At 42.0% G+C, this 144179-nt stretch overlaps 3 protein-coding genes across 4 annotated transcripts in view; all 3 read left to right on the top strand.

Annotated features, from left to right (window-relative positions):
- The window catches only part of B3GALT5 (beta-1,3-galactosyltransferase 5), a 12085-nt gene extending 11593 nt beyond the window's left edge, over positions 1-492 (top strand). For both annotated transcript variants that reach the window (XM_009905867.2, XM_054166061.1), the window contains exon 5: positions 1-492. This exon is cut by the window's left edge and continues 544 nt beyond it. In XM_009905867.2, the coding sequence (XP_009904169.2) occupies positions 1-413 (413 nt within the window). In that variant the 3' untranslated portion in view covers positions 414-492.
- Positions 493-15120: 14628 nt separating this feature from the next.
- On the top strand, positions 15121-49751 carry IGSF5 (immunoglobulin superfamily member 5). The gene is made up of 9 exons (XM_009905866.2): positions 15121-15600; positions 17997-18199; positions 26860-27180; positions 28174-28482; positions 32698-32829; positions 33306-33330; positions 36647-36759; positions 38636-38712; positions 49066-49751. Exons 2-9 carry the CDS (start codon positions 18142-18144, stop codon positions 49132-49134), a joined length of 1104 nt encoding a protein of 367 aa, XP_009904168.2. The 5' UTR covers positions 15121-15600; positions 17997-18141; the 3' UTR covers positions 49135-49751.
- Positions 49752-75052: 25301 nt separating this feature from the next.
- PCP4 (Purkinje cell protein 4) lies at positions 75053-129570 on the top strand. Its single transcript, XM_054166044.1, has 3 exons — positions 75053-75180; positions 96259-96310; positions 128741-129570. The coding sequence occupies exons 1-3, from the start codon at positions 75172-75174 to the stop codon at positions 128866-128868; spliced, it is 189 nt and encodes a 62-aa protein (XP_054022019.1). The 5' UTR covers positions 75053-75171; the 3' UTR covers positions 128869-129570.
- The last annotated feature ends 14609 nt before the right edge of the window (positions 129571-144179 follow it).

The following is a 144179-nucleotide window of genomic DNA, read 5'->3' as shown; positions in this document are numbered from 1 at the left end:
GGAAAAAAAGGACCACTGGATTCTTCACAGGCTTTTTGAAACTGCATGAGCATCCCATACGTAAAAGAGGGAGTAAGTGGTATGTGAGTAGAGAAGAATACCCAGGAAAGACCTACCCACCATTTTGTTCTGGGACTGGCTATGTGCTATCCACTGATGTTGCTAGTCAGATCCATAACGTTTCAGAGAACATTCCGTTCATTAAACTGGAGGATGTATTCATAGGACTGTGCCTTGACAAATTACAAATTGGGCTGGAAGAGCTTCACTCAAAGCAGACTTTTTTTCCAGAAAGGATTAGGTTCTCTGTTTCTCGCTTTAAGAAAATCGTGACATGCCACGAAGTAGAACCCTCTGAGCAGCTGAGCTACTGGAATCACTTGGTGGCAGAAAATAATGGAGGAATGCTCTAGCACCTTCCCTGCTTAAATTACCAAACTTAAATGTACTGCATTTACAGGGCTGCTCTTAACTCCAGCAGAACTCCCAATGAAAGAGAGGGTTATTTTAATCTCCATTTCTGCCCAAGGATATGTAAACCTCTTTCTCTTGCAGTCACTCCCACCTCTTTGTATCCCTTCTCTACATGAGTTGCAGTTATTTTTATTTTTTTTTTCTGAAAGATGCAGGCCCACAAACCTGCCCTCCAAATCTTTCTGCTACAGGGCTGAAAACACTTCTGCAGTGCCAAACTAAAATTCAAAGTACTTCCATTCAGAGAACAAAATCTGCATTCTCTTCCTGGTCCCCCTTAATAAATTACTGCATTTGCACCCATCTGTGCAGGCACCTAAGAAAAGGTGTTTGTAGCTGTCAGGATGTTCCCCTTCTGGCACAGGGAACTGCAGTCCTGCCCTCACAGCCCTTTCTGTGTGGGCAGAACTGCATACTGGCACTGGAGAATAAATCTTGTGAAGAGCAACTGAAGGAGCTGGGGCTGTTTGGTTTGAAAAAGAGGAGGCTGAGGGGAGACCTCATTGCTCTCTACAACTACCTGAAAGGACATTATAGAGAGGCTGGTGTGAGTTTCTTCTCCCAGGTAATTAGTGATAGAACAACAGGGAACAGCCTCAAGCTGTGACTGCATAGGTTTAGACTGGACATTAGGAAAAATATTTTCACAGAGAGCGGTCAAGCATTGGGATGTGCTGCCCAGGGAGATGGTTGAGTTACCAACCCTGGATGTGTTTAAAGGTCCTTTGGTCGTGGTGCTGGTGGCCATGGGGATCTGGTTTAGTAGAGTAGGATTATCAGTTGGACTTGGTAATCCTGAGGGTCTTTTCCAACCTGAATGTTTCTGTGATTCGGACTACATAATTTTTTTATTTGCAAAGATGGAAGAATTTGCCCATGCAGTGCTCTTGGGACAACCTTGGGTGCTGCAGGTCCCCTGGGGAGAATGTGAATGGCTGCTGTGCATGTTTCCCTATATGTGCCTCCTGCTGAAAGTGATAAGTGGTAGAGCTGGATCCATGCTCTGTGAAGAGTGTCCTGGTCTTTCTGTTAAACTAGACCCCAGAGTGTGCATTTGTGTCTCACTTTGCTTGATTTGCCCAGGCTAAACTAGAGTCACTTACAGTGAGATAAACAGTACAATCGATTTAGACATTTTTCTCCCCTATGAGGAACTGGGTGTGTGAGGCAGAACACTGCAGGATTTTACTGTTTTAAAGAAGACATAGTTGGAAAAGGTGTCCAAGTAATCATTCAGGCTGGCAACCTCATTTCTTAATTCATTACCAAACAAGGACTCTTAAAATCACTAGGATGTTTGTAGGTTTCAGAGAGATGAAACTGAGACTACAGTAAAGGTTGTGAAAAATGCATTTGGGCTATGGGAAGGAAGAAAGGAATTCACAAATACATGCCTTATGCAATACTCCTATTTGATTTACTTGCAAGCAAAGAAAAGGTCAGTTTTGCCAGCAAAGAGTTATTGAATGCCTGTACTAGGTGTGAAATATATTTTTCAGTGTGCAGCAAAACTGGGTCTGTTGCCTAGGGGAAGATGAGCCAGGAGCTGAGTGAATCTGATAGGGCTCAGCCCCACACACCCATGCAAGGGAACAGGACAGACCCACAGATGGTGGCAAGCTCATTAGACTCCTAATCATAAGGCAGTATCACGGTGATAAGGTAGGTCTGAAGTCAAGCCCTGGTGATGACTGGTGGGGGTCAGGATCAAGCCCAGTGAGAGCAACCAGAGCCAGACACTGTCCTGGGATAGCAGGGTAGGGCCTTGGGGATGGGAACATATGCTGAATGTGGTAAAAAGCATGGAAGGGAGACAGGGAAAGTGATTTTATTACTTTGGGGTTATTTATTGTTCCCTTCTTTTTAGTGAAGTTTGTGAGGACTATTCAAGTGTCTCTTTTTACATGCCCTGTGAGGAGAGGCTGAGAGACATGGGGCTTTTTAGTCTGGAGAAGAGAAGACTGAGAGGGGATTTAATAAATGTTTATAAATATCCAAGGGCTGGGTATCAAGAAGGAGGGGACAGGTCTTCTCTGTTGCACTCTGTGATAGGACAAGGGGTAATGGATATAAACTACAGCACAGGAGGTTCCACCTCAATGTGAGGAGGAACTTCTTCACTGTGAGGACCACAGAGCACTGGAACAGGCTCCCCAGAGAGGTTGTGGATTCTTCTTCTCTGAAGGCTTTCAAGACCCATCTGGATATGCTCCTGTGCAACATGTACTAGATTCTAAGGCCCTGTTCTGGCAGAGGGGGTTGGACTCAATGATCTTTGAAGGTCCCTTCCAACCCCTAACATCCTGTGATCTTGTGACTTGCCTATGTCTGAAAAGCAGGATAAATATTTTCAGCGGGAACATGCCTCATCCTGAAAAATCTTTAATCATGGTAATAATGTACTATTTATTTACTTCTGATGAAGTGCAACCTGAGCTTATGCAGTTATTTTTGAGAACTGATGATGAAAGAAATAATTTTGTATTTGTTTGGTAGGAGAATGATCTTTATTTTATATTTCCAACTCAGAAAACGGCTGCATGCATGGTGTTTGCAGTCATATGGCTATCCAGGTGGTTGGGTGGATGACTGAGGAGATGTTTGCCTTTCTCTAGTGCACACCTTGTGCCAGGGGGTGGCTAGCTCTTGCTCTGGCTTGAACAGCATCTTGCCACCTCCCATCCCAACTGTGCAGGTGGATGTGCCCTTGGACTCAAAGCTCTGATGTAGCACATCTACTTTTGCCAATGCCCTCAGTAGGTGTGATGGCCAGACTGCAAGCCTAGCAGCAGCATTTTAATCACCATTCTTTCCAGGTAACCTACAGAAATATCTTTTGGCCATTGCTGTTTTGCTCATGGTACAAGCTGGCTACTTTATGGAATTTATGGAAAAACATTGTGCCTCTCCTTGTTTTCAGTGAAATAATCCTGCAAGCCCTTGGGCCTCACTTCTACCTCTGTGCCTGGTGCCAAACTTAACGCAGCTGGCAGGACCAGCGCAGCCATGCAGTCCCCATTTATGTAATAACATCTTGACTTGCTCACCTCCCCTGGTGTTGAGATCCCAGTGCTGGCACCTGGCTCCTGGGATGGTGCAGCTGCTGGTATACTGTCAGGCCAAGTTCACGACCAAAGGGTAAAGTCTCCCATTAGGAAAGAGTGTTTTGGATTGCTTCCTTGAATGATGGCTTCTTGGGAGTGGCATTAAAAGTCTTACCTGAGCAGTTTGTGGCTTTGTATCAACCTTTTAAAAGTTACCCTTGTGGGCCAACTTCTGCTAGACATCTTGACTATGGCTTTTGTTTTATTTCAGGAGTGCTAATGATTACCTGAATATAGCTACTAACTGGGTAGATGGAGCCATTCTCTGTTAATCACTTTTGCAGTTGCTACCACCTTATTTTGGGGGCTAATTTCATAGCTACCATACCACTGGGAATAAGGTCCTTGGGTATATTTTAAGAAACCATCTCCTTCTGGATACTGTTTCCAGGGAGCACATTTGCAGTTTTGAGTGACCTGTACAAGATGCTTCTCTTCATGGCTGCATTTGAAATATTTTGTCCCCACTAAACATATGTTGTTAAGCATCTACTGGCCTGCCTATCTGAAGGATTTGGCTGTTCACTGCTAAATCTCAGGTGAGGGGCAAATGAGTACAGGCTGAGTACGGATTCGGCTAGCCCGTTCCCATCCTTTTTGCAAATTAGCTTCCCAAGTGAATGCTTTATGTTGCTGCAGATGATTTTCCTCAGTACCTGATTTTCTCTGGGCTTGCATAAATTACAGTTTCAAAGACTGAATCAGATTGGAATGGACCCTCAAAGATTATCTTGTCCTACCCCCTTGCAGTGAGCAGGGCCACCTCCCACTAGATCAGGCTGCCCAGAAATTGATTTAGTAATCCTTTCCATTCAATAGGCTGTTGTGAATAAAAATATAGGAGGCAAATAATGAATTACTTCAAATATAAGGTTATCTTGCTGGAAAAGGTGATTAAAAAAAAAATAAAAGTAGATGATTGCCTGCAAGGCAAATTCATTTATTTAAACAAAGCCACTGTGGTAGTTAGTTTATATGTATCAGCAAAACAACACTAGTTTTTGCAATTCAGGCCTTTGGACTGTGACTTTTAACACGATCAGAACAGTATTAGTGGCCTTTTGCCAAAGTATGTGTGTTTGCCTATGAAAGGCCATCACAACAAAACCAGAACTGTAACTAGAACTGCAAACACAGTACTGCTGTGTATTTTTGAAAGTTCTTGTAAGCTAATAAAAGAATTTAGGCAATTTTGGACCAGTTTAGCTATATATGTAGCGCACTATGCTAACATTTTCATGCTTTCTGGGTCAGATGTACATTAAAGCAGTTTTCATGAATAGTTTTGAAAAATTACTCCAAGAAGTTACTCCATTGCTTCTCATTTAGCAGGAATGATGATAAAAATCAACAGAGCTGACAGTGTCTTCGAGTTGGTTAGAGTTATGCATTTCAGCACACTCTATTTCTTCCAACACAGGATCAGTTTTTGAATACAGAAAAATGAAGACATTTTTTCACAACTCAAACTCATCAACTAGCATATTTTTAGTTTAAGTGAGGATTTTCAAAAGTGTCCATGATAGACTTGGTCACACTTCTCATCTGATTCAGCGTTTCTGAGGAGGTATAACCCTTTCAGGCACTTTTGAGAACACAGAGTACAGTTTTTGTAATGAAACATTTGCCTTACAAAAAAGCTGAGCAGAGCACAAGGGCTAATGGATCTGACAGGAGTGCTGCTCTTCTTGGATTCGTGTGGGTTACTGTATAATTCTACTCTCCAAAGTGTGACAATGTTTGCATTATTTGCATAGAACATGAGAATGTTTGGCTAACTATTCACTGTATGATATTTTAGTAAAGTATTTTGTTACTGCAGTTTTGCAGGTTTGCTTCTCTTTTGGGGTTGTGAATGTATTAACACTTTGGGATGTAAATGTCAAAATGAATAGAATCATAGAACCATAGAGTTGCTTATGTTGGAAAAGACCTTTATGATCACTGAGACCAACCACTAGCCCAATGCTGTCAAGTCCACCACCAAACCATATCCCAAAGCACCACATCTGCACATCTTTTGAATACCTACAGGGATGGCAACTCCACCACTTCCTTGGGCAGCCTGATCCAAGGCTTGACAACTTTTTCAGTGAAGAAAGTTTTCCTAATATCCTATCTAAAGCTCCCTTGCTGCAGCTTGAGGCCATTTACTCTCATCCTACCACTTGCTACTTGTGAAGAAAGATCATTCTGCACTTTGCTACAAACTCCTTTCAGGCAGTTGTAGAGAATGATAAAGACTCCTAGCAGTCTCTTTTTCTTAAGGCTAAACAACCCCTGTTCCCTCATCTGATTCTCATAAAACTTCTTTTCCAGACCTTTCTCTGGACACATTCCAGAACTTTAATGTTGTTCTTTTAGCAAAAGGCCCAACACTGAACACATCATTTCAGGCGTGGCCTCACCAGTGTCATGTACATGGGGACAATCCCTTCTCTAGTCCTGCTGGCCGCACTATTTCTGATACAAGCCAGGATGCTGTTGGCCTTCTTGGCCATCTGAGCACACTGCTAGTTCACATTCAGCCAGCTGTCAACCAACACCCCCTGGTCCTTTTCTGCTAGGCAGCTTTCCAGCCACTCTTCCCCAAGCCTGTAACATTGCATGGGGTCACTGTCACCTGGCTCTTGGCCTTGTTGATTCTGAATCTGTTGAATATTCCCTCCTCTAAAATGCCTTAGCATGCACATCCAAAAATGACTGTTGGTCTCCATTTCCTAAGGCAAGTAATTCCCATACAAGGGAAAGGGATAGAGAATAGAAGTGCTTTCTCAAGCATTAAACATGCAATTCTGACACACATCAGCCACTCCTTCGGTCTACACGTGGTACACTTTTAAGTCAAAAGAACCTTAAAACAAACCTTATAAACAATCTGTTTTTCTAAATGACAGAGTGGCAAGTGCAAGATTGCTAAAACTATAGTGAGGGAAATGACAAAAGACAATTTTAACTATAATTGATACCTTTTGGAAGATCAAGACCAACCTGAAGTCGTTTCGCTTGTGTCACCACAGCCAGTACTGTTTGACTGTGGCTAACTGGCATGGTCTTTGGGACCTGGAAGCACAGCACTGTTCTCCTATCATTTAAAAGGAAACAGTCAAATAACTGAAGGCCATCAGATTGTTGGCCAAACACAAGCAGTTATGAACTAAAACTGTAACTATGAAAGGTCTCCCTTACTAACTTCTTTTGTTTTGTCTTTTTCCTCACTTACCTTTTTGATGTATTTCACTTGTTTGTTTGCAGCTTTTGCAGCTGGACGTAAATGCAATAGTTCATCCCACTAATGTATTTGCACGTCTACAAATATTATCACACTGTGTAGAGGAAAGCATCTGAGTCACAGGACTGAGATTTGTGCAGTACATATGAGATCTAGACTGAAAAAAAAACTTTGCACATCTTCTGGTTGAGCAAATAGAGATTTTTTTTCAATGCCCAGTAATACAATGGGCTTAAGAATATCCTTCTAAAAAGTTCACTCAAATACAATTTTACTGACAAACATACTTGGGCAATTTCAAAGGCTGACAAATAGCCTTGTTGTTGCCTTATGTTCCACAAATTAAAAAATGCATTATTTTTGTGGGAATAAAACCCCACACCCCTTCTTGGATTTTCTCCAACTGAACCGTGTACACAGCATCCCTTGCATTCACCACCTAACCTGGCCTCCTTTAATTGATGATTTTGGGTGGAGGGATAGAGGCCCATAGGATCAGCTTCCTATTCCTCCATCACAAAAAGCACTCAGAAATCACAGCCACCCTTACACTTGCAAACTGTCAGCATACAGCTGTAGGCACAGAATGTCATAAATTAGTTATGTGGTGTGATTTACACCTCCAGCTTGTAGATCTTCAAGGCAGCTCTACTCCCTTCATGTTTAATTTAATTGTTAATGCTGGAACAGCAGTTCTAAGTAAATGTTTAACTCCAGTACATAAAGAGATCTGCAGCTTTTACATGTGCTTCTGCTAGTAAAGGTTCAGTGAGGGAATTAAAGAGAACAGTGAGCTGAGCTGTGAGGCAGGAGTGGGAGTGAGACACAGTGTATGTGAGTAATGTAGCTTGCTCCTGCCAGGTGTGAGGAGGCAGCAGAATAGCAGCACTTGTTGCTGGAGCTTGGTGCTGAGGGTGAGAGTGTGTGATGAACCTCTCTGAGTTCTCTGCTCGCCTATCCCCTCTCAGTCCACTTTAGAAGGTCCCATCCCTTTATGCTGAGGCCAAACCCTAGACTCCTTGCAGATGTAACTCAAGTGGCAAGAGGTTTGCTGCTGGAGGCCATGGTAACTGCATGGTACTGCCTTTTCCAACTTTACTGAAGAAACTGCTGTGTGTGATAGGGGAGGGGAGAGGACAGGAACTCTTACTTTATAATCATGTAAGTCTTTACTATATTCTTGACATCTTTCAGTATTCCTCAGTTCTTCTCAGGGAATCTTATTTTATATACAAGTCTTGGGAAGGAAATGGACAAATATCAAAACAAAGCTTACTGCTTCTCTATAAGAGAAAGCCAAAACAGAGCAGTGATTGTGAGCACTTCCATTACTCTGTCACATAAAGATGTATCTGAAACCACCTCTGCAGGGACTTACACTCTCTTACAGCAAAAGGGCAGCTTTCAATTACAGACTATGTATTGCAGATACGGTGCACAGAAGACATTTATTTCTAACAAAATATCCCCTGCCATTTCTATTTGGTGATCTTAACTGAATGTCCAAAGGAAGCAGTAAGACTGGGGGGAATGGAGCCAAAATAGAAATGGGTAGATTTAGATTGGGTGTTAGGAAGAAGTTCTTCACCATGAGGGTGGTGAGACACTGGAACAGGCTGCCCAGGCAGGGTAGAAGCCTCATCCCTGGAGGTTTTAAGGCCAGGCTGGATGGGGTTCTGAGCAACCTGATCTAGTGACAGATGTCCCTGCCCATGGCAGGGGGTTTGGAACTAGATGATCCTTGAGGCCCCTTCCAACCCTGACAATTCTATGATTCTATGTATATAATGAAAATGCAAAAATTACACAGTTCTTCCAAAACAATACCTACTTCTACAGTGACAATCTGCTCTCTCACCATTGCAGTATCAAGGTTGGGTCACCCCTGCAGGTTACTTAGGGAACATTCATTAATATTCTGTTTTCAGAGATGTTAAGTATTAATGATTCTAATAACCAGCAACCTTGTAAAATCAGCAGGAAAGAAATAAAAGGAGTATAATTTCATACTCCCATGGTTGTTTTCCTGGTAGTATCAGGGAAGTCCTGTGGGCTCTGGATCTCCAGTCATTATGCTTGTTTACACATATCACTGACAAGGTTTGTGGACTGTTCATCTGACATGTCCAGAGCTGGATGTATGATGCACTGGCTGCTAGGTGTTGAGTGTACTGGTTTCAAAGGAGCTCTGGATAGATTTGCACTTTGCTTGAACTCCTTGGAGAATATGGCTGTGCATATGAAGCTCAGGAGGGAGCCTAAAATCATGACCTTAAGCAGTAATGAAAAATGTAATTGTGATTATAATGAGTTCAGGGATTGATCTTTACATTTTCTTGGCACACTACTGTACGCTGAAAAGTTCCTTAGAATAAACTGAGTGATTAACAGAGCAATTAAGTGAACTGTTTGGACCAGAGACAAAACATTTCTAAAGCCTAATGAAAATGTTGCCAAGGGAACTGATGTTGTAAAATGCACTAAAAATTTCCTCCTTAGATATATACTCCTCCTAATAGCATCAAAGCTGGATCTTCTTTCTTTTTGTGATAAACATTCTTATTTACTTATTGTTGCCCGGTCTCCATGATGAATGCCTTCATCTGCATTCCCTGAATTATGACATTTTCATTTTACCAGCTACAATTCATCACCAATTTCAGTGCTGGGGAGGAGGCATGCACCTGCCAACGGGGAAACATGGAATGCAGCTCAGGAATCCTGGCAGGAAAGTACTGGAGAACTACATTCCAGTTGTGCAGATTTATTAATGCCACATAAAACCTGCAAAGATATTCATGCAAGTGAAGTGTTTAATCCTGTGGTCTCATGTGTCTGAAGGTCTGAAAGAAGGTTTTATCCAAAGCTTTCCCCATTAAGGGCCCACAGCAATTCTTCACAGAGTTATGGCTCTTTATAATAACCAGCAAGAGAACACTGAACAAAAAACTCTGAACTAAAAAAATATTTGTGTTATGAGGCTTTGGAGGATTTACCCAGGCCTTGATTTGTGGTAGAATCACTTCATGAATCTTTAGGTCAAGATAAGAGTAGCCTGCATTCCTAGGAAGGAAATAAAACAGGATTCTTCAGATCAACATGAAACATTCCCTGTTGGTGGGATTGATCTCATCTAACTTTTGCAGGCTAAACCAGCATGTCCAGTTTAACCCAGTCTTTCAGACTACTCCACAGCCAAAATAATGAGGCAGGCCTAACCACAGAATGAGGTGGTTGGGGCCCATCCGTGCAGATATTCAAAGTGAGGCTTGACAGGGCTCTGGGCAGCCTGGTCTAGCTGAGGATGCTCCTGCTTACTGCAGAGGGGGTTGGACTAGATGACCTTCGGAAGTCTCTTCCAGCCCAGCCCATTCTATGATTCTATTTTGCCTGCTTTAGACCCACATATCAGGATAGGTGAAGTATTACCTGGTAGTACTTTTATGTCTTTAATGACTTCAGAAAAAAACCCTTGATAAATATCTTAGGGTAGATGTCTGTGTCTTAGCTGACTAGCAGTGTCTCAGAAGGGGGTCTTGCATTGTTGTGTATGGTTACTGGCATTTGTAAGGACTGTGACTCCTCTTGGAAGTGCCCCCACAGCCTCACTTTGTATCATATCAGCAACTCAATGGGGATGTCACAGGATATTGCCAGTATTTTTCAGATAATTAGTGTATCTGTCCAGTAATTCTTTTGTGTTCACTGAGCAAGCCATTTTTCACAAATGGAAATATCTTTTACAATATGGAGACAAACATTTACTACTGTTTGTGCAATGGAGGGACATTCAGACTATTCTAATTTTTCACATAAATACAAGGATTCTAGGTTGCAGAGTCTTCACTGTGCTTGATGTTGTACCCAGAAATGGGTCTCAGGAGTTCTCACACCCTACAAAGTAGACACATGGTAGGAAAAAATGCATCTCAACATTTGTACATGTAATAGAAAGAGGAAATAGCATGGCCTTGTTACTTCTAGAGATTTTCTTCTGGTGCATATGGCTCCTGATTAAGGAAAAACATGAAATTAAAATTTAACACAGTGATGAGTCTTCAGTGTATCAAGAGAATAATGAAAAGATTTTAAAAGTTAAAGCCTGTCAGCTACTGTATAGCTAACAGTAATAAAATCTGTTTTGAATAAGAAATACACCTTTTAGAGCACCAAATGTTTGTGTCAAACAGTAGAGGAAAGGTGTAAGACTACACAGAGAGAAGGGGGAAAAAGGAGGCAGGGTTGGAAAAGTTATGGCTTATCCTCTCTTTGGCCTGATTGGCTACTAGAGATAAGCATCCTGCAGGCATCAGGATAGAGATAGCTAATCCAGTCACTGAATCACCATGTTTCCCACCTTAGCCTTTTCTACTTCTCAATTTTCCTATTCTTTACTTGAGAAAAAACATGCATTTTTAATAGCTATTTCTCAAAGTCTTTACAAAGTTCATCCCTTTTCCGAGCCATTTTCCATGACTAAAGGAAATTTCTTGTTTCTAGCACTGACCTCAAAACAAGTTTAATGTAATATTTGTTAAGTGCCTCTTCTCTGTTATTTTAATGCTTGCTTCCTCTGATTATATTTTCTTTAACTTAACTAAATAAGCTAACGTACAGCATGAAAGTGTGACTGGTGATTTCCCCCACTGTGTTCTCAATCATTAGAAGTAATTTACAAATTAAGATGTCTAAATGCTCTTCATTTTCCATCATGAAAATCTGACCAATTCTCCTGGGAGAAATAGAAAGGAAATTCACACTTATGGTGATGACTGAAGGCTTCCCTAAGTGACTCTCAGAAAGTCCATTTCACTTGGAGCTCTTCACATGGGTTTGCACAGCAAGCTGTACAGACATATGTTTCAGACTAATACACCCCAGAACTAAGAATGTTGAGGGTTGCTCCAGCAGATTATACAATTTACACACTATACAGAAGAAATGTGCAAAAAAGAGTTTGGAAGGGTTGGGGAGGGGGGGAAGGGATTAATGGAATAAGTCCTCCTACTCACAGTCAAAGAAAATGGAATAATTGGAAAGAAGTGTCTAGAGATACTGGAGTGGGAGGCAGGAACCTGCATGGTATGCAGGCTGATGATTCACAAAATGACTTTCCATTTGCATCAGACTGGCAAACTTAGGACCTGATCTTTTGAGCACTGATGAGCATGGACAGTCTTGCATGTGCGTGATGTTCTCAGCAGTTGGGGACTCGGACACGTTGTTGTGCTAAGCAATGTCTTATCCCACGCACATCCCAACCAGCTCCAATAGTTGTATTCATCACGATATCACAGCTCTTTAGGAGAGTCAAAGTGTGGACAGAACAAACAAGGGCAGTGAGCAATAATTAATAAAATATTAATACATGGGTTGGTTACCTAAGCAGCCCCAGGGAAAACAAAGGACATTTGAATCCAGTCACTGTGCACCAGATTTGCCCAGGAGGATTTCAGCTGATGAAGCCAAGCCAGTAAGCGTGTGGGTGGAGGTGACAGACACTCTCCTGATGACTCCCACTGGGGTTAGGTCCAGAGCGAGATGCAAACACAATGGATGCTTTGCACCACAATGCACCCAGGTTCTGCTGTGGACTTCAACCAGTTCTCTCTACATTCAGGAGATAGGAATGAAATGCCTCTGATGGGGACCAGCAGAGTGGTGCATGCATCTTTATGTGCATGCATATGTAAATGTGCATACATGTGTAAGGACACAGCTAATCTCCAGACCATGGCAGACCTTAGTGTGGTAAAGAGATAGCTGATCAGCCTGTGTGTGTGATCAGCTAGTGTTACAACAACAACTGTAGCACAGGTGCAGCAACATGACATCCAATGGGACCTTTATAAGATTGAGACATCCAGCAAGAAGCAGCACAAAGTTCTTTAGGTCAGGTGCAACAACCTTGCTGTATAGGCTGCAGTGGCATCACCTAAGTGACAGTGGGTAAACTTGAGTGACATGAACACCAGAGGGTAGATTTAGATTAAATATAAGGAAGTTCTTCACTGTGAGGGTGGTGAGGCACAGTAACAGGTTGCCCAGAGACATTAGAGATGCCCCCTCCCTGGCAGTGTTCAAAGTCAGGTTAGATGGGACTTCAATCAACCTGGTCTAGTGGAAGGTGTCCCGCACACGGCAGGGCTGGGTTGGAACTAGATGATCTTTAAGGTCCCTTCTAACCCAAACAATTATATAGTTTTACAAAATACAATCCAATAGTGCTCTCTCACCACAAACATGGCAAACTATGTACTGGGTCACATTCAGAGAAGTGTTGCCAGCAAACTCCGATAAACTATTATTCTCCTGTACTGGACACATCTGTAAATCTGTGAGGTTTTGTGACCCTCAGTTCAACTAGAATGCAGAGGAGAGAGGGTCCAGTGGCACGGCATCTAGTGGACAACAGCCTACAGCACAGCATCAGCGAGGAAACCAGGGAAGCAAGGCTTTATTCAGGCAGAGAAGAGGTTGAGGGGTGATTGAGCTTATATCTACCTGATGAGTAATTACAAAGACAGAGCCACTCTTCTCAGCAGTGCCAAATGATACTTTTGTAAGAGTTTTAAACCCAACCACCATGCTTTCCAAAACATTTTTACAAAGCATTATCTTTATTAAAATCAAACAGGAGACCCAGTAAGTCTATTTTAACTTTCTGCACTTTTCCTACTTTGACAACCAAAGATGGAGTCTGCTTATTAGATGTGTTCCCTTTCCTTCCTCTATCTTTATTTGGACGAAAATCAAGCTATAGGTATTTCAAGAATACCATTATGAAAGCAGGCTGCTGGTTGGACAAGAGTGTGATATTTTAGACTTTGAAAAAAGTAATGCTTGTAAAAGCAAGGAAGCAAAACAGCACAAAGTGTAACTGGTCAAAAAGACCCTAACAAACTAAACCCAACAACTAAAATATAACTTCCTGCAAGTTTCATAGCTTTAAGTTTGTTTGGTGGTTGCGTTTTTTTTTGGTGTCGGTGATATTCTTTTCTAATACAGCACAGTTAAATTTTGTTAATGTTGGAAACTGATCAAAATTCCCTAAACAGACTGTTTCTTTTCCTTTTGATGGACCCAACCTTTTCATTTTGAGTCAGTGTGGCGTTAATTTCTACTTACTAGAGCCACTACTATGCTTATTAGGAAATATCGTTCAGGAAAGTCATGATGTCCCTTCTTTATGATTCAAGCTTTCCAGCAGATGGACTGGTCATAAAAACCTCCTGATGCATCACATCAGTTCAGCTCACTGATCATATGATGGCGCAATGTGAATGATGTTCAGCTTTAGAGCAAGATGAAGGCTGCAGCCACTGAAAGAGCATCTCTCATAAAGCAGCATAATTGCCAAAGTGGCAGGAATAGGTGTCTTTTGACTGAACAAACTAACACAAAATATTTCAGAATTAAATTGAACTGTTTTAACATCCCTCCCCACCCCCACCCCCTCTTTTTCTTTTTTTTTTTTGGAGTACAAAAAATTTCCCCAAAACAAAACTGAAAGTAGGAAAGAAATAAGAAAATATAACAGGGAAAAAACCCCAAACACCAACATCACTTAGGGCCTGTATTTTCTATAGAGCAATTAATTTCTTTGCATCAGCTTCTTATGAAGTAGCACCTCCCAGTAAAGGTTCATTTTGCTGGGGTCCCTTAGCAGCCCCCTGGGGATCCCACACTCTGCCCACGGCCCAGTGTCAGCTCCCCGGGGCACCAGTCCCTGCCCCAACAATGCCGCAGCCTGCCCCATCCCTATGCCGCAGCCTGCCCCATCCCTATGCCTGTCCCTGTTCCCTGAACGGGCTCCTTGGTGCCAAGTCATGGTTTTATCTCTAGCCCTATCCCTGTCCCAAACTCCTTCAGTTCCTGACTGGACCTATCCTGGCTCGGTCTCACTCCCTCCCCCTGCCAGGGCCTGCCGATGGAATCTGAGCCCCCCAGCTATGGGTGCCAGCACCCGCTGGCGAGGGCACAGCCAGTGTGAAGTCACAGCCGAGCGTTCTGCTCTCTGCCACGTTGCCTGCAGAGCTGTAATGGCGGGACGAGCTCCAGCCGGGTCCGCAGCACCGAGGCGCTCACTTGCACTTTAAAGGTCCCTTCCAACCCAATGCATTCTATGAAAATAAATCCCGCGCCTGCCGCTGTGCCCCGCGTCCCACCCCGGCCCTTCCCCGCCGAGACGACACACGTCAGGCGGCAGCGCCCGTCCCGCGTTTCGGGTTGGGACAGCGTGAAGTTTGCTCCCGCGTCGGTGTGTCATCAGTGTGCCTGACTTCCTCCTGCAGCACCGGTTAAACATTAACACAGCGACACACGCACTGGGGCGGGGGGAAGGAGAGAGGCAAGTTTTGCTTCACCTGTCGCGGGGGACAATGTCAGGGCAGACGCCTGCCCTGGGATCCGGCGGCTGAGAGGCGGCAGAGATCCGTGCTCTTTCCCCGCAGCCCCTCAGCCAGCCGCCCCCGCCTCAGGGAGACTTCCCCCGGCTGAGGAGGCGAGAGCTGGCCTGAGGCTCCTCGCTTGGGACGCTGCCGGCCTCCTCCTACGTCCCCGGGCCGGAGCGTGCTAACAGGGCTCGTCGTCAAAGGGAAAGCGGTTGGAGACACCCCCAGGGAAGCAATCCAGGTAACCTCTCCGGAGATATTATTCGCTTCCCAGCAGGAGGAATTGGCAGCTGAAAGATAATTCAACCCTTTTCCCGACTCCTGGCACAATGGGGAAGCCAGCTCTGGGCCGGCAGCAGTGAGGTGAGCACTCCTGCTGTGCTTCCTGGGCTTCAGGGTGGGTGTCTCCTGCATCACGGGGTGCCAAAACATCTGTGCCTCCCTCTGTGCTGTGCTGGATCCAGATGGTGCGCCTTTAGGGAGGTTTTATCAATATTATCCCCTTGCCATTGACATGAATGCAGGAGGGAGCAGGCTTAGAGCTGTACATGGCGGTGCTGGTGATGAGAGCCACCCTGTGCACCTGTGGAGAAGGTAAAAAGCAGTTCAGGCTAAACCCTAGATGTTTAATTCATCATTGGCCAAAATACCCTATTTCATCTGGGGTTTGGGTAATATTTATTGTCTCTTTGAAAGTCCATTTCTAAATGAAGTAAACCGAAATACAGATACCTGCATTTCTCTTCTCACTTTACTTCACCCTAAGTTATTTACTGGTTTTGACCAGAAATTTGGCATAAGATTCTAGCAAATCTGCTCTTCTGCATAACATTTTGTTAAGCAGAGTTTGCTTTGGTGCAACGTGATTTGTAAGTGGATGTATGTAGACTGCTGCCTAGGTTGACAGGGTCTTTTCCAGGTGTGTGGAACCCGCATGAGATCACAACTTCCTGGAGAAGGACATAGCATGGCCTTTGTTTCCTAGTGCTTCACTTGGGCTATTTCACTTCATATGACAGATAATACTGACTGTATATGCTGAGAGCTACTGGAGTGCCAGAACAAGGAGAAACCCCCCTGAGCTCTATATGGTAACTTTCCTGCCTCAGCTGCTCTGCACACAAAATATGGAAGTGAGAAAAAAACCAGAACCTTCCAAAATGCACTGGGCAAAGCCAAAACAGGCCACAAACTAGCCCTCTTCCCAGCATGCAGGTGAACAAATCAGCTCACACGTTTGGCTTAAAATGTTGATTAGTTGACAGGGCTGTCCTTTAAATTTGCAAGGTAAACTAAAACCTTGCAAAAAGGGAAAACACAGAGTAAAATGCCAGCCTAGCCACTCAGGTTGCATCTGCTGCAGTAAACTCGGTGAGACACCCTGATTACAGCACTGAACAGTGATGACAGCGCCAGTATAGCTTGATGCTGCAGCTCAATATGTTTGGAAATGTCTTTTGTTGTTTGCTGTGGTGCAGCAGGCAGGGAAGGACTTGGTACAGGACATTCATCCTACATGGGCACTCTAAGAGAGGTACTGCCACCCACCCCTGTGCCATCCCACTGCAGCTGCTTTCACAAAAGCCCTGCTAGGAAATCATGCAGCATTTTTGCACAAAATTAACTGCTTGCCTAAGGGCAGGAAAACAGCTGGGCCAGGGCTTTTGTGTTTTGTCCCTTGGTGTGGTTTTGATTTTAGCCAAAGGGCAATTAAAAAAGTATGATTGTTACAGGAAAGTCAGGGTATCTCTGTGCATTGCACAGAGCTGCCACAAAGAACACTCCTGAAATCAAAAACTCTTTCCTGACAAGATATTTGCGCTACCCACAAAGCCACATCCTCTGGCCTGTGTCCCTTTCATGAAGGCAAGCTTCAATTTCACAGCTGAAAAGTTTGTAAACCAAACAGCATAAGTCAAAATCTCTCCCACATATTTTGAGGGGGAGGAGAATAATATCACACAAGTGAATCACACTGGGAAAGCAGAAAATGCAGAAGGTGATTGTCACACCCAAGCTCTGTATCTTATCACTGACCATGATGAAGAGCTGGTGGTGTTTTATTTCAGGGTGTAGGAGACACTCCTGTTCAGAGAAAATTCTGGGGACTCCCTTTCCAATAGCACTCTTTCTGAGCACTCAGACTGGGGAGCTGGGAGGAGATTTGGTGTTTCTCATTCTTGCCCTGGGCACATAGAATGGAGAGCCCTTGGATGGCAGGAGCTTTTCCCCCTGGCCAGGGTGGCCACTGTGCGTTGAGGGGTTGATGGGACTGCCACAGCAATCATGGCACCAGGTTTTCCCTGGAAATGTGTGATCAGGAATCCTGGTTTGGTAGTAATGCATGCAAAAAAGCTTTCAAACTTTCAGGGTGTAGCGGTGCATTGGGCTGTATTTCCACTTCCTCTCATGAAGGCTGCCTGGTGCTGGAGCATCAGGTTTCTGAGGGGGTTTAATGACCCCTCCAAGTGGAGGTCTGTGCCTCTTGGACCCCAGGGTGGAGGCTAGTACTGTGCTCAGTTCCCCTGTATGACAACAAGTGATGGAGCACAGGATTCCCTTCTGTGTCCAGGCCCTGCCAGTGGTATGGATGGCACATGCACACACAGTTGTGGGCCACTTAGAGAATTATTTTTCCCAGGTACTCATGATTAATGATGCAAGTCTGTAGGGGGAGGTTTCTCTGCTGTAGAAAGCTCCTTTACTTACTTTGAAACAGTTGGTTTTGAAAAAGATACCAATCTCCTTCTGAGCTCTCCCTCATTTAATCTTCTCCCCTTGTTTGTAATACAGGTCTCATAAAGTAACATTTTATCACAGAACACAAAGCAGCAGCTCATTACCAAGTTTCTTTCTAAGTTCTGTCCTTCAGCTTCTTCTCAAGTATGAAGTGACTGCCTGTGGCTTTCTGCCTTAGGGACCAAGAGAGAATGCTCCAATGGGCAGGTTCCAGAAATTCATTTTACTTCCTCTCTTCTTTACTGCCTTGCTACCAGGTAGGACACATTCATAACCTGTGAAATGAGTCACTGTGGACAAAATGTGTGAACTAATTTTAAAGATATGCCAATGAGAGCTACTGATGATATCAGACTGAACAGCCAGTCCCAGAAGGGGATTATTTAAACTGTTTGAGCTAGTTAAGTTTGCATTTCAAGCCTGAACGATCTGATGGCTGGAGTGAGCATGGATGGAGTGGGGAGGGGGTGGGGAGGCTGCCCTGTCTCACTTCCAATGAGCAGGGGTGTCTGCTTATTTCTACTTCTCCTTGCATTCATCTTCCTGCTGTCTGTTTTGGACTGTTTTTGAGGGGGCATCTGTAGAGAATTCACTACTGGTGCTGATTTTGCTTCCAGAAATATGTGCAAATTATAATTTTTCTAGTTTGCCTCCAATTTGCATTTCACATGCCTGGATTTCAAAGTGAATTCAGATAAAAGGTATCTTGGTGGCAGAGCTTTAAAGAAAATGTGAATATTAAAATGACTAGTTGGGTTAACAGAGACAAGGCTGACTTTTATTTTTTTTAATTATAAAGTGACTGGAGTTTTAACAGGCTCTGATAGAAGGGAGCTGCAGTGAGATGAGAGGAAGGGTATTATCATGCCTTAATAACCGATGAAAGGAAACAGAATGCAGGGACAAATGTTAAGGTTTGAGTTTTCTGAGCAGAGTGGTGCTCTGAGTGAAGCTTCATGGGGATGTGTGGTATGCAACAAGCTCTTAACCTAGTGAAGAGGAGTGAACTGTGAGGTGGCAGACTTTGCAGGTGGTGCAGAACTACTTAGGGCAGCCAAATCCAAAAAGAGACTAGAAAGATTTGCCAGAAAATGTCATGATGCCAAGTAAGTAATAAAGGAACAGAAAACAGTAAATGCAAACTATCACTTAACTGCATATGTCTAGTGGGGGAAAGGAGTAGATATCTTGGAAAGAAAATAAATAAATTCACAGCTTAGTGTCTTCAGCAAAGGAAATACAATGAAACCTGGCATTTATATAAAACTGTGGAAAGCCTCTAGCTTGAATATTGGCTGTTTTGTTAGCCCTTCCATTTCAAAAAGTACACATCTAAGTCTGAGAAAGGTATAAGAGGCCTTCATTAGATTGGGATATTTTTCTGCTTGTGAAAAAAGGAGAAATAGTAAAAATGGATTAAAATGATTATCTGGAGGTGAATGGTTATTCACAGTTTCTCATAACAAAAAGAACTAGTGGCAACCAGTACAACTGTCAGGAAAAAAAAAAAGGCAAACCAATTTAAAACAAACCAAAGAATGCACTTTCTCTCACAATATAGAATAGAATAGAATTAACCAGGTTGGAAGAGACCTTTGAGATCATCGAGTCCAACCTATCATCCAACACTATCCAATCAATTAAACCATGGCACCAAGCACCTCATCAAGTCTCTTCCTAAACACCTCCAGTGATGGTGACTCCACCACCTCCCTGGGCAGCACATTCCAATGGCCAGTCACTCTTTCTATGAAGAACTTCTTCCTAACATCCAGCCTAAACCTCCCCTGGTACAGCTTGAGACTGTGTCCTCTTGTTCTGGTGCTGATGAAGTAGTAAGGCTCACAGTCACTGGATCTGGGAGATCCCAAATTACAAAAAAAGGCTGAAAAAAGCTAGAAACAAATATCATGGTGTGCAGCTGTCCTATGGCAGCAACAGCATTGCACATCACAGGACTGACACGCAGCGTAGGGTCTTAGCCTCATGCCAGGATATGGGTGGTGGTGCTGTGGTGCTCCCAGCCTGGGCACCATCCCCATTGCAGACAAGCAGAAAAGAGGGGAGTAGTCCAGCAGCAGAGCCAGGACCAGCTGCAAGGGACAACTGTCAAACAGAGAAGAGATGGGAAGAGACATGTAGCGGTTGTGGATGGGTTTGTGTGCATGTGGGTGGAAAAATGTGTTGTTGAATGCCACCAGACTGGCATTACTTGACAGAAACATCCTATAAGCATTTAAAAAGTCTTGTTAACATAAGCAAATAATCTAGTCCTTCTTTGTAGGCTTTGATAAGCTCTAACCTATTTTGGTTTTCAAAAAGCTCAGCTGCAGGGCTGTTAGTTTTTGAAGTAAACTTGAGATGTGCTAAGGGATAATCTTGCCAAATCCAACTCAATCTATTGCAGAGCTGTTGCTGGAGCAGTGGACCACTGATGGGGCAGGGAAGGCAGAAGATAAGGTGGAATGAGCAAAAGACTAAAGAAAGAATGAAAAGAAAACACAGTAGAAGGGAAAAAAACCTTTAGAAATTCTAACAGATACAGCAGAGAAGGAAGGGAGGAACACAGACACTAGATACAAAAACAAGAGTAAAAGGCAGTGTTCATGGAAGTGAAGAGGGGGAAATTATTTTGAAATGTGATAATGGGGTATTTAGGAGGAGACTTGATGGGGTGCTTGGTGCCATGGTTTAGTTGATTAGATGGTGTTGGTTGATGGTAATGATCTTGAAGGTCTCTTCCAACCTGGTTTATTCTAATACTCTAAAGGAATCATTATGACAAAAGGGTAATAAGCTCATCCTGTCCTTCACTGTGTGGTGCCCAAATAGGTCACTTAGGAAAGAGGAAAGAAAGTCAGAAGAGGAGAGGAGGGCAGAAAAGGGCAGTAGCTACATCTCAATGTCCTCATTGCTGAAACCTTCAGCCTGAAAAAGTTGTCCTTCAAAGTTATCCCAGACACAGAATTGAAAACGTTGGTGATGAAGGGCAAGGGCAGTTCTTCAACAAAGGAGGTTCCCTCAGTGCAGGTGTCATCCAAGGAATGAGATGCATTGTTGTTTCTTCAAACCTGCAGTGATGTGACAGTGAATTTGAGTGACAGGCAGAAATAAACAGCTCATAAAGGAGTTGGTGTATACTCTGCATTCTGTTGAGAAGGACTGAACAATTGAAATTGAGTAGTCTTATCAAAGCAAACTTCAAGCAAACTTTCAGGACTGGTGCTTGCTTTATAAGCATTTAGTGATATACCTCAAGGAAGGTGTCCCAAGTCAGCTTTGTTCTTCAACAGCCAAGGTGTAATACAATATCATGAACACAACCTGTAACATTTCCCCATTGCAAAGATGATCTGTGCCAGGGTGGGATTTCTTACAGCTGTTTAGAGCTGAGCACATAATTCCTGTAAAGTGCAATGACAGTCTAGCCTGAGGCCTTAATTTGTCTAAAAACAACCATCTGCAAGATATTTTAAAAGCAGTATGTAAATCAAATTAACACTAAATTTTTCTCCTTAATGCAAGAAGCAGGGTCCAGCAAAAGAACTTGCAACACTACCTTATGGCACTGGGAACTGGATCTAGTTCCCATTTCTGTCATGAATGTCCTCTTTGACCTTACACAAGTACCTTTATCAACACTTGTACGTGGACTGGATAATGGCACACACTGTTGGTTCAAGACTCCACGTGCTACTGCAGGATAAAAAAGAAAAGATAAAAAGTTTAAACCACCAACAGTGTTTTGGCAGCAGGTGAAGAGGGCTTATGAAACTCCTTTTCCTTTGTCTAGAGGACAAATTTTATGGTTGGCTGAGAGAGCTGGGGTTGTTTAGTCTGAAGAAAAGGAGGCTCAGGGGAGACCTTATTGCTCCCTACGACTACCTGAAAGGAGGCTGTAGGCTGTCCTAACAAGTGTTAGGACAATAGGAAATGGCCTCAGCTCCACCAAGGGAAGTTTAGATTGGATATTAGGAAGAATTTCTTCACTGAAAGGCTTATCAGGCAGTGGAATGGCTTGCCCAGGGAGGTGATGGAGTCTCCTCCATTCCTGGAGGTATTTGAAGAGTCTTGTAGATGTGATGCTTAAGGATATGGTTTAGTCAAGGACTTGTCAGTGTTAGGCTAATGATTTGAATGATTTGGCCTTAAAGGTCTTTTTCAATCTAGGCAATTCTGTGAATTGTGCTGGGGTTATAGTGAGATCTAAATGGAGGCAAGGCTGAACTATGTCCCACTCCTGAGTCCTCCTGCTACCCACAGAATCCCCAAAAAGTGCTTATGGACCTGTTCCCTAACTCAGAGAAGTCAATGAAAGATCATCTATTGCTCCAGAAGGTCGGTTGGTGGAAGAATACATAGATCCAATCATGCCTATAGACTGATAAAAAATGATTCTATTATATTAGGTTAGATAAATGAAGGAGTAACTAATACCTACCTGCCTAAATTGTCCTGACTGTATGAAGAAAACAAAACCAGTATTAGGCAGGATTTTTTAGAGCTCTTGATCACTGACTGTTCATGTTTAGGATAAATTTCAAGACTGTATGGAACTTGCAGGCATGATCTCATAGCAAATGATTAATTAACAGCTAGCAATGTACTGAAAATCACATCACTTACTCAGAGCCATTGCAAACCATGTCTCCTTAAAAAAGCAAAGTGTTTGCAGATCTGGAAATAAATTGCAAATGCACAGAGATGAGTTTGCATTAAGAAGAGCAGTGTGAAGAAATACTGCAGCTCTTGTTTCATGAACAACTAAATGTATTTTGGTGTTAATGCTAAGGAATTTTGTTCATGACTCTGTCTGTTGTCATGGTAACTGCTTATGTCCACTTCAACAAGGCAGGAAAACATCAAAGTGTTAAAATCAAAAAACTCAGTAGTGAATGTGTTATAGACATAATAGATGTATGGGGAGTAATACTGTAAAGGCTGGCTACAATATGATTCAAGGAAAGAAAAAAGGCAAATTCAGATACATGTGAGCTTAGGATGGTGTCTCAACTCTGTTAATCTCAGTTACGAATAGAAGTCATGACAGCTGGATGTTGAATATGAGGGAAGAGGGCCATATTATGTGACAGTCTCACCAGAATGCCTTTTGTCAGTGCATGTTCATAAGAATCATAGAATTGTTAGGTTTGGAAGGGACCTTAAGGACCATCTAGTTGCAAACCCCCTGCCATGAGTAGGGACACCTCGCACTAGATCAGGTTGCCCAGAGCCACATCCAGCCTGGCCTTAAAAACCTCCAGGGATGGGGCCTCCACCACCTCTCGGGGCAACCTGTCCCAGTGTCTCACCACCCTTGTGGTGAAGAATTTCTTCCTAACATCCAATCTCAATCTACCCATTTCTAGTTTTGTTCCATCCCCCCTAGTCCTATCATTACCTGACACCCTAAAAAGTTTCTCCCCAGCTTTCTTGTAGGCCCCCTTCAGATACTGGAAGGCCACAATTAGGTCTCCTCAGGGCCTTCTCTACTCCAGAGTGAATAGCCCCAACTCCCTCAGTCTGTCCTCATAGAAGAGGAGCTCCAGCCCTCTGATCATCCTCATGGCCCTTCTCTGGACCCGTCCCAGCACCTCCAGATCCTTCCTGTAATAGGGGCTCCAGAACTGGACACAGTACTCCAGGTGGGGTCTCACCAGAGCAGAGTAGAGAGGAAGAATCACCTCTCTCAACCTGCTGGCTATGTTTCTTTTGATGCAGCCTGGGATGTGATTGGCTTTCTGTGCTATAAGTGCACACTGGTGGCTCATATTGAGCTTCTCATCCATCAGCACCTCCAGGTCCTTTTCTTCAGAGCTACTCTCAAGCCAGTCGCTGCCCAACCTATATCAGTGCCTGGGATTGCCCTGACCTAGATGCAGGACCTTGCACTTGGTCATGAGGTTGTCATGGGCCCACATCTCCAGCCTGTCAGGGTCCCTCTGGATGGCATCCCTTCCCTCCAGCATGTCTGCTGCGCCACACAGCTTGGTGTCATCAGCAAACTTGCTGAGGGTACACTCAATGCCACTGTCCATGTCGCCAACAAAGATGTTAAGAAAACCCATAGCTCTGTCAATGATGTCATTCACAGACATGTGACCAATTGCTAACATTCAGAAAATGACAGACAGAAAATAGAGGAAATAACACTGAAGCATTTTGTTAACTCTTTGTAAAACAGTGTATTAAGGCATACATGCAGATTTGACTGCTGAGTTTATCTTCAAGCTGCTTCATGTTTTAGAGCATTTCAGGTTGCCTTTAGAAGTCTGAAGAGAGCTTTGAATAAATGTTACTGGAAAGAAAGAGACATTTAAATCAAACAGAAATGTGTTTTACTTTATCTTATCTGGCTTTATCAACTATCAGTGAAAGTGAAGTTTGCTTTTCATTTAACATTTTATTCCTCACACACATATATACTATGGAGAATGAGGTGCATGACAGAGGTAACATAACCAAGGAAGGTGGAAAATTTTTGTAAAGGTTTTTGTAAACATCAGAAAACTCAGAGTCAACCATGCAAAGAACCAACCAGGGAGAGCTAAGTTTGAATAATGCTGCAAAACAAAGTCTGAAAAGGCTCTTGTCTGTAAATACATGTGGTGAGTGGGAGGGAAGAGAAGAGCTATTTATATTAAGGAACAATTCTTGGCATGAACCTAGTTAGATGCATGCTACCTAGGGTTGAATGTGAGCTGGGAACTGGAAAAATAACGTTGTCACTGGAGCAGTAAAATTACAGCCCCTATGCCCTCCATGCATTGGCTAAGGCTCTGCTTGCAATAGTGTAACCAAGATAGGGCTCTAGTTCCTTTATACAATTACCAAACGTCTCTTCTGTGTGAAACAATGCAGCATGTTCTTCCCTACTCACACCGGCTATTGACTGAAAGAAAAACGAATTTTAAAGTAAATTATAATTAATCCATTAATGAACAAACTACCTACAATGTACAAAACCTGGTTTGAATGAAACCTTGAAAAATAATTTCATTGTCCTGAATATTCTTAGCAAGGAAGTAATGGCCATTTCAGGCTTTCTTTCTCCTGGAAGATAATTGAGCACTTATTCTCAGGCCAAATTTGCAAGCACAGGGTTTTGATTGGATTGCTATGGGTTGTAGCATCCAATTGCTGTAATTATGCAGACTACAGCCTGAATTGTTAGGAGTACCACTGTCAGTCCTGATGCTTCCTCAGAATGGATGTTTTCCAGTGAGTGATGAAAAACTCACTGCTGAGGTAGATCTTGTGAAATCTCCATCCTTGATGATGCTCAACACTTGACTTGACAAGGCCCTGTGCAAGCCCCAACTTTTCGATGCCCCCATCAAAGAGCAACTCTGTCACAGTGAGGTGCAGGTCAGCACTAGGCCAAACGGGAGCAGACCTGAGCTGAAAAGCAGGTGCAGAGATGTTATCAGCTGTGGGGGATGAGGAGGAGCTGTGTCCTAGGCAGTGCTCTGAGATGAACACTGGGAACAGCAGGGTCTGGAATGGCAACCCTCTCCTCCTCCACTCCACCTGTAGCCAGCTAGGCTGTGGGTGTCAGTGACTTAGGAAGGTGCATGGCTTATGACAGCATGCCATTTTGGGCTCCACAATGGAGGAAAAACATTGCTAAGCTGCTCTCTGAAGCCCTGTTTCCTAAGACACCAACCAAATAATCTGGGACATTCTTACAGTGTGAAGGTTTGCCCCTTATGAAGAGTGGGGTGTACAATGTTCTTTTTTTGAACAATGCTTTAAGATTTGACCACCCTCAGAATTGTACCATATCCCCTGGCTATTTCAGGGACCGAAGTCACAGCTGCTCCTTTGATAAAGAGGGTCTCTGCTTTTATCCTTCCCTCATGTCCTGCTTGGTAGAAGTGAGTGCTTTTCCCTTCTCATGCACAGGGGATCTACCATCTGCCTGGGCAACAGCTGCACCCTCATTCCTCTGAGGGCAACAGGAGGCCCTGGGTCTTTTGAGGAGGAAAGGAAAACAAAGTGCCTTCATGAAGAAAGCAGTTTTCAGTTCTGAAAAATAGTAGCCAAAATTCATGCTGCCTTTTAATGAATGAAAACTCATTAATTACAGCAGTTCTTGTTAATGGAAAACTGAGAGTGTAGGTATGTGATGCATGAATGAGAAAGAAAGAAAGAGACAGATGAATAAAGGAAAGAACATGGAACGATATTCAGTGGGGCTGCAAAAAATCATTGTCAGTCTGAGATATGGAAAAGGGACTAGTTCCATACTCCTTTATTTATTTAAAATTTAGAGAACTGAACATTTTTTCCTTTTTAAAAGGAACTTTTAAAACTTTTTTCTTCTTCTTTCAGCAAAAGGCTAAGTCAGTGTTTTAGTGAATCACTGGAGAGATGCAGGTTGGTTTTGGAGTGGGAGGAAGAGAGACAAAAATTCAAATGCATCCTTAAAGAAAACCATTTAATCTAAATTATGGCTGAAAGATTAGACTGCACATCTACATTTCTGAACTGGTTAAGACCTTTTAATCTGTACAAACATGTATTTTTTAGGTTCGTGATGACTGGCTTGGGGATGCATTATAGTAAGGTAGCATTTGACTACTGTTTACTGCTGTGGAATTAACATTACTCAGTTGCAAATTCAATTCACCATACATACCTTTAGCTACTTACTGACAGGCATTATAGAAAATGAGACTAGAATCTTTTCCTGGAAGTGTTGGGTACTGATGGTTGTTGGAGGTGAAGTGCCAGCTCAGCTTAATCAACAGCCTTTCCTGACATGTGACTAAGTGCTTAATACTGTGGTGCTCTTAGTGAGTAATACTAAGCCGGGACACCTGGCTTTTTAACCTTAAATTGCTGGCAGTAAAAATTAAGTCAAGTGGTGGCGTTGTATGAGAATTTACAGGCTATATCTTTTTCTTCCTTACAGGTCTGGGCTTTTGTTACTCTATTATACAGGGCCCTACTAATGCAACAGTCCTTGCTGGTTCAGAAGCTCGGTTTAGTTGCACTGTGTCATTAGACTGGGTAATTCTCATTTGGCTGTCCAATGGGAGTCCTGTCCTCACTGTCACCAGTGCTCAAGGAGCTATTGGATCATCAGACCGCTTTACCTCTCAAAATTATACCAGTAGCAATGGGGTTACCTTGGAGTTGATCATCCACAACGCCCAGCTGAGTGACTCTGGAAAAATTGAATGTAGTATCCAGCAATTTGGTGAGAGCAGATTTGCATTTCTTTCTGTTCAAGGTGCGTATAAACCACCAACACAATGCTAATTTATTATACTGCTCTTAAAGGAATCCTCTGTTGAATTGTTCAAATTATCCCTGTGAAAGGAGTTCTTGTTCTCATTTACTATCCTTTGTCTCCTGTCCTCCTTGTCTTAGTTTTACTATCGAAGCAGGTTTCAGAGTCGCTTTCAGAGTGCCATTAACAAAGGTTATAATTGCCCTTGTTTTTTCCTGTTAAATCTCTTGTACTTTATTCAATAGCATTAAAGTGCTCACCAGCCAAAAATGATCTTTTAGTTAAAACCAATATGGATTAACTCTGTATACATCTTTGTACATGACCTTTCTGCTGCCTTTCTGACTCAGGAATTAATTTCTATCCAGCTTGTCTGGGTTTTATTTAATAGAAGTAGTGTAGGAGCATTGTAGTGTAGAAGTAAAGACTTTGAGACACAAGATGATATTTTTTGTAAGACTGCTGCTACAAGCAGAAACAAAAAGCTCCTATGTGTGAAGCCACTGTATATGAGATCTCTTCCTCCTCTCTGAAGCATGGACAGTGAGAGAGTGCTTCCAGTAAAGTAAGATCTAACCACCAGAAACTATCCAGGTGCTTCATGCAACAAGAACAGCTCACCATCTACCTGTAAACCTTTCCTGGTAAACCCTGAGCATAGTCAATACTTGGAAATGCCCTGATTTCATTAGATTGGCCTTCAGCTGGAAATATATATCAGGGTGGCTAAAAAGTATAATTTTCTGGGGTTTATTGGAAAGGTACTGAAGGCTGAGCCTTGTGCTTTAGACATACTGGGCAATGCATCCAGGAAGTCACAATATCTGCATGTTTATATCATGCATGTGGTATATGTGTTAATAATGATTGGTTTTTACTTCGTATCTCAAGACATAACTATTTCTGGGTAGCAAGATAAGATTTAAAACAATCAGCAGGAAAGCAATGCATCCAAATATACTGAAGGAACAAAACATCTTTTCCCTCCTACAGTTAATGGATCTTTATTCATCAAAAATAGCACCTTAACAGTAAAAGAGAACCAAACAGTTGAAATTGTTTGTGAAGCCTTAGGATGGGCTCCAGTTCCAGACATTACCTGGATGACAAATGACTCTTTCATTGATAAGTCAAGCTATGTTACTCAGGAAAGTCAAGGATCTAATGGCCTCCACAATGCTCTGAGCATCCTAACTTTGACTCCGACGGACACTGAGATTTTGACTTGTTTAGCTGACATAGAAGCACTCCCTAACCCTCAGAATGCAACTGTAGCTGTTATTTTTGACAGCTCTGCTATAGGTAAGTGAATGTTTGCTGTACTTCACCTATGCTGTAATGCCTGTATTGTATACTCAGAACTGTGCTTTTGGTTTTGTTTTGCTTTGTTTTATTTTGAAAATTAAATACTGTGAGATAGGCAAAGGTGATAGAATTGAGACTCCTTAGTCACAACCTGATACATAGGTAGAGCAAAATTTATATCTTCAAAAAGACTAGTAACAAAACTCAAAAGTCCAGCCTAAGACTGAATGAGACAAATGAAGAATTGTATCTGCTACTGACTCCTACTATGCATTCACTGCTAAGAAAACCTGCCTTTGCTCCATGACCAAGTAGTGAACTTGGGTCTTAAATATCCTTGATTAGGGCTTGCCTGCTATATTAACATAATTTGTTAGACCTCATTTACTCCAAGCCAAACCCCCAGGGGAAATTGTTCTCCATAATACTCAATACGCAGTTTTACCACTGACTTGGAAACTCCCCATGAAATTTACTCCCAGTTTCTGCACACAACCCAGAAAAGACTAGATGCAGACAAGGGAGACAATTCCAAACTATCCTTAAGAGCATTTCTCTGTTGGAACTAGTGTCTCAAACATCAGGAAAAGAAGTCTCAAGGCAAACTAAACTTGAAGCACTAACTGCCTGGCAGGGAGCTGAGATGACTGGATATGGATATACTGCCTTCTGTGGTGACATAGTCCACCATACAGTGACATCTCTTTCATTTGCCTTGTCCTGTGGCATGGGAAATGCATAGATTATATGAAGGTGGGTTTCTTTTGCAATGAGTCAATGCATCCCCAGTTGTATTCTGGACAGAGTAGGGCCTCCTGTCTATGCTTTGCTTTATGATGTGGTGAGCATCATGACTTCTAGAATCATGTTGACAGCTTCTCTTGATCAACTGATTCTTCCTCAAAAATGAGTGGACATGGCACATACAAAGACATTCTTATAGTGAACTGATGAAGGTTTTGGTGTAGAAGTTTTAACATATAAACAACTGAGGACATTGAGTAACCATGCCTTTTATTTTAAGGACCAGTCATTATTAGCAAGCCTTTTTCAGAAGTACTTAGTTTCTAATGCCATTGAAAAAGGTCATTTCACCATTCTTACTATGATTTTCCTGTAGTCACATTGATCCTAATTACTGACTAAGCAAAATAGAACAATCCTGGGGAAATGAATAAATTCCTCTGCCTACTCATTTGCGAAGCACTGAGGTAGCCAACCTCAGTTTCCATAGCTACTCACTGTAAATCAGAAGAGGAGAAAAACAGATGCCATGAAATACAATTAGTGTAAAATCAGTAATTGTATAGGACCATCATTCATTTCTCTTTGGAAAAATCATTGTAGTAGACACTCAAAATTCATCAGGGTATGAGAACAGGAAGTCTTTAAATTATTAGGATGAAATAAAAACATGGCATTTATGGAAGAGGAACATAGATAATGCATATATCATATCTGAAATCTCAGAGCTTGTCTGACTTTTCATATATAGACTCAGAATTAGTTAGCTCTTGTTAGGAAAGACTATGACTAGTTTCAGACATCTAAGGAATCCTTCCACAAACTATTGCAATATCAATTGCAGCTTTCATTTAAATGCTTGAAGAATCCATGTTTCTTACAAGCAATACCTCTCCATTTACAAGAACTGTAACCAAAAATCAGCCCCAGGAGGTCAAGGAATGTCCTGCCATCTTGCACTTCTAGATCAGTCAGACATTTCTATACAAGGTAATGCATTTTTATGTCACTCACTCCTCCTCTGGAGTGATGTCACTCATGGTGGCATTTGACCAAGACCCAATGGAGTGGTGTTATCCCAGCAGATGTATTCACAGAGCTGATTTTAGAAAATGAGGCTTGTGGTGGAGGATCTTAGCTGGGCCCAGGCTCTCACTGGTTTCATGTAGCCTGCAGAAGATGAAGATTGCAAATCTGCCATAAGCCTGACCTTTTGCTTTTTAAGTTAGCCAGGGAGCTCCAGAGTGTCCAAGAAGCAATGTGCAGCTTTTTCCTATCTCTCATTTCTCCTTCATCACCAGCATGTGCCAGAGAAAATACCCTTTTCTGTAGATAAGCCCAAGTAAAGTTTTGGGTAGCTTTGGGAGGAGCCCAAGGTCCAGATACCAGCAAAGGATGGGCTCTGTGGAATGAGGAAGTGGCTCTGTCCACACTGAACACCTCACCTATCTTAGTGTGGATTTACTGATGAGTCTAAAAGGAGTTTAACGTCCTCATGCCTTAGTGCCTCTCTCTTGTACCCCTACTTGTGTCCTGAGCTCCTGCGTTTATACCTGCTAGTCCCAACTCCAGTTTCTTTCTGGATACTCCAAAACTGTTGAGAAGCTACAATGCTAAGTAGCCTAAGAGTTTGTGTTGTATCCTGTCCTCCTCACTTCAGCTCCATAGATCTTTTGACATGTAACTTGAACCTGACAGGCAGCAAAATACCTTGGTGTGGCAGCCTGCCCAGAGGTATGGGCTAGTACAGGTGTGTTTAGCTACTCCTTTCACACTAAGTTTAAGCTTTCCCCTATAGCTAAATAGCTGTCTTCCATATTTTAGGCATCTCGAAATCCCTGTGCCATGCTTCATGCTGTACTTCTAGATAAAAATATTATGAATAAGTTTATTGTGAATTGCAATCACAACTGGTTACAGGTTACTTACCAGTTTGCAGGTTACTGACTGCTGATGTCTTCAACAGTCAGAAGAAATTGAAAATGTGCTGACTGAGCTTTAGGACTATGGAAGACTGGGACAAGTTGCTTATTTATAACAGAGGTTCAAGCTTTGTAGGAGGCTCCAGTCCTATATCTTTGAAATCTGAAACCTCCAAATCCAGGCAAATTAGTTGATGGAAAGGATTTACTTCTTTAGTCTCTGCTGTGGGTAAAACATCAGATACTCTGGTTCACACATCAGTGGCATAGCCTTGACACTGCACAGCTAACAGTCACCTACATTGCTGTGGTACCTTTTCCAGAGGCTGTCAGCTGAATGTAGCTGTGAAGTTGTTAAATGGGACATCTAATGAGGAAATGACAATCACAGCCCAGTGCAACAGAGTGGGTTTTGTCAAGTTTGGGTGTGTCTCACCTGTAATTTGGACTGGAACTTTGTTTGTAAACATCTGCCAAAATTACTTTGGGATTGTTTTTCAAAAGGCAGCCAAATTAGAGATGTGTCTGGAATACTTGATCAAAACCAAAGGGCAGGATGATGTGACCAAAATGACATCTTCCTTGTGCTTCCAGCTGCATAAGAAACACAGGGTATTTATAAAATCCTGGGCATGTAGGAGTTCTGCAGGAAAGCTGTTTGGTCATAGCAACTGGTTTCAGCAAGATACTCAACTGTTTTGAAATCACCTCATTTAACTCTGTAGATTTCAACAAAGACAAAGGAATAAGGCTGTTAGTAGTGAAGATAGGTTAGCAGCATATTCCCAAACTTCACAGGTTTGGCTCTTCACTATTCTTTAAGTGAACAACAGATGCCCTACCAAGTATATCCCCAAATCAATCACCTGGTGAAATCGGTGAGAGAAATCCCCAAATGAGATTTGTCAGATGTACAGGTTAGAGATCTCCATCTGTACTAGTCACCTAAGACTATGGCTATGATCTGTAGGGAGAAATGAGCACTTCTTCAGAGCTGTTCATCTTATCCAAAGAGGCACATGCACATTTGGCCAAAGTGTACCCAAAAATACCTATTTTCTCCCCAATGAAAAGAGCAGTTATGCAAGAAACTTAATATTTCTTCTATAGACATCTAATCATCTCCTCAACCCCAAATCTCTCCAAAGGAGGCCTAGCATATCTACAAAATAAAGTTTAGGTTGGAAGAATGCAGCCCTGTGCTTTATGGAAGAGAAGTAGCTGTAGGAGAACTTTCAACTGCAATAAAGAATTTGCACTTGGAAACATTTTAAATTCTTGGACATCATCCATAAATAGAGAGTCCATCACTTGGAAAACACAGATCCTTGTTCAATCATCAACAAGCAGTTAGTAGCTTCTCACAGAAAATATGAATGCTACGAAAAGGATGTTTTGGGGCTCTGATAGTACAAAGGACGTGGCACTTGGTGCCATGGTTTAGTAGTCATGAGGTCATGGGTGACAGGTTGGACTTGATGATCTTTAAGGTCTCTTCCAACCTTATTGATTCTGTGATTCTATGGTTCTTTGTTTAATTTCACAGAAAATGCTTACAGTGAAGACAACAAAAACACATGGGTGGTTGTGGTTGCAGTTGTGCTTTCATTTCTTGGTGTCGTTCTTCTGATAGTTATCATTGCAGTCATCGTACGCTACTGCTGTCTAAAGAAGAAAGGTAAGTGGACCTGCACAATTGCCCTGGGCATTAAAAACTATGCTGTTAGATAAAAATCTTCCAGTTATGTCAGCTTTGGTGCTGTGCAAACACCTGTAAGCAGCAGCATGAGCAGGCAGATCCTGCTCTTAACTATGACCCTGTTAGTAGTTGTTAGTAATTGGTATTAGCCATTTGCAGGCCTACAAGGGGATCATGTTTTTCATGAGTATGTTAACTTTCGATGATATTTAGTTCCTATGCTGAAGTTCTTTGTTGAAGCATTCCTTCAGAGCTATGTGCCTAATTTCTGATTTCTGTGTAGCAGTTTCACAGGAATGTTGCCTAGTTTTGTAAGCAGGGAGGAGGGGTGCCCCTGTGGTAGCTTAGCGCACTGCATGCTCCAAGAGCTCTTTTACTAAGTCTTATTTTAGTTGCCTACATTTTAAACTTCCTTCCCCCTCTCTCCCCCTGCCCCCTTCTTTCCCTTTTCTCAGGATCTGCTTATCAAGATGAAATAAGGTAAGCTGGATGAGGTATGACAATTTTTCCTTTTAATTTTGGACTGCTACAGGACGGGGAGAATGAGGTGTCAATTTCCATGCTCGACCGCCCAGCTTGGGTGCAGCTCTGCTGTGTGAACTTGCCAGTTTCTGGATAGACAGCAGGGGAAGCATGAGCAGCGTGGGGAAGTGGATTGACCGCCTTAAGGGCAAAAAGTGAGGGGCGCAGCACACAGCAGGTTGTGAGCTCTGAAACAATCAAAATCCGGCAAACCCAGCCTCCTCGAGTCATGAGGCACAGGCATTGCAAACTGAACATGCTCTCCTACGGAAGCTGATGGGCAAAACAAATGGTCAAAAAAAAAAATGGCAACGCTCCGAGGTGCCCCGGGGGCAGGCCGGGGAAGGAGCCCAGCCCTGTCTGCCCGAAAGCTGCCTGATGGCGGTTTGCCCACGCCGCCACAGGGGGGCGCTGCGAGCCCGGCGGCGCGGCGGAGGCTGCGGTGGGAGCGGGGTTCGGGGACGCGAGGTGGGGTGGCGGGAGGGGCGGAGGGATGTGCGTGTCCCCGGGTCTTGCTGCAAGCTACCGAGGTGGGGTTGCCAGGCTAATTAGACGGTGTCCCTGGCTCTTCTAAAGTTCGTTCGCGTTAGACTGATAACAAACAAACACATAAATAAATAAAGCTGCCCCGATGATGACTGTCAAGGCTTAATCGAGTGATTGCCTGATGCGCTTGAGCACAAAGCTATTGGTACTTTATTTCCCTGAGATGGAAAGCCTTAGAAATGATGAGCTGATGATTATCAGCAGTAAGATCCTATGTACTGGCGCCAGTGCGGCTGTGACAGCAACGTCAGTGGGGTTATTTGGAGTTGTTTTTTTCTAAGCTTCTAGGGAGCATTGTAAATGCATACTCTGCCTGTGCGTCTGCTGCTTTCAACTCCCCACCTCGTTTCAAAGCATTAGAACAGGTTGCCTGACACTTCAGTAACACCTACCTTCATTAACAGCCTCTTGTGAGGATATCTCGTGAAAGTCTGTTGTTAGATTTCCATTTATAGAGCACTTTGTTGCTACAAAATTAGGTAAACAATATTTTCTCCCAAGGAAATGATGCTAATTATGCTATGCCATACCACTAAACTTCAGCATGGTTTCTTAGTTTCTGATGCTAAATAATAATTTTCCCAAGTGAATTAATAGTGGTAGGACAGAATTACATTTGCAGGGAATGGGAGGCCAAAACCAGGTACAACCTGCATATCAGCTTTCAGATCCAAAGCGTTTTTTTGCTTGGATTCTGACTTGGCTCTGCCAAAAGCCTTCTGCCAGGGTCAACCTTGCTAAGGCAAAAATCAGCTGAACATGCAGGGTGTGTCTGGGTTCATGTCCTTCACAGAACCCTGCCATGCTGATGCAGGCCTGCGTAGTGCTTTCTGAGGACCTGAACAGGTCCATCATTTTCTCCTATATCTCTGAATCTGGTCTGCACAATTACAATTCTATTTTCATGGCAGCATGTGTGTTTTTAGATGTCAGTACAGTAAAGTTCTTATTTTCCCATTCACTTCAAACATCAGTGGTGGTACTGGCTTTATAAACATTGGTCACACTTTGATATTTAAGCCATCACTTAAGCAGATACTTAAGCACTAGGATGAGTCCAGTCTGTATGGCTCAGCTTGGACTTAGAAACCCAGCAGTGCCAGTTCTACAGAGTTGTGGCTTGTGTGAACTATGACACCGAAACCACAGGAATAGTACCAGAACAAGAGGACACAGTCTCAGGCTGCGTCAGGGGAGGTTTAGGCTGGAGGTTAGGAGGAAGTTTTACACAGAGAGAGTGATTGCCCATTGGAATGGGCTGCCCGAGAAGGTGGTGGGGTCGCCGTCGCTGGGGGTGTTCAGGGCGAGGCTTGACAGGATGCTTGGTTCTATGGTTTAGTTGATTAGGTGGTGTTGGATGATAGGTTGGACACGATGATCTTGAAGGTCTCTTCCAACCTGGTTTATTCTATTCTATTCTATTCTATTCTATTCTATTCTATTCTATTCTATTCTATTTACAATCACATGCAGATTTTGCAGGATCATTGCCTTTTCCTTCTTTTTTTTTGGGGAGCCTACCTGCTGTGAAAAGAAAGTCTAGATTCTGGAAGCTGTTTTGTAGGAGTAGCAATGAAATGGTGAGACTAAAGATACATTCTTCCAATTCCCACACTTATTTTCAACTTGACTGCCTATATTTCTGTACCAGGCTCACTTTTTTTTTTGTAGCTGCTTTTGATTTGGCTACTGCACTTCATTTGTTGAGATCTAAGGATCAGATAAAATAGACAGTAGAGTATCATGTAACATGTGGAGGTGGTATTCCTAAACAATTTATGTTGTCTTCTAGCAACCATGACAGCCTTCTTAGTGGTATTTAACATGTTTATCTCATGAAAAAGCCACGTAGTCATAGCTGGCTTGTCAGATTCATCTGTCCATCAGTAATGCTCATCTGAAGCTCTATGGGCCTGCAAAGTGACTCCTACTAAACATAAAAAAGTAAATGCAGCAGTTTCCACAAATAATTGCTAGCAGAATATTTTCCCCTTCCCCCACAAATCCCTGAGGCATTGTAATCCTGCCGTCAGTTTGTACTTGCCGTACCAGAAAGCTAGGCCAAGATAGGCCTGACGCTGTCCATGGGAGACACACACAAGTAGTAGCAGGATTTCTTCTAGTATAAGAGTTTTGAATGAAAAGACACTTTTCTCTCTGTGCAGCTATGCAGGGCACATTCTGCAAATTCAGAGATGTGTAACTTTAACCAGGGAGGTTCTGTCAACTCCGCACCGTGGCTGTGCTCACTTGTAAAGTGAATTTCAAAGTGAAAGATTAACAACGTACAGATGAGTCACTTGGGAGCTTTCTGTGGTCATGTGAGATAATATGCTCTGGTTTTGCAATTGAAAGGCACTGAAATCACAAAAATGTGGAACTGTCGTAAGTGACATAGCTGGTGTTCCGTTACGGGGCCACTGGATGTCCTGAAATTCAGAACGAGGGATTAATTTCCTGCAAAACCTAGGATCTGGAACAGTCTTCACTCTGAAGATTGCTCACTTTGTTTTCCTACTTCCTGATAATGCAACTGATGGAAACTTTCTGAATAGAAAATATTCACAGGTAATATTTATATGGGGCAAGATTTGTACCAGCTTGTTACTTGGAAGTCCCCAATGTGTTTCACACATATGTTTTCAGAAGTAAAATGCAATGTTTTCCTCTATAGCCAAGAGTTCTCGTATCACAGTGGAGTTCTAATGACAGCTCTTCATGTTTCCAGAAAAGTTTCAGCTGAGAAGAAAAAAGCTGGTGATTTGGAAAACAGGCAAAGGCATGGTAGTGAAAATCAGGGATACATCCCAGAGGAACGGTGGAACACAGAACAAACCCCAGGTGTGTATCAACTGGTGAATCACATACTGTCATTCTGCCTCTCAGCATAGGCATTCTGGATAGCATGATAAGCAATTACATTACAAGATTTCCCAATATGTTCTGAAGGACTTGTGCTTGGCCTGAACCTCTTCAGAATGTTTTGGATTTTCTCCTCCTTCAAAAGTGCTGAGAAACCATCAAAATTCTTTGCAGTTAATTTTAGTTTTAGTCCTGGATTTGTTATTTTAAATGACTTTGCTCTTCTAAATACCATCTGAAGCCAGAGGTGGGATTACTGGACTCTCATATGATAGTCAGTTTTGGCAGTATTTTACAGCTGGTCCATCACCACCACCAAAAAAAATGGGCAAACTTCCCTCCTCTTCCCCCCCAAAAAAAGGGGAAAGGAAAAAAGATAGTTAGTGAACTATGATTTTACTGTTAAATGACTAAGGCATTATAAATGCTAGTCCTTAAGCACAAAGACTCTTTAAAAGCAAATGTAAATCTCCACCAAGTCATTACCCACCACTTGCATTTATCACCACGTTATTATCAAAACGTTTAGTCAAACACTTAATGACACAAATTATTGTGCAGAGTCTGTAATCCAGGCATACAAATAAATTGTGAGGAATTAAAGTGCAGTGGGAAGATTTCAAGAGCATGTGGTGTTGCAAAATGTAGCAGTTATGAAAAAAATAAAGTACATCTAAGTAAACCTGGACAAATTGGGTCCCAGATGTGCTCTCTTCATGCTTGTTAGTATGGTAGGTTGACCTTGTCTGGCTACTGTGTGCTCAACGACTTGCTCTATCACTCCCTCTTCTCAACAAGATGGGAAGAAAATGATATGGAAAAGCTTGTGGGTAAAGAGACTGAGGGGGAGATCACTCACCAATTACTGTCAAAAGCATAGCAGACTCCACTTGGAGAAGACTAATTTAATTTATTCCCAATTAATAACAGAGTAGGATAATAAGAAAGAAAACCAAAACTGAAACCACCTCCCCCACTCTCACTTCTTCCAGGGCTCAACTTCCCTTCTAGCTCATCTATCCTCTTCCCACAGAGAGAAGGAATAGGAAGGGGGACTGCGGTCGGTCCATAACACATCATCTCTGCTGCTGATTCCTCCTCACATTCTTCCCCTGCATCCTGCAGGATGCAGTCCTTCTCCCATGTAGGTCCTTCCTATGGGCTGCAGTTCTTCAGAAACTATTTCATGGATCCTCTTCACAGGCTGCAATCCTTCAGGAATGGAGTGCTTCAGTGTGGCTGCACCATGAGGTCACAGTTCCTACCAGAAAACCTGCTTCTGCAGGGGCTTTTCTGTACAGGGCCACAGCTTTTGCCAGGAGCCTGCTCCAGTCTGTAGATTCCCTCAGAGCACATCCACCTCCTCCATGGGCTGCAGGCAGATATCTGCTTCACTGTTAATGTCAACGGACTGCAGAGACACTGCCTGCCTCACCATAGTCTTCACTGTGGGCTGCAGGGAAATATCTGCTCTGGCACCTGGAGCACATCCTCACCTCCTTCCTTCACTGATTTTGGTGTCTGCAGGGCTGTTTCTCTCTGTCCTAGATCATGTTGTGCAGCACTTTTTACCCTTTCTTAAATATGTTATCCCTGTTGCTGCTGGGCTCAGCTTTGGCCAGCAGCAGGACTGGTGTGGAGCCAGTCACTGCCTCTGTCCAACATGGGAGCAGCTCCTAGTGTCTTCTCACAGTTCATTCCAGCAAGCTCCCCTATGCTGCACAAAACCTTACTATGCTAGCCCAAATGTTAGCTAGAATTTGACTCACAAGTATTAGCTGGACTCCTGTGTGGCTTTGTAGTTCATGCCATGGTGGACGTTGAATAATGGTAATCTTGTATATTCTTGTTACAGGAATCGCCTCTCTTCCCCCAATGTCTTCAAAGTTCACTGTTCCTGCTGCAAATTTATATGCCAGTTCTGTACCAAAGGTAATTGTAGTGCTGATATATTGATAATTATTTATTTACTTGTTTGTTTTTCACACAGTGTGTATTATACTATCTCCAAATACAGATTTTTGGGTGGAGGTAGGTATTTATAGGTCAATTACAGCTCTAACTGGGTAAGCAGCATGTCTTTTTAACATTCCCTAACATTTGATTTGTCCTGGGTGTTAGCCTCAGCTTTAGATTGATTTTTAGGTGGGATGGGAAGTGAGGGAGAAACAGCACCCCCTGATATTTGGAAGAAATGCCTAATAAAGCTTTTTTCTCATGTGTTTCACTCAGCTCTGTGCTGCATCTTCCTCCTCATTTCCCAGGCTAAAGCTCTCTTAGAATTACAGAATATCTCCATTTGGAAGGGACTTGTAAGGATGACTGAGTCCAATTCCCTGCTCCTCACAGGACTAGCTAGACTAAGAGAGATAGAGTGTACCCTCAGAAAGTTTGCTGATACAAAACCTGGAGGGTTGGCTGATATACCTGAAGGCTGTGTGGCCCTTCAGTGAGACCTGGACAGACTAAAGAGCTGGGCAAAGTGGAACCTAATGAAGTTCAACAAAGATAACTGTAGAGTCCTGCATCTGGGGGTGGGGAAATAACACCGTATGCACATTAAGGGTTAATCTGCTGGAAAACAGCTCCACGGAGAAAGACCTTGGAGTCCTCATAAGCTATCCATGGGACATGAGTGTGCCCTTGAGGCCAGCAAGGCCAATGGTATCCTGAGGTGCATTAAGAAGAGTATGTCTATTAGGTCAAAGGAGGTTCTTCTCCCCGCTCTGCTCTGCCCTGGTGAGACCATATCTGCAGTGCTGTGTCCAATTCTGGGGTCCCCGGTTTAAGAGAGACAGGGAAATAACTAGAGAGAGTCCAATGGAGGGTCATGAGGACAATGAAGGGACTGGAATCTCTGCTTCTTGAGGAAAGACTAAGAGACCTGGGACTGTTTAGCTTGGAGAAGAGAAGACTGAGAGGGGATCTTACTAATGTTTACAAATATCTGAAGGGTGGGTGTCAACAAGAAGGAGACAGTCTCTTTTCACTGTTGCCCTGTGATAGAACGATGGTCAATGGGTGCAAACTGGAACCAGGAGGTTCCTCCTTGACATGAGGAAAAACTTCTTGATTCTGAGGGTGACAGCACTGGAACAGGCTTCCTAGAGAGGTTGTGGAGTCTCCTTCTGTGTTTCAAAACACACCTGGCCACATTCCTGTTTGGCCTGACTTAGGCGATCCTGTTCTGGCAGGGAGTTTGGACTAGATGATCTCCAGGGGTCCCTTTAAAGCCCCACTCTTCTATGATTACATGATCCAAATGCTTCTTGAACTCCAACAGGCATTCAGACAGTAGCTACTCTTTCCTTTCTCTTGCTTTTTATATCTTGTCCAAACATCAGCTAGACCATTCTGCTGGCCAGCATGATGGATAGACCTGGCTGGGACAGATTTCCCATAGGTAAAGCCAATTATCTTCTCATCATTCCTGGAATTAAAAACTATCCTCCTTTCTCTCCACAAGCCCACTTACTACCATTAATTGATTCTCTCAGCCTTGCCAGACAGAGTAACTCTAGCTTGGCTTTTGAGAATTCACCTCTCTGCATATTATACGTTAAACCATTATGGAGTGGAGATTTCCTTTGCTCTGGGCAGCCGTTACTATAGTTGCCTTTGCCAGAGTGGAGGTTTGCAATGTTTTTTTTGTTCTCCCCTGTTGCCATAACGAAGGAGATGGAAGCATTGCTGATGAGAGTTGAGGTTCCTCTGCAAATAAAATCCAGTGCAGATACAGTAAATAAATGGATAATTACTTGATTGTGTCTTGGCAGTAACTGATAGAAGGGAAAGCACACAGCTGACACCCTCTCTGCCCCAGAGCTTCGCCCCCTTCCCTTGTGGCTAACATGTAAAGCAAGAGAGCTCAGTGTTTATTCCTCTGCTTGTTCTGTTCTCAGCGGCCTCCATTCTGAAGGGTACTGCTGATCTCTGTTAGCTTCTAGCCCCACAGTAATGTGGGTCTTAATTTATGCCATGTATTTGTAAAATGCATTTAGCACCTCCATGATAGTTTTTGCCAATATTCCCTTGGGAATGTGGCAGTGATGTGGTACCAAGTTCACTCCTCGACGCAGTGATCACTCATTTGTTTTTGAAGAGCTCTTTCAACATGTACAACGCAGAGATCTGTCTTGGGGATGATGTTGCATATAAATCATAGCAGAGCGTGTCTAGTTCTTTTGGCACACAATAAAATTTAGGAAGCCCTCAATCAATGATTAAAACTGATCAAAATAATAACAGTAAAAATAATAGCAATGATCCTGATGTATTTGTGGCTGGTAGTTATATTTGACATTAATTACTTGTCAAACAAGAAACTGTTAAAGCAAAACTGAAAAGTGTGTGTAGAACAGCTGAGGGTTGAGTGTGGATCTACAGCCCTGAGCAACAGTTTCAGACAGTGTTTGATATGCTTATGAACAGGGTTATAAGGCACTGACTATGTTTAGGAGCAAAAGGTGTGTGGTGCATTGCAGTCTGTTCTGAGAAGCAAAAGAGCTTGTGCTGAGGAACCCATAGCCACCCTATATACGTTTCAGGGGGAGATGATGACTTCACTCATCTGTAGCTGTTTGCAAGTGATGTAGTGCTCACTGATGATGGATGTGCACTGGTTGTGCACTGGGAGGATGTTAGGCCATTTGGTGTTATCCAAAAGTTGCCCTGTTGGAGTGCTCTCGGACAATACCACAGTGAGAACAACTGTGTTGTGAGTGGGGACCATCAAGAGGTTGAGCTCACAAACACTGGATTCATGCTTCTGATTCAAATTGAAACATGAGTGTAGGTGCAGCCCTCCATGTCAAATGCTAGATTAGATATCCTAGGAGGTCTCTTGCAGTTAGTGGCTAAGGCAACATAGAAATCCATCACAGGCACACAGCATAAAGGCAAACCGTTTCTGTTTTAACCAGTTGTCCCTGGACAATACTTAGTACAAGTCTGTTATGGTGGCTTCTAGCTGCATCAGTAAATCTGCAGGTGAAAATTACTTATAACTGGATGTAAATGGTTCATTCTCTGTATGTTGGAGGAATACTTAGCAATCTAAAAATGGTTTGTAAAGACAAAACTATTTCTCAGCCTGAATAGGGCCTCTGATTATGTAGTGATGGCCTCATCTTGCAAGAGCTGATGAAGGTTGGTGAAGATTTGCCTTAAATTGTGGATCTGCAGTATGTGATTGAAATTTGTGGCATTAGATACAAACATAGTAAAACATTTCCCAGATTAAAATAATCATTAAAATTATTTTCTTTTCTTTTCATAACCTTTCCTCCTAACTGTGTAATAGAGATTTGCTGACAAAAAAAATGTAACTGGATGCATTCTAAAAAAGTTCAATCACCACTGTTGCAAATATAACACATCAGAAACATTGTGGTGCTCTTTCCTTATATTTTGTGTCAAGAAGGCAAACCATTTAACTCTTTGCTGATTAGTGCTGAGTCAAACAGTTTCTTCAGAAACTACCTGGCTTCCTGCTACTGCATTTTCTAAGCACAGAAAGTTGTGTTTCTCAGTTGGCTTTCCCTGCCTGGATACCAGAAACATTCCCAAAGTTTCTTTGTCTTTATTTTTCTGGACTCCTTAATGAGAAATAGGGGATAAGTAAAACAAAAAAAAGGAGAAAGAGAAGGTATCCAGAGAATTTTTAACATAGTGAAGGAGGCCATAAATGGGTGGACTCCAGCAAATTGCCTCTCTCTCCCTGGATGGTCAAGAGCAAATGTTCCTGCAGTGATTCTATGGGGGTCAAGAAGAAAGAGTGAAGAACCCAAGTCCTCCTTCAGGAGCAGGGTGGGGAAGGAATAATGAGCTCGTCTACTATGGAAAGAGCCATAGACACTAAACACCCGAAGCCTTGCATCTCCACTTCTGCAGGGTGAAAGGAGTTACGATTTCTGTTGTTGGCTTCCTTGTCCCCTTACAAGATCAGGATTAGGCAAGACTAGAAAGCAGGTCTGGATGGGCAACGTTTGAATGGAGAGGTTTAAATCAAAAGAAGCTCACGGGTGTGAGCATGAGATGAAAAGCAGGGCAGGCACAGTGAATTTTCAAGTCAGTGCTGAACAGAGGCAATTGTACCTGCTGCACAGCCTGTTCCTCCCACTCCCAGGAGAAAACTTGATGGTGAGTTTCAGCACAGGTCAGAGGCGTGTGTTAGTCTCCGTGTCTCTGAGAATACCAGCTTCAAATTTGATCCCTTCTGTTCCATATGTAAAAACTTGCAATTTTAAATTACTTGAGAGAGAAAAGGAGAAATAACAGGTGTTCTTTCCTCAGAAGTCCTTGCCTATGGACCCAACCAGGTACAAAGCCTGAAATACCTGGTGGGCCATGCTGTGAAAGGTGATAACAAAAAAATCACTGAGGGCATTCAAACTCTCTGAATCAGAAGCTAATGCAAAACATTCACAACAGATAAATGTTACCTGACAATTGCACCAATCAATTCACACCATGAACAAAAGATTTGGCAAGTCATCTTAGGGAAAAGAAATACCTCAACAAAGGAGAAAGGAGAGGGGGAGAGGAAGGGGGGAAATGGTGTGTGAGACAGTTAAAAAATGGTGAATATTGAACTGAATTATTGAACTGAAGTAAAAATTGCCAGCCACAGGAAGGGGAGGCCAGGAGCATCAGTCAGGGGTGCTGGAAGGTCTTAATTCTGATTACATTAGCCAAGAAAAGGTCAGATGGAGAGTAGAGTTACAGGCTTCTGTTTAATTGCATATTTTGTTAGTGTCAGCGATGGAAGGAGAGTAATTCTTTCTCCTAGTTCCAGTGCTGAGCTGCAGGCCAAAGGGGTGTCACGGCCCAAGGTTCCATCTGAGGAACTGTTTTTCAGACCTGTTGTGCAGAACTCCTTCCAAAAATCCAAGTGCAATGAGGAGAATCCTTTACCTTGGCTCTAGCAGATTTTGGGGGCAGTCCCACAGGCAGTTTAGCCTGAACAACAGCCATAGAATCAGTTTTACCATGTCCTGAGCACTGCTTCCAAGGAACCACATTTATTCAAGTCCCACTGGTACAAAAGGAGCTCCAAGGACTCATCATCTTGCAGGACTGGGCAGTCGCCTACACTAACTTCCTAATTAGCCCATTTAATATGCCGTAAATGTCTCCATGATAAATCAAAAGACCATTTCACAGGAGAGTATGAGTAGGCCATTTATAGTGGGCCAGATTCATCTCTGGTATAGTTCAGCTGACTTCAACACAGCTACAGGAGGCTTGAGCTTGCCACCGTAGCCACACTCCTCCTTTCCAATCCAGAGTGAGTCATGGCTCTGCTAATGTGGAAGGATCTATTTTTCTTCTTAACTACTCCAAATGGCACTCTATAAACTGGAAATATTATTTAGTTGTGGTTGTGGTTTTATACTGGGAAGGAAATGAATGATGGATTGTAGCTCCGTTTATTGCACCATATATAACTGCTCTGACTCCGAGGATTGTTCAAAAAGAAAAATTAAGCTATCAAAATCAAATTAAAAGGTCAATAAAATAGAAACATAAATCCATGACAGGAAATAATTTCACCCCTAGTGATGAAATGTACTATAGACTGTGTCATGTTGTGATATTCATTGGTTGGCATATCTCGCTTAAGAGAGTAATAAATATTGATGATACAGATATGGAAAAGGAACATGCAATTTTTAGGATAATTTTTCCAGGTGTCTGTGGTAGAAAGGGAGGAGTGCAGTTATGTGGGTGGGATTAACCCAAGAAGATATGTGAGGGAGTATCCAGACTATTGATGGACAGGGAAATGTGCTGAGTGTACAAATGGTTGACAGGATGGAACTAGTTTGCTATTTGAAGCAGTAGCATATCCAGATTCTGAGAGTACCCAGAAGTTTTTGGCAGGTGTTTTCCTGTAAATAAAGTGAATTTGGATTGAGACTAAAAACTGAGGGCAATGAGAAAAATAACCTTCTGAATCAGAAAGCTGTGCCTCCCTGATTTTTTATTCTAAGAGCCAAATATGTGATGCATATGGACACATTTGGAAGTACTCCTACCACATTAATTTCAGCAATTTGTTCTAATGCATTTAGACTTGGATTTTTTTTTGGCTGGCTAATAGCAGGCAAAGCCTTCAGTTTATCACATATTTCCACAGCATCAGTGTCTGAGGAGCTGCCATCTGTCAAATCAATTTAAAGCTCAGAGCCCTGTTTCATAATGCCAGATGTGTTTTCCTCATCCATATCACTATGTCATATGGGTTGCAGAAATGACTACAACATGCTTGTAATAGCAGAAGTCCTTCTTTCATTAATTGAAGATCAGTATTCAAAACATCACTGAAGGATTCAAGCCTGAAATCAGCAGATACACATACTCATTCTATCTTCTGATTCATCCATGTATTGCTAGCTTTCTTTTTTGTCTGACTGGAAGAGATGGTAAGATTTGAGCATCTGTTTTCCCATCCGAACCAAGAAACTATGCCAAGATTTCCCCAGTATTACAGTTCCTTTGTACTAATCCCTATAAAATGATACCCAGGACAGTTGATAAGTCAACAGGCAGGCTTTGAAGCCTGTGACTGTCAAATATCCATGGTTAACTAAATGCCAAGCTGACAATACACAGGAATTAAAAAATATGTGAAAGAAATGCTGATGATATTTCATCCGTACTGATAGAGGAGACCACCTTAGAACCTTGCTCTGTAGTGTTGAGCTGAGCAGGAAACCACTAGAGCTGGGTACTTAAGGGTATTGGATGTGAAAAATAATGGAACAAATCCTTTTCTCAGGACTGTTAGAACACTGAATTAATCTGAAGAAGAAACAACTTTGAAGTCATAAAATCATAAAGTGATTTGGGTTGGAAGATACCTCCAAAGGTCATCTAGTCCAACCCCCCTGCAGTGAGCAGGGACATCCTCCATCAGATCAGGTTGCTCAGACTCCTGCTGAGCCTGACCTTTAATATTTCCAGGGATGGGGCCTCAACTTCCTTCCTGGGCAACCTGTTCCAGTTGCCCTGTTCCACCACCCTCATTGTAAAGAACTTCCTCCTAATGTCCAACTGAAATCTACACTTCTCTAATTTCAAACCATTGTCCCTTGTCCTGTCACTGCAGGACTTTGTAAACAGTCTCTTTCCAGCCTTCTTGTAGGTCCCCTTCAAGTACTGGAAGTCTGCTATTGGGTCTCCCAGAGTCTTCTCCAGGCTGAACAACCCCAGCTCCCTCCTTGTAGGAGAGGTGTTCTAGCCCCTTGATCATTTTCGTGGCCATCCTCTGGACCTGCTCCTTCATCAAATCAAAACTAGGCAGAGGCTTTAGCAGCTGTAATGCATCAGGGTCTGAATATGAAATGATTGCTGTGGTCCTGCTGTTGTAGGAGATCTTCTGTAGCATCAGAAAATGAGTTTTAGGTCACTGATCAGCAGCCAGCAGCCTCCACTTTAGTGAAGTTATATCCAGTGAACTGCAACCTCCGTGAGGCTATGCTCCTTCAGAGAAAACTCCATAGAAAATGGGCCAGTACACAGCATGAGCTGACTGAAATTCATGGAATTATTCATTAATTAATATGAGAGCACAGTGAGAGTGAAAGATAAGTAGCCCAGAGCATTTGCTTTAAAGCAAATAAGTATGAAAGATGCAGCAGGGCAGAGGTGAAGCTTCGTAAGCACATTCCCAGCCCCAGGAGCATACTTGCTGGTTGGCTCCTCCTTTGGTGATGAGGAGAAATGGCATGGCAAAACAGGGTCCAGATGGCTCATTCTTGCAGATGAGATTTTCAAAGAAAAGAGGCATGCTTGGGTTACACTGTTCCCAGTGCTGTTAGGGAAAAATAGGACAGTCTAGATTCAGCTGGTGCAAGTCCTCTGACTCCCTCCTATTCAAAACCACGTGCAAATCAAAATCTTCTATAATGTTGCCTTCTAACAGCTATAAACACTGCCTCTTTCAACAACATTATTTGACAAACTTTCTGATTAATGTTCTTTTTTTCTTTGTTTCTTTAATAAACCTGGATGCAATGCAGTATTTTTGTGCAACAAGTTCTGGGAAATATTCCTACCATAGTATTTCGCTAAACGTGGGATTCAAACAATGACCTGTTTCAGGAGCTCTCAGAGGCAGTGCTCAATGAGGTGCTCTTGTACCCCCTTCTGAAATGTTCTGATTACTTAGTGTAGTAACTCACTCAGTATATTTGATACTCAGAGAACACTCTACAGTATTTGGGAATAGCTTGTTTTCCACAAAAATAATGCTTGCCTTCAGCTTTTTTTCAGAGTTGGTATTTCCCTTCTACAGCATCACAGAATGTTAGGGGTTGGAAGGGGCCTCAAAAAATCATCTAGTCCAGCCCTCCCTACCAGAGCAGGACTGCCTAGAGTAGGTCACACAGGAACATGGTAGAGTGTTTCTCAGAACCTCTATCTTAATGAGAAAGTTTGCCATAACAAACCTGCAATTGAACAATCAGGAAATGACGAGTAACTGTTCTGCCATAAATGAAGCAAATCTCATTGTATATTAATCCCCAGGGGAAGGCAGACCAGAGGAAACTTCTGATGTGCTGTGGAGATGACTGAATCATAGAATCATAGAATCAGTCAGGGTTGGAAGGGACCACAAGGATCATCCAGTTCCAACCCCCCTGCCATGGGCAGGGACACCTCACACTAGATCAGGCTGTCTCTTCTCTGTTGAGCACCCATAAGGTCTTTGGGCTGAACTGCAAGAAATTAAGTGCAGCAGAGAGTTCTTGGGAAAAGTCCCTTGAGCAGAGACAGGCAATCCTGTTACTTCCCAGAGCACTGCTCCTCTCTGCAGGAATAAACAGTAAAGAAGGGTAAATTTAGAAAACAGCAGCATGTTCTGGCAATAAAAAAAGGATCAGGGCGGGGGGAGGGTAGGGGATGTGGGGAAAGAGAGTTGTGTTTAAAACAGAAGGCAGCTGTCTTATGAAATGTTTCTAGGATAGTTATATTTATCCCATGGTTTTCCTTGAGGTGCTGGGACTCATAAAATACCAGAGACAACGTTGTCCACATTTGTTTTCTAACTTTTTTGTCTATGGCTTATTCAATGATGCATATGTTCCAAATGCATTATTTAAGGTGTTTAATACTGGAAGACTACCAAGGCGATCCAAACTGTACATGATTAATGCTCCTGAAGTAAACCTCAAGAAGATTGGTCAATAGTTAGGAACCAGCTTGATAAAAAATACTTGATAAAAAATTCCACTGGGAAGAACAGTGACATTTCCATTCGTTTCCAGGGGCTCGAGATGAGGTGAGGAAGTTGAAAGGAACAGTAGCCCACACACAGCTTCTGCTTGGAAATAGATGAAACCAACACTGGAGCTGTCCACAGCAAACTGTGACTGCTGTGTTTCATTTAGGAAGCTTATGTGAAGTTAGATATTTACAACTTTGGAAGCTCTTTTCCTTCCTTAAAGCTAATTTTTAATTAGCTGTGTGATGTCTCACTACTACATTTAAATATCTGAAGTGTCTGTTGCTTGGATGCATTTCAGAATGATTTTTTTCTCTGTCTTTTCCTCTGCAATGACGTTTTCTGAAGGCACATATGTAATTAGGACTGGAAATCCGCTGCACTGACTTCAACCAAGGATGGGGGTTTCAAAACTGCTCAGCCTTTGCCCTGAACTGATTCTGCTGGGATCAGTTTGAAAACAGGCTGCTGCTGGTGGAAATGGAATCATGCCAGTCATGGGAACTTTTGAAAAAGCCTGCCTTGAATAAATACTGGACTATTAAGAGCAGTCTTCCAGATACATGAAATGTTGGCCTGCGTATTATTGCAATAATCTCTAGTGTATTCAGAAAGCAATTTTGGACGTTAAGTTTCTCTTACAGCTTAATGGGTGGTTTCTTTAAGAGAATCAGAGGAGAAACACCTGACAATGTTTTGTTTAAAAGAATCCAGACTGCAGAGTCCACAAGAAGTTCTCAGACAGCATAAGACCAGTTAATGAATTCCCAGAACTACCCTCAGTGTATTGCATGTGAAACTTCTGTTTTCACAGAATTGTCAGGGTTGGAAGGGACCTCAAAGATCATCTAGTTCCAACCCCCCCTGCCATGGGCAGGGACACCTTATGCTAGTTTTCTTTTCATCCTTTGCTTTATATTTAGGCTTTAAATGGGTTGCTGATGATAGATTTCCTTTTGGTATAAACTTCTGGGGTGAGGTTTCAGCAGGTAACATCCTGAGAACTGCTTTTCTTGGACATTTTTAATTGTAGAACTGCTTTTCCTCTCCCATAGGTGCGACCTCAAAGACGTACTGAGTACCTGCTCAGCCCAAAGAAGATTAGAAACGTGACACTTGTTTAGGATGAGCTTCTCCAGGAAATTTCTCTATCAGTTGCACTTTATGCTTTTGGATGGCTTCCCGCAACAGAGAAAGGTTAACTCTGGCTCTCACACGTTAAGCTACAAGTTATTCTTCTTTTTTTCTCCTCATGTAATGAAATAAAATTGCAACCTTTATAATGTGACATATGATATCTCAGCGAAATAATGGACATAAATTACAGCCTTAACTTCAGAGACAATTAATTTTATGGGACTCTGCAAGAACAAGAATCCGTGCTTTGGGTGCCAAGGAAATCGGAAAAACTTCTATGTTAGGTTATCCACTGCAAGATCAAGGATTGGAACTGCAAGAGTTTTATTGGTTCAGAAGAACTCATCAATAATAATACTGCTTAATACAATAGCTATTACTTTGAATGTACTTTATGTACTGCAGAGGATCATTTGGAGCTTATAGATCAACACAGTTTTCCCATTTCTGTTCTGTAATAAAATGAAGGGAAGTTTTCCTGAAGGGCTGTTAAAAAATTTCTAACAAAACTGTGTTTGCACCAGAAATGAATTTGTTTCAGTGTATTATTAAATATGTGTAAAAAATATTTGTCTTGAATCAAGTTTTAAATAAAAGCCAGTCAGCCACGAGCCTAAATAAATAAATAAATAAATAAATAAATAAAAAAAAATATATAAAAATAATATAAATAAATAAATAAATCCTGGTTTAACTAAAATGTAAAAATCTTAAATTGAAAAATGTGGATTTGAAATTCTTGACTTGTATGAGTTGATGCTTGCATGCTTTATGTCTCTGTTCTACTTGTGGGCTGAGTTTGGCAGTCCAGTGACTGCAAGCAGTGGCCACTGGTATTTGTGTTGGACCTTGTTGTTTCATCAGGGCTAGAGCTGATAGCGACCGTGAGAAATGAACTTTATCTCGGCAACCTTCCCAGTAGAGCAGATCTGGCACGTGGACCCTATATGTGCCTTCCCAATCTAATAATTGTGATTTCTAGCTGAGAAGTTGTGTCAGGTTACACCCATCCCTGGAGGGGCTGAAAAGAACCTAGCTCCCAGGTGGACAAAGAAACCTAACCCAGATGGGCAGAGAGACTTGGTACCCTTTCCAGGGAGAAGAGGTCCCCAGGTCAAGGTCTATCTCTTCCACTCCCCATTCCTGTTCATCAAGGCTATTTAAGTGGAGCCATCTTCCTGTCTTTTCCTCATGCTCCTGCTCCTCCCCTGCTGCTCCAGCTGCTCCTCCTGCTACCAGGTGGTGAGGCCTTAATGCTGCATCCATGCTCCTAAGGACTGCATCTAAGGAGAATCCACATTTACATGGAGAGAATCCTATGCCAGCTGGCCTGGTTTTGTCTATGATTTTTTTTTCATTTAACCTTTCTCCTTATACCTTTGTAACTTTCCCTTTTACTCAAATGCCATATATATTTTGTTAACCTTTTTTTACTTCCAAATCAATTCCAGACTCTTTTGTGATTTTACCTTTCTTTTCTCCTGCCTAATTTGCTTTTACCCTACTGGGGAAAAAGGGAGAGTGGAGGCAAATCTAAATCTCTTCTATTTGGGCTTTTGGACTCCAGGAAAGCTCAAACCACAACACAAGTTTTGTCTGAAAGTTTGTATTTCATAATAAAAAGTTCAAGCTTACTATTTTTTTTTTTTTTGAAAAAAAGGCAAACTTCTTCCAGAAAAACAAGTTATTTTCAGTGTACTTGTCTTTCTACCCACTCAAACCATTTTGAATTATTCAGTGCTTTGCATGTTAATCTTCTGTATGAACCAACACAGGTGCTCTTTGCTGAAGAAGCAGCTACGTAGAATTGGGCTCAGCGATGATCTGTGCAGCAGAAATAAGAAGTTTGAAATTTTTGCAGGAAAAAGAAGCTGGTTTGCATGTTTAGCATTTGGCATCTCATTAAATTGTGAGAGATTTTGCACTGCTAGTTGCATTACCAGTCTGTCAGAACAAGTGGTGAGACTCAATTCATGATGTGTTTCAAATTCTGACCATCTACATGCTTTGAACTATTTTCTCATTGAATGAAATTGTACCGAGAGCATGGTATGTAAACATCTGCCTCATTCTGATACAAGCATTGCTAGTCACTCTACCAATAATAGAACTGAGATTCATTTAATGAAAGTGGGAGCTGGTAGGTCTGAAAAGAACATGCTTAGTTACACAAGGCATATTGAAACCTCTTAGTACAGGATGTTGCAGGAACTGGAAGTTTTGGTGGTGGTGGAGTCACTGTCCCTGGTGGTGTTAAAAAAAGGATTGGAGCCATGCTTTAGTTGTCATGAGGTGCTGGGTGATAGGTTGGACTTGATGAGCTCTGAGGTCTTTTCCAACCTTGTTGATTTGTTGATTCTATGATTCTACTGCTGACATCTGTAGCAGGGGAGAATCAATTGGAGTTTGATTAGAAATAGCCAGCTGCCAAGAGCTGACCAGGAATGCTTAGCCCAGAAGCTCCCAGGTGTATGATAAGGGTAAGGAATAATGTGTCTGTAGGCCCCTTTGTTTATGAAACTGAGGGGGGATAGGAATATGTTGACATTCTGGATGACGGCGAAAGACCTTCAAGCTCTCGACCGCTAATAGACCTGAGGGAGATGAAGATGAGGAAGGCTAGTGCTGGGCAGGGGGTGTGCGACCTCCTGAGCAGGCTGTGTGCATGAGCAGTAGGGTGAGGAGTTATGATGGCGAAATACAGCTGGGGCTTTCTCTCCAAGACCGCATCCTGTGATGTCCTGGCCCAGCGCCACAGGATGTGGGACCCTTAAAACACCTGATGATCACTCCTGGGGAGCGGCTGCTTCTCCAGTCCAACAAGACAAGACTTGGTCTGGCAGGGACGCCTGCCTGGATGGGAGATGGTCAGCTCTGCCACTTCGTGATCTTCGGTATCGCTGTGTTTCTTATAGGGTACTTAGGGTAAGTTAGCTGCACTCTGCTTTTGGGATTGGGCTCTTGTGGTGGTGAGAGAAAGTTCAGTTCTCCCCCCCCCACAAAGAAACCACAGCTAACTCAGTCGGAGAAGCAGAAATGAATAAGCTACATTTACAAGCAGGATGAGATGCAGTGAATATATACACAATATACAGTATGTACAATATATACAGAAAGATACAGCAAAGAACGTAATGCAGAAAAAAAACTTTCCCTCCTCCAGCCAGGAGGGTCCCCCCAACCGTACCCTCCTCTCCCCCTACCTCCCTTTTTCCCCCCAAATGAAAGCTATATGGAGGCAGTAGTTTCCCAGCAGAAAATATTGATTCAGTGGAGTGTATTTTGAAAAGGAATCAAATTGCACTGTTTGTCTCAAAGCCCTTGATTTCAAGCTTAGCGTCAGTATTAGTTGGTATCGTATTAAATCAGCCAACCCAGAACTGAAGAAAACCATTTCTGCAATTAATTATATCCTGCAATTAATCTATGTCCTCTCACATTAATAAAAAACACTGTTGTGTTGAGGCCACGGGCAAGAGGACACATGCTCTGCATCCAAGATAGACTCTTCTGTCAGCAAATGGTACATTCCATGCTGGGGATACCTATTGGGATTTCCACTTTGCACTACCTGGTGCATGAGTCTCTTCAGAGGACGCCAGCAGTGTTTCCCAAATTGGTTTTCAGACTGTGAATGGGCAAAGCCTCCTTCAGTATTGCTGTTGAATGAGTGGGATCCCTAATCTGGGAGCACCCTTCCCTGCTGGGAGCTCCAAGGTCAGGTTTCAGGGGAGTACAACCAGGTCACCCTTCAGCTGTACATCTTGCCTGGGAGCTGGAAAGTGCTCCATCATGCCGTGCTTATCTTGGGGACAACATGGCCAGTGGACAGCATACAGCAGCATTTGGAATTACACCCTGCTGATTGCATGTCCCACTGACTCAAACCAGCAAAGGGTTTTCACACAAATAGGTGCCACAGCCATGGAAATATGCACAATAACCTGACTCTGGAGCTGTTTTCCTTCCTGCCGGCTACAAGAATGCATCCCACACAGCTATGGTATACTCTTAATAACATTATCATGAGGTTAAAAATTCCTGTGGTGTCCTTGAAATTTATAGTTAGGGACATCTGTGTACTTCCAGATTTGTTTTCTTCAGGCGTGTTGTATAGGCTGTATATCATCTCCAGTACTAGCTGTTGCTTATGTTTGCAAATAGAGCTTCACAAACAACAATACATAAAATACAGAGACAATTTTTAGCACACAGGGAATATAAAATATGCAGGCATTTTACTGTGTGAAGACACAGTAGACAAAAAATACTGAATTTCAGGCACTTTATGGAGACACCAGTCTTTTGTGCACATGCATATTGACTTAAGAGACAGTAATCTAGAAGCAGCTAGTTTTTTTTGCTGCTCAGAGGGTGTGCACAGTTTGATAGTATAAAACCCTTCCACATTGTCTTACAAAATGTTCTGATCTGAATTGTATACAGGTATATGCAAGAACCTACATACAGTGAGGTTTCCTAAAGTTATCTCACCATTTTTTGTATTTCACAGAAAAAAAATCAGGCCACCTTTAGTACAAACCCACTTAAAAATAGCGTTGACTTCATGTGGAGATTTCTTTTTACAACAAAAAAAAGCACCTCAGGCTCGTGTGGGCTGAGCAGAATCAATAAATGAACTCTTGCTGAAGGGTACTCACAATATTGACTTGACATTTGGCTTCTTACTGATTTGATTTAATAGAACCTCTACTTTTCATATTTATTGGGTAGAATAATATAATAAGTGGTGCTGCTAAACTAAGCCACACCATTCTCAAGTATTTGGTCTTCCCAGCAACAGGGATGGCAGTTTTTTGGTTACTGGCTTCACTCTTTCCTCAAAAGGATCCTACATGAGGCAGGAGGAACACAACTTCGTACAAGCTCCCACAGCAGAAGCTCCTGTGAGATCAGAAGATAGTCCTCTCAGAGTGTTGCAGATAACTCATTACCCTTTCCTCTCCACCCAAATAGACATTACCCATATGAAGTGGGGCTCACTCCCTCCCTAAATTTCTCTAAATCCCAAGCTCACATTCTCAGAAATACAATAAAATGAATCCAGTGGCCTCATGGTAACTGTGTGGTTGAAACGATCAGTGTGCACCAAAATGGTCCCCTAAGGTCAAGCTATAATAAAAAACTCTATTATAGCTGTCAACAGGGGAACATTTCTCCCCACATACCTTTGGCACCTTAATACCTCTTTGCAGAACAACCTCCAAAACCCCTTCTAAAGATGAGGCTGAGAATTGAAATTCATAAAGTCACTTGATATGGAGGAGCACGCTCTCAGTAGATGTGACTTTTATGATTAGACTCTCCTCCTACTCACCATGATAGACTCTTGTTCCCCAGGCTATAAACTACCTGTCTCTTGTTCCCCCTAGGTGACAAGCAGCTTCACTTAACTAACTTTCTGTCTCTCATTTTCCTCCCTCTTTACCATCCTTTCTTCTCCACAGCTACCAAATATCTTTCCTTTAAACAAAGGCCTAATTGATACATACCTAATTAACATGGGAGCATTTGTTCTCATCTTGTATTTAGCTCTGAAAATTGCAGCTTCTATTTCAGAACTGAAAAAGGGCTTGCATACCTAAAAGTTTGCTTAGTAATTCCAGCAGTATCAGCTGATCCAATAATCCATACTACCTCTACCTGCAAACTTTCTCCAGTCTATGCAGACACGGATGGCTGCATATTTCCATTACCCCGCTACCAGAACTTCAGGAGAGGACTGTGCAAATCTCAACTGACCTTCCTGAATTACTGTTAGTTAAAAACAGGAAAAAGACAGAGAAACCAAGCTGGGTCCACGCTACTGTGAACGTAGCCCTGTCATTGTGAAGGTGGGATTTGACAGAAGCACTCTGCATTGCTCCACTCTAGCTCTGGATGAGCTGTACTCTCTGTACTTCGAAGGGTGCAGGACGGTAACAAGTCCTTTACTTTCTCCTAGAAATCGTGGATTATTTATGCTAGATCAGCACAGATAGTTATTGAAATGAAAATGGATATTTGCCGGCTCAGATGAGTACTGTAATAGGCTATTCCTTTTCAGCTCAGGGAATTAGCATCTGGGAGCTTCCAGTGTCATTTGGCATTAGCTCTCAGTGCAGAACTCACGTCACACAGATGTTATTTATATTGTTTATTTTCTACTGTGGTATGATCATTCCCTCAAATGAGGTTTATACCCAAGTGTTTTGGTTGGTTGGTTGGTTTTGTTTGTGTTTGTTTTATTTTGTTGGGGTTTTTTTTGGGGGGGAGGGGGGTTGGTTGGGGGTGTGTGTGTTGGTTTTTTGTTGTTTGTTTTTTAATCATATTCCAGAAAAACATTCTGTTTGTTTTGGTTTGGGGGAAAGAATGCCAAAATCCAGGAAAAATAATACTGAGATGTTTTTATTGCAGAGACCAACCAGATCCATCTCAGCTCTGCCTGTGATTCATTAGTTTCGCATCACAAAGAGCCCAAGGGCTGCTCTAACCTTGCCCATCTCTGCCATTTACCCTTTTAGTCCCAGTCAGACACTGATGCTGTGGTCTCAACTCCCCACACTTGGACCCTATGTTCGTGTACCCTGGGTCTCTCTGCTGCAAACACCACTGTTGCTCTACCCATTTTAGATATACTGTGAATGGATGAAGGAAACTCATGGCTGGCAGTCCCTCAGAGATGGTGGCAGACTACTTTTCTTTCACAATGGATTAAGAATTCACAGGTGCTGCAAACTGCCAGATGCTGGGACTGTTTACATAGAATACATAGAATACATAGAATAAACCAGGTTGGAAGAGACCTTCAAGATCATCGCGTCCAACCCATCAACCAATCCAACTCCGCCCAAGCAACTAACCCACAGCACCAAGTACCCCGTCAAGTCTTCTCCTAAAAACCTCCAGTGATGGTGACTCCACCACCTCCCCAGGCAGCCCATTCCAATGTGCAATCACTCTTTCTGTATAGAACTTTTTTCTAACATCTAGCCTGTATCTCCCCTGGCGCAGCCTGAGACTGTGTCCTCTTGTTCTGGTACTGCTTGCCTGGGAGAAGAGACCAACATCCGTCTGTCTACAACCTCCCTTCAGGTAGTTGTAGAGAGTAATAAGGTCACCCCTGAGTCTCCTCTTCTCCAGGCTAAGCAACCCCAGCTCCCTCAGCCTCTCCTCGTAGGGCTTATGTTCCAAACCCCTCACCAACTTTGTTGCTCTTCTCTGGACTCGTTCCAGCAAGTCAACATCCTTCCTAAACTGAGGGGCCCAGAACTGGACACAGTACTCGAGGTGCGGCCTAACCAGTGCAGTGTACAGGGGCAGAATGACCTCCCTGCTCCTGCTGGCCACACTGTTCCTGATGCAGGCCAGGATGCCATTGGCCCTCTTAGCTGCCTGGGCACACTGCAGGCTCATGTTCAGTCTACCGTCGACCAGCACCCCCAGGTCCCTCTCAGCCTGACTGCTCTCCAGCCACTCTGACCCCAGCCTGTAGCTCTGCATGGGGTTGCTGTGGCCAATGTGCAGAACCCGGCACTTGGATGTGTTAAATCTCATGCCGTTGGACTCTGCCCATCTGCCCAGCCTGTCGAGGTCCCTCTGCAGAGCCTCTCTACCCTCCAGCTGATCAACTCCTGCGCCCAGCTTGGTGTCGTCAGCAAATTTACTGATGATGGACTCGATGCCCTCGTCCAGATCATCAATAAAGATGTTAAAGAGCAAGGGGCCCAGTACTGATCCCTGGGGCACACCACTGGTGACTGGCTGCCAGCTGGATGTGGCACCATTCACTACCACTCTCTGGGCTCGGCCCTCCAGCCAGTTCCTAACCCATCTCAGTGTGCTCCCATCCAAGCCATGGGCTGACAGCTTGGCCAGGAGTTTGCTATGGGGAACGGTGTCAAAGGCCTTGCTGAGGTCCAGGTAGGTAGTTTCCCCTACTGTCCTTCCAAAGGACAGGCAATGAATACCCCATGATGAGGCAATATATGTATTTGATTTTACTACAAAGCCACACAATTTGTTAAAATGAAATGCTTTAGGTTTGTCTCAACACTTCTCTTGCATGTTGCAGCATATATGCAGAAACCAGTAATCTACACGATTGCTGGTCCATACCAAAACAGTAGTGACCCAGAAATTCCTGGTTGAAAATAAGCCTTATGTACTGTGGATTGCATTATTTTTCAGTATGAAGCAGTTAGATGCACTCAAGCCATGCAAAACACTCAAGCCATGCAAAACAGAGACTGTTCTTTCAAAATGCAAACAAATTAAGCAGCCATTTTTTGGTGAAGCTCTGAGTTTTGGACATTTGCAAGGCTGCTCTCTGATCCTTTAAAGACATTCTCATTAAGATCTGCATTATCAGCCAAGCCCTTTGATGCTGCCTGTGAGGAGGCAGTACCTCAGCCTGAGCTGAGGCTTTAAATCTCATCACTGCTTCACAGTCTCCATTTGCAAAATAAACAACTCATAGAGGACAAAGAAAGATGCAGTGTCTATGCTGAGCCATTGCAATTCATTGGGGAGCCATCTGAGCTGGCAGAGGAACAGCTGCTTTCCCCTACTCCTTTTATCCATTGCCAGAGCAGGGAACAAACACAGAGAAGTGACAAGGATGGGATTGCTGATCACCAGAAGCCCTCATTCCCCCCTCACCCCTCCCTGGGTAGTGGGACAGCATGCCACCCCCTGAGTCAAACAGAGCAATATACTTTGAAGAATAGCTGTAACTGCAAAACAAGTTAAAGTAACATTCACTCTTCCCCCACCCAAAAAAATATATATGTGATGGTTAATTCATTGATTCTATCATACCAGGGCTATAACTGAGTTCTGCAATGCTTTAAAGCATGAGGCAAGGTTTTACTATGGCACTGTGCTCCTGTGGCACAGTGGCACTGTTTTGGCAACAAAACATCACCTGAGTATAACCTATGGAAACATCAGCAAATATGAACATAAGACCTTTTCCCTTAAGAGCCTGAAAAGAATTGTGACAGTTTATATTGTACTGTGCAAGCAAATTAGAGGAAATTCTGTAACTATGTATTAAATCACAAGTTCAGGATTCTGTTTCCTTTGTTCATGTAAAATCTTTGCTGGTTTCAGAGACATAAGTCTACTTTTAAAATGAAAAGACCTTTCTTAATGAGTAGGGTTTCCCAGAGTTACAAATAAACATATTTCTTCCAAGGCTTCCATACTTTACATTATTTTTCCAATGTATAAAGATTATCTGTCTGTATCACATGTATTTATAAGATGCATATATTTAAGAGGATGGAACATTGGGGCAAGCTCAAGGGCTTCTTCAGTATAGGAAGTATGGATTAGAGGCAGACAAATAACACTTTTCCACATCTGCTAGAAGATGTTGAAGGTGACCCTACTTATTGCAGGAGGGCTGCACTAGAAGACCTTGGAAAGATCACTTCAACTGAAATAATTCTGTGGCTCTATTCTATGACTGGAAGGTGCCAGGGCTGGAAAGTGTGAGGTAAAAGAATGGGCTGTGGTAGCCTGATCTGAGCTGATAGCTGGGGTCTTGAGAGATCTGATGAAATCCATTAGCTTTCAAATGCAATTTTAACAGCATTCATTAGAAGCTTGTCAGGGGCCTGAGTATGTCAACATCCTCCATAGTCATCTATTTTTTCTGTAATCCTCCTCTGCAGCCTCTTCCACAGCTCTAAGAGTTTAGCTGCATGTGTTTGAGGTCTGCTCTAATATGGTGATGATGTGCAACTTTCCACTTCTGTTGAAACAGGTAATCTGCGAGGAAGAACAGTGAGAAGCCTTATCTGGGGCTTCTCCTTGTGCAATCTGTGCTCCCTGGGTTGGGAGATCACTTAGCCACCTCACAGGCAGGCACTAGTCCTTGGACCCTGCTGGCCCTGCCCTAGCTTCAGAGGCTGGATGGATCTTGAACTTGCCCCTATGGACCTGTGTGGTCACTTGGGCTTTTGGCTGATGTGGTGACAGTCATTGCAGCTGCTCTGCTTTTTTTTTGTGTCCCATGGGGCTGTGCCCCTTGTTTTGAGGACCCAGACCCTGACTGCTTTACTGTCCCTGCAATTTGCAACGTGCAGTTTGCAGTGTGCAATTTGCAAGTGGAGCAGCCCCATGCTGTTGTTCCTGACCCCCCGTCTGCTGCACAACCCTTTCTCAGCTGTGTGGAATCATAGAATGGTAGAGGCTGGAAGGCACCTCCACAGGTCATCAACTCCAACCCCCATGCCAAAGAAGTATCACCTAGGGCAGGTCACACAGGAATGCATCCAGTCAGGTCTTGAAAGTCCCTAAAGAAGGAGACTCCACAACCTCTCTGGGCAGCCTGTTCCAGTACTCCATCACCCTTACAGTAAAGAAGTTCTTCCTCATAGAATCATAGAATCAATAAGGTTGGAAGAGACCTCAAATATCAAGTCCAACCTGTCACCCAAGACCTCATGACCACTAAACCATGGCACCAACTGCCACGTCCAATCCCCTCTTGAACACCTCCAGGGATGGTTACTCCACCACCTCCCAGTTGTGGTAGAGCTTCCTGTGTTCTAGTTTGTATCCATTGCCCCTCACCCTATCACAGGACACCACTAAGAGACTAGCACCCTCTTCTTGATGCATGGAAGTTCTCACTCTCCTGGTAAACAGCTGTAGGGATTCCTCAGGCTGCAGGAAAGATTATTTTGAGGGTAGAGTTAAAAGCTGTTTTTGCAGACACCACAAACTAAGTGGTTAGTTACCTTTTGTAGTTTCCCACTGATTACTCATTAGAGCAAGGAGCCCTCATCCACCCATTCAGGAACAGAGTTACTTCCAGATTTAAGGGGAATCCCACCATGAGGCAGTGAGGCACAGCATCACCCTCAGGTGCTCCAGCTGCAGGGGGTCTTTTTGTGACAACCACAGCACTACTGCTACCCTGCACCACTCCCAGGACACAAGTAGGAACATCTTTTTCTCAAAGAGCAAAGGCTGGAAGCCACTTGGTGTGCCACAAAGCATGGGAGCACAAATAGTCTACCAAGTAGTTGCACAGGGAAGAGGAATACAAGCCATTTGTCCTTACCAGGGTGTCCTCACTGAGAAACCTCTGTGTATCAGTACAGAAAGGTCAGAGCCAGTCACTCCTGTCTCACTGTGGTACTGCCCCTAGCCAGATTCCTAAAGAAAATTGCTTTTGTGTCCAGAAACCTTTTCAGTGCAACTGCTTTCCTGTTGAGTAGCTGTGACAAAGTGCTCTCTGAACTATGCTTTCCAAGCTGTACTACTGTGAACAACATTTTCTTTCCCTCCAAAAAGGTTCTTTTTTACATTGCTTGCAGATGCTTCTTTTCTCCTCCTCCATCCTCAGTTTGTTGCCACCTCTCATAGCTTTACTTATTTAATCAGGAATCCAAATGCTTCAGAGCAGGTGCCTTGGCTCCTCAGCTGGATGTGAAGTTCTGTGAGCAGCCACATGGCACTGCAGAAATAATAAAGAAGAAAATCTATATCCCTTTACCCTCAGTGGCCAGACTGCTGACAAATTTTGTCCTGCATTGCAGATGTGATTCAATTATTGCAGTGAACCTAATCAGAAATAATTAATGAAGACTTTCTAATGCATATTGGGAAGATCATCCACCAAACCAGGGAGATTTTCTTTCTTCTCTTGCTATGTTGCTGCACTCAGCAGCTTCATAGCTAATAAGTTACAAAGCCCTAGCTTCCTTAATTTCAGCTGCTAATCCCTTTTGATAGGGCAGAGGTAGATACAATTAATGTCAGATGACTGTGAAGTCATTGATGGTGCTCTGAAATGGAAACTGTAAGAAGAGCCACGAGCTAGGGTTACCAATGTTACATTACTTTCTGTGTAACTCCTTTGCTTGTGTTTGTTAATTTAGCAGCTGGATGAGATTTGCAGCAGACACCTATGTCCTTTGTGCCCTTCATAGCTGCTTAATGATAAAAGTTCACAGTGGGCAAGTGAGTGGCATCATCTCTCATTTTCTGTGTGTTTATCTTCCAGGGAAGCACTGCCTTCAGACACACTCGTGGGTCATTGACCAATTTAATTCAACCAAATAGGCTGTAATTGCAACAATTTACATGTTAAGTGCGAGTCTGTCACTATGCTGTTTTTCCTGATGCAGGTGCACAGCGCAGAGTATGTGGTTCATGCTGCCTGAGTTGATGTTATGCTGGAGACCTCATAGGTAAGAGCTCACTGAACTCAGTTTGCTATTTGCTGTGCTTTCTGCTTCACAGGCACAGTTATAAAATGAATATAATCGCTAGCAGAGGGCTGGAGTTTTTTCTTTGTTTGGTGTTTTTTCCCTGCCAAGGAGCAAGAGAATTTTATGAAGGCTTAAAGATCTGACTAAAGGTCACCTCACACAATCAACAATGTAAGTAATCAATCTATTATCACACCTTCAGTTTCATTATCCAATTAACAATTCCTTCCCCTGGGTCAGAATTGGAATTTCAGTGTGCAGACCATGGCGGTTCTCAATAGCCAAGTACATTTTTTAATGTGCTTTACAGCCAAGATAATTTATAATATAAAAACTCCAAAGGACATAATGGCTACTTTGTTCTCTAGGCATCAGTCATGTCCTCCTTTAAATTAGAAATGTGTATAATGGAACAAAAGGAATAAACTTCTAATATGGAAATGGACTTGAGTTGGGATGTTTATGTGCTTCACATCTTTTTGCATGGTATTAATTGAAATTAGCAAGAAAGAGACTTTGGCACCGTTCTTGGTCACATTCCAAAATTGTTCCCCCATCTTTTGCAGCAGTGAGGGAGGAAGGAAAATAGGAACAGGGAGGGAAAGGCACATTTCAGCAGTCAAAAGCAGAAAGAAGCTGACTCTTCTATCTTATCTGCTGTTGTAAACCAACCTCATTCATTTAAAATGAGTTTGTTTAAAGGCACTACATTGAAGATCCTCTAGAGTGACTGAAGCAAGCTACTGGCCTGTTCTGCTAACAGCTCTCCCAAGAGTCCAATCATGCATTACTTGTTTTCCACTTTTATACTAATCATAATTACCATTTTTCACTGAATCCCATATACTGCTGATATATGGTGCATAGGTTAGCAATAGCATTCTGCCACTGCTTTTTAATACTGATTTTAAATGTGGTCTAAGCAGATAAGTAGCGAACTGTTTAGAGACACAGTACTGAGAGTGTAATTAACCATCCTGCTTAATGAGGTATTAGTGCGCATCACCCAAGAGTTTGAGGATATGTAAACAATAAGCTCTCACCTACTTCTCAGTCCTTGCTCTGAGCAGTGCCTCACCAAACTGAGCTCTCAAGAATAAAGAACAGAAAATCCCATTAGGAAGTAAAGATTACAGGAGCATGGGATGTTAGGGGCTGGAAGGGACCTTCAAAGATCATTGAGTCCAACCCCCCTGCCAGAGCAGGACCATACCATCTAGCACAGGTCACACAGGAAGGCATCCAGATGAGTCTTGAAATTCTCCAGAGAAGGAGATTCCACAACCTCTCTGGGGAGCCTTTTCAGTGCTCTGGGAGCCTTATAGTAAAGAAGTTCTTCCTTATGTTGAGGTGGAACTTCCTGTGCTGTAGTTCATATCCATTGCCACTTGTCCTGTCACAGGGCACAAGATTCAGAATTCATGGAAGATCCTGAGTCACCCATGCAGGCTAGTGCAGGACTGGAAGGGTTTTGCTCCCACAGCAGGGTAGCAGAGCTCCAGCATCAGTCAGCCTTTGCCCTCATGTCCTGGTTTTGAAGGTTTCCTGCCTCTCAGAAAGCTGGGTGTACTTCAAAGCCCAAGAAGTGCTGTGGTGTCTGGAGATGCACCACTAAGAAGCACATGCAAGGAGGGATTGGTACAGCTGTGTTCTGATACAACTCCACAACCAAGTGACTGCATAGGCTGGTTCTCCACTCAAAGAATGACTTGTGACCAGGTGGCAGTGGGACCCCTGGCAGTGTGTATTAAGAGTGCTGAGACATTTGTGCAAATAAAACAAATGTGCTAGAGATAGGAAGTACCCTGAGTTTATTGCACACACAGAAGCCCTCTTAACTCATCTGAAATTTGCATAAGAATGTTTTCACATATCTAATTCCATGCCACCTGGCAACATAACAATGCATTACTGACAAAGCTAATGTGCACACATAAACAAGTGAAAAAAAATCCAGGCTCTAGGTCAGAATCTCTTGCACATGGTGTCCAGGAATTTATATGGAATAGTTGCACTGTGTATCCTTACAAGGGCTGTATTTAATATCTGTTCCTGTGGCAACATAAAGATCTTGTTGATGCTGGCTCTGCACTGAGCTGGGGATCCAGACTACCTCCAGAAGTGCCTTTTGATCTGTATTATTCTTTGGTTCTGTGACTTTGTTTGAAACATAAAATGTGGTAAATAAATGCTCATCAAAATGGCAGCATCCTCTGTAAAAGCTGCTAGCAAGATTTTGGCTTTTCTTGCATAAGAGATATGTTATTTAATATCCTTCCCTTCCTCAATATCAGGTGAACTCATCTGTTTGCAGTTGCATAACATCATTAAAGTTTCAGCTTCTGTAACTTTAAATACAAAGAGATGATAAACTAAATATTTAAGAGAACCTGGGATTAGATTCCACTGACCTTCACAAACACCTTTGAGTAATTTATAGAAATGAATCTACTTACTATTCATGGAAACAAAATACCTGAAAAAAAAAGTAAATCCAGGAGTACTACAGATTTTTACAGTTGAGACCAGAGCTAGTTAGGCATTAGGGCCATAGCCAATGCTCCATCATGCTGCCAAGACCACTGTAGTGCCTGAATTGCTTCTAATTGACTCAGAATGATTTTCTTTCTGGTCATTTGAAGGGAGTACGTTCTGGACTTCTGCTTTGGTCAAATCGTAGTGTATCAGGGTAAAAGCTAATAGCCTTGTGCTAGAGCTGCACAGGGACAAACAAAGTACAAAGGAAACCATGAAATGTAACTGCACTTTTTCTCTAGTCCTAAGTGACGTGATGCAGCTATTTTTAATTTCTGTGCAGCAGCAAGTCTTAAACAAGCTACATGTGATCTAGCCTGCATTTTAAAGAGGGAAGATGAAAAAATTGTAGAAGCTGCACAGTGCGAGACACACAGCCTGTGAGGTTGGAATTGGAGGATCCCACAGCTTGGACTTGTTCTCACTTTTCCCCTTTGCTATCCATAGAAGATTTGCATTTTTTAGAGGGTTTCTGCACCATCCTTTAGGGGTATATTCACAACGTTTAACAAATAGTTTTGGGTACTTTCCTTGCCCTCAGCTAACTAGAAAGTTAAGGGTGAGAGAAGAGGAGAAAGAGAGAGAGAGAGATGCTCTGCCAGGACACAAATCAGGATGGTCAGTTATGTCCTGAAATTCCCTCAGGGAAAACTTGTCCTTTCACAGTTTGCAGAGAGATCCCCAAGAGCCTAGCTCTTCCAAGCTCACCTTCTGATGATGCTTTGGAAATACCATCAAGGAAAGCACTGTGATGAATAAAATGGCACTTCAGAGAGTCAGGAAAAAGAACCATTTCTCTTTTGTGTTCATGAATCTATTTTAGAGTTATGTTGACCTGTTACATGAACCTTTACTTAGTAACACCTCAATTAAACATACTGGGTCAGAGAGAGAGAGCACTTTGTAGCAAGGATGGAATGTGGATGGGGCCCTCAGAAAAAGTCATCACCATTACACTGAAATGTCACCATTAGCCCATAGGAAGTACCTAAACAAGCTGTAGCTATTGCTAACACAGACAAATGTAGAAGGAAACAGAAATAAGCATTTATTTCTGTTAAATAAGAGGTGCTTTCAGCAAGGAGGTCACCCATTCCTGTCAACTGAGAGCTGCTTCCATCTCTATTTTATAATTTCTTAGCATAACAAAATGCAAACCAAAAATTTCATTTCAAAAAGAGTCAGCCAGATTAGCTGTACCTCGTCTTCAGTTTAGGCCTTTAGATGCTGAACACGTATAGCTGTTTTTACCTCACATACTTTATGTCTCCTTTCCTTTCCATGCCTCATATTCCTCTTGGTAAAACTAGCCATTGCTAAAAGAGATTTAACTCAGTGGCACAGAACAAACTGTGTTAAAGTGCCCGGTTTTTGGTCTCTGAGCATGCCCATCATTAAGTGGCTATTTCTTGAAGTCAGCACATTCTGTCTCGGTCTGCTGTTGCAATTCACAGCTCAGAAATTAAAAAGTGCTGATCTCAAAGTTCTCTTTGACTAGCTCAGTTTCTGAATGTAAGTAAATTAAGTAGATACCTTTACCTTGCTAAGGGGAAGAGATCCCATTTTGTGAATAAACTAAGTGTAGAGAATAAGCCTACAAGGGACCTTTTGAAGCATCAAGTCCATATTGTGCTTCCCACCTCCAGTCAGTGTTGTGTATAATGATAACTCTAAGCAGCTCCATTTGACAAATCAGATAATGTAAAGGTCAAAAGGCCTGAGAAGCTGAGGTTGAGAACTCCAAAGCTTCAGATATAAATCCATAAATATATTTTAAAGAGGATATCTAACAATAGACACAAATTCTCCTTCTGGCTGACCTTCCTCTGTGTGAATCCTAGCATCGATAAGGGTTTCCTTCTCCAGCTAACTGCTTGGTCTTTATTCATGCCCTAACCTGGTCCACCCTGCAACAGCAGACGCAGGCTTCTGCCCTCAGAAAGTGAAGAAACCCAACACGTATTTGCAGGAGGCAAGAGCAGAGCTGAAGTACATTCACATTGGTGTCCTCATTTTGGCAGCGGCTAATTATGGAACATTTGCCCTAGTGACTTTAACTTCCTTTTACTGGAATATGTTATGTGTAATTGCTATCAATATAGTACTGGAAAAGGTTTCTGGGCTAAAAGTATATATCTGGCAAAATTTGTGAGTGCTGTGACACAAAGATCAGAGGTTGTTTTGAAGTCTCTGTTTTGTCTAAAGATGAAAAGCAAACACAACAGAAGCTCTTCTGAACTTCAGCATTAGGCTGTTATAGAAACAAAGAAAAAATATTCTGGCAGCTTCAGCAGACACAGCAGCACTGCTGGGTGATGCCCAGTGGAAGGGGTTTCATGGCACTACCCCTCATTTATGGTCAAGCCATCTTTCTTCAGCTGTAGTAGGAGAGAAGACAGTGATCCTTGAGCTCCATGCAGAGTTTAATACTATCAGCCAGTTTATCTTTGCAATATACTTCATCCCCTTCTAGAAGCTGGGAGCCTTCTAGATCCATCCTCTGAGCTGATTAAGGATCTAGGGAATAAACAATGGGAAAAGGCTCCCTGGCCCCTTTGTAACAGCAACAGTCAACGAGACACTTCTAGAAGTCTTACTTTGTCCTGATATATGCAGCATTTATATACACATGCACACATTCAGTACCTAATCCTTTCAGCTTGCACTGTAAAGAAATTCTTTATTTCACACAAGATCACAGAATCACAGAATGTTAGGGGTTGGAAGTGACCTCTAAAGATCTAGTCCAAACCCCCTGCCAGAGCAGGATCTCCTAGAGTAAGTCACACAGGAATGCATCCAGGCAGGTTTTGAATGTCTCCAGTGAAGGAGATTCTGCAAGCTCTCTGGGCAGCCTGGTCCAGTGTTCTGTCACCTCACAGTGAAAATATTTTCTCTTATGTTTACATAGAATCCCCTATGCTCCAGCTAGCATCCATTGCCTCTTGTCCTGTCACTGTACATCACTGAGAAGAGCCTGGCTCTGTCCTCTTGGCACTTGCCCTTCACATATTTATAAACATTAATGAGTCTCTTCTTCTCCAAGTTAAAGATATTCAAGTCTCTTGGCCTTTCCTCATAAGGGAGATGTTCCACTCTCTTCATCATCTTTGTGGCTCTGCGTTGGACTCTTTCAAACAGTTCCCTGTCCTTCTTGAACTGAGGGGCCCAGAGCTGGACACAATATTCCAGATGTGGCCTTGCCAGGGCAGAATAGAAGGGGACCTATTAGCCACACCCCTTCTAATACACCCCAGGATGCCACTGAGAATTTTGTGCAGTCTGTTTTTAACTTTATTGTTTATTCTAAAGGGCACAGAAAGAGATGCTGAGCACAGAGACTTTGGCCTTAACCTTAATTGCCCCAAAGTCACTGAAGGAAAGTAAGGGAAGGAGTATACTTTGAACTTCCTCATCTCTCCACACTGCACGTTGTAATTGTTGTGGATCTTTTTAATCACAGCAACTCCTTTGTCTGTAGAGAGATTGAAAATCGTTAACTGATAATTATTATGTCTTTTTACCTTTTAATTAAATGTTAACTGCCATAGGTAAGTGCCAACTAACATCTGAATGTTACACATTTTCACATCCTCTGGCTTCTGCAAAACAGAGCAAATCAAAGGGTCAAAATCCACAGCGTTCTTAGGCATTGAAAGGTTTAGGGATTTTGGCTTCAACTCAGAATGACTTTCTTCACTCCAAAATTAAGGACACGTCTGTGAATTACATCCTTCAAAATTCTTTGGACAGACTAAAGAATTGGCACTTACACATGAGTTTCTTTTTCTTTTTTTTTTTTTTTTAGGATAAAAGATGACTCACACTGTACAGTGTCATGCCATGCAACTCTCCCAAGAAAAGACTCAGTTACTCATTTTTTTCAGATTTTATTTTATATTTTTGTGACACTGACAGTGATAAGATTATGTTGGAACCGTTGACTCATTCCTCTCGCATGGGAACAAAGGTCAGATTCTAATAAAGGCCTTAAAGACCCGATCTTCAAAGGTATTTTATTGCTCAACTACCCACAGCCATTAGCTTCTTAATTAAAAGGTAAAAAGACATCCTAATGGGAGTTAAGTCTCTGGAAGCTGTCTCTTTCCTACATTTTAGATTTTTCAGTTGGGCAAATTAGCTGATGTATATGATATGAGCAGTCACACATCATGCAATGTCTAGGGCTATGCTTGTTAAACCTATTACTATCAAGGAGCAAACCAAAGCCCTATACTTACAGCATAGTCTCTATAATTAAGGTCACGTTCCAGATCTTCTTCTATTTTCCAGTATTCAAAGGCGCATATCTTTCTGAAATAAGAACTTTCCATTTGAAATTGACATCATTGATTTCAGCTGCAAGATTGACCTTTTTTTTTTTTTTTTTTTTTTTTAAGAAAGTTTGTTCAAAATTGTTCTTTCTCTTTAAAAATTCATAAAAAACCAGCGAGAGGTATAGGTTTCATTTCAGTGTGCTGACCTCGAGTGCTGGGAACTTTCCGGTTTTGCAGTAATAGTTAAAATTCAAATATATTCTACCAGAGTGGCTCTGTTCTGATGAAATGTGGAACACCTTTCAAGGCACAGACCTATTTTCTGATTTTTATCTTTTTAGGGCTTGGTTTGATCTGATCAAATTTTGACAGAAGAATATAGCAGCCTGAGCTGTCATCTTCCTCTTCACTCTGCATTACCTCCAGAGCAATTCTTCAGCCATCTGTACTCCCAATAGAACCACTTCACTTACTAGACACCTTCACTGGTGGGATCTAAAGTGAAGCCAGACTGTGCAGTTTTGTGTCATTGCCAGTTACAAAGACTGAGCAAACAATTAGGCTCTTCAGTTAAATATAGGCAACTCATGGTTCGCCAATAATGCATCGGTCAGTCTGGCAGAGAAGAGCTGTCCTCTGTCCCTTGCACAGGTGAAACTCCTTGGAAGCCTGTGAGCTTTTCTGCTTCAGAATCCACCTCAGATATTCTCCTCTCTGCTGAGTCTTTCAGGTAAGTGGGAGTAAAAGGCAATGAAATTGCAGTCATATGCCAGCAGACGAGATTGAACACATACTGAGCACAGACATGATGAATAAAAAGGTGGTATTTTAATAGTCAATTTTCAGAATATAACACCTCTTGAAAGTAGATTAGCTTAGAATAATTTCTGTATTTAGAAGTGTCACTGCTTAGCTGTGCACTTCAGTAAAAGCTGAGCTTTGGAGCACCTTTAAGTGAGGCTAGAAAGGCTACCAGCAAAGGGGTACCTCAAAACTAAAACTTGATGTCATCAGATGCATAAAGGTTATCTTTATTCTAAGATCCTCCTGAAAACCTGAAGCTGCTGATGCATTTCCAGAATAGAATAGAATAGAACTCAAGATATGTTAAACTGTGCTGGCTCATACATGTCAGAACTCAGGTTGTACACAAGATTATGACACATTGGTGTGTCTGTGTTTATTCAAGAGTTACTAAGTCTGGCAGGTCCACGCTGAAAAGTAGAAGAGGCACATAACTTATCAGCCTACAATTTATGTCTAGATGGCTTTGGTTCACTGTGGAAATTTTCTCCAGGGTATGAAAAGCAAACCTGGGAGTAGAGAACAAGATTTGTTTGAAGAGAGGGAGAGAGAACAGATGCACCCTTGTGGGTCAAGGGGATTCTCTGGGGAGAGGGGAGTACCATGCTCTCTCAGGAAACTATCTGAAGGTGACATGCATCTTATGCTGTAACTGCATGCTGCAGTATATGCAACATGCCCTCAGAGCAGAGAGTCATTGCATGGAGGGCACTGCCATCAGCAATGGCACCATTGCTTTAGAAGAAGTGACCACACTTGTTGCTGTATTTGAAAAGAGTAGCACCTGACTATGAAATAAAATTTAACATAGGACCCTGAGAGGGGAAGGATTTGCACATTCCTCCACTTCTTCCATTAGCTAATATGGGCAGTTCATTCCTCAAAATGCCAGTTTGCATCAATCCTGCCCACTGGACTCCAGGCGTATTCTGCAGTGGGTGGATGCTGCAGGAGGGAAACGAGGCTGAGTGCCACTAGATGCAGCTCAGTGTTCTCTTCCAGTGTGCCTTTCTTGAAGGCTGTTAACTCCTCAAAACAGCTCAGGAAATAAAAGCATTGTGTGTTCCCCTCATGAATCTAGTGCAAAGAGCCTTCTATGCTAGCATGCTTCTCTGTGCTGAGTGGAGGACAGCCTGGATTCTCACCACGAGATTTTTTGCAAAACCCCCCATTTATTTCAAGAGTGAGACCAAGGAGACTCCTATCAGTGGCAATGGGAACTGAAAAGATTTTTGTTTCTGTGGTCTGTATCACCATGTAACTGTGAGCCTTTTGTTCAGAAATACCCATTTAATAATTTGTGTTAGCATTGTGCCTTGTACCCATCAGCTGATAGACCAAAGGCATTCCTGTCAGAATATGAATACTAATGCAATGTGCTTGCAATTACTTGTCACTGGGAAGTTTTGTCACAGAAAACAAAAGCTTCTTCAAGGGCTGAACTTCATCGTATTTACTTTGGGTCTTTACACTGTGCTGATACTCCTGAAGCTGCAGAACAAATTGCTGTTCATGCAATTAATGTCATGTTTTATTGCCCACCCAATTAATGTAAAATTGTAAAAAATGCCAGATGCTGGTCGGGGAATATCGCCATAATAAAAGAGGACCAGACCAAAGATGGTATTTTAAATGAGATATTTCCCTCCTTTTGCTTTTTTATCATTAGAATACATAGAAGTAGTAATCTGAAGAAGCATAAAGAAGAAAAAAGAGAGGAAAAAAAGAAACAAAGAGTCTCTGCAGCATTATGATCCCCAGCTGTCAATGGCAGGGTTCATACATAACATAGACCTAAAAATCAATCTGTGCATTTGGTGAGATGATTTCTCTCCAACCACTTTATGCTGTGAACTGATTTTTAAAAGGAACTATGCATATCTGCAAACATGACACTATTTCAGGTTAAAAAGATCAAATACTAGTCAAATAATGTCACAAACTGCAAATATGCCACTGTTTAACATGGCAAATGAAAGTTCTCCTCCTGCTGATGGATCAACACTGCATGGGTTCACATAATTCTCAACCCTCTATTCCCCTGTAAGACTGGGATCCCAGATGTCCTCACTGAAAATCAAGACCCTGGAAGTCCTGCTGCCTGGTTCAGAGTAATAATCACATCTGTGACTGAGAACTGTACTGGATCATACCTTTTCAGGAGGCAGCAAGTTTTTTCAGAGCAAGGGCAAATCACATTTTAGCATGTTATTCCTGCCCAGAAACCAGGGCAGCAAGTTTCTGATCTAATACAATATAACATGTTTAGCAGTTCAAGTAAATAGATAAGAATGGATTCACAAACATGCAGGTCAGGTCTTGCCAACCTGGAAGATCAAGTGAAATAAATGGCAGCACTCTTCCTTCTTCTTCAGAGACAATTTTCCTCCTTCTCCAGCTGAGGACTTCAGTGCCCATCTGCAACTTGTACCCTCAACAACTTCTGCTTTCCTAGCAACCTGAAGGAAGCAGGAGGCAAGCCACTCATCTACCACCCTCCTGCTATCAACCTTCACCCCAGTTTGTGTCACTCCTATATTCACAGCTCTGTGCAGGCCCTGGTAAAAAAAATCTCTCTACATCTTATCATCCCAGTTTAAGTACTGAAAGGCCACAATAAGATTTCCACTGAGACTTCTCTTCCTCAGGCTGAACATCCCCAGTTCTCTTAATCTTTTTTTCATAGGAGAGGTGCTCTAGCCCTCTGACTAATTTCATGTCCCTCCTCTGGACCCAATCCATCAGGTCCATGTCTTTCCTGTGCTGGGGATCCTACAGCTGGATGCAGTACTCGAGGTGGGTTCTCACCAGAGCAGAGTAAAGCAGCAGAATCACCTCCCTTGACCTGCTGATCATGTTTATTTTCATACACCCCAGGATCCAGCTGGCTTTCTGGACTGTGAGCACATGTTGCTGGCTTGTTCTTCAGTCACCAGTACCTCCAAGTCCTTCTCCACAGGGCTGCTCTCAATCCATTCACTACCAAGTGTGCACTGATACTAGAAGTTGCACTTGCACTCAGCCTTGTTGAAATCCATGAAAATCATATGGACCAGTGAACTCCTCAAGCTTGTCAACATCCCTCTGAATGACAGACCTTCCCTCTAGTGAATCAGCTGTACCGCTCAGCTTCCTGTCATCTGCAATCTTGCAGAGAGTGCCTTCAATCCCAATGTCATTGATGAAGGTATAAATAGCGTTCGTCTCTCTCTCAGTGCAGACTCTTGAGAGACACCACTTGTTACTGACTTCCACTTGGACACAGAGCCATTTACTGTAACTCATTGGAGGTGACTATTCAGGAAGTTCCTTTTCCATCTAACATTCCACCTGTCAAATCCATATTTTTCTAATTTAGCAGCAACAATATTGTGAGTGACTGTATTGAAGGCCTTACAGAAGTCTTATAGATGACCTCTCTTCCCTTGCACACTGATGCAACCATTCACACGATCACAGGATGTTAGGGGTTGGAAAGGACTTTAAAAGATCATTGAGTCCAAACCCCCCTGCCAGAGCAGAATAGAATCTAGCACAGGTCACACAGGAATGCATCCAGATGGGTCTTGAAAGCCTCCAGAGAAGGAATCTACAACTCCCTCTGGGAAGCCTGTTCCAGTACTCTGTGACCTTCACAGTGAAGAAGTTCCTCCTCACATTGAGGTGGAACCTCCTGTGCTGTAGTTTGCATCTGTTGCCCCTTGTCCTATCACAGGGTGCAATGGAGAAGAGCCTGTCCCCTCCCTCTTGACACCCAGCCCTCAGATATTTATAAACATTTATTAAATCCCCTCTCAGTTGTCTCTTCTCCAGACTAAAAAGCCCCAGGGCTCTCCGCCTTTCCTCATAAGGTAGTGCTCCAGACCCTTAATCATCCTGGTAACTCTCCACTGGACCCTCTCCAGTAGATCCCTGTCCTTCCTGAACTGGGGAGCCCAAAACTGGATGCAATGTTCCAGGTGTGGCCTCAACAGGGCAGAGCAGAGGGGAAGAGCCTCTCTCAATCTGCTGGACACACTCTTCTTAATGCACCCCAGGATACCATTAGCCTTCTTGGCCACAAGGGCACATTGCTGACCCATGGGTAATGTGCTGTCTTTCCGGACTCCCAGGTCCTTCTCCACAGGGCTGCTCTCTAGCAGATCACCGATCACCTCCTACCCTTTACTGGTGCAGTTTATCATTCCTTCCCAGATGAAGGACTCTGCACTTATCCTTGTTGAACCTCATTAGGTTTCTCTTTGCCCAGCTCTCCAGTCTGACCGAGGCAATCTTAGAAGGTGACTAGATTATTGAGGCACAATTTGCCCTTGGTGAAGCCATGATGGGTGCCATCACCTCTATGTCATTCAAATGGTTTGATGTCTTCCAGAAGGATTTGCTCCATGATCTTAGCAGGTGCATAAATGAGACTGCTCATTAGTTTCCAGGGTCATCCTTTTTTACCTTTTATTATAATGGGTGTGATGTTTCCCTTTTTCCAGTCACCATGGACTTGACTGCCATGAATGTTCAAATACAATGAAGAGTGGCTTGACAACTACATCAGGCAATTGTCTCAGGGCTGTTGGCATGCATCTTGTCAGGTGCCAGAAACATGACATGCTCAGGTTCTCCAGATGATCTTGAGAGTCACTTTTCAGGAGGGACTTCATTCACCCAGTCCCTGCCTTGAGGTTCAGGGATTTGACAGAAGTGGGAAGAGAGATTACCACTGAAGAATGAGGAAAAAAAAAATAAGCTTGAGTAACTCTGACCTCTCCATGTTTGCTGTCACGAGGGACTCTGTTACCAGGAGGGTAAATTTTCTTTTATCTTCCTTTTCTGGACAGTGTAGCTCTGAAAGCCCGTGCTACTATTCTTTGCATCCCTTGCCAAATCCAGCTCCAGATATGCCTTAGCTTTCCTAATCCCATCCCTACCCATCTGGACAGTGTCCAGAAACACATCCTTGGTTCCACTGCCTGTGTACCCTCCTTCCCATCCTCAGGTGGATAAGCCCAGCCCACTCCTGCTGATGGGTGGTATGTGAAAGTGAAGCTGCAGCACCTATGCCTCTGCAACTCAAAGGGGAAAGGGGGTTTCTAGAAAGGTCTAGCAAAATATATTTCAGTGTCTCTATGGAGTCTGACCCTGAACATAGACTTTGATGGAGAGTAGAGAATACTACAAGGCAGTCACTGGATTTGGAAAGGTTTGACAAAGGTCTCTCCAAAGCAGTATGTTAACATTTTTATCAGTTTGAGGAAAATTCGAGAGGGTTAAATGCATTCCCAGAGAAAATTTGATCTATATTTCTGCACAGATGCATGAGTCAGAGCATCTTAATGTGTATTGCCAAGTATAGTAATTATGCTCCATCAAAAGATGTGTGCTGGAGTATAACAGCACACTTTCCAAAGTTTTGTTTTAGTTAGTGGTTCAGGGAAAAAAATTATATCAAAAAGGATTATTTTCCATATATCTGCAAAACCAGCTAGGTAAAGAGATGCTATATATATTTCAACAGAAATGGAAGTGAGACTCACATGGTGACTTCCTGAGCTCCTCGGGAATAAGGAGCAAAACCAGGTGGTAGGAGAGCCCTGACACCTTTGACTGTTTAATCCGATTTGTACATATTAATTTGCATTTTCATGCTACCTCCAGTACATACTATTTAAAGGGCTGCTCCCACCCGAACTGGGCTGCCGAGCCCATCTCCAGCTCTTAAACTGCCTCCTTAGGTGATGGTCTACTTCCTCTGCAGGGATGCTCCTGGACCCCTCCCCAGAGGGAAGCTCCGGGCGTTTGGGGAGAGCAGCAGTGCCGGCACATGTAACCACTGTCTTCGGAAGACGAGCTTGCAGCGGGGCTTCTGCCTCAGGATTTCCACCCTGGCCTCTCGGCCCAGGAGGGGGGAAGAGGAGGCAGGTTCCGGGCGGTGCGGGACAGGGACCCTGGGGAGCCGCCGGGTACCCGCTGCCGCCCGTCATCTGCCGCCGCTGCCGCCAGGGGGCGCCGCACCCTCTCGGATCGGGGCGCTCGGGGGTTCGGTGCGGGCGCGGCTCTCATTGGCTGGCGCGGGCCAGGCTGGGCTCGGGGCGCCGCTTCTTAACGGGCGGCGCGGGACAGCGGGAGGGCTGTGCCGGGCGGGCTGCTGCGAGCCGGGCTGCCGCGAGCCGGGCTGCCGCGCGACATGAGCGAGGTGAGCGGCGCCGGGGCGGGCAGCGGGCACGGGGCGGGCAGCGGGCACCGGGACGGGCAGCGGGCACGGGGCGGGCAGCGGGCACGGGGCGGGCAGCGGGCACCGGGGCGGACAGCGGGCGCCGGCGCTCGGAATATCACCACCTAACTGAATTGCGGACAGCACCTAGCGCTCCACGTAGCCTTCGCTTTTGGAAAGGCAGCTGGGGAGGGTCGGATGCTGCCAGGGCTGGGAACCTGGCGTGGCTCTGCTGTACCTTCCTGTGGAGCTGGCGGACCTGAGAGCTGCCTGTTCGCTGTGCGGGCAGTGTGACAGACACCGTTTCTGTGTCTGCCTTCTGATGAACAGATCTCCTAAGCGTGCGTGCTTCAAAGCGCAAACCGAGGAAATATTTTGCCCTTTGAAGCACCATGTGCACCAGCGGGGAACTGTTTGTTGAAAAATAAAGACGTTTGTAATGATTTCCTACGCAGAAAGAAAGGATCGGTAAGTTGCATGAAAGTTATCTGTGAGAGCTCAAGGGGAAAAAAATAAAAAAGCCCTGTTTGTAGTTAGATGTTGAAATAAACTTTATAAATAGTGTCCTGGGAAGGACTACAGTTAAGGAAAAAATGTAAATAGTGCTAAACATGTAAGGATCACTTGTACCCTTGTAAGTAAGTAGGCTGAAAAATTTCACTGATGTTTTGGTTGGGTTTTTTTTTTTGCAGTGGAAAAGTTCTCTGGGACCAACAATTATTTTTGTCACCAGTGTTGTCAGTTATGATGAGCACTTGATAGTGTAGTCAGTCAAATGCTGCGCAGGTTCAGTGGGCAGATCCTACAGTCTCCAGTGCAAATCTTTTCTTTGGGAATCAGTGGAGATACATGTAACTGTGCCTAACCCAGCACCTATTTTTGGAGCCTGTTTCCTGTTACAAAAGACCTGCTGCTCCATTAACGAATGGATAGTCCTTTCTTAGCACCAAAAGTAAAATTATGAGCAACACCAAGTAAGTTTTGACTAGCTGTCGTGCAGGTGTACACTCAACTGTAATTTTTAGATTAGGTGCAAACTTGAGGCAAAACCCAGGTAGGAGCATGGTTGCTGGTTTAGGGATTTATAAGGAGAAGCTTACATCTTAGTTTGCAGGTCAGGCCAAATGGGGAAAGTAAAGGAAATTATCATTGTGCTTTTCTGCTGCTTGCAGAGATCAGGCAGTCCAGGTGTAATGCACCAGCCCCTTCCTGACATCCTCTTGGCTGCTGCCTGTATACCAACCAGGTAGAGTTTCTTTTGCAGTCACTGTCCTTTCTGCTAATCAGGCTAGCTGAAGTGCTCTGTGAGATGCACAATGCTGCACTCCTTAAAGATAGCATTCAAGGAAAAAAATATTCTAGTGATGATTGGTTGGGTGATACCATTGTACTTACAGTAACTGTGCAAGGTACCCTTTTGTTACAGCCCTGTGAGGGGTTCTATTTGCTTGGTAATTAGCCCTTCATATTTGAATTGGATTGCTTGCCTTTTGGATTTTTAAAAGTCCCAATGAACATCAAGATCATCCCTAACACCACTGTAGTGGTTTTCTATTCATAATGCAATTACTTGTGCCTCACAGAGCAGAGTGTTCCTAGCATGCCTGCAGAGCTGGAAGCTGTCTCTCTGGTGCAGCATTAAGCCTGCTTGTGTGACACTTAGCACTGCGCGCGGTGTCTTCAGTGCTACTGTCACTGTCATTCAGCTGACAGTATTGGAGAGTTTGTCACTCACAGCTCCAATGAAGAAAAGCTTCCTTGCTGTGACTTGCCTGCCAGCTATTACTCAAAAGAGGATTCTTTTTCCAAAATGTAGATACAAGGAACTGGACCACCCCAAACCACCTCACTGCAAAAGACTGTTGTTAAAAAAAAAAATAAAAGAGGCAAAAAAGATTAGCAGAAAGCAAGCTCCTTAGACATCTGCTTGCTGTGTTTGGATGGTGGTCTTGGTGGATTTTACTCATAATGCTGTAACTGAAAAATGTTTTTATTTTCCTTATTCTAATCTGCCTGAAAATCTGAGGAGAGGGTGATTGAAAAGAGGCTCTACTAGATCCATAGAAAGATTATCCCAAATAGAATGGTGTTGGGGGAGGCGGGGAGGGTTTTTTGCTTGATGCGAACAATTGTCAGGATTTGAGGAGAGCTTGAAGAACAGCTGCAGAAATCTCTGAAGAGAGCTTTCATATCTCTCGAGATTTTTTGCTGAGATTTTTGCATGGATCCTTATTTTAGTGCTTCAAGCAAAAATAAGCTATTTCCTGTTTATGGGCAGTAATTACCAGTCTCTTGGTGGAGAAATCTGAACAGGAAGCAGCCATTCATCTGACTGGAGTGCTTTTCTAGCAGATAACTTATTTTTTTTTCAGGAAGGATTAAGAACTTTTCTACAGAAAACTCCTTTACTTCTTCCTGTGCAATATGTGTCTGAAATTGTGTTTTAAGATGCTCTGTCTGCTGGGCAGAATTCTGGCCCTGTAACAAGTTACAGGGAACTTGAGGTGTAAGAGTTCACCTAGTAGCGTTGTGAAACATGGTGACTGCTTCCTGCTGCTTGGTTTTAGTGGCAGATAGCTCACTTAGCTGTATGGGGAACTTCTCAGGAATGTCACTATATATATGCATTTAAAATGCATTTGGAAGTGTTGACATAGCTTTGAGCATCTGTCCTATATAAAATAATTGAGGAGCCAAATCCTAGAATCACTAAGGCTGGAAAAAAACATTCAGTGCAACCATAACCCAACTACCATGCCACTAACATATGTCCCTGAAGTGCCACATCTACACACTTCTTGAACACCTTCAGGGATGGTGACTCCCATCTCCCTGGGCAGCCTGTTCCAACACCTCACCACTCTTTCAGTAAAGAAGTTTTCCCTAATGTCTAATCTAAACCTCCCCTGGCACAGCTTAAACTGATTTCCTCTTGTCCTATTGCTAGTTACCTGGGAGAAGAGACCACACCAGCCTCACTACAACCTATTTCAGGTAGCTGTAGAGAGCAGTAAGATGTCCCCTTAGCCTTCTCTTCTCCAGACTAAACAACCCCAGCTCCCTCAGCCACTCCTTGTATGATATGCTCTCCAAACCCCTCATCAGCCTCATCGCTCTTCTCTGAACATGCTCCAGGACCTCAATGCCTTTCCTACACTGTGGCACCCAGAACCAAATACAGTACTCTAGCTGTGGCCTCACCAGGGCTGAGTAGAGGGGCACAATCGCTTCCCTACTCCAGATGGACACTGTTCTTGATACAGGGCAGGATGTTTCCTGGGCACCTGAGCACACTGCTGCCTCATGTTCAGCTGGCCATCCACCAGCTCCCACAGATCCTTTTCCACCTGGCTGCTTTCCAGCTACTCTTCTTCAAGCTTGTAGCGTTGCTGGGGGTTGTTGTGACCCAGGTGCAGAACCTGGCACTTGGTCGTCTTAAACCTTGTTTTGCTGACCTCAGCCCATCAATTTAACCTGTCCAGATCTCTCTGCAGTGCCTTCCTACCCTCGAGTGGATCGACACACCCACTCAATTTAGTGTTGTCTGCAAACTTGCTGGTGGTGTCCTCAATCTCCTCATCCTAGTCATTGATAAAGATGTTAAGCAGAACATCCCCAAGACTGAGTCATGGGAGACACTGCTTTTGACTGGCCACCGACTGGATTTAACTCCATTTATCACGACTCTTTGGGCCTGGCCAGTTTTTAATCCGGCAGAGATTCTTTAAGTCTGTAAGTGTTTTATGTAATTTAATGAGCGTAGGCTGATGAGCCATGCTGGAAAATACCAGCTACTGTTCGTGAGCACCCATGAGATGTAGCCTTTCTTCCACTAGACAGCACTGGTTATGTATGACAAACTGGGGAAAGTAATCTTGGGCCAGGGACTCCTAGTCCAATGTCAAATCTCTATTCACAGCCAGTAGTTTTACCAATGAGCCTTTAGATTCCAAACTTGATTCACCACAGGAACTCCTGTAATCTTATCAGTCATTTCACTATCTGATCTGTTGAAAATGGTATCTGATCATGGTGACAGTATGCTGTCAGCACAAAGGTTCACAAGAAGCATTTTGTCATGCAAACATTTTTATACTTTTCACTGCCACGCTGTCATCTTGCGTTGAATGATTCTGGTTGTCACCAGGAGTTGAGTGTGGACGTGGGAAGGAGTGCACTGAAATAATGTGGTGTTGCAGCCTTGCATGCTGATCCAGTGGTTCAGAGGTGAAGTACCTGTGTAAGGAGTCAGAGCTGAAAATAGCATTAGCAGAGACTACCTTGTTGGATGGGCTTATTTCCTGTTGATATTGAAGCATTAGGGTGGTATTGCTGGTGCAGGGGAGGAGTTCAGCTTCAGTGCGTGTTATTTAAGTGTCTGACTTTGGGAAGCCATTCAGGAAATCTATCTAGTTTGCTCACATGCCTGAGACACCTGTGGTTTAAGAGAAGAACTTGCGTTGGAAGAGCCTTACACAATGTGAAATGATTGCCAGGGTGCTGATGTGCACCAACAAAAGCAGGGTTTGAGCCAGCAGCTTTTATATATTTGAGGAACAGCTATCGTAGCAAGCAAGGATACTCTAGCTTTCCTTTCACAGTGGGTGCCAAACCACCAGGCACGTGACATTCTTGAAACTTGATCTCTGCATAAATGTAGGAGGTTTTGGTCATGCTTTGGTTACAAGGAACACCAGGTCTTGTTTCTTCCCTGAGCAACAGTAAACTCTTTCCTTATGTTGCCTTGGGGTCCTTGAATCCTGCAGCAACTTATATGTTGTGTCTGCCTTGAAAAGGATCATGAAGAGTTCTTGTGTGACGTGAGATAGGGGTGTGTGGAGCATTCATGGGGGTGAGCTGCTGTGTCAGGGTCATGCTCATCCGCACAGCTGCCCTCTGCAGCCTCAATTACTGAACCTTTGCATTGGTGATCTGATCATTTTCAGTGGGAGATACCCAGGCAGCCAATTTAGCAAAGACTGAGCCTTCACTGGAAAGGTGGCATGGCCTAACACTGGGGTCAAAGACATTTCCTGTGAAATCTGATCTTCACCAGCCCTTGGATCAGGGATGCATGTGAGGAACATGCTAATCGCCAAAGAAGTTTCTGCTATGGCTGGTCAAGCAGATAGCCTAGTGATTCAGGCATGCCCCTAATCTCCAGTTTGAGGTAGAACCTGGAATGTGCCTCTGTCACTCTGGACAAGTGTCACCAGGAGGCTATTGGAGAAGGAGAGGGACATGGCTAAGTTTGAAACGTTGGGCATATGTGGAGGCTTCTGCCTGAAACTGTAGCTGCTTTGGGTAGTTAAATGGGAAAACTGGTGTTTGGGGTTTGTTTTGGTTTTTTTTTCATGATTTTCTGTCCTGAATTTAGTTGAATCTATTTCACTGAAATGGTATTTAGGGCCTTAGAACCAGATGTATTTAAACACTGAAGATTGTATACTAATAATCCCAATAGCACTAAATCAAAGCGCTGCTGTTTGTAGAGAGGAAATATGCTGTGTTTTGTTCCTGTCCTCTTGCATGGTGCCTGCAGTTCAAGGGGGTGTCTGAGCCAGCCAGCCATCTTAGGTGGGGGGCTTCTGGTTATATTTTTCAGATACTGCCATGACCCCCAACTGTTTACTACTGGATTCACTGATGTAATACCCACAATAGGTATGAAGCTGTATAGATCTAAGAGGAGCAAGGACATGGCAGAGTGGAGGAGAAAATTCTGCAGCTGTTACATGATGGGGGTGGGACAGATAAGGCACATGAACTCAGTTTTCAATTTTAACTCACATCTGCTTATTAGCTGGGTGGCAAATTGCAGCTCAGAAGAGGAGGAAGAAGGGAGAACAATAAGTTTTAGATCTGTCACTTTGCCTATTCCTTCTATCAGTGTGGTTTCAGTGGGATCAGGCATTTCCTAAAATAGCACTTAGAACTGAAGGTTGGAAATCGATCTTAATTTGGTGAAACTGGCAGATGTACTGTTTAGAAACAAGAGCACTGGTTTTCTTGCAGGGTATAGAATGCCAAGAGATTTAAACAACGTAGCACTTTAGTAAAGGACAGTTAGCTTTAGTAGCGCATTTCCCAGTAGTAGTGTCATGCTCTCCTGTAAAACAGCAACTTAAATCAAAATCCCCTCTATTTGTGAAACAGGAAAACTCTGAACTTCATGCTGCAGTACTTGATCGTAGAACAAAATTGCAGCCTGCAATTAGTTTCTAGTCCAGTAACCCTAAAGTTGTATGTATTGGTAAGTTTATAACAGCCATCTTCCAACAGTTTCTACGTTCTACTAAAACATGCTGCTGCTGAAATGTGGTGGATAGTAGAAGCTGACTTCAACAGGAACAATTGTAGCCTTTACATTAAAGGTTGCTGGGTGTGTGTTTGATTCAAATAAGCTATTTGATTTCCAGGCTGCTGCTTGCTGTTGTCTGTCTTGCCTTCTTTAGGGATGACTTGAAAAATGTATTCATATGTTTACATGGTTTATTTCTTCTGCTGTAACTTTGCTACAGCAGGACATTTAATTGGATAGTTAGGCCTGGGTATGCAAATCATGAGATACCCACTTCTTGGAGAAGGTGGCAGTATCATCAGAGGAAAGCTATGCCTTTCTTCACCCTGTCAGTTGCAACAAAGTCTTAAATTCACTGACGAAGGCAATACTTTCTTCTCTGTAAGGCATAGGATGTTCTAATGAAGATGAATAACATACATTCTTCCTCTAAGGAAAGATGGTACTTCAGTTGTTTGGACATGTTGTTTCTAAATAAAGACAGAGTAGATAAGTAGAAACTAGGTCAAATCATGACTAACAAAAGCTAACAAAAATCCTTTCCCCCTTTCTTCCTCTGCCTTTAATCAAGAAAATGAGTCTTTATTTCTCTTACGCAAAGAGGTAGAAGAAACAGACTACATAGGCTACCTTTCCCTTAGTAGGAAAACAAATGTCAATCTTGATGGAATAAACCTATTATCAATGACCTCGGTTTTGAGGTCACAGTTTATCCCTACTCTCCATGTCTTCTCTCTCTGAGATCAGGCTATTCTGCTTATACTAAAATTGGGCCACTGTCATGCAGGCCAGGTGTTTGGCTGGTGCTATTTCATCTGATGAGTTCATATCAAGTGGATAGAACCTTATTTATGCACTAGCATGGAATTTGGAGGAAGAGGTGCAATTTTAGTTAGAGAAGAGATGAAAATTCCCTGCTTCTATGCCTTGAATATTAGTTATGGCTGAACTGTTTTCCCTATTAAAGAGACATTACAGACATTTGATGTTCTTTCATTATCACCTTAGCGTATAGTGCATGAAACATGACTTTGACCAGTGGTTCAGCTGATACAGTGAATACTGTGATAGTGTACAAACTAATGGTAGAGAGATCTTCTTTGTTAGAGCTGAAAGTAAGAAACAAAAAGTAAAACAAAGCAAACCCACTCTCTCCCCCCCCCCCCCCCAACCCCCCAAATAACTGTGAAAAGTGGTGTCTTTCTGACTTTGGAGACTTCATAGATTCATGAACTGAGACAGTAAGCTGATAAGAAGGGTGGTACCAGGTATGAGGGCTTCAGAATTTTTTTTTTCAATGTGTGGAGAGACAGAGCTGCAACTACGGTAAAATGTGTGCAAGTGTATATTTAGGATATTTCACACAGAATCACTATGGTTGTAAAAGACCTTGAAGATCATCAAATGCAGAGCCACTACTACACCATATCCTACAGCACCAATTTAATAGAGTATTAGTGTCCAAATGCCTGACAACAATCTGAGCTATTCTGTCATCAAGCTTATTTGCTGCTCTTTGTCAAGTTTGATTCTAGTTGTGCTGCCAGACAGTGCCAGCAGAACCAAAGAAATCTGAATCAACAGTTCATAATGACTTAAACTTGGAAGGGGCATGCACTGTTGTGAGGAGATGGGGTGTGCTGGATCATAACACGAGTCCTAAAAGTGAAGAAGAGGGGAGACCCGTAGGGATCCTGTCTGGCTGTACACACTGGTGTGGATGTATTTATAGGCATCTTAGGTGCACTCTTTCTGGTAATGATGGAGGGCAGTTCAGAAATGCCAAAGTTATCAAAGACAAGGGCTGTCCTGGGCAACAGGACAACTGCATGTTATGCTAAAGCTTGTTAAGCTGGACAAGAGTTAGCAGGCTCTTCTGGAGTGAATCAGTGAGACAGCTGGAACAGTCCTGTCAAGTCACATCTCCACTAGGAATTAGTAGGACTGCACATGAGAAGCAGTTTTTCACAGAAAATGCCTTAGTTTTTGTAGGGAGAAAGGCTTTTAAAGAAATTGTGGATCTGCACAGCTTCAAAATCACCAAGAGTGCTGGAAAGCAGTCAATACCCATGGCTGATCTGCATCTCAGTGTCCTCTGTGACCTACAAAATAAGACTTCCTGCCCAGTAGATACCACTGGTCCAGGTGCCTAGCTGTCAATGTGCCTTGGTGATGCTTTGTTCTTCATGAATTTAACACTAGAGGAATTACCAGACATTGGTAGTTGACAGCATTCTGACTGCAGGAGAAGATACATTTCAAGGAAAAGGCTAAGATGATCATGATAACTCTTAAACTGGTGCAAATGCGTAACTAAGCAGAGGAGGCAAAAGTTAATAGATCTGAGGACATCTCTGATTTCAGGAGGGTTTTAGTGATATTAGACATTTGCCTGGTGACACTCAATGTATGAAGAAGGGAGACCAGTGATTATTGAGAATATTTTTATAAACACCATTATATCTTCCACTGGAAAGTTTGGCTTTACTGAATTTGTGTTTCTGATGCAGACTTAATCACCTGATCCATCACTGATAGGTGCCACTATGCGTATACCTACTGTACTTTTGCATCTCTGCTAAGAAGCTGTGTGTGTTTCAGTAAAGGCCTCAACAAGCAGTAGGGTGACATTGGATTGATGAGATGAAAGAGTGCCCATTTAGACAAGCGGGTGAGAGAGTTTGCCTTTGGATGTCCAAGGTGGAATTCTCTCTAAAAGGGACCAAACAAGGTGAGTGCAAGACTTCATCAGAGAGATGCAACATAATCTGGTGAAGGTGAGAAACCTGTCTGAGATGAACCAGGTGCAGAGACAGAAAGATAACTTTCATGACAATCACAAGTACCTCTTTCACTTGAATTCTAGGGATTTTCATTCTCTAGCTTTAATGTTTCAAGCAAAGACATTCTTGCTGTCACCATTTTTCTTGTAGAAAACATCCTTTCAAATCCCCAAGATTAAGCAATTTTTGTTTTAAGATGCTAATACTCTAGATGTTGACCATTTTAGGCATGCAATTTTAACATAAATCTAAATACTCTGTGAAATGCCTTTTATTTGCAGAGATAGTATGTGGTGTTGTGGAATGACATTTGAATGACATTGAAATCTGTTTCCTTGAATTCCAAGCATGTGTTAGTGAAATGTGAGGTAAAGAGAGACAGAAGATAGGGCTGCTAAAAATTTAAAGCGTTAACCCCATGGTAAGGAAGAAGACCATAGTAGGCATGAGGAGGTGGCTAGACAGGCAGCTTTCTGAAGATGACATGGGGGAAAAAATAGCTGTTTCATACATATTGCTACTTCACTCAGATCTGACACACACAGCACCAGAAAAAGAGCAAACATATTGTTGGCTTGGCACACTTTAAAACGCATGTGCCAGCACACATGTGCCTCAGTTTAAGCAGGGCAGCTAAATGCCTAAGGCAGGCCAACTTCATGCCAATTTTAATTTGCCAGTCAGATTTGGCTAGCTGTTGCTTCTTTCCTTCAACATGTTTTGCAGGCTCTGCTGGACAACACTAACACTGAAGCCAAGGTGAATGAAGTCAGATTGCAGGAGATCCTGTCTGTTTCAGAGGGCTTTTGTTCTGAGCACTGCTTTGAATGTGCTCTCATTAAAAGTTTGGTGAATTTCCGTCATGAAACTGGACTTATGGGATGGATCTGTAGATGCAGAAACATTGGTAGCAAAGTATCTGGAGAAGAGAAGGCTCTGTGGAGACCTTGTAGTGTCCTTCCAGTACCTGAAAAAGGCCTGCAATAAATCTGAGAAGGGACTTCTTTATGAGGGCTTGTAGTGATATCAATGAGAGGGAATAGTTTGAAGCTTGAGAATGGGAGATTTAGACTAGATATTAGAAAGAAATTACAGTAAGGGTGGTGAGACACTGAAACACGTTGCTCAGGGAGGTAATGGATGCCCCTTCCCTGGAGATGCTTGAGGCCAGGTTGCATGAGGCCTTGAGCACCCTGGTCTAGTGGAAGGTGTCCCTGCCCAAGAAATTAGATGATCTTCAAGGTCCCTTCCAACCCAAACCATTCTATGACCCTATGAATCTAGCATTCATGTTGTAAACTGCAAAAAAAGAAAAGTGCCAGTTGTCTGAATTCTAGTAATATCTCTTGAGGTCATGCCAAGTAAGCCTTTAATAGCTGTGTGTGACTGCAGTGTGTCAGGCAGCACACATCTGGATCCAAGTGAATGTTATCTGCTTTCTGCATGAAACATCTAAGGAAACTATTTTCTGTCTAGTTACAGAATGTCAGAATAGGAGCACGATGAATGCCATGAATGTTTTCTGAAGGATTACATTAAAGTCTTTTTTAATGGCATTGCACGATGATTTCCCATGTTCATGAGTGAATAAGGTGAAAATGTCTAGTTGGGTAACGCTTTTCTTTCACTTTATATGCAAGGAAAAGTGCAGAGTGGAGTCTGGTTCATAATGGGAGACTGCAGACAGAAATGCCTGACTACTTGGAGTGGAGAAAGTTGCAGGTTTTCATTGAACTTGAATTGCAGAGCACAGTTCTCTGGAGAAAATGTTGGAAACTGTTGGGGAGGTTTCACTGAATCTAACCATGTTTTTGCTGGGCTCAAATCCACAGCCAGTGCACTACAGGAGCTGTACAGCATTCACTTTTAGGGTAGATCCCCTGGTGGGTCTGCCCTGGGGCCGGAGATCCTGGGAACTACCCACAACTGCTCAGTGAAAGTTGGCTTCTTATTCTCTCTGCTACTATTAACAACGAAACTGATAGCAGCATCAATTTCACTGAGCAGCTACAGGGTCCTGGGAGCTTCTGATTTGTGGAAATACCTGGTTTTTTGCCAGTGACCTGGATTTTCTTCTGCTTGCTGTAGGTAAGCTTATTTGATTTCTGTCCCTGATTCCTGGCAACCAAGGTGACCTTGTGCATCACCCTGTCCATTTTCCTTTTAAGTATGGCAGGGGTGTTTCTAATAGCTTGTCTGTAGTTCAGACGCACAGTGCCAAGACACCTTTGCCTTGAACTGCATCACACATTGAACAAAGCATCTCCCACAAAGTCTCAGTGGGTTGTTTTTGATACAGATATGAACAATGTGGGACAAATCTTGTGTCAAATGAGGTCTCATTTCGAGGCAGCTTCAGCAGCCAGTTCAGGGTTGCCTTTCCTGAATCTCCTGATGGCACAGAGACAGCAATAACAGGTTTACATCATCTCTGTGCAGCTCCTGGGCAGGGTGTGTTGCCAAGGCTGCAACACGCACTCGGTCCAGTGATTTCCCTGCTGCTGGAATAGCCCTAAAGAAGTTACTGTCATAACTGCAGATGGCTGGAGGGCTGCTCAGAGTTGCTCTCTGTGACTAGACTGGCTGCCCGAGGGTTTCAGTAGAGTGAATGATGCATAAACATCATTGCAACTTCCTCTTATTCTTGTCTGGAAATTCAGAAGGCTTTACCCTAGGGTGAAGGCACCCTTTGCACAGCAACTTGAAACCGCCATAATTAATACCTTTTAAAAACCTGGCTTGCCAGTTACTAGTGCAGGGTAACAGACTGTAATAACATCTGTTTACCTCTGAAATATGTAGGGAAATAGGAATAAAGTGAGAGCAAAAATTTTAATGGTACGACTGGAAATAAAACCAAATGCCAACAGAAAAAGCACTAGAAATTTTGTGGTCTAGGAAGAAGCAGCCTGCTTTAATAATGATAGCCAATATGATCAGATATGAAGCAATTTGTCAGTGCAGACTAGCTATTAATAACTTGGGCTGTCCCTTGAAGACAGCCTCTAACTCGATTACAGCTGGATTTGTAGCTCAGCAAATTAAATTATCCTAAACGTCAGAAAGCTTTGGAAAAATGAAATACAAAGTAAATGTTTGTTAGCAAAAAGCCTCATTCATAATCAGTTGTTATGCCTAGGCATGGACCTTGACCCTTTAATTGTCATAGGGCACTCTCCCTATCTGGGAATGCTAATATTAAAGGATACCCAAAATCTGAATCCTAATGCTTTTTCCAGATTCCCCAGGTTCTTGTTTGCTCAAAATTGGATGCCACAGTCAGTTGCAATTAATTGTCTGTATTGGCTGCATCAGTGGCCAAGGCTGATAATTCAGGCTGCATGGTTGTACCACAGTTTGCTCTGTTGCAGAGTCAAGACTGCAACATCATAAGGAGATGCAGTATGCTGTGTTTCATGGCAGGAAGCGCTGACTTGCTCTGCCTTTTCAGTTCCCAGAACAAAATGGCCATGTCTCCTCCCTATGGTATCATTTGCTTATTCCATTGCCCTGGTAAAACTGTGGATCAGACATCAACTACTTTACTGAAAAGATCAGCAGATCATTTTATCTGGATCACTTCAATGGTTGTTTTCAACACAGCTCTGCTGACGGATTATTTTTAGCTTGAATAATTTTAGTGTTCCTATTTTCTGTATGACCTTGCAAACAATTGTATCCAAACAAACCAGGCCTTGGAGATGGGAAGGTGTGGCTGGATTGGGCTAGTCTGGGAAGCAGGAGTTCTGAAGGCATATTTCCTGTCCAAAAATGTCCTTTCTGGAGCTGTAGTGCCAGGTCTGATGCTAGCAGTAGATAAGAAATAATAGGAGAAAAGAAAGAGGCCACCCTAACCTCAATCATTTTTCATGTATGCCATCTAGATTAATCAATTTTTATGTAACTCCCATATTCCTTGTGGTTCACCTTGATGTTTCTTCTTTATCAATTTTCAGTGTAATTAGGATGACTGTATCACCCATGTCCAAAAAAGAGCTGAGGTAATTTTTTGGCAACTTGTGTGAGAAGGCTTGTTCTGTAGCTGATTTTATCCTCTTTGTCCTTTGCTAAACAAAGCCTAGCACGTAGTTTAGAGAACCTCCACACTGAGGTTCCAGCTGTACTCGTGTGAGTAATTGTGCTGAATTGAAGATGACTACTTGCTCACGTATGAGTTACCCCTGTAAATAAGCCTTGCAGGATCAAATCCTTCATTTCCTGCAGAAAAGAAGGATTACTTCTCATGGCTGGCATGGTAATTAACAGGATTTGGGAAACACATTCTTGCAGCTGCTTTCAAAATTAACTTCAAAGATTCCATTAATCCCTGCCTCAGAAAAAAATAATAATATTGTGATTACAATGTCTTTGGAGAAATAGCTGCTTAATAATGTTTTAGTTCAAAATATGTTAATAACCTATATATTAAACAAGCTACTGTTTGTGCATGTGGTGATGGTGTGCATACTCTGTTCAGAACATTACATTGAATCTGAATGCAAAATCAGCAGGTTCTCACTGTGTTGATTTATAAATTGCAGCCCAGCATTGGCAAAAGTGGGGCATAGTGAAAGTTCTTTTTTTGTGTGCTATTAACATATTGAAAAACATCACTAAGTGGGTTTTTATATTCCAGGCAGTGATTCTCTGCCCATTTTCATCAGGTGTCTCTTTACGTAACCTGAAATTGTGCTGTGTGCTGAAGCTCTGTGTACACTCAGAAATGCCTGTTCGGAGGACTTACCTCAAGCAAAAAGCTCTGTCAGAACAAAAGTGAACAAAAGACACCTTAAATTGAGGCAAGTGCCTTAAATCTGTAAGCAATCTAGTGATTAAGGCACTCTGCCCATTGGGTGTAATATATAGACTTGTTTTACATGGACAGTGACCACATCGCAGACGAAATAACCCAGGAGCAGGGACTGCAACCTTGTCTTTTAACTACTCCAAGAACCCCCAGCTTCAAGGTCACTTCTTCAGTTCTCATTGATTTTTTTTTGTGTGTGTGTGAGTGTCTGGTTATTCAGTGAATCAGCAGGAGGACTAAGACCTTCTACCAGCACATCTCCTTGTGCTGTCTTGTGTATTCACCCTGAGTGAATGGAACCTAATCCTTCTGCCCTCTTCCCTTGGGAAATGCAACACCCAGTACACCAGCAGTCAGCCTGGAAATCTGCTTTTTCCTATGGGATGCAGCTTAAATGGACAGCTGTACCTTGACTGTAGTGCCTCTGTTCTGTGTAGTTCTTGAGACTTAATTTGCAGTGGTGTAAATGACTGTCAAAGATTCAAGGATAGGAATGTTTTGTCCTTTATAGAAAGATGACAGGAAATTGCAAAGAGATTGTATCTTGTCCAGATCATTGCAACAGCAAAAGAGCCAGGCACTTTTCAACAGGGTCCAGAAGGAAAATAATCTGTAGTTATCCACAGCCTTGTTAATTTCTGACAACTATTACTGTGGGTTCTGGGATGGCAGTGTGCATAGTCATGTGCCTTCAGTGACTGCAAGTCATAGCAAACTAGTGCTGGTCACTGTGCCACCTTTTAGCTACTGCAGTTTGAATACCATCATTTGATTTCAGCCCACCTGTGGAGTTCTAATTTATTAAAATAGCTAAAGGAGTGCCTTAATAAACTTATGGAAATTCAAGAGCTAGTCAAGTAGAACACTGTTTGACCTATGGAGATAATTACAGGAATTGTCAGAGTGCCAGGGATTGTTTGGTTTTGACAGCCAGTATTGAAAGATGGATTCTGGCACTCATGCTCAGGCACTGTTATGCTGACCTGGCAATGCAAGACAGACAGAAAACTGTTTGCAGAAAATTGCTGTTATGTGCTGCATAGGTGAGAGTAGAGGCCATATGCTAATGAGCTGAGATCCTAGGGAGAAAGCAGCCAGGCAAAAGTGGTAGTCTCCAGAAAGCTGCTTCTATGACTCATGTAAGCTTGATCACAACCAGGAGCAGACTCCTTTGTACTGAAGTACATGTTACTAGATATCATTCCTTTCAGTCAGTTGCCCAGAAAATGTGATCAGTGATACCTAACAAGCATGTGCAAGTGGTGATGCTGAAACAGGTTGTCCAGAGAAGCTGTGAATGCTCCCACTCTGGAAATGTTCCAGGCCAGAGTGGATGGACCTGTGAGCAACTTAATCTAGTGGAAGGTGTCCCAGCCCATGGCAGAAGGTATGCAACTAGATGATCTTTAAGGTCCCTTCTAACACAAACCATTCTAGCCTATGCTAAGACAGAACATGAATAGTTTTCCTCATTGTTCAGACAAAATACTGCTCAGATGTTCTGTACCTGATTCAATTACCTTAAATGTGGGCTTTGAAGGATGCTTGGAAGGACATCCAGTACCCTGTCTATTAAAAATGTGGGGGGAAAAATGGAGGAACTTGTAAAGGAGGCACAAGTAGACCAATGAGGAGAGCTTACTTATGTACCTTGGGGTTGGACTTGATGATCTCTGGAGGTCCCTTCCAACCTCTAATGTACTGTGATGCTGTGATACCTTTGAATGCAATTTTCATTACAATATTCAACCTTCTCTCTAGGATTTGTCAGTTCCATCTGCAGATGTCCTTCAGGTGAATAGCTGTAACTGATGTGAATGAACCTATAGGTAACAGAAGTTGGTTTGAGATGTGCCATCTGGCTGTATCACAGAGTAGTTTTATAACAGGAAAAAGCAAGTGAAATGGCAGAATTTGTGCAGGGCTCTCCAGCTGCAGACTTCCCCTCCCAGCTGTTCATCTTTGTGCTTTTTAATATATAATTCCAAAAAATACTGTGGTGTTGAACTTCCAGTCCCATTACTTAGAGGCCAAATATTCTCTGAATTTCCAGTAAACAGAATCTTTTGTGTGTTGCTGTGGGGCTTTTTTGTTTGGTTGGTGTGGTTCTGGTTTTTAAAAAATACCATTTTAAAAATATTTTTAGTTGTTTAATGAAATACTTTAAAAAATACTTTAATAATTACTTTTAATTTTTTAATTAAATACTTACTGTCTTGTGGTTAAGAGTAATGTTGCTCACTCTTAAATGTGTGAAACACTGAGTGCTGTAGTTTCAAGTCAAGATGTGACATTAGAGAGAGGTTGTCAAACAGTGAAACAAATCTCTAGTAAAGAAGAGTTTAACCGAATTACTCTGAAATCTTGAATTCCACAGAGTGTATTCACTCATCCCAGATCATAGCTGCTTGAATCTTGCCTATACTTAAATATTGTATCTTCATTTACTTTCTGACATCCAGATTGTGTACTTTGCTAGTGTGAAAGAAAAGCAATTACAGAATTCCCATCGATTTCAATTGGCTCAGGATATCACCTCATCACGTAATTATTTTCAAGTGCCACACAGGCACCATGTATTGATCCTTTGGGCAATAGCTAATGTTTCCCTCAATGCCCAGTGCTTGTTTTTCAGGTAAATGCATTATCTTTCTGTGTTGTGTGGTGTTTTGGTTTTTTTTTTCAATAGCAAATTTATACCTGACGTTAAAAAGCATGGAAACTCTGTTCTTAGAATCAGGGAGTTGATTCAACATGTCTGGGCAGGAGACTGGGCAGTGTACATCCCACATTTCAGTCTTCTGTCCTGTGGGTATTTTTTTAATCCAGATTTCTCTAATTCTTTAGATTATGGGAGGTGTACTTGTTAAGTGTGGATGATGAGCATTCCTCAAAATTCTACTTGCAGGGAACTGAACAAAAAAAAGTACTATGAACCCTCAGGCAGTAATGGTTATATAATAAGTATGCTTTGGGATTTGCCTATAATCTAATGAGCCTCAGTTGAAGCTCTCTTCTGTAGTTTAAAACTCTCAGTATCTTCAAAGATCAACACTAAATAAAGGTCAGCTTGTAAGAACTTTATGCTGTTCCTGGATGAAATTAAACCTAATTGTCCTAATTTGAGGAACTATGCAAGAAGTACTTAGTCCTGAGAAACAGCAGGTTGAAATATCTGTATCTCATGACTCTGCTGTTGCCTAGGAAGCTGTCTTTGGAATACATGGAAAGTCCTTGAGCAGATATTTACAGTGACCTTTTTATCTGCAGAAGAGTTATAAACTTTATACATTTCTAAAATGGGGTTTTTCAATATATTTTTTTTAAGGCCCAAGCATTTGAACTGTTTAAGGCAGAAGGCTATGAAAAGTAAGGCACTTGTCAAATACTTCAGCTTGATTCAATTTCTATCTTTCACAGAGGAAAACTTTGTATGGAGAACAGATAGTAGCGGAGAATAAAGGCTTGCTTGGCTCACAGCTGGCAGACTGACAGCCATTTTTGTGCTGCATTGTAGCAACATGTATGTTCTTCTGCCTTTTGTTAGGGATGGACCTGATAGCAAACCAAGGCACAGACTTCAGCGCTGTTCCTCTTGTCGATAAGTACAGAGCATCCTAATTACATTTCATGTGTGTCAATGAAATTATTAATTATTTTTGTCCTGAGTCAAGTCTACACTGACTCTGCTGTTCACTTTACAAAAACTTCCCACTGTTTTTATTCTCTTAATTTTACTCTTGGGTGCTCTTTCATTCTTCAGCGTAGAAAGATATACCTTTGAAAATCTGCAGCCACACTGCTTTACGGGGATGCAGCCTGCTGCACCTGGTTGGCCCTGCACTGAGATGAAGCAGCAGCATAATGTCATTACCACAAGGGCCCATTTGTCAGAATTTTCTGTCAGTTTCATGTCCCTGATTTTGGGTTTTCTGTAGCTCATTGAAAAACAAACAACCCCTTTGCCCCCAGAAATTCTGTAATCAACACCTGGCTAAGCTCCCAAACACTGAAGTGCTAATTGGAAGCAAAACTGAAAAGGTCAGGCTATTTCAAGACAAGAACAGAATGTAAGATTAAAAGCAAAAATTAGGCTTGAGGGTGCAGGAGGGTTTAGAAGAATGAGTAGAAAAGCTGCTGCAGTAATTTAACATTCTTCTTGAAAAATCCTCTAGGCTGCAAATTCACTTTTGACCTTAGTTTGTACACCTAGGGGATTAATTTAGTAGAGTTTTTCATATTGCATTAACTAGCTGATATGTGTAGCACTGAGAATTTAACAGGAAAGTAAACCTGTCCTCCTCCTACTGGGATTTTCTGCATATGACAGTGGTCCTTTTTCCTTCCTCTTCTGACAAATTGGGAGTGACTTTGATTTTTTGGAGATGTTTTTAATGATGTGCCTTTGATGTTCTCTAAAACCAGTGAGTTAAAAATTGATATAGCCTCAAGTGGTCATAAACTATGTTTCCTCCTACGCAACATGGCAACAAAACTGTTTATCCTGTTTTACTGTATAATCATTACGGTTTTGCACTCATGTTCATTTTGGCTATGATGTCTCTTCTTCAATGCCTGGTGGAGAGTTTATTCAATGCTGTCGTACTGCTTGCCTTAGAAAATGCTGAGGAATTTGAGAAGCAATCTTTGAATGAAGGAAGCAGGCTACAAGTTATAGGAAATAGAAAGCATCAGATATCTTCTCAAATAGCGCAAACAACTTGGACTTTCTGCTTAAAAACAAATCCCAGAAATTAATATTGTTTCTCTTCTATTTAATCTACTTCAATTTGTTTTATAGCTTTTGGAGTGTTTACATCCATTGCTACTGGATGGGGCGCTTGGTGCCATGGTTTAGTTGATGAGATAATGTTGGGTGATAGGTTGGACTCGATGAGCTCAAAGTTCTTTTCCAACCTGGTTAATTCTATTCTATTCTATTCTACTTGAAAATATCCCTTGTGACTCCTGATGTGCACTGCTCTTGTATTCTGGAGGTCATTAAAAAGCAAAGCTTTGTTTTGCAGCCTGTGGTAGCATTGTGAGAGGTGAATGAAAAAAACAAGAAGGTCCAGCATCTTGAAAATGTTTTAAAAATTAGGTCCATCAAATGTATTGAAATAAAAGGCTGAAGGCTTTGCAGATGGATGACCACATTGTATATGGGGTTTTTTTGTAAGTTTCAGTGCCTTGCTAATGAGAATCTTATTTTCACTTTCAAATCCATTGCACTCACTTGGAAGATAACACAGTGCTTATAGATCAAAATATGTATATCACTGAAGGAGAGACTATCAAAATCTCACCTGGCAGACTTCCAGGCATCATTCTGTGCATGTCCAATGGTCACCAATCAAATGTAAGGCTATAGAATACTTAAACTGATTTCAGACTTGTAGAAAAAGATCTTGACCTCATGTGTATGGAAGTCTTCATTGACCAAAGCCAAGTTTTGATTTGTTTTCTTTTACAACTTTCCTATCTCCCTGAGGGGGCATCCTGAGACACGAAACAAATGTGTGAATCCATATTCTAGCATTCCATCAATAGCAGACCAAACTTGACAGGTATAGTCTAGGGAGGAAAGAGAAGATTTCATAAAGGCTAAGTAGCACAGCGTGAAACACTCAGGAAATAAGACAACTTGGAAAAGCTTTTAAAAATAGGAGATTTAAAAAGCAATATACTTTCCTTTTTATAGACTGGAAAAGATCCGTATTTTGGCTTTTTTTTTGGAGGTCCCAGTAAATTAGCACTAAAATCTATTTTCAAAAGTGTATTGAAATATGGAAATATTAATCAAACTTCACAAAAAGGTTTATCTTTAGCAGAACTGGTCACTGAGTATATTGAATTCATTTCTGGCTGTTGGTAACTTCTGCTTTTGTGAAAAAAATATTCCTCCTTTCAGAATCTCTTTCTTTGTTATTGGCCAAGTATTCTCTCCTGTCTTAGCCTTGAGGCTCCAGGGAGAAACAAATATATTTCTATCATATGTGGAGAGTGTAGCTGTTGTTAGAGACTCAGTTGCTTTTGCTAGGGATAGTCTATCTCATTGTACAGGAGATGAAGTACAGCCAGTAGAGCAGAGTTATATGCACTGAAGTCTATCACAGAGAAGATAAGATGCACCATCACTGGCATGTGGGTGCTTGATAGATCATAGTAGCTCTTCTGCATTCTCCTGAAGGGTCTGAAGACCTTTGTTTTCCTCTCTGGTTTCTATAATAAGAGCCAAGAGTACATATGAAGATTTTGTATTTACATCATGATTAGCTCCGCATAGACAGAATACCCTGAAAATACCATTGCTGTGCTGATAGAAACCAGAGCAGTAGAGAAGATTTTAACCAGATATTCAAGAGTAAATACATTTAGACAAGTATGCCTGCATGAATTTTCGTAAGAGAATCAATATTTTGGTACAAATCATTTTATTAGCAGTGCTGTTTACTGATGCGTGGGGATATGGTGCTGCTGATGGCTGAATGCAGCTGGATTTATTCACTCAGTTTAATACTCCTAGTTTTTAACATCTAAAGGATGAATTCTTTAGCCTGTTTCAGTACTACACACAATTGTGTTTTTGCATAAGATATGCCAGTTTTGCCATCCTTGCTGAAGTATCACAATTCCACCTGTGGCGTGCTTTCTGTGGAAATCCACCATAATTTCCATAGAGCAAACATTTGTAAGCTACCTAGCAGTATAACTGCAGTAATGCAGTCCTACCACTGTGAACATTTAGTTGGACTGTTTGGTGTTTGCCACACGTTACTTTGCAGGGTGGATTAAATCTGGGAAAGTCACACATGGCCAAAGTGGAAAGGTGAGTTTTCTGTTGAAAGCCAGCTCAGAAGAATCATGGAAATGGAGACAGCAGGGTGTTCTGCTGTAGCTCATACCCTTGCTCTGCTGGAAACTTGATTACACATCCCATCACTAATACGATAATTATATCCAGTTGTACACATAGTTATACATCTACCCAAATGGCTAAAAAGCATTTCTGTTCTGACTGGTTGTGTTTCAGAGGCACATTCCAAAAGGATGAATGACTATTCAAGGTATCAAGGAAAGATCAGGCTGTAACTGCTAGTAATTCCAAGGCAAAAAGGCAGATTCAAGTTCATTCTAACCAATTGTTTTGTTTTTATTTTCCCTAATAGAGACAAGGAGCCGGAGCTACAAATGGAAAAGACAAGACGCCTGGTGAGAATGGTAAGGGTAGACTGTGTTTCTTGATGAAGATTATTGAGTCAAGTTGAGCCAAAATATCTTCCTGCAATGACATATGACAGATAGCAATCTTCTATTAAAGTAGAGACTGGATTCTGAGCCTGTACTATGGTAAACCAAGTGACACTAGAAAAAGATAGTGTTAGGTATATGTGATAAGGACACCCAAAGACTAGGTTAAGCAGCTGCCATGTGAATGGAGATGAGCAAGAATAGGCAAATTGCACAGGACTTGCTCAAAAACAGTTTCTGCGGTCTGATTCATCTCACCTAATATTAGGCCCATAAATAAAATACCAAAGTTAGAAACCACTTGCTTGGAGCTTGTTTGAATGTTGCTGGAGATAGGTTATGGACAGAGCAACTCACATGGGGGGACTTTGTTGGATAGGCTTTTACATGAGCAAAGCTGGGCTCATGCTCCATTGCTTTAAGGGATGAGTCATTGTATTTCTCAGACTTTAGCAAAGATGCTGGCAGGAACCAATTTCTGCCCCTTAAGTAGCACAAACAATTCTAATTGGAAAAGAAAGTCAGACTGAATTTTTTTGAGAAAACAGCAGTTACTTTTTAACTGAAACATCATTATATTTCCTATAGGAAGTAAAAATGCTTTATGCACAAATAATAACTTTAGTAAGATACAGCTACCATCAGAAACATTTTTTTTCCCAAGGAAAACATCTTGATTTGCTTTATTTTATGCCCAGCTAAATATGAGGCAGCATCAGTTTGTAGACATTCGTGAACAGGATTAAAATTGAGTTATATATATATGCTGTCTGCTTCTGTTTGGTCATCAAGTTCTAATTAAAATAATAAAATCCCATCTACTGAGAAGCAGGGAGAAGTTTGCTCTCTGAAAACCCAATGGTTTTTCTGAGATGGGATATCTGAGCAATTATTTTGGATACACATTTTGATCTTTACAATTTGGCCTGAACAGAATTATAGGGCCCTTTGAGGCAACACATCCTAATACATTAAGAGACTTCTTTATGCTTAGTTTTCCTGTTATGGTGAGGTGACTTTCCCATAAGTGCTGTTTGCATAAAGTTACAGTAAATGAAATCTCTAGATGGTGTTCCCAATATGATAGAACACAAATTAGGCTGGGGAAGAAGAAATAAATATTTTGGCTTGTTAGAGTGTCTTGAATTAGTGGGAACAAATGTACCCTGACAGCAAGGCCATTTGCATTCTCAAGTTAACAGGAAAGGAAAGCAAGCAGAATTATGTCAGCCATTCAGGCAGCATGGGAAGCATGTTTTTCTCTGTACTGTTTTGAGTATGTTATGAACTGGGCTCATTTGCCTTGAATTTCTTCCCAAGTAAAATGGTCCTGTTGTCAAGTTTAGCTTAGATTTACTGATCTTGCAGCCTCTTTAAAGCAATTTCTTTTTTTCTCAAAGGGAATTTTAAGTGGAAAGGGCTGCATCATTAAATCACATACGATTCCAGCTGTAGCATGGCTTTAGGTGCAATATAAACAGATGGATGTGCAGTTAATCCTAGACAAATAGATACCAATTATTTTTTGTAATGAAATTATAACCCAAACCTGTCACCTATGTAAAATAGAGCAGCAGCAGGGGAGATGGAATAGAGTCCTCTGATCTCCTTGATCCACATGCTTGCATGAAAACAAAGCAGAATCAGAACATTGAACCTGAGATTGAATTCTAAATCAAAGAAGCAGAAATGTATAACTCTTTGTTCTTATTAGCTCTCTGTAGTTAGAACTCAAGCAGAAGTGATTTCTTCCTCTGAAAACTGGGGTGTGCTAGAAACCTACATAATATAAATCCTCCATTATGGTTTTTTGACCAGAAGTCTGCAACATGTCCACATCTTCAATTTCTGTTGTGGCTGTTATCTGCTATTTGTTTCCCTGTCAAAAGGCAACTTCCCCTTTGTGAAAAGGGGGGAGGAGGGAGAAATGTTCATCTTGTTAAAAGAAAAAGGAAGAAATAATTTGGGTTATGAAAATGTTTACAAAAGCAAACTGGTCTGGTCACTGTCTTTGTTCTTGATTACAAGATCAAGAAAAGCTGCTGAAAAGTAGCCATAATAACAAATGAAGATGCTCAGCTGTTTCCAGAGGTTTTGATTCACACAGTAGAGATACTGTTATGGGGCAAGATTTGTTCAAGTATTGCTTGCATTTTGGGCCTACCTCTGGGCTGTCCCAAAACTGGAGAAAATACTACTGAGCACAGCAATTAGCACTCTCCCTCATTAATGACATGTATGGCATTGCTTTCACTAAAGCATTTCAGGATATTAAATCTCTGAAGATTCCTTTTATAGTAGTGATAGCTTTGGTAGACACTTACGAATGCATGTACTTATTTGACCTTCGTTAGTTAGCAACATTATGTCCTTAGCTGGTTTTAGTTCCTAACACCACTGCACTGGTCTCTTTTGGCTGGTCTCCTTTCTAGGGGAGGATTTGATCACACACAAAATGCAGGTGCAGTCCCAATGTCTACTGAGCTTGCACTGTCTCATTCTAGCAGCTTTGTTTGAGCCCCCTGTCTCAGGGGATGAGCGATGGGAAAGGCTGAGATTCAGAAAAGCCAGTAGTTTGAACAAGTGATGTGCCATAGGACAAGAGTTTGTGATAATGGGAGAAGAAAATTCCACACACAAACTGTACTGGTTGTCATGTTGATGAATGGATTGTTGTAGCTATGTGCAGCCTTCATTCATCAGCAATTACCTTTCTTTAACTGTCTTCTTGAATAGTCTTCCAGACTGCTTGCTGGTAACTTGTGGTAGACAAAGAGCCTTTTTCTTTCAGAATACAGGCCACTAGCAGGCAGGATTCCTCTCCACAATATTTCATAAAATACATACCACCATATCTTCTTGGATTTATCCACTCATGCTGGAGTAACTTTTACTTAAGAGTTTTGCTGTTAAGCTTCAATGGCCTCAGTAGATGCTGGTCAAGCCCTAGGTGACATTTGTCTATCTTGACCTTTTAAACAAGTGGCAGCTTGTTCTTTTACAGGTTATGATCAAAACCAGATAGTGATTAATGTCTTCGTAAAAGAGTTACTATTCACAGGATCACAAGATGTTAGGGGTTGGGAGGGACCTTCAAAGATCATTGAGTCCAACCAGAGCAGGACCATAGAATCTATCACAGGTCTCACAGGAACACATCCAGATGAGTCTTGAAAGTCTCCAGAGCAGGAGAATCCACAACCCCTCTGGGGAGCCTGTTCCAGTGCTCTGTGACCCTCACAGTGAAGAAGTTCCTCCTCATGTTGAGGTGGAAACTTCTGTATTGTAGTTTATATCCATTACCCCTTGTCCTATCACAGGGTGCAACTGAGAAGAGCCTGTCCTCTCCCTCTTGACACCCAGCCCTCAGATATTTATAAACATTTATCAAATCCCCTCTCAGTCTTCTCTTCTCCAGACTAAAAAGCCCCAGGTGTCTCAGCCTCTCCTCATAGGGCACATGCTCCAGTCCCTTAATCATCCTGGTAGCTCTCTGTTGGACTCTCTTGAGTAGATCCCTGCTCCTCTTGAACTGGGGAGCCCAAAACTGGATGCAATATTCCAGGTGTGACCTCACCAGGGCAAAGTAGAGGGGGAGGAGTACCTCCCTCAATCTGCTGGACATAGTCCATTTTTTTCTAACTTCAAATTTAGAATCACTCATTTTCCTGATACATACTGAAAATAAGTGAGGCATGTGGTTAATTCATATTTGTTAATTTTCTTGGAATACCCCATTTTTCATTCAGCAATATGAATATCTATAATAAGCATATATATTTTTTTCCATGTGATGAATTACATGACTTCCTGGATCTGAGTCAAATGAAAATTATCAGGTTTTGCATGAACTTCCATGTCATGGTGGGTTAGGTCTATGCAGTCAGTTGTACTGAAAAAGTGAAGCTCTTTTCAGTTTCTACTCATTCTGAAGCATTTAGACTGCCAGTGTACAATCTCTGCTTTGCGTGGTCAGAAAGCTATACAAGAATAAGCGCTCTGTGTTTCCTGCTTTCCATACAGTATATAATAGGATGCCTTTACATAACAATAAATGAACAGAGTTAATAAAAGTGAATTCTTGTGCATCTAAAATGGAGTCATCTCCACTTACATCTGAATGCTTACAGAAAGCATCAACAGTAATGGTAAAGAACTGTGAAAGAATGATGCATGGTAGAATAGAGATCCTTCTGCTAAGCTTTCCTCAGGACATGCATGTTGCAGTGTTAAGCACAGTCCATTCACGCACTTCATTTACTCAAGGAATGTGGGAAATTCTGCACTCTGTGCACATTGCTCTCAGGAATAAGGAATCTTGGTAGGTCCAACAGAGTGAATAATCATCTTCGTAGTTATTTATGCAGAGTGCTTTGCTTAATAGAGCTATAATTCCTGGCTAGAGGCCAGGATCATTATTGCAGTATGGTCTAATATAAATAGCTGTTTAAGAACTCAAAATTAATTTTCCACTAATATTCTCCAATGACTATGTAAAAATGCACTGGTTTTGGGAACAGCCCTACAACTAAACTCACATGTAGGGGAAAAGGGAGGGAGCACAAGGCTAGTTTGTATAAATATCCAAAGGATCTCATGGAACATGGTTTACTCTGTATGGGTCTAGAGGTCACATTTCTTTAGTTCCAGGAAAGGACAGTAACTGAGCTGTAGCATTGCAATGCTTTATGCACTTCTCTTCCCACCCCCCAATATTGCTTGAATGGCAAAAGATGAACTGGGTCTTGCAAGAAAGAAAGTACTGAATCGATGTAAAAACCCTCCCAAACCTTTCAGAATACTTCCTTCTGATATTTTACCCCCACAGCACTAGTCAGAAGTTAGAATGTGGAGTATTGTATGAAACTGAGTTTTCCTGGATATTAGAAGGAGGAAAATCACCTTGCCTTCTTGTCACTATGGTGTTCTCCTAAAACTCTCTTGTCCCTTGAAAGTGGAGCTTCATAGATATGACCTCACAGTCTGTCACACAGTCTTCTTTCCAGTTCTTTCAGTTTATAGTACAGACTTGGGCTCTGCATATCTTGTACAACCTAGCTGGTACTAGAGGGGATTTAGGAAGTGAGATGAGAATTACTTGCTGTACTTCATTCCCTGTCTCTTAAATTAGGAAGTCTGTGCCTCAGCAGCATTTCTAGTTTAATATGCAGCCATCACAGGTTTATATGCAACCATCAAATAATATAACACCTTCACAAACCCTAAATACCAAAGTGTTTGAGCCCTCAGCATAGTTACATAACTTGTGTTTGATTGTGTAAAGATCACTCAGGCTGAGGAAGGTGTAAAAATCCTGTGTGACTGCAGCACCATGATCTGTAGATGAGAGTGTTTCAGATGAGAGGAGAAGAATTCAAAGTAAACAGTTCTAGATGAATCCCATCTCAAGACATATCTAGGCACGGCAAAACCACTGTAGGCAGCCTTATCTGCTAAGTTTCATTTCAGGCACTTTCTTGGGGACAGCTACACATTAAGGTTACCCAGAATTAAACCGAATAGATAGCTCTTAGGTCCTTGCCTGGCCTATCACTCTTCTTTTGCCCAGACTGCTGTGTTTATCAAGGACTCTGTTCATCCCTTCAGGCAGCCAACATGTCTCAGCTAAAGACAGATCCAGCCTTTAATAACAGGGCTTTCAGATTGTTCCCAGATCTTCCCAAGAGAGGATGCTGAAAAGAAGGGAGGGGAATTATACATGAACTTAATTTCCTCTCCTAGGTGAATTTCCATTTCTGGATGCTAGGGATAACTATAAGTCCTCTTGAGAGGAATACTGTGTGCTTATTTATTTGGAGCAGTGATGACAATGAAGGATTGTTCAGAAGACTTTTCATTTCAGTTACTTTTGATGTTTGTCTACCAACAAAAACTTCTAAAGAAAAAAAAGAAGTGTGTTTGAGATAAAGTCGACACCTTCTGTACTGAAACTTCACCTGCCCCCACATGTGTCTGTACATGTGCAGTGGCCATCTGGTTTCATGGAGAGGACACTATGGTGGAATTTAAAACAATGAACATACTTAATCTGAACTTAAGTAATACTTGTAAAACAGCAGATGCTGTTCTTATTCTTCTGTTATCTGATGATCTCCCCAGCAATCAGCACCAGAACAAGGGGACACAGTCTCAAGCTGCACCAGGGAAGGTTTAGACTCGAGGTGAGGAGAAAGTTCTTCACTGAGCGAGTCGTTCGTCATTGGAATGGGCTGCCCAGGGAGGTGGTGGAGTCACCGTCCCTGGAGGTGTTCAAGGGGAGATTGGACATGGCACTTGGTGCCATGGTCTAGTCATGAGGTCTGTGGTGACAGGTTGGACTCGATGATCTTTGAGGTCTCTTCCAACCTTAGTGATACTGTGATACTGTGAATCTGATTGGATACTGTGCATTACTGCTGCTATTGTGCATTACTTCAGCTGGTAATGAAAGTTTGTATTTTAAAATATTCAGGCAGAAGCATTTAAAAGTAAAAACAAACCAAGAAGCATTGCATTAAGTTTCATCAATTAGCAGAGCCAGCAGTGCTCAGGTGGTCTGGCCAACATCTTGCCTTTGGAATTCTCTGCAAGTTTTCATTTTGTGTATTGTTTATAATTACACTCATGACTACCAAGTCAGTCTAGCTACTGACACAAAACCCACAACATTATGCACATGTTGATACCTAATGTTAATTATGCAGCTTTTTCTCACATTTTTTAGATTTCTTCCTTCCTAGGATTGCGCTGGAAAGGAAAACAATAGTTTCCTGTCCAATAGAAGAGTAGCAAGGGAGCAAATTAAATGCAGAAGTCTCACAGGAGGGAAAAACAAAGCAGAAAAGAACAACTGTAGGGGAGCATTTTCACCTTTTTAAACTCACTTTTTAAGGTGAGTTTAAAATTTCATATTTTTATTTCTCTTTTCCTTTAGAGGAAAAGGTCCCAGCTAGCTGGTATCTTTGAGATGGAAAAACCCTTACACTTAATGTTCCTGCTACAGATTAATCTGTCTAGGTACTTATATGGTCTTCACCACCACAGTAACTGGGTGTCTTCCAAGTATTTAAAAATAGAGATAGCAATAACAATGTTTGCTCCAGTCCATCTTTTTCTTTCCAGCTTGCTATGAGAATAACTTGACTAGTTTATGGGATCTTTGTTTTGCACATGCTGCCTGCATACAGCTGGGGAAGCTCGTGTGCCCTGCTTACATGTGATGCTCTCAAGCTGATTTCACTCAAAAATTCAGCTGAATTTCTAAAAATGGGAGAAATGCACACATTATAGGAGTATGTTTGCTTGTATACTACTGTACCTTTGCAGGAGGTAGAAATTAGAACGTCAGTGTTCCTGCAGTATTAGAAGGAACCCAAGGAAATCATTATGAGTTGCAGCCCTATTAGATGGTGTGCATCTCCTTGAATGCTTGCTGTGCTGTCAGGCAAACCAGGTTTGGTGATAGCATGGAGGAGCAGTGAAATTATTTGCCTGGAAGAATGGAGTCTGTAAAACTAAAGGTAGAAAGAACAACATTTAAGTCTGAGACCCAAGCCACTTCAGGATACCCACAATGATCTTCATGTGCTCCTTTGTCCTTGAGGTTTTGGGGTTTATTTTGTATTTCCATTGAGTGTGGCCTGTTATACTCTAAGTTTGGTCTTTCTGATTTCTATTTTTTTGCCCTTAGCTGGCAGCTACTCCTTGTTAATGTGCTCCTTGACTATGCAGCATGGAGAATGAGACTTTTTCCATGACTGGCATGTAGCTTCCACTAGTTTGCTTCCACAAATGTGCATTCATTTTAAACTGTTGTTATAAATACTCTGAGAAGAGGGATGCTTAGTTCTGCTTTGCTGCTAGCAGGAACCTAAACAAAGGGCAAAGGTCAAGCCAATCTCTTGATAACCCTAGGAAAAGTAACTTCTGAAATAAATCTGTGCCTACATCATCAAGGATCTTTTGGGGCTGCATCAAGACTAGAGTCAATGGCATTATGTAAGCTTGTGTATTTACCCTGGAACTCCACGGAGCTGGGCTGACTTGCACAAGTTGTAGATCTATCCATCTGTGTTCCCAGAAACTAACAACAGATGATTAAAAGCCTACAAGAGGTGGATATAGCTCAGCTGCATTTTTATTTATTTATTTGAGGTGACAAATGAAGGAGGAACCCAATCAATGCATGATAGTGGTTAACAGGATGTTGTAGCAACGTCACTTTTTTGGCTGTACGTGCGATCTGCCTGCCTTCATACACTGGACTGCTCTTTAATTCTGTTTTTCTTTTCCAGAAAAGATTTGTAAATGAAATCAAGATGATTTTCTGCTTAAAAGTGTTCTGTGTATGTTAGTAATTTGGTAAATGAATAATAATTTTTTTCTTAAAGTTTTTAAGACTCTAATTTATAGCACACAGCTGTCTTAATACACTTAGCTTGATGCTCCAAAATTAGCCTGCAATTTGGTGTTATCAACCTCCCTTGTGTAAGCAGGCACCAGAATTTAGAACAGCAGGAGTGTTGCAGACTTGATTAAAATTTAGTCCTTAGCTGAACTAGTGACAAGAACAGAGAGAGGTTAAGACTGCAAAAAGAAATTAGATGCTGCAGCATGAACCAGCTCAAAATTGCACCTTCAGACTCAGTGCTCAGAGTGGATTTCAGAAGGTTTATGTAAAGTGTCTAGGTTGCCTGTACAGTGTAAGAGAAGTGTATCTCAAAGTGGGACTTCAGCCCATAGAATCATAGAATCAATAAGGTTGGAAAAGACCTCAGAGATTATCAAGTCCAACCTGTGTCTCATACCCATGTGTGTCTTGGGTTCCTACGTTGAACGGGAGCTGTTAATAGCAGACTCTATCCTTCTTTGCAGATTAGGAGTGCAATTCCTCCTGCCTGGCTGTATCAATGTAAGCTGTCATGAGAGATCTAAAGCTCTATTTATTATCAACAGAGAAAAGTGGATTCTTTTGTGACATGATGCTTATCAGATTGAGCTTCTCTGGATAGCCTGATGTTTATAGATCCTAAACTGATTTAAGTATGAAACATCTGATTTCCTCAGATCTATCAAGGATGAGGAACTTGTGGGTAATACAAGAATGAGAGTCTGTAATTTCTATCTTTGGAGTTGAATGAATGCTCTAACAAGGTGTTTTAGAATGTTGGGTTTGGACCTGGGTTTTTAATTTCTCCTTAATTCCATCTCAAACATCTCCATCCTTATTTGGTACTGTCTCATGTCAGCTTTTCCAGATGTTTTCTCTATGGAAACATGGATGTGAAAACACAGAAATGTTTCCTAGCTTGAAGTCTTTGTTAGCTAGGCTACTGGCTGAGATGAAAACAATGACTTTCATCTGAGCACACTTTTTCCTCAGACCACAATGGGTTACAAATAGGAAGGCCTAAGAAAAATACATTTTATTTTCCAAGGAAGAATTCTGAAGAAAAGGAGAAATTTAGATAATACTGGATCTGGCAAAGGCATATCAAGCATCTGGAAAATGAGGCAGGGTGCTCTGGCAGCTCCTGGGAGATATTGTGCAGTCCAGAGAATGGAAGTACTCTCTCAGCACTTTTCTAGGGTCTCACAGTAATATCATTTAATCATAGTTGATGAATGAGTACTCTAACTCTGTTTTGAGTATGTCATATTTCATTCTACTTATACCTAAAAGCCCCTGAGACTGCTGGTTGACTCTGGGTGGAGAAAGTATTAATTATTTGGTAGGTTTTAGTGAAACACTGGCACTCCACAGCGACCAATTTACTAGCTCCTCTAAAAGCTGCCAATAAAAAATGGACATGTACAAATGTATTCATTAGCACAAACTAATTAAAATCCAGGCTAATAGCCAGGAAAGGAATACATTATTACAGGATTTTGGAATTCATTATGTCTGCACTAATCCAACAGTAACTATCCTGGATCTGCAGCTTCTAATCTAAGTTACAGATCTCACACTGATAGCCAGACAGCTGAGAGATGGCCTTTTGGATTACCAATGGCCATTTTACTCTCGGCTATTTCTGCTTTCATAGGTTCACCAGAAGTGCTCTTTTCTTGGAATGTGTTGCAACAGCTCTCTTTCAAACACAACATTTAGGACAGAGTCTTTCAGTTGAACATCTTTAGTTCTATTGTACAGGGGCGATCCATTATCTTCCAATGCATTGTGACTTGAGTGTTTTATAGTTTGAAGCTTAGATTAGACTTTACTTTTGTAGTTGGTTGGGTTTTTTTTTTAAGGACTTACTCTTTTTCCCTGCTTTATTAAGACTCTTTAGCTAAACAGTGCTGCAGTATTGCATGTAAATGATTTTGCTGGTAACTTTCTGTTTCAATGTTCATAAAATAATTTAAAATAAAATTCTACATTATAAAATAATTTCATTCTCATTAAAATTGGTAACACCTTAAGAATTTCAGGTCCCTATGGACATTGCAGAGAGTTTCTGACCCACGTGTCTGACAGGAAGCAAGAATCAGCTATGGACACTGTTCCCCACAGCAAACTCCTGACCAAGCTGGCAGCCAGTGGCTTGGACAGCAGCACTCTGTGCTGGGTTAGGAACTGGCTGGAGGGCCAGAGAGTGGTGGTAAATGGTGCCACATCCAGCTGGCAGCCAGTCAGAAGTGGTGTGCCCCAGGGATCAGTGTTGGGCCCAATCCTGTTCAATATCTTTACTGATGATCTAGACAAGGGGATTGAGTCCACCATTCATAAGTTTGCAGATGACACCAAGTTGGGAGCAGGTGTTGATCTGTTAGAGAGTAAGAGAGCTCTGCAGAGGGACCTTGACAGGCTGTAGAGATGGGCAGAGTCCAAATGATGTCATTTAACAAGTCCAAGTGCCGGGTGCTGCACTTTGGCCACAAAAACCCCATGCAGTGCTACAGGCTGGGATCAGAGTGGCTGGAGAGCAGCCAGGCAGAAAGGGACCTTGGGGTACTGGTTGATAGCTGGCTGAACATGAGCCAGCAGTGTGCCCAGGTGGCCAAGAAGGCCAATGGCATCCTGACCTGCATCAGAAATAGTGTGGCCAGCAGGAGCAGGGAAGTCATTATGCCCCTGTACTCAGCACTGGTTAGACCACACCTTGAGTACTGTGTCCAGTTCTGGGCCCCTCAATTTAAGAAGGACATTGAGACACTTGAACGTGTCCAGAGAAGGGCAATGAGTCTGGGGAGGGGCCTCGAGCACAAGCCCTGTGAGGAGAGGCTGAGGGAGCTGGGATTGTTTAGCCTGGAGAAGAGGAGGCTCAGGGGAGACATCATTGCTCTCTACAACTACCTGAGAGGAGATGGTAGACAGGTGGGGGTTTGTCTCTTCTCCCAGGCAACCAGCACCAGAACAAGAGGACACAGTCTCAAGCTGCACCAGGGGAGGTTTAGACTCGAGGTGAGGAGAAAGTTCTTCACAGAAAGAGTAATTTGCCACTGGAATGTGCTGCCCTGGGAGGTGGTGGAGTTACCGTCCCTGGAGGTGTTCAAAAGAAGATTGGATGTGGCACTTGAGGTCTGCTTCTGGGAGTCAAAAGGACACATCTGCCTAGGAAAGCTGGGAAAAAAGCATTCCTGGCTTCTTTTAGTCAAGAAAATAAGACAACAAATGGAAGACATGTGGGTTTGGACCTTTTTTGTCAATGTGTGATGGATGCTGTCAGCGGAGTACATAGACACAAGCTTTGCCAATCAATCATGAGTCATCACCATCAGCACCACTTGGTTTCATTTCAGACAAACTTAAGCCTTTGGTTTAAATTTGTTTCTCTATCAAGTTCAGGAGAATGAATGAGCTCTGCCATACTCCAGTGGAAAGAAAGCTGGAGAGTAAAGTTCCGTAAACAATACTGCGTATGTTTAGCACACTGGCAAACAGGCCTGTGTCCAGGTGCAAGATTTGGAGCTGTTTTTCTCATGTCCAGAGAGTTCAGTGGAAATCTTGGAAACCATGGCCTATGCCAGAGAAAATGGTCACAACTTCATTCTAAGTATTTATATTTTCTTAATGAGTGACCACATAAAATCAAGAGACTGAGTCGTACTATGGAGTCCTTTGGAGTTCTCGGGAAAAAACACACCACCAAGCCCAAACATTCCATTGTGGAAGAACTCAAAAAGAAACTGTAGTTTTTGGCTATTCCCTTCATTCCTCCCACACCACAGGCAGACCTTGAAACAATGCAATCTAGAGGCTGTCCTCAGATGCAGCAGAATTAGCATAGATTTTTGGTCTTTATTCATCATTTTAAGAAGATTACTGCTGCTACATTATCATTTCTCTATTAAATGGGCTGGCTGAGGTCCAGAGTGAGTTGGAATTGGAATACTTCCCCCCCCCCCCCCGCCCCCTCTTTTATTTCTTTTTGGTTTTGCAGTAGAAGATGCTGCACACAAAATCAGCGAAGAAAACCGCAGAGAGGGAAGGTGCTGGTTTGTAATTTCTCCCCGGTATATCTCCTTGTGTGAGCTCCTAACTCCTACTCCATTTGGTTCTAAGTTTCAATTTTAACGAACCTAAATATAAGCACACCCACAACTGCCATTATTTTTGGAGTGGATACTATGCAAGATCACTAAGAAGTTATTGAGTGTTTCCTCTAAAAAGTATACATAGATCCACATTTACTTGAAACGTTAACTGCCATAAATCTGACCCTAGCTGCAAGCTTCACATGACTCTTAGGGCATCATGTTAATTTCCTATGCCTGTAAATAGTTTACTCCAGGATTATGTGGCACCACAAAGTATATTTAGGGGCAGATCTCCTGACTGAACGCATAGAAACTAGCATCTAATTAACCTTAGCTGAGAGAGAAATAGGTGCTTCTGTTCTGCTGTGTTTGTGAGGTTTCTGGCCTAGCAGCAAGAGGCTGAATATAGATTCCACTTCTGTTAATCACAGCTTAGCATTTCAGTGTATTTGCTGAGATATTGAGTGATCCAGCCTAGAGATGCAGCTCTCCTCTTCCAGGGCCTGGGATACCTTTTGTTGTTGTAAGTGATGCTGTCTGAAAGTGACAAAACATCTGATAAGCTTGACCAAGCATGCCAGAACACAAAACAAAATGCAATGCAGACTTTCAATTCAGGCAGTTCAAAACCAGTGTTCTACTGCCCCAGTGGCTTGCTTCAGGAGAAAGTCTGATCTGTGTTGGTTAAAAAAATAAATAAAATTGCTCTGGTTCTTGCTAGTCAGAAGAGGCTGCAGAGAGAAGCAGCAGAAAACTGAGGCTCAGTTGGTACAGGTTGCCATAGCTATTCTGGTAGCAATTTCTGCTGGTGTATGCAAGCCCAGGAGGCATTCAGTATAGCTTTTAACTAGTCATTGTCTTGTACCAGTAAATAGTTTTTTGCCCCTGAGACCCCTTATTCTCACAGTGTGCTCTTGAGGGCTGGGTGAAGCATAGGATGCTCTGGTGTGATTCCAAGTTACTGGTGCTCTCTCCTAGGCAGGTCAGGCTGTTACGATGGGTTGAGTTACTTGTGCTTTACTTTCTTGCAATCTTCATAAAAGCTGATGTTTTTCATCTTTTCCATGAGCAGTTTATGCTCTGGATTGTTTTTACAGAATCATTAAGGTCATCAAGTTCAATCATCAACCCAGCACCTCCACACCCACTAAATTGTGTCACGATGTTCCATGTCTATGCATTTTTCGAATGCCTTCAGGGATGGTGACTTTCTTGCTGTCTCCCTCATGGTGTGTTTCTGTCTCACTCCTCATTCTTTCTCTTTCTCTAGGGAATTCAGCGCAGCTAGATCAAGAGCTACTTCTCCCTTTAACTGCCTAAGATTCCCTCCTTATTTTGCTAGGCAAACCTCTGTTCTGAGTCTTAGTAACAATATATATTCACCAAAAGAAGGTTACTGACTAATGCTATAACTTGAAGTCATGCTAGACCCTAACCCAAAGTCTTTAGTTTCTTTCCAGTTTCACAAAATGTTTACTGTTTCCCAGATTAGATTTAAGCAAGGGCCAGGTGAGTAGACAGCAAAGAAGCATCTGGAAGAAGAGCACCACATTTAAGAGACAAAGCAGTCTTCAAAATGGAGGTATTGGAAACAAGAAGGCTTTTGATTGTTCTCTCTGTGTGCCTTATTAGCCTGAGAAGGAAGGAACAAATATTGAATTTCTAGAGCAAAAGAGAAGACAAATATTTAATTGGTTCTGTTTACATTCAGGTCTAAAATTTGAGCATTGAAAAAGATGAGGTGGGTTTTATTGTGACGGGGACTATTTCTGTGGTGTGTGGTATACTGCATCCTGCATATGCCCAAACACTTGCCATGCCAGTTAGGAATTTAATGCCTAACCTACATCCTTCATTGCAATAACCCTGCTTGTGTTTTCTGACAGAGAGGAAATACATGCAATTTCTAGTCCTTCTTGTAGATGCTAAACTTGTAAGCTTATGGGGCTTGTAATCCTCAGAAACAGGGGAAGTAAAAATGGGTCTATACAGATTAGTGAACTGTGGGCTAGAATAGTGACCTGAGGTTGGTCAGCCATGTGTGTCAGCTAAGATGCTGTTTCTGATCAGATTTATCGACAATCTGACAGGTAAGTAAATCCAAACAGAACTTAAAAAGTGCTTGTAAAATCTTAAATTCCCACAGGGGAAAATGTTTTCTAGAGAAGTGTTAAATGAGTAGCAGAGTTAAGTGCTAGAGAAGTGCTCGAATACAGAATGTATAAGAGCTTTGATTAATTTTTGTCTTCAGTGTAATCATCTTAAGTGACTCAACTGCTTGGGGGTTTTTTTGGGTGGGTTTTTTTTTGCTGGTGGTGTTGTTTTGGTGGTGTGTGGGGTTTTATGTTTTTATCCTTTTTTTTCTTCCTTGAGGTTAAAAGATTAAAACTTAGAAAAACCTGAAAACATCAGTGCAGGAAGATTCACATTCCTTGTTGGGTTTTTTTTGGACCCCTTTGAAGATTTCCCAGCTATTCATAACTTTTAATTTCGTTTACATTCTTTTACTCCTATTATATACACTTATTTTGTTTATTATAATGTGGACTGGTGGCAAGGCCAACTAACAAAGCTGTTGAACTCTGCTGGTTAAAAGCTCCCTTTTCAGTTGTGCACAGCCTTGCCAAAATCCAATTGCCTAGTCTGAAATTTGTCATGCTGATTGCTTGCCTCCAGCAGAATTATTTTGGAAGAGTTCAGCAGAGTCATTCCAGCTGTTTCCAAAAATGAAGTCTGAACAAAATGCTAGCATGACTAGCAATTAAAAACAATTTCTAGTGGCCTTTTCACTGTTTTGAGCCTTTGTCATTTTAAACAGAAACATAAGATTTGCCATCTGGGATGTGACTTTTCTGTGTTCAAAACTGGCCAAGTTATAAATGTTTAGAAAGAGAAGTCGTATGCTTGCATGTGTTCAGTGAAGCAGTTAATTTATTTTTTTAAATGAAAACTAAACATCACCAAGCCAAACAGTAAGCATTAAAACAAACCAACAACATCTTTGCAAAGCTTAAGGAAAATATAGTTTTCTTTAACTGCTGCTACATACTTCTCTAAGTTATGCTTTGGCCAGGGACTGAAACTAAAAGCTTGACAGTGCCCCTTCTGTGTTCCCAAGAAACTCTGACTGCTTAGGAGGAAATGTACCTCTTTCCTTGGAGCCAGATGGTCACAGAAGCTGGTGCAGGGAGGTTAAAGGGTGGAATGACAAAGGAGTTGAGTAAGTCTCATCAAGAAACTACAACTCTAGAATATTAGGGAGGGTTTGATACTTCTGAATGGAAGCTTGGACTGCAAGGGTGGAATATAACTTGGGATGAGAAAAGGAGAGGAGAGCAGTATCCAACTTGTGTGGGATGGGGCTGAGGTGGAATTCTGAGGTTAGGGGATGCCTTGGTAAGTTTGGGGACTAGGACTAGGCAAATACAGAGCTAGCATTGTTGAGGGCACTAGGAACCATGATTAGAATCTAAACTGTCAAAGAGGAGGGGCTAGCTCTGAGTTTATACAGATGAAGTGGAACAGAAATAGCCACTGCATCTGAAGGCATCAACAAGCAATGAAGTCCCTGAACCTGCAGCTTATACCTTCATCCATTGTCTCATTGTTCCTTTCCTGTCAGCAGTATGAAACCCACCGGCAATATATGCAGCTCATCCCATTTCCAGCTGATTCAAGTAGAGGACAGCAGCCTTCTACCACTATGAGTTACCTCATTAAAACAAGAGGTCTATGTGGTGGATCGAACAGTTCCAAGCAGCCATGCTGAGAGCAATGTGGGTGTCCATATGTTGTAGCAGAAAATACTATTATTGTTTTTCTTTAAATCTGGGAAATGTAGCATGGCCCTAAGACTGAAAGTTGCAATGTCAAGATTTTGAAACAGGATTCTCTGGAATTCTGGAACATCAGCTGAATTAATTGCATGATGATACCAGTGTTGTTGGTCATTTGCTATTTTTTGCGACTTAACTATTTTAACATAGCTTGTGTGTATGTTATAAGTATACAACTGAAGCAGGAGGGAAACCTTTGTTCTCTAATCTCAGAGTTTCATGTCAAGTAGTCATGTCATGTCTATTTGATGTCTATACCTGGCGCTGGGTTTAGTAACTCTAACTGCAGTTGCAGCACTTCACTAAATCAATGCCCACTCTTCCCGATAAAATTGGTTTTAAATAGCCATTGCTGAAAGGCATCAGGGGAAAACTTAGTGCAGTGAAAACAAAGAATGAATAGGAACCCTTCTGTTCTTCCAGACAACCTCACATCATTAAGCTTGTGTATTTGTTTTGGTTTAAGATATATTTGTGGTTTTTGTATTTAAGGCATTTTGTGTTTAACAGCTGCAGCCTCCAGCACCTTTTGACTTTCAGGGAGATGCAAATCTCTAAGGATACCAAACATTTACCATAAATCTGTAGCAAAGGATGTATTTTTGAGCCTTGCTGAGATTTACTGTGTTAGGGTGTGTATGGTTTTGTTTGTTTTAGTTTGGTTGGTGTTTGTTTTGTTGTGGGTTGTGGTTTGGTGTTTAGGTTTGGTTTGGGTTTTTGTTGTAATTGAGCTTGAGATGAAGGATCAACACCCACTCCTAATCCTTTTATTTAAAAATGCCCAAACCCAACCCAGTCAGACAAAACCACCCCCACCAAAACCAAAAAATTAAAATACGGACAAGAAAAAAGACAGAAACCCCAAATGACAATGAAACCCCAACCAAAACAAATTAATCCAAAATAATCCAACCAAAACAAAGAATCCCCCAAACTACTGAAAAGCCCCAAAGCGCCAAACACCACACCCCCCAAACCAAACCAAAACCCAACCAACAACTGAATGACCATGTGTAGTGACTACCTGACAGAAATCCCTGCCCAGCTTAATGCCATTTCTCTCTCTTTCATTGTAACTGTAAGGTCTTCACATGTTGGGGGATGACAAGGCAGTCACTGGGAAAGGTGTTGTATATGGATGACCATTGCTTTCTCACTCTCTTATTCCTCCATCTTGAGGCCATGTATACTGTAAAGGTGATTGGGGTTGCACTAAGGGTATTTTAGAAGGGGTGGTTGTATATGAACTCTGAGGTGGTGCTGCTGGACCAGGATGGGAGGGGAAAAAAGGGAGGATGGTCCCTTTTGGAGAAGGAGGCGGCAGGCAATGCTCCAAATTGCTCCAGGTGAGTAAAGTGACTTTTTACAGCTTGGGTGATGGGCTAGTGTGGTACTTCATAGCCACCACTTTCAAATGCACTGCATTTCAAGCTTGTACAACCTTTCTTTGTGTCCTTGGTGTACTGTGTGGGTTCGCTAAGTGTACCATCTGTCAGGATAATGAGACCATTTTCCTTTCCCTGCTCCATAACCTTGTGATACAGAAAAAGAGCTAGGAATATGGCCCCACCTTCTCTTTTCACTGGGACTTTATTGGAAACCCATGCTTGCTTTTACCAACATTTGATAAAGAAAGTTAAAAATAATGTGGATGCTTCTTCTTGTTACACACCTGGGAACAAGCCCACTGCAACCCAGCCTTAATGACCTACACTCTAGTCAGATGCTTGTCAGAACATATAACTGCAATTTCATAGGACAACAGCCCCTCTGCTTTTCATCTGAAATAGCATCAAGTTCAAAAGAGGACATTGCTGAGTCAGTGACTGGGACCTAGAAGGTTTGGGATTTTATTTCTTTATGAGATGGGAAAAGGAAAAAAACAATAATCAAAAGAAGCAGGATTTGAAGTAGTGCCTACTGGCTTTGGTGTCTGACCTTGCTCATTAATTTCTGCTACTTTGAAAAGGCTTGGAAAATTACATTACCCTATACCATCAGTCGTCACTCAATAAATACAGACACTAAAGTCACGGATGAAAAATCCCACAGAGCTTTGGTATTGACTGGTTAGAATTCCAGCCTTTAGCCTCACAATACAGTAACCGTCTATTAGTAATGAACAAGTTGCTGAGAAGGGCAATTTGCCCTTCTGGATTCATTCCCCACTCTTTAAGAGAATCTATTCATTGCTGGTTTTTACTCCCTTATGCTAAGCAGTAAATTGTCCTATGTGCCACTAAGATCTTTTCTGTTATTCTGAGAGGAAATTGTGGAAGAACAGAGCTCGTCTTCTGTCTCAGGGCGAATAGTCCTATTTACCTTAGCACCAGTTTCTATAGTAGGGGAGGGGAAAGAAAAAAAGACAAGGATGTGTGAAGGGTTTGTATTTCTTCCATTAAGAACCAATGAAGCAGTAAGTTGGGTGCTTTGGCATTTAAGGAATGTGGGTTTATACTTGTCCTGTGAGATCAGAATTCTATATTAAGTGCATATCAGCTAAAATTTCAGTGCAGAAGCCATTCCTCCTCCTTAGCCATAGGTGCTGCACAGGACCTAGGAAGGAGAGGGAACGTGTTGGAACAGTACTAGGAGATAGTCCCTGTGGTTTTCTATGCACTTCATGCAGACTATAATCTCATGTCAGTGAGGGACTTCCTTCTCTTGCATCAGCAGTGAGAAAAATGCCTAGCAACCATTAAAACACGGCTAGCTATTATTTTCAAAGGTATTTGTCTTCTCTGGGTGCATCTAGTGCCTGGTACCAGATCTGACCAAGGTACATGTGACTCTCTTTTTATTTTCTCTTGATGTAGTCTCAGTCCTGCCTTGAACTAGTGGCTGCCTTTAACACATGCTAGGTGCAGCAAGATTCCTTTGAACATCTCCACTCCTTGGCTGAATGGCAGCAGCTGTCACTTGCCTCATTATTAGCTAAATAGCAGAGCAGAGGTTTGATGTTTGCAGTACCTTGAAAGTTCAATTATAGTTCTCACAGCAACTGTCATTTGGCTGCTTGTTCATAGAAGAAGCATTTGATGTTGCTTGTCGTGGTGTTAACTGTAATCCCTTATTAGGGAAATGTAAAGTCTTACTGACATGTGCTTAAAAAATCCACGAGGCTTTTGGCCATGAAATAGTCACTCCATAGCATGCAGATACACATACAAAGACAAAAAATATAAATCTTTATCCTTGAAATAAGTTGAAAGCATAGCAAGAGGTGCTGATGCAGGTTTTTGTCTGTTCAAGTATGTATTTATAACAAGAGAAATGTATGCAGAATGTTCTGTCAGCTCCTGAGGGAACATGAGAAGATCCAGATCGGCTGCACAACTGGCAGCTTCACTGGCAATCTCAGCAGAGGGAACAACTGTTCGTTTTGACCTGCTATTGAGGGTGAGCTGTTCTCTTCTTGCTAGCAATGGGGTGCAAGTACACAGATGGAGTGGTGTGAGAAGGCATGCCACTCTTTATTTACCCTCCTTCCTGGAGCACATAAAATTTCTTGGCTGCTACAGTGTAGTACCTTTCATAAGGGATAAATAATTAATTTGATAAGAAGGAATTTCATATGAAATAGCAAAGAAGTGTGTTCATGTGAAATTCTATGATGTGTAGTTCAGGCACCACTCAGGCTCAGGGAGTGATGTTCCAGCTGAACCAGACACCCTGAGCTCCTTTAATGGAGAACTAGCCAGTACAGAAAGTGGATTCAAGGATGAGATCCCTGTTATCCTAAAATGTCTGCCTAACATAGGTCAGATGAATGGTACCCTTGGAGTGCCTATTTTTTCCCCATTGCTTTCTTTCTAAAGCGAGGTGCTGCAGGGCTCTGATGTAAAACACTTGCAAGGTTGTTTCTTTGCTGCTTGGTTTTTCTGGGGTTTTTGTTTTGTTTTGGGGGTTTGTGTGTGTGTTTGTGTATTTTGTTTGTGTTTGGGTTTTTTTCCTCTTTTTTGTTGCTCTTTTGTGGTTGTTTGGTTTAGGTTTTGGTTTTGTTTTGGTTTTTTTTTTTCTTTGTGGTTGGACTCGGTGATACTAAATGTCTTTTCCAACCTAAAGTGATTATATGATTCTAAGCTAGGTGAGTTCTTCTCAGAAATTTATTTAGAATCCAGTTTTTAAATGTTTGGCCTAATGAGCTTCAGTACAATATGTAACATGGATTTCCAAATGACTGTTGGGCAAGATAGCCTGGAATGCCAAAACCCTGCAGCGTAGAATTCCTTATGCTCTTCCAAAGCTGTATTGCCATAGTGCTATTTCAGTGCTATCGTGCATTCTCCTGAAGTGCTCTGCTCTTCCTAAGTTAAGCAAACCAGCCTGCAGGGGAAATAAACATATAATATGGCTTTTTGTGTTCAGTGGAGACATGGTAAACTCAAATTAATGACTGTGTTCAGATTGCAGCCCAAGCAAAAGAAAACAACGGAAATTTCCCAGAACCCTTCTGTCACAGAACTTCTTCATTTTCTGGTTGAAAACTACAGCTGGGTAACTGCTTTCAAGAGTCAGAGATGTTAAAATTCTGTACCTTTCATGAGGTAATTTCACTGTACAGAACATTCATCAAGACTGCTGGCCAGACAGCAGCAATCCAGCACTATATTTGGTTGCACTTGTAGATGCCGGGGCAGATGTCACAAAAATAATTGGTGCAGGAGCATGCAAGATCTACCAGCAGGCCAAGTCTCATAATAAATTGATGCCTGTCAGAGTATGCTAGTATTTGTTCAAACTGTGGCTGAACTACCTTGGAGCTGCTCCAGAAGCCTAGGTTTGATAACCATTGTGTCTCTGGGGCTGTACTGATGGGATGTGCTTTGCCTTACAGAAGTGTGTCAAACTTTCTTTTGCTAAATGCACTCCTAAAAGAATCTCTTAGAGCACAATTGTTCAGCTCAACCTTTGGACTGAATGAGGTACCCTGTGGCAATTTTGTTTTGTTTCTAAAGGGCTCCAGATACTTTCTTTGGGCATTTTTAACCTTAGAAGCTTCACTTCTGTTTGCAAGGCTTTAAGAATGGCCCAGCTACCTCCACAAGAATCCCCACACTGACATCTAGTACAAGATGTTAAAAAACCATTTTGAAGTGGTGTCTTTTTCATTGTGGTATTCTGCCCAAGTTATTACCCTGTTACCAGCACAGAGCAATACCCATGTTCATGCAAATAAAAGCTGCAGTGTTTGGACATATTTTATTTCTTGCATTTAATCCATGCAGTGAAAGAAATACGCTTACAGATAATGTTATTTACAAGGTGTTTTTTGATTCCCTTTCATAAGGCATAGAAGATATTAAAATGTCTGCACTCAAAGCTCAATTCTTCTACTGTTCACCGCTGAGTGTGTAGTTAAATGCCTTGCAATTTACAGCTGGTGGTGGATTTTACAAGACGAGAATATTTTCTCACTGTGACTTTCCAAGCTCTCATGTAATAGTTTTTATTAATGCTACTGTGAAAACTTAAAATAAGTCTCTCATTAGTTGCTAGCAAAGATCTGTCAGTATACCATGACACCTAGAAACTGCCCTTACTTTCCACTTTGAAGATGAACAGGGCAAAATGTCACTCTTTCTTCATTTTGTGTCTGAAGAGAAACACTTTCTGCCTCCATACTACGCTTCTTTTGATTGACTCCTCTCCTTTTTTTCTGATTGACAGGTTTTCCCTGTAACCTATGCCATCTTCCCCAGCTCATCTCACTTTGGCTGTGCATGAATTTGAACCCTCTTTTCTGCTACTTCTGTGTGGCATGTTGTGATCACTGACATTTCTTGGAGCTTATTCCCTTGCTACTCTTATAAACTGCAAAGGAAGGGTGCGGGGAGAAGCATCCCTGAAAAGTGAAGCCATTATGCAGCACAAGGGAGGCAGTACCGTGTTGGAAGACCAGCACCTCTCTTTCACATTTTCCTTGCAAGAGCTCAGGCACTATTGGTCATCACACAATTGCTGGCAAGTGCCAATGGATGGTGATTGAACCACCTCCTCGAGACTATTCCAGTGTTTGATAACTCAGTGAAAATTTTTCTATTAGTACCTGAACATCTGTGGTGCAATGTGGGATGATTTCCTCTCATCTCACTTGTTACTAGGAAAAAGAGAGTAACACCCAGCTTGCTACAACCTCTTTTTAGGTAGTTACAGAGAACAATGAGGTCTCCCATCAGCCTCCTTTTCTCCAGACTAAAGAACCCCAATTCTCTCTGCCACTCCTCAGAAGGCCTGTTCTCTGGACTCTTCACCAGCTTTGTTGTTATTCTCTGTACCTGCTACAGCACATCAATGTCTTTCTTCTATGAGGAGCACAAAACTGAAGACAGCAATCCAGATGTAGCCTGTACCAGTGCCGAGTACAGGGGGGCAATCACTTCCCTACTCCTGCTGTCCACACTTTTCCTTTTACAGGCCAGCATGCTGTTGGGCTTTCTGGCCCCCTGGGCAGATTCCTGGCTCATATTCAGCCAGCCATCATTCAACACCCCCAGGTCTTTCTCAGCCAAGCAGCTCTCTAGCTACTCAATATTGCATGAAGTTGCTGTGGCCCAAGTGCAGCACATGACCTTATTGAATCTCATACTGCAGACCTTGACCCATCTATCCAGTCTGTCCAGATTTCTCTCCAGAGTCTTACTACCCTCCAACAGATTGGCACTATCTCCAAGTTTAGTATTATCTGCAGACTTACTGAGGAAGCACTCAATCCCCTCATCCAGATCATTGATAAAGATATTGAAGACATCTAGCCTTGAGGAACACTACTTGTGACTAGCCACCAACTGGATTTAATTCCATTCACTACCACTCTTGGGCCAACCAGTCTTTTACCCAGCAAAGTGTCTACTCATCAAAGTCATGATCAGACAGTTTCTTCAAGAGGATGCTGTGGGAAATGGTGTCTAAGGCTTTACTAAAGTCCAGGTAAACAACATTCACTAAGTGGGTCACCTTGTCATAAACAGAGATCAGGTTGTCAGGCAGGACCTGCCCTGCTTGAATCAATAGGGCAAAACTTCTTTTCCCTCAAAAATGCAGGTTGTTCTCATTCCCTTTGCCTGTGAGGTAGTGTCCTGGCCATCATATATGGCCACAGTATCCAGGCAGTGCCTGGCAGAGGACTAGCTGTGACAATCTCACCCATGCCATGTCTCACTCATGTCTAGTAGGCATGAGGTCTTGGGTGACAGGTTGGACCTGATGATCTCTGAGGTCTTTTCCAACCTTGTTGATTCTGTGATTCTATGCCAGTGGCTATGCTGGCTATTATTACATGTCCTAGAAAAGCTGTGGATGGTGGCTAAGCCATACTGTGGCCTTGGGTAGTACGTTGCTGTACCCATGGGCTAGGAGGCAGCCTTAAGGAAGTTCTCTTGTTGTTTTAAATTTCATTGCTGAAGGCACTTTTGCAAAGGTCATAGTACTGAGGGGTGATGGACGGGGTAGGATTTATTGTTCTGCATTTGTAAACACATTAGGGTTCCCAGCTCTGACTTAGAGTGCCTGAATGCTACCATAATAGGAAAGTAACTGATCATTATTAATCAAGCAGTTGGCTAGCAAGGCAAGAGGTTGCTTCATGCACTGCTGAAATGCAGCTCTTTCCGCAGTCAAATAGTAAAGCTGTTTAAAGGCACAGCATGTATTGAGAAAGTGAGAACTGCAAATTGCACAGGAAATCAAAACATATCCTAACAATTCCCATTTGAAACTTGGCTGAGGCACTGGGAATTGCATGTGTACAGCTGAAGAGGCTCCCATAACTTGAACTGAATTTGTGAGGATGATCATGGCACTCTCTCCTGAGGGAAAGGACTTAGAAGTGTATTATCCCTGCAGGTGGGGCTTTGTTCTGCAGGGAGAGAGCAACCTGGCTGTGCTAGGAATTGAACCCTGGCACCATTTTCTTTAGCTCCCAGAGGATTTCCTTTAATTAAAAAAAAAAAAAGAGTGCTAGACTGCCAGGCAGTCTAGCACCCCTCAGGTGCAGTTTTAGCTAGTGCAAGATGAGATTATACAGCTGATGGCTATTTCAGTTTGCTGTGTTCCTTGTTAAACTTCCACAAAGTTTGATGCCCACATAAGGATGTGAATTATGGCCTCCTTCTTGCCCAGAACACCTCGTGGATCCCAATTAACACTTATGTGCCTATCTATGCATCAGTTACACATTGGCAAGCCATTTTAAAAGTCTGTAAGTGATAGATTATTTTGGAATTGAAGAATGATTGCTTAAATATTAACATTTAAAGGAAAACAATATTAATTTCTATTAATTGTTGAGCAAAACCAACAATTGTAGTTGACTATGAGTTAGTTGCAAATGCAACTTTTTGTCAACTGAATTTTGTTACTATTCCTTTCAGCTTCATTATATGTTATCCCAGTGTACATAATTTTGTGCTACTTGGTTATCTCATGTCAGAAATAGTATTGCTGCATTATTACAACTACAAAAAAAAAGAGAAGAGAAAGATTAATTAGACACTTCAAAAGCCTCATGCTGAAATAACATGTCAAGAATCATACGGGAACGACTACAGTAACACTGCTACAGTAAAAGTGACTTTTCAGATTGGAGATAACAGCAGTGAATTACAAAAGTAAAGGTCAGTTTGAAGAAGAAAGGATTCTGGTTGCCAAATGAAGTAATCTTCTTTATACCAAATTGCAATGTACAGTTTAATAGAATCATAGAATGGTCAGGGTTGGAAGGGACCTCCAAAAGTCATCTACTCTAAGCCCCCATGGGAAGATGTTAATTCTTTTCTGGCTTACTTTGAGTGGCATTAAGGCAGTGGTTGGTGCAGTTCAGATAAAAATAGCTGTTACATTTAATCTGATCACCAATGACAACATTTATTTGCCCTAACACTGTGCTTTTGAAGTTACAGGATACTGCTGAGCTCCAGGGTTTGCCTCTCAATCTCAGAGGTAGTTGCTGTGTGGACATTACAGTTCTTCAGTACCTAGCACCTTCAAATAACTGACCATGGAAAATGAACACCCTCTATAAACCCATAACCTTCCTCACCTTTGACTGACACCCAAACAGAGCAGGCAGCCTTTGAGTTTGAAAGGTGGCCCTTGAATGAAGAAACAATAAAAAATGTAATGATGTAGTCCTTGTCTCAAAATGACTATTTCAGCCTGCAACATTTAGGTCTTTTGCAGATGGTCACTAAATTGAAAGCTATCCAGCAATACCACAAGAATCAATGGCTTTAAATTGCTCTATCAGTCTAGGACAGTACGACCAAAATGTCATGGAGTTTTGTGGTGTGACACCAGGAACACAAGCTCTGGAGGCAGACAGAGCTAACAGAAATGCCAATAACATCCTGATGCAGTGAGCTCATTCTAGACAATGGGAAATTTCCATCACACCAACAGTATCATGGAGGTCTGTTTCTCAACATTCTTAGGTACCATGCCAAAGAACTTTTATTAGCCCACTGTGCTGTAACAGGCTTCTAATACAAATAATTCTATTCAGATCATTCCAGGTGCTGAGGCAGAGTCCTCACAGCAGTCTGCCTCCCAGATGACAGTTGCAAGCCATACATACCACGATAGTGAGGTTGCAAAACCAGTGCAATGCTCAGTGCTCTGGGAGCTGTTTGTTATCGATACCACAGAAAGCAAGAAACCGTAGTTGCTGAGCTGATGATCTCAGAGATGCTTCTACCTGGCATTTTATTCAGAATAAAAGTAAATTTAAAAAAATCTAGGAAATACATGAAAGAAGGCAAGATCAAATTAAGGGTCTCTTCTGCAGGCCAATACTGCCTTGTTTTCTTTTCTTGGGTTGGCTAATATCTACTGGAGAGAAAGAAGGTGACCAAAACAAAGGCTTAGAGTCTGCCTGCTGGGTAATGTGGTCCTGGCACTGACTGAAGAATGTTTATTCAGAAGTAGACTGTTTCCTTTCTTTAGCCATAAAGTCAGTTTTGGTGTTATTTTCCCTCATCTTCTTCAGAATCAAAAGGCTAGATTGACTACCCTAAAAGAAGACAATGCCCTGGCTCTTCTTCACCTCTCAATTAAATACCAAAGAGGAACAGAGGCCATAACAATTCTAGGCTTTCAAACTGGTACCTGTAAGGAGTTAAACTTGGCCTCCATACATCTAGACACTCATGTGTTTTCTTTAGTTGGCTGGTTGCTTTGTGGAGTCTAGTCAGATAAAATGATTCTTTCCATCACATAAAGATAAAGATAATGCTCCATGTGAATATCAACATCCATGAGATTCCTGCCCATATTGGTCCTCTTTAATTAGAGGCTGTTCTGCCTCATTGGGCCAACTGATGTAATAGCTTGGGATCAGAGTTGCATAAAGATTGTCACAGCTTGAATAATCTTTTGAGCCGTGGGAGGTAATGATCCTGGCCAAAGCAAAATGCTGCTTCCAGCGAGTTATGGGGCACTGTGATTCTGTCCCACACTTCATTTAGTCTTCTTTCAAATGCTGCAGTTTAGCCCCTGAAAAAATGCAGTATTTTTAGGAGTATATTCCATCTTCAGTATGGTCTCATAATTCCTGTTGGATGTGGGTTGGGTGAGCAGAGAAGAGTGGAGGATAGCACTTAAGACATGAAATGCCAGTTAGAGGCTCCTGCCCATGCAGTTTTTCATGCTGAGTGGTTTTCCAGAAGGTGACAAGCAATCTTTATTTCATCTAGAGGATGGAGAAATTCTGAGAATGTGAAGTGAATCCTTTTTTCCCTTAAGTCCCTTCCATCAGCTTTTTCCCCTTCCATGAACACTTTTAGGAAATACTGGGCTGTTTAGCCCATGTTCAAAGGTCACAAAAGACTGCTTTAGGCTTTTGGCCCATGTGGAATAAGCAGTGTTTTCTTTTTCTGATGTTGTCACAACTCATTATACTTTATAGATGAAAAGTAAATGAAATAAATAGCTGTAGGCATATTTGTGAACAATTACACTTGCACCACATTACTTGAGACTTTGCTGGGCAGCTTTATGTGTAAGATTTGATTGTTTTCCTTGTTACAGGCAGGTTCATTATCCATCCAGTGCTTGCAGTGGATTATGAGGCACTGTAGCAGGTTACGGAGACAGCATGCTAATGATTCATCTGGAAATGGAATAAATAAATCTTTCTCAATTGCAGCAATGTGAAACAAGGTTTCAGAATGTTAGATTTGTAAAACAGCTAATTAGATGCTGTTTCAGACTCTCCTACTGGGATGACTACTGCATATACTGAAGTAAAATCTGCATCCAGCGAGTTGTCTCAGTCTTTAGTCCTGCAAAGCAGTCTGTAGCACAAGACTGCTGCTGGGGCATGGAGTGCTTCTTATGATGGTTGAACTCACCAAGCAGTTGATGTTGTGATCCAAGGATTTTCCTTAACTGGCACATGGCCAAGGCCAGGCCATGTTCAATACATGATTTTGAAAAACTGATGAGATTTTTATTATGGGCTACCCATGAGTGTTGGCATGGGATTGCTCTGTTCACTTCCTCTGATCCAAACTCAGCAGGGAGCAGGGACATGCACTGACTCTCTTGGCTTGCATATCCAGAAGAAATATGGGGGTCACTATTTAGCTGAGGGAATTTGGACTATGCATAAAGAAATCTTAAAGGGAAAGCCCTAAAACAGCTCAGTGTGATAAGAAAGGTTAGGGGGGTTAATTTTTTTGTGGTGCTAATGAAACCAAGTATTCTCAGAATGTGGAAACTGCAGGCCAGTGTTTATCAAACCTTTTTGATTCCCGAGACCCTCAAAATTACAAGCAGCTTGTGCACTGAAGTCTACTGACAACAGTCTTGTTCTCCCTAGTTTCCTCATGTGGGTCCATGGTAGTCCATGGATCCTAGGATATCCATGTGAAAGAAGAGCATTGAAACAGGCTGACCAGAGAGGTTCTGGAGTCTCCTTCTCAGGAGACTTTCAAAATCTGCCCAAACATGTTCTTGTGCAGCTTGACCTAGGTGAATGTGCTTTAGCAGGAGGTTTGGACTACATGATCCTCAGAGGTTACTCCCAACCCTCACCATTCTGTAAAATCTGTACTTAGTCTAGCAAGTGAAGATATCAATAAAAATGTGTGCGTATGACTGAGGATGGGGAGGGAATCCAGATCTACTTGTACTGGTACGTAAAGGTAGCTTGGAAAAGAGATGGCTTGTTGCCAGACAGAAGGGTTGACCCTTACAAGTAGGAATGAAAAAAGCAAGTCCAAGAGTAAAGCCTGTGCAAATGCTATTATTCCATGCTCTGGGCTGCTGAGAGTAAAAATTTCCCGGGTTTTCAGACTGCTTTAAAGCTTGTAATCTCTTGTGAAAGGGAAGCTAAGAGTGGGACACAATGAATGAAAGAGGAACATTTCTATGGGCTGCTTTCAATTCTCTGTATAAATTTCATTATTTCAGCATTCAAATTTAATAGCCTTATGAACAACTAGTGACAAGTAAAAGCTAGTGTGGCACAGGTGCATGTATAGCATGAAGGGTGCAAACAAGCTTTCAGTCACTCATATTGATGCATTGAAGTCATCTCTACTTTGTGCAAGCCCTGAGCACAGGCTGACTTTTCACTCTAATTAAGTGGGTCAACTCTTAATTCATAAAATCATGCAGTCATAGAATGGCGTGGGTTGGAAGGATGCTTAAAGATCACCTAGTTCCAGCTCTGTTTCTATGAGGGGTTGGAACTGGTGCTCTTAACTCTAAATAGCCAGTAAAATAAAACCAGTGTAGTTAGTGGGGTGTGATATATTTTATATTAGTAAGGCTGCTTTTAGTAAAGCAGCTCAAGGTAAAAGTTGAAACCTTTTTTATTTAGCATAGACAAAGCCAGAGAAGGTGCACTACTTAATTACCTCTCCAGACTGGCAATCCATCTGTTAAAGTACAGAAGGAGAAATATAGGCATAGGGAGAAAGAAAACACAAGCATGTCATATACATTATATATAGATGATATACATGTTGTTTTATAGTGTACATTATGCATATATGTGTAATCATTATATTTCTGTACCATCTGTAACCTTGAAGGAATTTCATCATTACTCACAGAAATGTCTTGTCCCTTTTGAACATTTCTCATTTCTTGATCTACAAATCTAAGTCATGGCTGAAAACCTCTCATCCTATAATTTCTTCTTAGTGATGGGAAAAAGAACTACAGAAAGAGTTCTTAAGGAATTTTTGGGTTGATTTCAACAAGAATGTATCAAAAAATCCCCAAACCAAACCAACCAACTAAAAACAAACCAAAAAGACAGTCAGCTAGATCTTAAGATATGGTAAATTATTGTAGAGGTTCAGATATGATAAATTGTTGTAGTACAATTGATTGTAAGGCAGTGATGCCAATTCATATCATCAAAGATTAACTGGCCTAGAAATTCAGATGTAACTTTTTGCTAAATGCTGGGTTTTCTTACGTCTATAAAATCTTAATGTTTAAGATTGCTGAGTCACTACTGCAAGGTAACATGCTGCTGAGACTTGGCTGTAATAGAAATGAGTTGTAAAAGCCAGATTTCATCAAGAGAGAGGAAACCAATTGTGTCTACTCATCCATCCATCTGCCTTTCCCTACTGACATTTCCAAAGGACAAGTAATTTATATACTGTGAAGTTAACACTGATGCTATTAAGACTGACAGCTGTGCCTAGTGAGTGTCTAGGAAGGAACCCAAAACTCGGAATGTTACAACAAAAATAAGGATGGATTATCAAGCAGTGAGAAGACACTAGTCTCATCAGTTTCACAGCTGATTAAATGATTGTTACCTTACAATAAATATTTCTCCATAGGAAATAAGAGTATTTTTACATTAGTGATATTATTTTTGTTAGAATAGGTTAACAGGACCCTATCAGTAGGGGAGAGATTCTGACATATGGACAAGTGAAACAGTTTTTATGTTCTTGTTCCTGCTAGAGTTAGCTAATATGGCTATTGATTCTTTTTAGTCAAAAATGTCATTGGAAAGTGTATATGTACATGTTCTGCCTGAAAATCTGTAGTTTTTTTACAGGATGATTTAAAGTCCTTTTTGTGGTTTTTTTTCCTTCCATATACAGTGTTGTGATTTCTTGTCTTAGTTCCCTTCAACCCATAAATAGCAAATAAAAACCAATCCCCCCAAATACCAACAAATTCTCACTAAGTTATTGTGCAAATGATAATTCCTTTTGGAATTTGATTTAAAACATAATCTCCATTTCTCTGCTGCATGCACAGCAATGTGGAGAAGATGCTGCCTGGCACTAGGTAGATTTTTCACAACGTGTTGTTGTGTTGTAGTAATTACTTTAGGAACTGGTACAGAAATTCCTCTTTCTTTAAGAAGCCACTCTATAGTTGCAGTATATAACATAGCTTCAAGTTTTCTCCTTGGCTGTGTCAACAACTTATTAACATGAGGAAGTCACTTCAGACCTTCACCTCTCCTTCCCCATGAAAATTAAGGCACTAATTGTGTTTCTGTAGTTAAAGCAGTTTTGTTGCTTGAGTAGTTATAGAAACTGTGCAGATTCTTGCATTTAATTGCTGTGGAAGTGTGATGCAGTATTAGCAGGATTCATTTTCTTCCATAAAATCTTTGTTTTGATGGCCTAATTTTCATTATACTATATAATCACAGTTTTGGTAAGCTCTCAAGCTATTGTTCCCCTCCAGACATTTTCTTTCTTCTTGCATTTTCATCTTTCTATTAAATGTTCTTCTAAGTAAAACAAAATATTAAGTGAGCATTTCTTTTAAGTTAACCTAGGTGCAATTACTTAGACGTTGCAGTTCAAATAAAATCAGTATGGAGTAGGCCAAAATCTTTCCTTTAATTATTTGCCCAGTTTAGAGTGGATTTTGGGCACTGAAAAATGGACAGGAAAAATGAGTTCTGAATAATAACAAGAAGTAAGGGCAAGGAATACTGCAATGGTAGCCCTGTTTTCTAGTGAGAAGGAAAGACTGTGAAGGGGTTATGTTTCTTTTAATTTTAATAATATATTGAAAGTATTTCCTGTGTTTTGTATTAACAGTATTTGGGGATGAGCATCCTGGAAGTGTTAATCATCGTAATACAAAGCAAAGTGTCTAAAAATTAATGAATTTCCATAGCTGTTTTTAAGTTGAGCTATCTGCAGACTTCTGGCATCACGTTCACTGCAGTCCTAGGATGCAGTTATTCAAGTGTGTTTAACAAACCAGTTTATAGAGAAGAGAAACTCAGCGGTAAGATGAGAGTAGTGGAGTGAATGTGTGTTCTCACTTCATTAGTCTGGGCAGATCAGGGTTATCTTCACATCAAGGACAGGAGTTTTCTCAGGGCTGCATTTCTAACACATAGGTAGATGAAGGGAAATTAGCAAAGTCAGCTGGGTTGTTCACATGGAAGCCAGTCGTAGTTGAACAAAAATCTTAGGACTGCAAATAAAGGAAGGCAAAGAGCCAAGGATTGAGGCTGAAAGGCAAAAGCAGGGCTTGGAGTAAAGAGAGGGAAGCTGCACTGTAGGAGAGAGATTGAACATAAATGATTCAAAGAGAAAGAGTGGTATGTGTTGAAAGGGATGAGGCAGGAAACAAGTGAAAGGAATGGAAATTTGCCTTAGGATGCATTTTCTTTTCCTGTAATGCAGGAGGTGTGATAAGAGCAGGGGTTTAATCCCCACTTTAAAATATTTTAAGATGCATTGTTTTAGAGTAGATACGGGGATTCAAGTAACTCCCACTTGCAGGGTGACGCAAGGGTGTCCCTCTGCCCCTCAGTGTTGGCTTCCCACACAGAAGAAGACTTGCTCAGACATCAGGGTGATGCTCTGTGACTGCTGAGCATCATTTGGATATCACTTTTTGGTGCCTATCTACCAAAAGATCACTGCAGACTGCTGTTGGGAGAGGGTGGGTGATTTGATCAGCTGTGTTTGCTGAAACCGATCCAAATTTTTCCTCTGAATACCATCCCTATCATCACAGCTGTATCTGTGAAGGAGAGAGGCTATGGGCTTTTCACCTCTGCTGTCCAGTGATTATCACTGTTTGAAACAAAGCTGTTGATGTTTTGTTTTCTTTTCTTTTCTTTGAGCAGATGGGCAGAAGAAGGTTCAAGAAGAATTTGACATAGACATGGATGCGCCAGAGACAGAGCGGGCGGCTGTGGCAATACAGTCCCAGTTCAGAAAATTCCAGAAGAAAAAAGCGGGGTCCCAGTCTTAGTAGCTACCTCACAGCTTAAAATGAAGTAATCCTAAAATGATTTATCCAGAAAATCAGAAATAACACAAAGATGCATGTACAGAAATTATCGATATTTAAAACCCCATTGGCAGATAACAAACCGTGAGCTTATGTGTGCGACCTGATCCCAGCTGTTTCACACCCATTATCCTCTGTAACTCACCATTTTACTCGATGTTGTAATAAAAAGTTAGGGTGAAGTAATTAAAGTGTCTGCCTTCATCTGTCTTTTCATATTAATCCGTCAGCCACAGCATTACAAATGAACCCAGCGCAGATGCCTGTTTTCCTCTTCACGTAAAGCCTGGAGACAGAGGCGCACCGTATGTTACGAGATGTTTGCTGAGGGATGAGAGCAGGCATCTCAGCCCTGCTTACCTCATTTGGAGAATTCCAGCTGCCAGCCAAATGTGACAATAAAATTGCTGTCTCGTAACGAGCTGAAAGTGAAAAAGTTGCAGACAGAGGATGGCATGAGGGGAAGAGGTGTAGGAAGCAGTGAGCAGTTTATTTTTGTTCTGTGATTATGCCAATAAAGTGGCTTGAGTGGGGAAATTCTCCCTGTCCTTCCCCTTTGCATGATAACGGTCAGAATTACCCAGCTTGGACCATGTTGACTGTTATGGAAATAAAATAATAAATCAGACACAAAATAAAATAAAATAAAAATAAAAAAATCCAGAAACCTTTTGCAAGTGTTGGGTTTTTTGTTTTGGGTTTTTTTTCGTTTGATTATTTGTAAAATAGAAACCAACCCTCTAAGCTCTCTTTTTGATGCACTCTCTACATAATCAGTAACTATTTCTATTCCATCTCTCTCTTTTCATATTATTTTCAGTATTTGATGAATGAATCAAAGCAGGCTCCCTGTCTCCATTTGCACTGTTCTGTATTCAACTTCATAAGAGCTCCTTACATTATAGAATAGAATAGAATAGAATAGAACGGAATAGAATTGAATTAACCAGGTTAGAAAAGACCTTTGAGATCATCGAGTCCAGCCTATCACCCAACACCATCTAATCAACTAAACCATGGCATCAAGTGCCCTATCCAGTGTCTTCCTAAACACCTCCAGTGATGGTGACTCCACCACCTCCCTGGGCAGCACATTCCAATGGCCTATCTCTCTTTCTATGAAGAACTTCTTCCTAACATCCAGCCTAAACCTCCCCTGGCACAGCTTGAGACTGTTATCACTCTACTAGCCCAGTTTTTGATTAACAAGAAACATCCATAACAATGTCTGTCTTAAACTGGGAAGTATTTCTATTTGCTCCCTCTTGTCAAGTATTAACAGCTGAATTTCAGGCTGGATCTGAGTAATGTAACTTGCCGGGCTTCAGACCTGATTAGGAATTGTCTGCCCATATAGGTCACAAGGAAGATTCAGAAAAGGTTTAAACAAGTACCTTGTACTCAGAAAAGGGAGCTATGAGTTTATGCAAGTGGAACATGCAGTGCACAGAGATATGCAAAAAAAGTCTCATTCCTTTCTTGGCTTCATCAGCAGATTTGGAGGTCTCAGTAAACATCTTTGTCTTTAGGGAAATCAGAGACCGAAGTGTTTTCTGAAGGACTGATGTTTGCAGGGTTTTTCCAGGAAGGCAGCCTGAGCCTCACCTTTGACTGTGAGGGGCAGACTGTCTGAGTGGTGTCAACCTCCCTACCTTCAGGTGTGAGAGATTCAGGTATAATTCCCAGATCTGCCTAGAAGCATGAATTTATTTCTCTTCCACCTTCTGCAGGAGTATTTTGGTCACCAGGGCAAAAGACACATATGTATCATTAGTCCCCTCATACACACCAAGAGGTGTCACCAAAGGGTAGGAATAGAGGGAAAGGAAGGAGTCATGCTTGTGGCAGTCAGCTCCCATGTGAGCCCACCATAGCAGCAATGCTGTAGGCTGCCTGAATGACAAGCTGCAAGACTTCAAAGGAAGGTCCTCAGCCTTATATAGGTTAAAGCACTTGTGATGCTGGACAGTAAGAGGAGCCTAAAGTTGGTGAATGATAGGAGCTCTGGGACCATGCTGGTTAGGAGGAGCTTTCACAGATGTTAAGTGGAAGCCTTACAGATTCTTCAGGTGATGTTAGAAGGCAAGTGAGAAACAATGTGTGAGGTATTTAATAAGCACAGCAAGACTGGGTGGGAATGGCCAGGGCTTTACAGATCTTAGTTTGGCCATAAACATCTAAATAGTGGCCAGACTTTGCCTTAGGCATCTCTGTCTGGGTCAGATTCTGCCTCTATGCGTGACTTACACATCACCTGCAAAGTCAGAATTTTCCAAGCTGCAGCTCAGTGCTTTCACTCTAGGAGAGTATTTTAGTGGCACTGTTTCTCTGCATTTAGGAATTTCACAAATAAACCTCAAATAAAACTGCTGCTGTGCTAAAAGAGGGGTTTGTGGAGGCCACAGATTGCCCACTTTCACAGAGACTGATCATCATATAATAATCCCCTTAGCATAATAACTTAAAAAATGTAATGGGTTTGGATTTTGTTGTTGCCATTTTATTTAGATCTGTAATAAAGGACTGCATTTGTGTTCTGCATTCATCTGACATAGCATGAATTTTGTAATGGCTACTTAATAAAGTAAAAACTATGGGCAAGCACTAGCTTTGTATATTTGATCTGACACTCCTTGGACTTACATTTCCTACACAACAGGGATAATCATATGGTTGGGACACAGAGATAAATATTACATTATTGAAGCACACTAACAAGGGCTGTTAGTAAATGAATTATGGCTCTTTCAACAGCAGGGCTATACTTTAATGTGAGGTTCAGAGTGCATCTTACAAATACAGTCTTAATATACAGTGAAACATAATGAGGAAATAGTGAACTGGCATAAAATATGGATTAATTGTGGCTGCCCTGTCAGGCAATTTCCTTTTTATGAAAATGCTTTTGCATCACAGATTCAGTTCATGTTCCCAGGAATGGTGAGCTTTCTTGCTTTTCATTGATCCTTTGTCCATATCCAAGATGGCAGTTTTTCATTTCCTTTCTTACCACTAATTCATATTTTTCAAAGACCTGTCTGGATATTGCTGAGGTGAGGAAAGCAGTTTGATTCCACCAGGAGCTTCACTAAAATGGGCGAAAGAGGACACTGAAACATTCCAGGTATTATATGGGTTTTTAACTTCCAGACACTCACTGAGCTGTGTAGTTAACTGACACTACCTAGCTGAGAGTAACTAAGTCATGGAAAGCAAAATTTAAATTAGGTGGATATCTGCTGATAAACTAAGTTCCCATAGGTAACATGAAAGATTATTCAGAGCAGTAGGTTTTGCAGGAAACAGTGTTATCACTCCCACAACACACACCCCCACACCCTCCCCAGACACATCAATACTGCTTCTGCTCCAAATTACTGTCAGATTGTCCCAAAAGACAATAACCTACAGTTGAATGATCAGAACAATTGCCTGAGCCTTAGAAATCCTTTGCTCACATTGTTGCCTGGCCCATAAAATAAAATGCAGAAGTAAACAGCAAAGGAGACTATTAGAACTAAAGAAATGCCATCAGAGAACACAAGAATGCCCAAGAAAGGCAAGCCAAAGCCAAACTGTGGCTTCCTGAAGGTACAGAGGGTTTTTTTTTTGTTTTGTTTTTTTTTTTTTTTTTTTTTTTTTTTTTTTTTTTGTTTTGTTTTGTGTTTAGTTTTTGTGTTGTGTTTTGTTTTTTGAAAGACTCCTCAGACAGCCAGCTGGAGAATTGTGGGAGTGTGGGGGAGATGAGATCTTTCGGAAAGTAGAAATGAACCTTACACTAATAGTCGGAACAGAGGCTCCCACAACAGGGGTCTTTTTTGTAATACATCAACCCACCATTAAACTGAAATGTCTGTAAGAAGAGAGTTTGGAGTACCATGGCAAAATTAGTAACAACAGATTGCCAGGACCTGGATTTTCAAGGAATTTTGGCAGAACTCTTGTGAATGCTTCTTAGAGAAGTTAAGGGTCTGGGAACAAATGGTGAGTTCTTTTGCAGCAAAACAACTAGACAGGAGCTGGAAGGGTGAGATGTCATGTCTGGTTCTCACTGGACTAGGGTGTCACCAGTGGGATTCCAATAGCATCTATGTTCTTAAAAATCACCTGGAAAGTGAGATGAAGAAAGGTGAGGTGACAAATTGTTATATCAGTGTCTTCCACATAAAAAAATCCCAATCTTTCCTCCTTAGTTTTATAGAAGGCTCCCTGAGACAAGAGGAGAGGAAGGTCATGTCAGGGCTGTAAGGACACTGAGAGGCCTGAATACTACAGTCCTCTCCTGGGGCTTCTCCACTCTGTTCAGAGCCCAGGGCCCAATATCTCCCCAGGGCTATCAGCTCCTGCCTCAGTGACACAGCCACAGGGCCAGTCTCCTGTTGTCCACAGCTCTGCCCTGCAGAGACCCAGCACCCAGCCCATGTCCTGGCCTTGGCCCATCACAAGGGAGGCATCTGATTTACAGGGCTGGAGATGCCTGGGGTCTCCCCTTGCTGTCCTACTCCTGGCTGAAGATCCCACAGTACTGGCCCCAGGGAGATGCCAGCCCCACTGTACCCTGCAGTCTCTCTGTGTGCATTAGATGTCTGTCCCTCCATATATGCTAGTGTCCCTTCCAGGGAGAAGAGAAGAATTTAAATAGATTTTTGTCATGTATATGAAGGTCAGAGGCCCCATGGAAACAAGTGACATTTCCCTCCCACAGCTCATGTGCCTTCAGTCACTTGAGCTGCAAAACACAGCTCAATGCCATGCTTGAGCCCAAGAAACTGGGAGGATACTCCAAACAGGTCCAGAACAGGTGCAGCAGGGTCCCTCCTGGATTCCTTCTGGCAGAGCATGACCAGCTGGCTGCTTACTGAAACGGGTGTCATCTGCTTCAGCTCCAGCACACCTCGTTTTGCAGCCTGCTTGAAATTGCTCCAAAGCACATTGGCCAAACACATTAGCCAAAATATGTTAGTGAAAGCATCTGCTGGACTATGCACCGGAGGCAGATGGGTGGAAGGAAGTTCTTTGGGCAAAAAGGGAATACAGCTGGGAAATAAGAAAGGGGAAAACTGCTGAAACTTGCTGAGCCATCTGCAGGTGATTTCTTGTTGGCTCTTTAAATTCCTTGCATCTGGTCTGTTTCAGGGCTTATGCCTCAAATGAGCACAGGCTTTCTGGTGAGAAACTGGCCACTACCAGAAGGAGTTTATGCAGCCTGGTGAATCCTGCCTGTCAGATAGTGCTTTCCAAATGCTGGTCCAAAAGCCAGTGGATCCTGAGAAACTGCATAGCAGAGTGGGAGTATCCCACAAGAGAGGGCAAGCATTGGCAATGGCCATGATTCCTGCTCCTCCACCTCAAAAGAACAACTCGAGCATGTCATGGTTTCTCCTTCATGAAAACCAGACCTTGAGGGGGTGTGGAGGAGGGAGGACATGATACTCACCCAGGCAGCATAACAGCCTGTTTGGGACATGGCTGTGATGCACATCAAACCTTTGGTGGGGATGTTGTCATGTGGGTGTAAATCAGAGGCCTCTGCATGTAAGCGACCGCTGAGGTGTCCTCTGCTATCCTCAGTCCTTACCTGCCAGATCCCCTTTTAGACCTGGCAGCTGACTATGGAAACTTCCCAAATAAAGTCTCAGTGTTTCAGCTGAATCACCACTGAAGGATGTTTGAGCTATGTTGCTGTATGTTTTCTCTTCTCTCCTGTATTTTTGGCAAGGAAAAGATTCCTAAGGTGTCTCCTGACAGCAGTTTGCAGTGAGATGCAAAAGATGCTCGCACTCTGGTGTCATCTCAGTATCACACTTGTATGGCAGTACAGAAACACATTGCTGACCACTTGCAACTCATCACAGTGTTGATCTGATCCTAAATCTCTTTAAATGTGGTTATCATACACATCAGGTCATGGGACAGGCCTGGCTAACCCATCCATTATTTACTTGCCATACCTAGGGACACAACAAACCTTAATTTTTTTATTAGAGTTTAACCTAAATATTCTTTTTTCCCCCCAGTATCACCTCTATACACATGTTCAAAGCCTGATGGGAAGAACAAAAAAGGAGAGTGTATTATTGATATGATTAAAGGAATATTTAGACATCTATCTCTGTTAAGCATTCAGCAAAAATCATTAGTTTACTTGTGTTGATTTATACAATCAAGACAATCTTCACATTGAATAGATCTAGAAGCTTACCCTAAAAAGAGAAGTCATGCTAATTTTAGCCCAGTCTAGTCATGAAGGGGTTATTTAGCTAAACTCTTAAACTGAGGCAGTGATTTTTAAATTTTTTTTAATCCCTAAACTCTCCCTGACAGATGGTCTCCTGCCTTTTAGTATCTCTAGTGATAGTAAGGCTCAAACCTTCCTTGGCAGCTCATTCCATGGCTGAACTTTTCTTAAAGCTATAAAGGTTGGTTTGTACTTAACCTAAATCCTCTCTCTTGCCATTCAGATTAATTTGTTCCAGACCAGTTAGAGTCAGTTTCTCTAACCTTATCTCAGAGCTTTCCTTTTCCAATGCTTTCAGAATTTCTGGTTATTTGCCTTTGAACTCTGCCAATTTATCTGTATTCCTGCAATGAAATGCACCTACCCAAATGAAACATAACCAGCGCCAAGCGCAGCAGCATAATTATCTCGACTATTTTACAAGTGACGCTCCCCTTATCACAAATTGAAGTGGGGTTTTTTTTGGCTTTTTTTTGGTGACAGCATTATTTTGTTGTCTTATAGTCAGAACATCATTTCACATGAATATGGAGCCTCTCAGCACTCTTCCTGTCTAGATAGGATTTTCTCCTTTCCTACAAGACACTATATAGTCTGTAAAACACCTTTCTTTATTTTATAGTTCCACTGCACCTCTGCAATACCAAAATGCTATAGAAATCCAGCTAAATATCTTCATCCTTCTTGGGCCTTCAATTCGGGCAGGAATTGTAATTGGTTCAGGTTTTTTTCTGTTCTTTCCTCTTTTCTATCATTAAAGTATTATGGTCAGGTGCAGAGCCTTCAATGATCTCTAAATCAACCTTTTCTGGAAGCTCAGAAAAGGTTTCAATGACTTCCTATTTTATTCTCAAAAGCTATCTTGCTTTTACTTCTGATGAGTTATTACTTGATAAGAAAAGTATGAATATCCATATCTAAATATAGCTCTTGAAATAAGCCTGAGGACTCTTGCCCCTTCTCAGTGTGTTGTGATTTAATGCTCTTTCACAAAGGCCAAACTGATACTATTACTCATTCAGCAGTGGTTTCCACCATAAATATTTCCACTGAAGTCTTCAGAACTAATGTGCCAGAGAGAGGGTGTGTGAGGGGATGATCTGTTGCCCTCATCAAGTACACAAAGTATAATGACTTTCTGTACTTGGTTTGCGGCTTTTTGGCAAAATGATATCACTGTTTTCTGTAACCACTCTCATGCCCTCTTGGGAGACAGCTCCACATTTGATACAGTGAATTACATGGAAAAACAACCACAAGATGGTGGCAATGATTAATAATAATAACAATAACAAGTGCAGAAAGAGGGAAACACACCTGCAGAAGACAGACATCTCACACAAACATTAAAATAGTTCAGATCACAGACAGAAGCTACAGTGACAGATTTCTTTGCATGGCTTGAGCATAACTATTGTGCCCCTCTTGGTGTAGCCAAGCTCAGCTGCTGTGACGCCAGGAAATGGTTCATCTTGGCAGCAGGAATCTTGCTGTTTGAGTACCTGCCTTGCCCAGGGTTGGTGCAGTCCCATTTTTCCCACTTGTGCACAGATGATGTAATGTTGCCTGCAAGCTAGATGTGGGAAATATGTCTGGTCCACAGCTAAATATCTTATGGAGGTACATGCCTCCCCCTTCTAGAAATATGCTTCTTTGTTTCTTTTAAATCTCTGATTATCAGGAAATTACTCAAAACTCTGCCCAGTCCAGCACAGCCTTGTGGCCAAGCTTGCTTGCATGGTGTAGTGGTTTAGCACAAAGGCTAAAACTGCCTGCTCCCTCAATACAAAAGTGGTGGGAGGAGTGACACACAAAAATCAGGGCTGAGATAAAGAGATAAGAGTTTAATGTAACATGAGATATCATAAGCACAATGCATAATTACCTTAGCTAATAATTTAATTAATCTAATAATACAATATGTGATTACCTTAGCTTAGCAGAAAAAAGAGCACACCCAAGAAGCCAGAACCCAGAAGCAGCAACTGAAACAGGAAGCCTCCCATGTTGCAATCTGAACTTCAAGCCCCAGAATACTTTGCTCCATTTAGCACTTTCATTTGTGCAGCTGGCAGGACTGCGGCATGGTAGCAATAACGGCAGCAGGTTCAACTCAATCCATGACACATGGTAATTTGCCAAAACACCAAGCAGGGCAAAAATAAGCACCAGCATTAGACCTTTTAGTTGATCATCCCCAGAGCTGTGGAGCCAACACACTCCCTCAAAGCCTAGAGCAGTATCAGCTATAGGCACCACATGTTTGGCCCTGGCAACTGCAGAAGAGGACAAAGTGGTGGGGTATGGTAGTAAAGCTTGAAAACAGGGCTGAGTGAAGGTGATTGCACTAGTGAGGAAGGAAGGATTATGGGAAAGGTGAAGGGGACACAGGTAATGACAGTGCATTAAGGAGGAGGCATAGGGTGTAGGTAGAGAATTACAGCAGGAAAGGTGGGCGGAGGGGGAACAGTGTCGAGGAAGGAAGGTGATTGTCTGACGTTGAAGAGAGGAGCGTTTAATTTCCCACTCACTCTTTTGTTGATAGAATGAATTACTTGGATATTTGCTATTCGGTTATGTAAAACTAAGCAGCACAGTGTTGTCTTCAGGGGATACCTGGGCAACACTGCAAGCACTGAGGCATTGTAATGTGTTCAAGTTACGCAAGGCAATTGGCAAGCACTTAGGGATCACAGCTGTGCTGTGTAAAATCTGTCTTAAAGTTAAAAATAAAATTCTCAGTATTTGATCAGTCATCCTGTAGTTTGCCCTCTAGACTTTCCCCTGACATATGGTACCTACAGCCCCTGGAGAACACCCAAAACATCTCTTACATCTAGGGCTTAAAAAGTGTATTGAGAGGCATCACATTTGGAGAAATTAAAATCATTGTTCAGAGGAAAGGCAATTTTATTCCACTAGAATTCTTCTGCCATCAATATTCCCCTGATCACAGAAGCTTTTTCTTTACAAAGGATAAGTAAAGGCAATCAATTGTTTTTATTTGGAAGATGGATAAACCACAGTTTGGACTTAGGTAAACACAGGAGTAATTTTCCACTCAGCATTAGCTCACATCTCAATGGACATTAGACTTGTGTTTATTGAAAGACAGGTTATTGCCTGGGACATTGGGATTTCGGTAGAATGGAACAAGAACTCCAGTTTATTGACATCTGCTGCCTAGCAAAAAGATGGATGATTAGCTCCTCTATTTCTGCTCTATTTCAGTATTGCATTGCAGATGCACACAAGGGAAAAGCATGCATCTCATATTCTATATACTTTTATAGCAAATAAGTAAATGGTCATTTCATAGTTACAGAAGCACTTGCCATTATTCTAAGTTTTTATTGGCATTAAAGAGCTACCTACGTTTGCTCTGTTCTTGCACATGTACTTGAGTTAGTGCCCATCATCTGAATTAAAAGTCCATTATCTTGATTCTGTGCTGCACATTGAAATTGCAATCCTTCAAGCTTTGTAGTCAGTAAGACTAATTTAAATAAGTAGTTTTCAACAGTATTTATAGCTTATAGCTTCCAAAGCTTCAAGGTTAGGAATAGCAAAAAAGGGAGAAAGGAAAAGAAAAGAAAGTGAAGGAAATTCTGAAAGTACCCAGTGAGAAGGGGAATTCTCTTGATGTCATTTTTTTTTTCCTGCATAGAAACAGACAATTCTCCTTTGAGGAAACAAACACAAAATGATAAACGTCCCTTTTTCATCTGCACAGCATTCCTTCAGTGCCAATGCACAGTCAGAGCTCTGGCTCGAATGTACACTGCCAATGTGCAGCTGCTACACAGAAAAGCAGGCATTGGAGAACAGCCCTGGGTGCACCAGCTCGACTTACACTTTGCTTCTGTCCTTGAATACTGTTTGCATCTTATGCCACCCCACTGGCCAGCAGCCCAGCAGTGCAGAGCAGGGGGATGGGCTGCAGGGCTGCAGTAAAAGTGACAATGTGCTGCATCAAGGTGAGATAAAACTGGATCTGCTTTCCCACTGCTAGTACTGAAAGTTATCACCTTAAAATGTATCACTCTGTGTCTCTCTGAGAGTGTCATAAAACTCAACCTCCCCACAGCATGCTATTGCTGGTGGAGGCCTCATGCCTGCAGGAATGGTTGGGCAGTCCATGGGCAGCTTTGGTTCCCACAAAAGATGAAGATGATCAGAGCGCTGGAGCCCCTCTCCTGTGAAGACAGGCTGGGAGAGTTGGGACTGTTCAGCCTGGAGAAGAGAAGGCTTCAGGAAGACCTTGTAGAAGCATTTCAATACTTGAAGGGAACCTACAGGTAGGCTGGGGAAGGACTGTTTAGAAGGGCTTGTAGTGATAGGACTAGGGGAAAAGGTTTTAAACTAGAGCAGGGTAGATTTATGTTGGACATTAGGAGGAAATTCCTCACAGTGAGAGTAGTAAAATGCTGGAACAGGTTTTCCAGAGATGTGGTGGAGGCCCAACCCCTGGAGACAATGAAGTTCAAGCTTGCTGGGGCCCTGAGCAAGCTGATGAAGTTTAAGTCATCCCTGCATGCTGCAAGGGAGAGTGAGACAAGATGACCTCTGAGACTTCCTTCCAATCCAGTGCATTGTAAGACCCAAGTGATAACAAAACAGGTCACAAAGTACATGTGTGTGAGACAAGTGATTGCTTCATTCAAAATTACATTAATCAGAAAACCTTGGAGACATCACCCAGACAGTCCTCTCTGCACATCCATTACTTCAGAGCATCATCCTGCTCACCAATTCTGGAGTGTCCTTCTAACTGCCTTGGAAACAGTTGACAATATGTAGGTGATAGATCTAAGACATGTAAGACACCACTGAACAGTGTTTTGCATCTCAGGAATGCAAAACCACATGGCCAAGAGAGAGACATTTACAAAGAAAGTCAATTTCTCAGCTGCTACAAAGTCTTTCAGGTAATGCCTTAGCAATGGTGGCAGGAACAGGCACACACTTGCATTGTTTTTTATTTATCCTAGCAACCGAATTTCACTCTGTTTTCTTCCTGCTTCTTGCTAAAAACAACCCCAGATAAATAGCTTTTCTGTTGATACACTACAGAAAAGGCTTGACATTATTATTATTATTATTATTTTCAGACAACAGGTTGGAGCCTCTGGAGCTGAGGCAAATCAGCTTTTAAAGGTTACTTTTGTTTGCACACTTTAGGCTATGTTATTCCCTCTTGTAAATCCATTTCCATGTGCTCTGTCAGCAGTGGCATTCTTCAGGTGAGATGATTAGTCAAGGCCAGCTAATTCCCTTTGCTTTTGTCTTCACTGACATAAACTAACTTGTTGATTTCCACTGGAAAACGTCTCATCTGTTGGCACTTAAGGATACTTGCATTAGTGAACTTGGGAATTAAGTATTATAAAGGCTACTTTCCAGTCTGTTAATTTCTGAAAAAGCAATAAGTTTTGTTTTCTTCTTACAATGTAAGTCAAATTATAATAAAAGCAAGACTTGCCAAGCTTATGTAAAGCTTCAGACTGTATTTTTGTGCCTTATTAAGTTTACTGAAGTCTCAGGGGATGAAATTTGCAGTAGCAAGTACCATTTAAAGTCATTGGCACTTCTGCACTTTAATCTCCTGTGTTCTTTTGCAAATCTTTCACAGACTGTGTAAACGTGCTATATTCAACTGCAGCAGTTCCATGATGGATGAAGCTTCTGCCAAGCAGGGAGGTTTAGCACAGCCTCTCTTCAGAGTGCCTTTCACTGTTATTAACAAGCTCTCACCTAAAGCAAAATAAATCTGACTTAATTTACACCAACTCCCTCTTATTATCCATCCATTTATAAACATAGCTGCAGTGACATCTGATTGTTTTTTGATATGTCTGTTGCATAAAAAAAATGAAAACAAACAAATTCTGTCTTCTTGTTATATATCTGAATCTATTACAGTTGTGCAGTATTTGCCTGCCAGAAGAGTTTAGAGAAAGAACCAGTCTTACGGAACAAGTATTTTCCTCACTGCCATTTGAATTAACCTCAGACCTGCTCCGCGTCTTGAAAGCTCAGAGCAGTGGTGCCTGCAATTCCTAACAAGTACAAAAGTCCTGCAAAAGTATGGCTACTACAGACATTTTTCTGGGACTGCAAAGTGCAAAATGAATGTCAGGTGTCATCAGGGAAGGAGTGCAGCAGCCTGTTAATCTTTGTGCCTGTGAATGTGCTCCTGTGAGTTCCTTGCTGCCAGTATTCGAAATGGCTGAGCTTGATGAGGAAACATACCCTTCCCAGCTTCTGCCATTACCTGGGACATCTGCTTAGTTGAGTCCAGCTTAAAAGTTGTATGCTGGGGGAACAGAACCTTTTTCTGCTGATGCAATTTGCTTTTCAGTAGGTCAAACCACCTGACCCATTGCCTGTTTAGGTCCTGCTGCAGGTGCCAGTGGCTGCAGTAAAGTGCTTTCCAACACAGCCTTGGAAGAATCCATCTTCTTTCTACAATGTGGTGGGTTGAAATTGCCCCTCAACATAAAACTGCCAAACCTGCTCAGTTGAAAGCAAATGAAGCTGTATTTACAAGCAGAACTACAATCTAAAGTATAGAGTGCAACGAATATGTACAAAACCAAACAATATTTACATATATGTACAATTTATAAACAACACAACCCCACCACCCTCCTGGACAGAACAAGGGGGTTACCAACATTTTCCCCATCCCTGCTCCCTTCTCTCCCCCTGTACACAGAAGAAGAGAAGAAAGGAGAACAAAGTTACTTGTTAGCCACAACAAAGCAATGCAGCCAAGGTCAGCAAAGCCAGAAGAAGCCAGAGCTAGTATCTGCCAGAGAGAAGGAAGCTGTAAAAAAAGAGAAAGTCAGTTTATACAAACTAACTTTGTTAGCAGTCAGAGCAATGGGATTATTTAGACCTTATCATAATTTTCCTTTTTACACCCAGTGGTAATTTCTTTACATTCTGCTACTTTCTGATTAAGCTATGTGGAAAATTTTCCTAGGCACAGCCTAAAACTACCATATACAACAAGAAGATCACCTTGGTTTGGTCCAATGTAAAGAGCTCCTGCCTGAGGTAGCGAGGAGTTTATCCCATTTCCAGATGGAGTTGATCCAATCCATTGCTCCTTCATTATTTATATAGATTCTACATTTGACACATCAGTGCTTATGTTAGAAATGCTTATGTGATACCAAATGTAAATAGTTAATAGGCTGGAAAGTCATCATTAATGGAGACTTGGAAACACATCTAATAAATCCCTCAACAGCAGAGACCAGGCAGTGGAGGTGGATTACTTGCAAACTAGCTTTCACCAAACTTGGAAAAAAATGAGAAATTAGTAAATGATATTGAAGACATCACCTTTAATAAGGACATGAAGCTTTTGTTATGTAACCCACTTCATAGCAATTTAAGGATTCTCACTCTACAGTGAAAACTCAGTTGGAAATCATCAGTGAGAAAATTATAATTTGTGTAGATTTTTTTCCCTCTCTAACATGAAAAGAAAGAAAAAGAGCTCATTGCTACAGCCTGACACTGTACTTCTCTGATTAACTAGGACCAAATATTTTAGGGAACTCTGTTTCTTGCCCACATACAATCAACCACATTAATTGACTGAAGAGAGATTTCTTTCTGAATACCCTGTTCAGCAGAATAACTGTTGTTTTCCCACTCAGTGCAAGATGAGAGGCTCTCCATTCAGCTGAAGATTTAGAAAAGTGTGTGCATCTCTGATATCTGCCTAGGTAACAGCTGCATTGCTAAAGTAAGAAGAAAGTCTTAGTTTCTGGAGTCAAAAGGGGTTTTTTGTTGCTTTCTTTCTTTCTTTCTTTCTTTCTTTCTTTCTTTCTTTCTTTCTTTCTTTCTTTCTTTCTTTCTTTCTTTCTTTCTTTCTCTCTTTCTTTCTTTCTTTCTTTCTCTCTTTCTTTCTCTTTCTTTCTTTCTTTCTTTCTTTCTTTCTTTCTTTCTTTCTTTCTTTCTTTCTTTCTTTCCTTTCTCTCTTTCTTTTTCTTTCTTTCTTTCTTTCTTTCTTTCTTTCTTTCTTTCTTTCTTTCTTTCTTTCTTTCTTTCTTCCTTCCTTCCTTCCTTCCTTCCTTCCTTCCTTCCTTCCTTCCTTCCTTCCTTCCTTCCTTCCTTCCTTCCTTCCTTCTTTCCTTCCTTCCTTCCTTCCTTCCTTCCTTCCTTCCTTCCTTCCTTCCTTCCTTCCTTCCTTCCTTCCTTCCTTCCCTTTCTTTTCTTTTCTTTCTTTTCTTTCAACATAGTTTCTGGAGTTGTCTAGAAAACACTGTTTCTCCTGGAAAAAACCAAGGAGGTACCTTTTAAAACTTTAATGACATGTTGATGGATGATTGTACTTCAGTAATGGAATGATAGAAGTAGTTGGGATTTTTTTCTGCATACTGGGCTATAACTGTTGTCATTTGTCTTGGAACTGTTACGCTCAATAAAGTCAGTGTGAGGAGGAAAACAGGGGTAATACCTTTCCTTAGCTATGGTATTTAAGTTTAACCTTCCAGGATTATCTAGTTAAGTTCATTAACTAAACTGTCAGTCAGAGAACAGGTTATTTTCAGCTCTCTTCTTCAGACAAATAAATTTAAAAAGATGCTAGCTGTGAGCTAATTAGACATGAGGTGAGTTTCTGGCCAGTGCATCCAACTGTCATACTTAGCTAAATGTGCTGACCATGTAGGTACAAATACATGTACATTTAAAAAAGTCTGGAAGACAAAAGCATTTAGATCTCATATTTTGATTCATATAAAATCTGCATTTCACAGCAGAGCTCTAATAATTCCTCATGCGCAGGTGTTCAGTTCTTTCAAAAGCGTGTGCATGACCTTTAAATGAAATTACTCTTCAGAGAACCCTCCTGAGCAGGTTATTTCTGCTTTTCAAAGGTCCAGGGAAAGCTAATGGGAAGTATAGTCACCAAGCAGTCATTTTCCCTAATTGAATTCCTTAAGAGCAATAGCTGAAGGAACTGGTGGCTGATCTGTTTGCCTTGGCATCTGGCTAAGGAGAAATGAGTGACAGA

Source organism: Dryobates pubescens, chromosome 12, assembly GCF_014839835.1.
Source record: "Dryobates pubescens isolate bDryPub1 chromosome 12, bDryPub1.pri, whole genome shotgun sequence".
In the NCBI taxonomy this organism is placed as follows: domain Eukaryota; kingdom Metazoa; phylum Chordata; class Aves; order Piciformes; family Picidae; genus Dryobates; species Dryobates pubescens.
This window is presented reverse-complemented; position numbering and strand designations above follow the sequence as displayed.

Coding starts and splice junctions, on each gene's coding strand:
- IGSF5 (XM_009905866.2), top strand. CDS start 18,142: ATGGGCAGGTTCCAGAAATTCATTTTACTTCCTCTCTTCTTTACTGCC. Junction 18,200..26,859: donor CTTTACTGCCTTGCTACCAG/GTAGGACACATT, acceptor TCTTCCTTACAG/GTCTGGGCTTTTGTTACTCT. Junction 32,830..33,305: donor CTGCTGTCTAAAGAAGAAAG/GTAAGTGGACCT, acceptor CCCTTTTCTCAG/GATCTGCTTATCAAGATGAA.
- PCP4 (XM_054166044.1), top strand. Junction 96,311..128,740: donor CAAGACGCCTGGTGAGAATG/GTAAGGGTAGAC, acceptor TTCTTTGAGCAG/ATGGGCAGAAGAAGGTTCAA.